Here is a 144,179-nt window from a genome sequence, read left to right as displayed (position 1 = left end):
CATTCATTTGTTCTTGTCATATCTTTCAGTAGCAACTCATAAGAGCAGCGCTGCTGACTAGAGATGCAATTGTTCATCTACGTAAGAGGAAACCTTCCCTTCTTGCTGCTGTTCTGAAGAGAATATCACAGTGGATTCTCTATGGCCATAAATGCAGGCCAGAGCCACATTCCCAGACAGGGAATCTTGATGGGACTCTATCCTTTTGTCTTAAAACAAATATGTGCAGAAGAACATGACTACAGTGAAGAGGGGAATATAGTTTGGGACAGAGATTATCTCTTCTCATACTAGCAAATAAAGCATTCAAAGCACCAAAACATGAAAAACTGTCCATAACTTTGTGGGGGAGGCTATACAATTGATTCAAGTCCCTCCAGCTAACAAAACTCAGAGGCTCACAGAGAAATTTTCTAATAAGCATCTGAAATTAAAGCTCCACTGCTGACAGCAAAATTACAATTTACAGTTTAAAGACGCATTCAATTACAGTTATCCAGAGACAAAGAAGACAAGAAAAATAAAATAAATCTGGAAAGAAAAGGAAGGACTTCAAATTTGCATCAAATCTTAATCCAATAATCTTCCTTTAATTACCCATAGCAGACTCTCTCCTAAAGTGATCAGTTTTGCCTCAGATCTCCAAATCTTTTGGCCCAAAGCCAAATGTATAAGAGCTTTATCACTTGAGACTCAGAGAGCATATGTGTCCACAGGCTCAGTGAGAACATTTATAGCTGGTATGCTTGGCTGCCATTGTGGATTTGGTTTAATCCACTGAGAGTCTTTTTACATCTCTGACTCTGTTTCATGCTTTGAACCAGTGGTAAGATTTTACTGGATTACTCCATCTCTCAGGACAGAAAGAGTATTGTTCTTTAGCCAACTTCTGAAAGTTTGCATTTTAGCCTGTCTGCATTTTTCTTCTATTTGTGTACTCTTTGTCTGATACTGGAAAATTTGCCAGTGCAATAAAGGTAAAGGAGCAACATGCATGCCTACTTTGGGCTTTCTTACTTAAGTTTCTTAAGTTTTTTATGTCCTAGCTCTCTAACATATTTGTAACAGTTAAAAATGTAGCAGAAGAAAAGCGCTCTTAGAGGTAGTCCCTTCTTATTCTTCTGTTGTGTGGTATTAAATCAACCTGATCATATGAGAGAGCTATGCAGACTTTCCCTTTAGGGGGAGAACTTGAAAGCAGTAGCACTTCTTGGTGCCAGGAATCCTTTCAAGACAAGCTCAAGCAGCAGTCTCTTGTAAAAGCATCACTCACAAAGGTGCCAGAAACCTACTTTTATTGGATCAAGTCACACACATCTGAATGACAATTCCAACAATTTTAGTCCTGTCCTGTCTCTCTGTGTTGACACCAGCAGTTAACATTATAGGCTGCTTTCTCCTCTGATGATGGTAAATCAAAGAATTAAAAAAACTGCTGTCATCAAAAATGCAACCAGTAAACAAAACACAAAGTTAAGAATGCTCCCAGCTGTAGGATGGACTGGAGCAGAGAGACATCATTTAATAACCACTGTATTAGCATGATCAAACCCAGTTCTAACATAGACCCATTCCTATGGCCTTAGAACCACCACTGGCAACAGGCAATTAATTGTGGTTGGGTAAAAAATTGGTTAGACTGGTTAGATTGGAAGAAAATCATTTGTGCTCTCTACTCTGCTACCAGTGTCTACTGCATTGCTTTTGTTCAAGAGTTTGCTTTGCAAAAAGGGGAGGGATAACACCTATTTAACACAGCTCAATGGGACAAGTCTGATTTGCACGTGTATATCTTTTTTTCTTAATATATGCTTTTCCTTTCATATAATCAATAAAGCCGTTAGTACAGACACAAATCAGAATCAGTATTTGTGAAATACGAAGATCCCAAGTTCAGAAGATGTTATACAGAAAAATTACAGACTGTATTTACACTATGTGGATATTGTTGACAACAATCAACCATTTAATCATTCACTTTTCAAAATATTTATAAACTAACTGCACAGTTCTTAATGTTTTCAATCTACAAATCACAGAACAAGCACTAACAAAGCTACTTTGTTTCAAAAGAATCGCATCAGGTTAGCTCAGAGCAAAAATTGTCCTTTCCTAACTAGGCTCCCTCTAGAAAAGGAGATCTTCATCCTTACTTCAGCAAATATGTTGATCAAAAAAGGAGTCACTGATTGCAAACTGGCTCTTACTGCTAAATTTCCTCTCACTAACAAAGGACTTCCTAGCAGTGATCTGTGATGAAGCAGCATACACTCTATTTAAGTAAAAGCAACCCCAAGTCTTTTGATTGAACTGGCTTTTGCCTGCTGTTTTTTCTCTCCTTTGACCATCATTGTGCATCCAATATTTTCCACATCCAAAACTGAAGCACATCAACTACTGCACCCCCTGCCTATGTTGTTTCATAAAGTTTTCCAGGTATCTCCCTTCTTTTCACTTCCCTTTTCCAGTGCATCTGTGCACTACCAAATGCATTTGGCATTCAACTCCAGATATTATTGCATTTTCAAGGTTATTATTATATTTTGGGTAAGGCATATGTTCATACCCAGTGTACTGAACGTCATACCAGTACTTAAGAAGCAGCATGAGTTGGTCAGACCATGGATGAGATGCAGGAAACAGTCTGAAGAGATTAATCATCACAGAAGATATTTGAGGTGCAATTCTAGTACAAATCAGTGGTAACAACTTTCTTATTCACCAGATGCACACCAAAATAAGATCAACAGAGATGAAATCAGAATTGGATTGTGGTAATAAGCAAGCAAGTTATAGCAGAGTCTCTTAAACCTAGTGTTATTTGTCTACCAGGGTAGAGCAGATGTACTTTCTCAGTATCCTGACTTGAGGGATGTTTCTAAGAAAGGACAGGGTTATATTGTGAACACAGTAAAAAGAACTATAGTGTAAAGCACTGTAGCATGCAGAGGGTAGTACTAGAACATACTGTTATGGTTGGCTGTACCTGTAAAATTCATGAAATTATTGGCTTCTTTCAGCTGCAGTACAGTACTCTTACAGTAATTTGTCACTCTGTTTTCAGCGGGGATAATGGACCATGCCTTTTTCTAGGAGCACATTATTTGGCCACTGGCAGCTCTTTATATTTGCCATGAGATCCCCAGTAGCTACATGTTCACCCTCACTGTTCCTCTGTGGGACACTGCAAGCAATAATAGATCTGTGGGGTTAACGTTTCTTTACCAGAAGCTAATGGCATCTGTGATGATTGGTGTTAATTGGCCTGGCTACATCCAATGTGTCTGTACTGTTCCTTTCAGCATGCTATTCCTCCACTTCTGCCTGCACAAAACAGCATGACAGCACCACAGCCAAAATCATCTAGAAAAATACCACAGTCATTGCTCCTCCCTATCTCACCTGACACTGCTTAATATTGCCATTTTTATATGGCCAGTATCTAGAAGCCCAGTAATAACCTTTTCTATGGCTGGAGATAAATGCCATGTAAAAATGAATGAAAAGGAAGATCGGGGAAAAAGCCCCTTCTGACCTGAGGGCTGATATTTTTCAGCTTTAAAGTCCTCTTCTACCTACACCATAACATCAGTGATGAAACTACTCTTTTCCATCTTATTTGGAAACCCTAACATGTTACTGGCATTATTTTCTGTGAAAAGGGGTTAAAGTAATTAGAATTAGGAAGGAAATTGTTTTCCTGTCTAGTGACATGTTGTGAGATTTTCAAATTTTTCTCTGTTCTGCAGTGCAGCAAATCCAAAACATTTCTCACTACTTGGGAGAAAAGGTAGGGTGATTTTTGCTCCAAAATTATTCAGAAGCTTGGCATGCTTCTAACATACAGTAACACAGACAGCAGGGACCTAACCTCTTCCTCTCATACACAGCCCCTGTTAAAGATGTATTTTCCACATGACAAAGTCTTTCACTCTCTTTTCCATCTGGGTTTTCACCACATGTGTGGTCATCCTGATGTTAAAAATGAGACAACTCTCCTCCCCCCAACCACCAAAAGGCGTTTTTCATAAAGTGTTTTAGATTTGTTAACCATCATTTTTATAACAATCCTTCTGCGAAGCATGATGCAATGCAGTGCTCCAGAGCCAGAAAGCACAGGGTTGCTCTGGAAAAGGTATCTGATTTCAAGGTCAAGTTCTTCTCTCCCAAGGTAAGTATCATTTACACACTCTCCAGAACCAGCGGAGCTAAGCACATGTTTCACAAGGACAGGGGCAAGGTTTTTTTTAAAGCAATAATGAGGCATGTGCCAAAATGGAAATAACACCTTTCTTTTAGCTGCTTGATGTCTAACACAAAAAAACCTCAAATCAAAATGAAGCAAAACAAGGGTCATCATGTTTAAGCTTAGAAGGCTGAAGAACTTTCCCCATTTATGTTTTCCAAACACTGAAGTATGCCACTGCTTTTAGATACACAGTGTCTTTCAACCTGCCCAGAGTTACTCAGATGTTTGAAGAGGAATATGCCAAGAGATAAAAGTGCCAAAGCACTTTCCTGAAGTAGGATTTTACCAGTTCAGGAAAGGGAGGAGGTTCATACCCATCAAGTAGTGAAGTTGGCAGGCTTGGTGCCATATATGGCCACAGAAGAGACACAGGCTCCCGTAGAGCTCCCAAATTCCTCTTCTGTACTGGAAGCATCTCTCTTTCCATGACTTACCCTGGGAGTTGTGGGAAAGTGGTGCCTAGTCTTGACACCTGGATTCCTCATCTAGGTTGTGTTGCACATAATCATCTTTGTCTTGTTTTACAAATACCATTTATCTGTTACTCCTTTTAATTCCAGTAAAACAGAATACACTCATGTTTTGTACCTAGTTAGGTAACTCTGCTCACATTTCTGAGAATAGTACTTGTTAACTGTTGCAGCAAAACATTAAAGAACAGAAAAAATGAATGAAAATTTTGTCTGTCTGCAAACATTAGGATATCCAGCTTTATGTACAGAAGTTTGCATGTTCTAAAAATCATCTTTTAAGCTTAACAAAAGACAAAGTCTTCACCTGCTGAACTTGACAAATACCTTCCCATTGCCAGCAACACGCTTTTGCTATAAAAATGGCTGCTCAACACAGCCTAATCATCAGATGCACTCTCCCATCCCTTACATTGACAAGAACACATGGAAAAGAGCTCCCCTTAAGGTAGTAAAATGCCAAGAAAAGCAGAAGTAACTATTTAAGATACCATGTTCACAGATATTTCTTGTATTTAGATCTTCTCATTTATCTATATTCAAGTTAAAATTTTCAAAACTTTCACTTCAAGCCCTAGATACTGGCAAAGAGGTCATTGTCTGGAGGTAAACCCATGCATTTATCTATGTCTGAGCTCCAATATTAGAGTTCAGCAAAATCCTGAGGGAATAAAGTGGTAAAATTTCTGTAAAACTTTCTGGACCAGCTTTGGAGTCACAAAGCCTGAAGGAGAGTTGTAAAGGAGCAAAGGGATAGGCTGCTTTGTGTGAAGCGTGTAAGGGTGCCTTGATAAGATACAGCCATGATGCTGCCAAACACCATTCTTTGTAGGCTGTACACTGTGAATGAGCAGTATATTTCCTCCCTTTTTCTCATTATAAATTCTATACACAAGCAAAGTTGCTCTATTTAGGCATGTTAAACTGTGTTTGCAATAAAAAAGCTGAGGCAAAGGGCACCAAATCACATAATCATATTTGCCCTGCAAGGTCTGTAGTGAAGCGATACACCAAATAACCAGGAATGAGTCTTTCAGGTACCAGCTGCTGAGTAGCCATAGCAGGGAACTATGCCTAGGCATATTTTCCTGCAATTGGGCTGCACCAATAAACTGCACAAATGGCAGCAAGCTGCCAGTCAGCACTTCATTTTGTTCCACTTGCTCTCTGAATTTCTTGGTGTTCTGCTAACAGAACTATGCCATAAAATCTTGCATGTCTTATAAGTGGTCAGAGGAAAACCTTTATGCTTTGGCTTTATTTAAAATCCTTGAGTCATCCTGTGACTACATAAGAACATGGCCAAGTTGTCCTTTTAATTATTAAGTGAAAGGACAATAATGTATTTTTCAGGGTTTATAGCATTTCCACAGCAGTATTCTGCAACACTTCAGTTTGTCTACAGGCAACTTACCTTAGCATGGATATATACAAAATTTGCCTCATTCTTAAAGATGTTTCCTGTGACCTTCTCCTGCATGTGGCATGTCTCCTACCCTCCCCCACCTAAGAGCACTACTGGTGGCCCTGCTATAAGCTGTGCAGATGTTTCTACCCCATTATTGCAGCTTTATAGTTGCAAGAGCCTTCCTCGAACAGATGTTCTTTCTGTGTGCATATACCATACTTCCCACTGCAAACACTTTTACAACATAAACAGCAGATTGTCTTGCTTCTGTCGTTCAGATCAAGAGAGAGTAAATGCCTCATTCTAATGATGTGAGTTTTCTTCCCAGAGTGCTTCATGTCTTCCATTCTCACTGGCCCTGCTCACTTCAGGTGTTTCATTTATGTTTCTTGGGCTCTTCATCACTATCTTTACTCTAAAGGGTCTCCCTAAAAATATCCTCTTCCTGAATCTCTTTTACTGCTTTCATTCTCCTTTAATCCATTTTGCAGTGTACCCTTCCTTTTGTAGAAGCTACTCTGCCTTCTTCAGCTGTGCTCAATGAGGAGCTAATTTTAAAGGAGAGTACATTTTCTGGAGTAAGAATTAATACAAATCGGTGAATATAATTCCCACAAGTTGTAGAATAGGAGACAATAATTCAACAATGAAAGAAAGTTTGTATTGGCTAGGTATTGCAAAACCAAGATTTGAACACACCAATCCCTCTGATGTTTAATCGAAAGCCCGACTTGTAAGCAGAGTAATTTGTACAGAGTCCTGTAAAATTATGAAAACTAAATTATGAAAATTAAGATCTTTGGCCTCTTTCACAGTGATTACGATTGCTTTCAGAGGACATCTTTGTTCATGACTATTTCTGATTCCTGTGTTTTTAGCTTCTCCTGTTTTCGTAAGACATTTGTCAGTAATATAGCAGCAGTAATAATATAAATTTCATAACAATTACAAAAAGTAACATTTGTCATAGACTAGTAATACATCATGAAGAAGCAAAGGTGGGGAGATTCCTTCTGCCACAGCTAGTTTGCTTTGGATACTTGAACTGGATGGTTTAGAGATACCTGAAGCATCCTAATGACAACTTGTACAGCAGAGATGTGACAGGAGGCTGAGAGCATCTTCTTTGCATCTCTTCCAGCCTCAAAGTCACGGAAGATATCACTCTTGTGCTCTGCAACCTCCTGAAACACACACTCTGTCACAGTCCTGATACCTGTGATAAAAATCCTACCCTTTGTTTCCTTATCATAATTTGCCTTTTAAAAAATCTTCTAAAATCACCTTACATCTAGGTTTTCAATTGACCATATTGTTCCATTTTTGCTCACATTGTTTTCCTCTGCATTCTCTCTGCTATAGTTCTCTTCCACATAAACACCATTCCACTGAAAAATACTCTGTCACCTCCTTGTATTAGTTTCAGTTCTCACATTACAACTTCCCTCTTACTCCTTACACAGATGGACTAAAAGCTATTTGGGCTGCTCACTTCCAGCTTCATGGATACAATGTTAGATGGCTGGCACCTACTATGCAGGCAGACTTTGAGGGTTTTGCAGCTAAAAGCTGTACTTAGAAATGGTGGTCATACAGCTTAAAAAGTAGATTAGGTTCTACTGACAGTAAAATCAGACTATGGTCATTTTGAATACAAGAATTAAATTAGTAGAGGCTGGAGACACAGCTCAGGGTTTCATAAAAAGCTCAGTGATACCCTCTTTTGCCTTTCTTAAAGCACTGTAAAATTAATAATAAATTTCTATTTGTTTGAAAATCAGTGATTTCTCTATCTGGTAGTCTATGAAACTTCCTACATCTGCTTACAATTACTTTGGAGATGACAAACTTGACACAAATAAATTTTTCTCCTTTTCAGTCTTTTTACTTATTCACAAATGAAATCTAGCCATTCTTTAAAAGTAAAAATATACCAGTGAATTAATAATAAAGTCTAGCTGTAAAATTTTCTCTCTCAGAAATGTTTATAAACCAATTCTATTAAGTCTTATTAATACCTTACAAAAACAATCTGCATTGCACCCATCTACTTTGAGATTATGACCCTGAGCTAAGCATTAGCACTAGTTAAAAATTCTTTTGAAAAATAGCTGTTGGGAATAGTGTGTGTGAAATCTGAGGAAACACAGATTTCTACTGTCATCCTCTCTGCACCATGCCCATCCACCTCACTGGCATCCACCATGGGCCTGTTCAGTTGCCTTCCAAGATGCCCTGTGCTGCCTGCTGCACTGAGGAGCAACATGCCAGTGTAGCTCTGAAATTACTGCTCAGTTTGGTCATGGCTTGAGATGGTTCTACTTATCAATATTACCAGCATTAACTGTGGATTCCCCACTGGGTAAGGCAGTTCTACTGAGCTAGAAGTGAAAATTAGTATTGTGCAAACAAGAAATACTTGCTACATCCAGGTAAATGGAAAGATATTCCATAAGATCATCATCATGTTACTGTTGGAATTTAGCTATTATTTTTGAATACTCAGTTAGACCTTACTGCTTGTTATCATGTAAGAGAAAAGGCGTAATTGTATTTAACCTTTTTCTCCCCATGAAGAAAAATAAACAAGTAAATAATCAGATGCCATGAGCCAAATAGTTTACAGTACTTGTATTTAAAGAGTAGCTATATTTTCCTTGAAAATAAAGGAAGACTCAACTTACTCAAAGATAACCTGGAGTTGCTAAGAAGTCAGTGATGTCACCAACATTACCAATGTTTCTATCACTTCTTCAGGAAATTATGCTCTAATGGAAATATGAGAGGGAAAGTGCACTCACATATTTTCTCACAAATCTCACATTTTCTTAGTCAGTGTTTCTTCTCAGCCATCCTCATCCACAATCTCAGTTCTGTCAAATCAGAAGAGAATGAGCCTCATCTTTTCTGTATAGTGCTTCCTCTCCTGCCCCAGATTTTCCAGCTCCAATTTCAATATGAGATGGGTGTTCTCATATTTTTCAGGAGGACAGTAGATCAAGCTACACTTTCTGTCTGCTACACCCATAGAAAACTGGAGAAAATAATTTATTATGTGGAATGAAACTTTATTTACCCAATTAAGTAAAAAATGAAACAAAACCCCCCAAAAACTAAGAGTGGGACCTACTAAATATCAAGAGCTTCAGTTTGCTGAAATACTGTAATGGATTGATGAACTGGAAATATTTCTTCAGTATGGGCTGCACGTAGGGCACCAGCATTAAGAAATTAAAGTCCTGAATTGACACCATGAGCCATTTGAAATCACATATACTACCTGAAGACTATAAATATGTTGAAATATCAGTGCATAAAGTGCATTGTATTTACAGTGCCAGTGTGCTTAATTTGCTTACTAATTTAGGAGAATTTAGACTTCAGCAATAGAATTGGCATGGAACTACCCAGTTTAGGAAACTGTTTTATCTGAATAAAGTGGGGAGTTTGAGTCTTTTCTTTTCCTTTTTTTTTTTTCTTTTAAGTGAGGAGGAATGGGAGCAGCTGCCTAAAGCAGAAATTCTACAAAACTCATTAGCCATAGTAAAATTAAATTAGTGTTCTCCAGATAATCCCAAGTTATTATCCATGAATCTTTGTACAACAGTGCCCTGCATCTCTTTTCCTCTCACACATATCTGCCTTTGGATTGCTGTTTGGTGCCTTTTAGAAAGTCCATGGTTTAGCCATTGGATGAGTACGATCCCTGCAATAAAAAATTGGGGTGATTTTTATTCCACATCTCATCACAGCTGCATGAAATGCTTCTTCTGTAGCCCTCTGCTAAAACAGGAGACCAAATTCTCCAATATCTCCTATTCCATTTAGTTGTTTAGATCTGCATGAAAAGTCTCTAGTCCCTGCCTACAGTCAGGGAATTCAGAGCACAGCTAAAGAAAGCCCTAAGGCACCTTTTTGAGCAATGCAGTTATATTGGATGTTAATTATAGGGGTCCAAATGTCCCACAGAGCAGAAATCAAAACTACAGCTCAACAGAGCACTGGCACATCTTGTTCCTGCTCCCTTTTCCCAGCATCAGAAACTGGGTGAAATTCAAGGGTGTTTTTAGGAGGCCAGACCAATGAGATAATTCTCCTCATGCTCTCCAGTTCTCTGAGAGGTCTGGCATCTCCACTGCTCTCCATGCTGCAGAACTGAAGCTTCAAGGACTTTCCCCAGCAAATTACAGGAGTATCCTTGCATTCTCCTTGATACATGGGAGAACTGTGAGAAGGTTTTGGAGGATTTCAATAATTTCATGGTTTGACTTCATTCTTTCCTGCAACACGGGTTGACTACAACACCACATGAAGACAACATCTGAGCCCTAGCTTATAAGCCAACATTGAGGCAGCTTGCTCAGTTAGAAGCTCTGCTACACTTCCAAGCTAGACACTTTGTAGGTGATTGGGAGACAATTGGAAACAACACTTGAGTTAGAGCTTGCAATTAACTCTGCGGTACAGATGCACTCCCAAATTCTTTGACTCACTTTCACTTGCAAAGGCAGCCAATAGATATTTTCTCAATCAAAGTGGTTTATTTTAATCTGAAAAGGCTTTTTGTAAAAAAAGTCCTTTGGATTCCTTTTCTACTGCTTGAATAAAAAGTTAAAGGAAAAATTTGGTTTTCAAGAAGCTGAGTTAGGAAATCCAATCCTGTTCCAGACTAGCAACAGTTGAGTGCCTAAAGGCAGTCTCACAACACACCATCTGATTAACTTAGAGCAAATCTGGACAGCTTTCAGAGAATACACAACTCACTATTCTCAGCCATGGGAACAGAAAAGTAAAAGGAGAGGATGCTTTCAAGGAAGATAATAAGTGAAAAAATTAATTGAAGAATCATCTACCAAAAAAAATTTCCCTTTGTAAAATGATGATTAATCAAAGCAAGAAACAGTCTGTGAAGGGGAGAAATGTTAATTTTGACAAATCTCAGCAATTATCACATTAAAATATTATAAAAATTTATTTATTTATTTTTATTTTAGCTGGAATCAGGTCAGGAAAAACTTCCAAAAATCTTACTTTTCATTTCCAGATCAGGGCTGTATGACACTGAGAAAAATGCAGCAAGAATAACGACATAAATATGTAAGTTTCTCTGAAAGCCAATTTTTACATCTCTTTCACTGATCTTCTCTGTGTCATTGTGAGGAGTAAAATACCCTCCTGATATCAAACATCTACATTAAATGATGGATAGAGAACACCTGCATCCCCAAAATTGTATGAAATTAAGTAATCACCACACAAGGTTCTAGGCACCTTCTGCTCAACCATGTACCACTCACCACTGTTCCCAACCATATCACAGGTTAGACGAATGCCTCCAAGAAGCAGAGACATCAGCACAAATATCTGAGAGAAGTTTTTCCTGAAGGTATCCTTGTGGTAGCTCTTGCAGAGATGTTTTTTGAAGTCTTTCTGCAAAAATGAAGGAAGACATTGGCCCATCTCTGTTTCTTGTTGAGAACCATTACTTCCAAAGCAGTGCTAAACCATCCTGTGCTAGGTACCATCTGGAATTTACCATCATAATGCTAAAGCACATATTTTAGTCCAGACTGCACCAAACCAAGATGGCAGATTGTTTTTTTCATTACCCAGTGAAATAGCCTCTGTTTCTTTCCCACTTTCAGTCTGCAAAAGCTATGTCATAATATCAATAAAATTGGTACATCGCTAGAAAGGCACAGTTCCCAATCCTTGCTTCATGTGCAGCATGTTGCCCACAAGACTTTCTGATATTGCCTCTTGATACAGTAAATTAAAAACTTAAAACCAAGGCCAACAGAGAGTAAACCTGTCCACAAAATGCAAGTTGCTCAGTATTGCTCCTCCTGGGATCACTGTTCTAGAGTAATGTGCAAATATTCTCAACAAATCACAGCTTAAATATCAGTTTGTTTGCCAAGTGATTCTCCCAACTCCCTGCTTACAGCCATGAGAAAACATTTTATTTATTAATTATTATTTGTAATTTGGGAAAACAAATGGCTGTATTCCCAGTCAGTCAACTCTCCTATCCACATACGCACATTCCAGGAGCACAAGCTTTACCTCTGGCTTAGAGAGGTATTTGTTTCCCTGGGATCCTTCATTAAAACATTAGCAGCACATTACTGCTTAGCAGGTGCACAGACCCCATAGCCAAATGTTACTTGTTAACTGTGGTGCAACATTATATGGCCATAAATGTCTAGGTATTAATCACATGTTTTGATTTGTATCCAAAATTTGATTTATGCACCGGATTTCTAAGACTGTATGCTAAACTAACATGGAAGAGTGAAGGAAATCAATTCAGTCAGGCAGCAGAATCCCTCTCCACCATGAAGTGGATGTACCTGTGAGCAGGCAGGTCAGTTCTGGAAGAGCAACTGAAATCAACCACATCAGCAATGGGGGAGGGAAGGGAAACAGAAGCCATCTTTGACAAATTCAACTAACTTCTTTTCTCTGCTAAGGAAAAGAAAATAAGAACAGTTCACACCAGGGTTCAGAGGATAAGGAAAAATACAAGCAAACAACCTTCTCAAATCCAATTTCCTTTCAAATAAAAGAACAGAGCTGTTCCCACTAGAAGTGGCGGTCTCCCACTATTCAAAGCAGGATTTTACAACAATATAGTAGTCTGTTGGTACTTATATGCTAATTTATATATGATTCCGAGAGGGAACAAAGCCTTGACTGGCAGAAGGTCTGCAGACCAGTTTCACTAAGTCTCTCTGCAGTGCTATTTATTCCACTAAAAACACACTGTGCTGCCATGAGGGTCAACAGTAGAAATTCTGTTGTCACTGCTTATACCATCTGATAAAGTGGTGACCCCTTGACACTCCTGCGTTGCTTTGTTGTGTCAATGAAAACACAGTACAGATCATGCTTCAGGCACAGCACCTCACATGGGACATGGATGCATCAAGAAGAGCGCTAAGCAAAGCTGCAGTAAAGTTGAAGACAAAAGCCTATAGAAGGATGCTTCTTTCCAAGCAACTGTGGCTTGATGGTTTTCTCTAATTTTAGGAGAAAGTCCCATATGATTTGGCCTGTACCAAAGCTTAGGAATAGATGAGGATACTCAGATGGATTTTTGCAAAATCCTCCTTTCATTCTTCTTTTGAATTTCCTAATTCCTACTTTGGCCTAAGGACTGTATTGAAAAGGTCATTCATGAAAACAGGTGAAAGCAGTACTTGCATCCCACCTGCACATGCAACACAGTAAGTAACTGGCAACTGAACTCCAAATCAAGAGAGGAAAAAAGCATAAGATTCCACCCCAAGAGCAATATCTGAAACAATGTACTTCAAAACACCTGAAACAGGATAACTGTACCCAGTTTCTCACAGAGATCCAAGGACTGACTGAACTGCATCTCACTACGTAAAGACCCTTAACTTTCCAAAGGATTCACTGTCACACTATACTCCTCATCTTTCATTCAGAATCCTATTTCCTGGCACTGATTTTACCTTCACCCACATTTTCAGTGATTTGCTGTGCTTTCTGTTATAAGGGAGGAACCCTGTTGCTGGCCTGAGACACTACCCAGGATAAGGCATAACGTACACAAGACATGATATATCCTTCAGCCTTGACTTCCACCTTCCCCACGCTGACGTTCATTTTCTTCCATAATTTCCAAGTCCCGTTAAGCAAATCACAATAATCAATTACGTTCAATGAAAATTTTTATCTATGACCTCCCTTTTGTGTGTGTGTTGCTTCCTATTAGCTAATGCCACACAATTAATTTCTTCTTGATATTCTTTTTGTACTCAACAAGTAGTCATAGTTTTGGCCAACCCATCTTTTCAATGTAAACCTTGCTCTAACATGGGAATGAAATCACTAGAGATCTATTATTTCTCGGAACAGGATATTTCATTTGCATAAAATATTCTGCACTTGACACAGTGCCAGGAAGAAACACCTAATGTCCATTCTTCATTGCACTCTTGCTGTGGCCTTAGGAACAGAAAGAATCACCATGTTAGACTTGTGCCTATTACTCCCGAGTTCCCCACTTCTTAGTCCCATCTCTGATTTATACTCCCATGACTCTCTGAGAGCCCTGTCAAGTCAGTGACCAAGATAATGGACAAAAAGGAATTTCTTACATGATGTAATTTCACATTAAACAGGATGGTTCACAGGTTGTAATAGAAGGTCAATAGCAGATATTATAACCCCTAAATTGGCTGGAAAAAAATGGTTATTTGAATCAAAACCTAAATAAAGTTCTATACAAGTCAAGATAGCTGAAGGGAAGTGTCTCCATGCATGTCAGTGATACGCCTGGTCTAATAACCTCAAAGGAAGGCAGATCTCTACCTTGCTCATTTGCATAGCAGCAGGACTTACTGGCAGGGAATGGCATTAGCACTGTCTTCATATGTACAATGTCTCTTTTAACTTTTAAGTTGGATGGCTATATTCCAAAGTAAAAAAATTATCTAAATGTCATTAGTCCAATGAGAATGCAGAAAATGTACATTTTGGAGACAGATCAACTCGTTAAGCAAGAAAAGGAGACCAAGAAGAAATTAATTAATTGAATGGATTCATGAGTCCCTCATTTGTTATTAATAAAGCACTGAGGAATAAAATGTTGATGAGACACAGTCATTCACCTTGGATCAGTGTGCAAAAGGAAAATTCAGTGCACTGTAGATAGTTATCAAGGCCATATGCACAGCTTTTTGTACTGAGTTATGGATGCTATAATAAATGGTAGACTCAACATTGCATACGTATACTTTGCCTAGGGATGAATTTCACCCTAAAAAAAACCCGATGAGGCAAATTTTAGAGAAGAAGAGAGCTGATTTAATACAATGTATAGCATGTAGTCACTAATGGACTTTTAGTTATTCCCAAAGATAACTCACCCCATAAAGGGTTTTAAGTAATTCTTAACATTATTTTCATACACTTCAAAGACAATCAGTCTCTTAAAACTATTTCTATATTTCTCCATATTACAGAGCTATATGCATCTTAGAATATTACACAACTACCTATACACACTACTTTTCTGCTTTCATGGCCAAAAGTGTCCTGTGGTAATGACAATCACAGTATTGAACTTTCCTATTTCTGAAGTCTAATGTATTTTGCCTCAGCTCTTAGGTCTTCTTTTTTGGTTACTTATGTTTTATATATATATGTCTCGGTTTTGAAAGACAGGTGTCTGCTAAGGAAGGCAGAGGCCCCCCTTGAAGTGGCAGATATAACCCCTTTTCCCTCCAAGTTATTATATTTTGAAATCAAGGGCCTTTAGGCAAAGATGTGGGAAATAGGAATAACAGTTCTTTACTATATATATATATGTATATAACCGGTCAAACAAAACAACAACAACTATGGCAGTAACAGCAAACACAAACCCAGTGCCAGCCTTCTCGGCTGTCGGGCCCTTTCCCCTCGGGTGCAGTTCCGCTCGCAGCCGGCAGGGGCGCTGGCGGCTCCCGGTGAGCAGGGCAGGTGCGATGGTTCCCCCGCGGCTGCAGGGGGCGCTCCGGAGCGAGCTCGGGAAACCCGCGGCTCTGGTGCCCTGGGATCCCGGGAAGGGATGGAACAAAGGCTTCACAAACCCCTGGGCAGCCGATCCCGGGCTCTCAGGAACAGCAGGCTGGAACGGCAGGCTGGAACGGCAGGGACGGACGCAAATCCCGGGTGGCAGGCGAGATGTATCCAGATGGGAAAAACCACGGAGGCCCAGGCAGGCAGGGCGAGCAGGGCTACAGCGTAGCGAAAGCTCGAAGCAGCAGCGGAGCAGGACAGCCACAGCTCGGTCTCCAGCAGGGCAGGGAAAGCGGCTTTTGGGGTCCCGGCGTTGCTTCCAGCAGGAAGAAAGAACGGCCAAAAAGAAAGAAGCAGCAGCTCCTTTCTCTGCAGCTTTTCTCTCCGGATGCTCAGAGCGAACTGCCCCCACACCCAGGTGTAGACAAAAGAGTAGCCAGGCCCGCCCCACTCCCCTTTTTGTCTTTCTTAAGTACAGCTATTTGTCCCCTAGCAACATGCATATGGGAGAAAATTCCTTTAACAGGAAAACCTAAGACTAAACTAAAACCCCAACAATATATATATATATATATATATATATATATATATATATATATATCCTGTTATTTATAGCAGTCTGGCTGCTGGTTTTTGTCTCTTATCAAATACTACCAAAATGAATATGATTTTTAGCCATTGTATGGTGTAGTCAAGGCCTGCTCTTACACAATGGTGTCCATCTCCAAGATCTGCTGCAGCCCATTCTCTGAAGAAAGCAGAATTTATAATTTATTGATATGCTAGAACTTACTTAAGTTACTTGAAACAGCCAAGGAGTGAAATCCACCCTTGAATATGAGGCCAGGGACAAGGCCTAAGAAGTGCTTAAGCTCATTTTGAGGATATAAAAGTGATTGAAGTGGTTATACAGGACTGGTGCAAGTGCTTCACACAGGTGAGGAGCTGACCATGTGTGAGCACTTCAGGAAATCACACCAGGTTCTGATTTTCCCCCAAATTTCAGCAACTACACTAATAATTCTACCAGGCCCTCACAGCCATGCTACAACTCAGGACTGTTTCATTTTGTCTAAGTAATCACGGAGGGATAAAACCACTCTAGGTCATGGTAGAAGCTCAAGTCATTAGAAATACCTCCTCACATCTTTAGTGCTATGATTGTTCCAAAGGAAAAAAAAGCCTCAAGGCAATTTTAGAAAAAGGAAAGAAGGGATAGATTCATCTAATCCACTTCTACTACAGATTTAAAGAGTACTCTGCTTTTTGCCTTTACTTGAAACCAGATCTCCCACATATCCCTGAAAGTATGCCATGTACTGTACCTGGTTAGGACCAAGCCTGCTAGTCTAGAAAAGTACTGGTTTTGTTCACTAAGTAAGCCCAGACAGTATTGAGTTACAAATGATAGAAGAAGAAAGGGGGAAGAGGTTTTTTTACAGCACAGAAAAAACTCAAGCTTCATTGCATCTGTTTACTGCTTTATTTCTGAATTTCTAAATCATTGGCAAATTTAAAGAAGGGCCAGCTAGTATTGGAAGAGATCCTGAATAGTCAGCAGTAGTTTAGTGAGATCAGTCAGGCCACAAAGCCTTGCCAGAGTTGCTCCTCCCTCAGAAATGTTTGAGTCTATATTTAAACATCCTTGATCTGGCCACAAGAGATGTGATAGGGCTGACAGCAAGGGAAAAGGGGCAAAGAGGAAATTAGGGTTTCCAACAGAAGGGGGGGTGGGACAGCACTTCTAGAAAATCTGGGCTCTTTGGACATAATTGTCTGGCAATGTGTAGGTATTACTAAAACCCAGGACTATTTCCAGCACTACATCATCATATCCACTACTACTGTCTGCCAGTGTATTAGTAGTAAATCTGAAGAGCCAGGAAAATAACTGAAGCCTGTCTGCCTGCAATGAGGGTCTGGCCTCTGTGCTGCAGCAGTCAATGCCTTTCTCAGATTATTAAATAATCTGCTAAATATCTAAAATATTCCTGAGACAATAAATGTGCTTTGCTAAATTTCTAGGGGTGGAAGGAGGGAGAAGTCTGGGATTTGAAGACAAGAACAGCTACATGTATCAATGGAAAGTAGAGCACTCCTGGAAGTGAAAGGCCTCGTTGGCATCACTACACCAGCTTCACCAGCAGCCAGGCCCAACCTCGCAAAGGTGCACACTTTGTGCTTTCCTTTGTCCTCTGGCATAATAAAACTGCTGTAAGATTTGGGAGAAACTCTTAATACTTGATTCTCTCTAAGGTTGTCACACATCAAGTCAAGACCTTAAGGGTGTGAAAACCAGTGCATCTCAGCCAACCCTAAAAAGAATTGCCTGTAGGAAGGATGCTTAAGAAGAGGATGAAGTGACAGACATCAAATCTGGTGGATTTTGGGTAAAGGAAGGAAAGCAAAGCTCAGACTAAAGGCAATCCCATAGGCTTGTGAGTTCAAACAACAGATACACCAGTTTCTGAAGTGTAGTTGTGAAGCAAAAAATTTTTTAATTTTTAACAAGGAGCATTTTGCTATCCAATCAGACCTTTCTCGTGTAGTAGCAGCATCACTGGAAGAGAGATTGGAGCAAACCTAACCCAAAGTTAGCCTACTCTTGTCTCTGTTTAGCCTGTTCTTGTCGCAGTTTCAGAGACAGATAAGCGACAAGACACACTGGGTTCATGCACAACAGCCAACTTTTATGGAGTCCTCCTTTACTTATATAGATCTGAAGGTCCGCGCGGTCGACCCCTATAGGCTGAACCAGTTTTCACCCAGCCAACCAGCCAACAGCTGCTCGCGTCCCCATGGGCCTGGGCCTGCTCTCCAACAGTCCACACTGGTTGGATTACATAACCCACCAGTCAGGGTACGTATGTAATTTCAGTTATGTCTTCATTATTTATAAAACATATAAAACAGGGAGTTCTAAAATGTGATTAATTGTTATTGTGAGGCCTTCAGGCCAGCTGCTGACCACCACAATAATTCCCCCTTTTTGTTTTCAAATAGAAAAGCAGCAGCTGTCATCCTGTCTCCAGGGCCCTTGGCTCAACAGGCCCAACAGGCCCAACACGCCGAGGCCCTTTCAGCCAGAGATGTATCCCGTTGTATCATTGGCAATGTAACAATCATATCCAAATGCTGTAAAATGGAATTACCAGTGATACAAACTCTCAAAGTGGCATGCGGCAGGCTTATTAACTTAAAAGTTCCAACTTAACAACTTAGCTCTATGAACAGGAAACTTTAGAACCATGGGAAACTTAGAGCACGAACACCTTGATGGAAGAAGGCGTGCGAGGCTTTTGCCTGTGCAGGTGTGTCTGGTTGTGGTGCTGTCCAGGCAGGGCTACCAGCAGTGTAGCAATGGTGATGATATCGCGGTGCTCCGAAGGGGGACGATGGCTCTGGGTCTCTCTTCTGGTCTCTCTTGCATCCTTTGTTGGTATAATCCTGGAGACAGCTCCAGCTCCAGTAATAGTGGCTTCTGCTGCTGTGGCAGCAGCGACATTAGGACTTCCTGGCCCACCGCTATTTCCAGGCATGACGCTTAAGTAGAGATTGGGTGCCTCTGATAGCATGTCTGTCTCGGGTAAATGGGGCCTTACTGTGTCATCAGTTTTAATCACAACTTTCCATCGATCTCAGTGGGAAGTTTTGGTTTAAAATAAATGTAATTCCATTGCCTTTGCACAGTGCAGTTGAGAGTGTTACAGTACTGAACTGGACACCAGCTGTCATGGTAGGAACCACCTGAAACTCTATAACATACCAGTACTAGGTGCTGGTAACTGCAGGTGTCATTTCAAGTTCATTCAGGTATCATTCCAGTTCAAGTCGTTACCTTCCTGGAACCTAGATAATATGAGAGGCCTGTCTTTTGAAACCATCCATCCATAATGTACTGGTTTTTTCTGGGATAGAGATGATTTTTTTCATACTAGCTGGCATAGTGCTTCTTTTGGACTTACGATGAGAAAAAATTGCTAACACAGTAACACCAACATACGTTAGCTATGGCTGAGAAGTGCTTACACAGTGTCAAGGCCTTTTCTGCTTTTCATGTCACCTCATCAAACAATAGGCTGCTGGGAGTGCACAAGGAGTTGAGAGCCAGCTCCCCAGCTGACCAAAGGGACACCCCATGTCTTGTGCTCAGCTGTAAAAGCTGGGGGAGAAGTTTTCCAGGCCTGCAATTTCTTGGGAACTGCCTGGGCATCAGTCAGCTGGCAGAGAACAATTGTGGGTGGGTTTCCATCCCTTGTTTTTCTTGTTTTTTCAGTTTGCTTCTTCTTTTTTTTTTTCTCCTTTTTTTTTAACTTAAACTGTCAACTCAACTCACACATTTTCACACTTGTACTCTTCTGTTCCCAATCCCCCTCCCACCAGGGATGGTGGTGATGTGAATAAGCAGCTGTGTGGGGCTGAGTTGCCCACCAGGGTTAACCCACAACACGTGTCTAGGTCTGTCACTGGGCTCACTGGAGCATTCCCAAGGGAGCCCCTTAAGGCAAGGACAAGCCCCCTCATTCTAACAGGCTTACTCTAACTGTACAGCACTGTTCCCAGCACTCAGAGTAGAATGGTTTTTCACAAGCCCAGGACTTCTTCCTTTTCATCTGTTTGTACACTGATATCATCCTTCAACTGAAATAGCTTATCTTCCACATTGGTGTCTGTCCTTCTTCACTCAGGAAATAATTTAGTTTCTTGATCTCTCTGTGAATGCCAAGCAAACCAAGCTCTTCTAGCTTCCTCTCATTTCACATGCTTTTCATGCTCCCAACCATCCCAGTAGCCATCCTTTGAACTCTATATTCACATTCCTTAAACATGGGACACCACAACTGCAAGCAAGACTGTATGAAGTTATCTACCTGAATACTCTTATGAAAGTTAATAAAATTATATGTGCAGGGATTTTTACTGCAGTAAAAATCATAGCCATAAAAAGCAGTTCTTTCACATCTTTTCTTAGTGTGGCTGATATTTAATATGTGAATGATGGCAGACAGATGAAAAAAAAAGTAGGTGACTGAAACCTGGAACTACGAGGAAGGTTTTTAATAAGTATTTTTCTTGGTATAATTGTAGTGGATATTAACTAATAGTTATACTTCCTCACAGAAAAAAAAAAAATTCAAATAAGCCTAAAATAGAACTTTTCACCGAGAATATGTTAGTCACAGAACAGAGCAGGGTTCTTAGTAATTTTGTATGCCATCAGTGAAGAGACTTGCAGGAAAAGTATGAGATAAATGGTTTGTGGAGAACCACAGTTCCATGCCAGTTCCATGCAATTAAAGCCTAATAAAGCCCTTTTGAGAGGCCTCTATCAACACACCGGAAGATAAGTCCCATTTTCAGGGAAAAACACTAACACATCTCATACATGTGTGAACACTTTGTTCAGTCCCTTAACACACTACATTACCACTTACTAGTAAGTAACCATAAGAACTGAATAGGAAAATTTCCACCTCATACAAAAACTCTAAAGTTTTTCTTTAAAAATACAAAAAAACATAAAAAGCAAAAACCAAACCCCACACAAACCACCAAAAAAACCTAACCACAGCACAACAAAATAAAAAAAGACCTCTTACCACCTCCATGCTCCCCAGTTGCAGCATGCAGCCAAGAAGTGGCTGTGCTCACTCCAGCCTGTAGTCTCCCTTGCCATACAGCAGGCTCAATGCAATGCTGCCTACCTTCTCCAAGGAAGTCTCACAGCAAATTCTCAGCAACCACTTCCCGCCGGAGCTGAGCATTGAAGCCTGTCAATGAGGTTTCCTATTGAGGCTATCCTCAGAGTCAGAGAAGGTGATTATACCCTGATTTCATTCTGTGAGATCAGGGGCTTAATCAATGTTTCTCACTTCACTGGTGTAGCCTATGAACAGCAATCATGGGGCTCATGGGGGCGTTGGGCTTCTCTAAAATGAAGTTCTGGAGCCAGGAAACTTTTCCTAACAAAATCTTCTTGAATTGACTATACTTTCTGTCTCCAAAGTGTGTTTTCAGTGAAATGACATGTTTCAATGAAAGTATTTTTATTGAAAGGACTTGCTGGTACGCTTTGACGAGCATGTTGAACCATGGATTGTGCACCCATACAGAAGAAGCTAAAGGACCCAACATATTTTGTGCATACAAGCTGAAAGGAAGTTTCCAGCCACATCTTACCCTACTCTCAGGAACTCTCATTCCTTGCTGACATTCTCCAACGGATTTATACAAACATTGGCTTTAGCAGAAGCCAAGGAAATTTTTGGAGTTCTGTGTGAGATTTCACTACCTTAAGCTGACTGACCCTTTGCTCTAGACAAAGTCCTTTTCTTTTTACAGGGTTTTCTCCCTCTGCTACCCCTCTTCATGTAGGACAGCCCTGGATCTCCTCCAGCTGGGCAGTTTTCCTGTCCGGTTTGTGCAAGAGGAGAGACTATGGCCTTGCCTTCTCCTTTACACACCTGAAACTGCTTTCTTCACAAGAACAATTCTGCTTGGCTCCCTCATGAGCTATATAAGGTTGCAGTTGCTCTGAGAAGCCCTGGCCACCACAACTGTATTGATTTTCTGTTTATGGTATTTGTTGCAAATGTTATTCCTAAGTCCTCATTTCTTTCTGTAGCCCAGAAACTTGATGATAGCACAAGCCCTGCCATTCTTTCCAGTTAAATACATTTTCAGCCTGAATAGTTTCTCTGTAGAAAGAGAGACTCTCACAACCTTTTGAGGATGCACTTGATGCCTACTACTAATGCTTAGGGGTTAAGACTTTGTGGCAAACACCTGCCAACTCAGCTCCCAGTGCTACTTACATAAATATGCTTTTGTTCTTAGAATACTTTACACCAGGTTTCATAAAAGCACCCGTGTATGGCTATAAAAGATTTAAAAGATATAAATAATAACCTAGGAGTAATTTAAAGTTAGGATCAGCAAATTTCAAGGAAGGGATCAACCAACTTTGGTAATTTAACAACTGTTTAAAATACATTAGCAATATCTGGTTTAATCTTATGGTAATTTATAAGCTATGAGGTTTTGTAAGAAAAAAGTCACAGCAATATAGGAACATGGTAAATTAAGTACAAACCTACAAGTGAGTTTTTTGAAGAGAAAGTCTATCATTCCAAAGGATTGCTAAAGACACATGAGCATGAATATAAACAAAAAAATGAGCATACAAAAATATGTATATAAGCATTTCAAATAGCTGTTTAGGGTTGGTTTGGAAAGGAGCAGGTATATTTGATTTGTCCCTTCCATTTCTATTGAGTGCCACAGTATTAATGAAGAGCGGGTATGGAGAATTACCGCACAAGCATTTTTCATGCTTGAAAAAGAACACAGTAAGCCCACAGTACCCTCTCTCAAGGAAGACATGTAAGGAACTAGGTATGCATACCTAGTGTCTTGTTGCATATGTACCTCACTATGTTGTGTCTGGGGGTTCAGCACTTTTTTTCAGCTTTTCTTACATGCTTTATTGCCACTAAGGCAAGGAGCCGAAGTGAGAGCTGTTCACCCTCCTATCTGAACTTGGGCAGAACCAGTTGTTAAGTGAGGTCAAAACTGTTAAGCATAGAAAATACAGTATAAGGAATCTTTGAAAGCATAGCAGGGTGGGCATACACCAGGTGCTTCTCACTGAGGTTGTTTTTCAACACCCCTGTTGTTACTTTGAAGCCAAAGACCTCATCAGGAAAGCGAATCAAGACATGTCTGTCTGCACAAGGGGAGCCGAGCTGGCCTTCTGCTCTAGCAAGAACTGGACGCTGGGCTGGTACCTGAGAGGAAGCCTCAGGTAGTTGTAACAGTGCCATGCTTTCATGTGCTGCCAGGCAGCATAGGGCCAGGTGTGCCCCACAAGACCTGGGCAAGCCCCTGTGCCCGGGGTCTGCTACACAGCACAGAATTTCTTGGCACCCTGGTGCCAGTGGCAGCCAACATGGCACAGACCAGCGAGCATGGCTTCTGCTTTAAACGGTGGTTTCATACATGGACATGCATTTTCATGGTTGCCCTTCAAAAGTTTCCACTTAAAACCATAAAACAGACACTTTTCACTGGACCCAAACTAGGACTAAGGACAATTGTCATGCTTTGGAGGGGTTTAATTAGTGACTTTGTCTTGCTTCTTCCCCTTTCCCATAAGAATAAAACTTACTGAAATCACACAAAACTTATTGAATCTTACATAAAGGGTCATGGAAGAAATCATGCTCTTCAGTTTTAAATTCTGTCTTAAAAGCCCTTTCCATTTTTGCAGGGCTTTATTTTACAAATAATGCTGAAGCTAAATTTATTCTTTCAGTATAACTGGTGTTAATGATTTAAGTAATCAAACAGGATCCTTAGCATCAGGAACCATGGAATCTAGACCTACTTTGACCTACTTCTGTTGTGTGACATTGCCTAAACCACCAAAGGGTAAAATAGGGAAGGTTCTCAAAGAGTAAAAAAAATATATTTATTCAAAGTTCTTTGAAGCAGAGAGACTTTCTGCACCCCATTGTCCCAGTCTTGGCTACATTTGCCAAATCCTTCCACAACACAAGAGGTTAATTTGTATTCTGTGGATAATAAAAACAGCAAGCAAGGTAATACAAAACTGGCATTATACAAACGGACTTGGGGCTGCACAAGAAGAATATCAGTATTATTAAAGGAAGGACTTGCCTTGTACTATATGTTTCCCATTAAAAAAATTCCTCCATAGAATTCTGCTGAGCTCAAGTGCTCTGGCAATATAAAATATGTTTTCTTCACTTTCAAAAAAAGTCAGAGGCAACAGCAAGACTATGTTATTAACAAAGTCATATGTCAATAAGAAGACAGTAAAGAAAGTAATAATATAAGTGCAAAACTCATAGTGCACATTTCATTGCTTTTAAACACACAGATTTGCAAGGAAATATAATATTCCTGAAAAGAGGATAAGTTTATCTTTTGTGGGACTTAGACTGCTGAGAACATCTCAGGTTTGGACCCCAGAGTTCAGGAAGACATAGAAGAAGTTGCCTGACACAGCTCTGCCAGCCGACTTCCTGACCTAGAAAAACCCCTGCAGGTTTTGTTCTGACTCTCTCTGGAGAAGAGTCTGCCAATTGTACCAGACTGCAAGGTGGTTTAATGATGTGGACAAACGGGCCTTTTATTTCTCCTGTGCTTGTCTGGGAAAATTTGGAAACCATACATTGTAGTACCTTGCAATGTTCCCGCAAACTGAATAGGGAGCTTTCAAAGGTGTACAGTAAGTTGCCAGAGGTTCAGCAACAAGACAAAACCTTGCAGCCTGTTATTAATAGTTTGCCTGCACATAAAAAAAAAAAAGGTCCTTTATAAACACATTTGAAAATGCAGGAAAATTGTTTTTCTTGCTGATATTTAGAATATGATTATAGAAGTACAATTTTCACCAGATGTATTCATAGCCTAAAAAGACTAAAAAATGCAAGAAAGAACGTAAATTATTTCAAAGATATTAAAGTATCCCAGGCAGAATGCAGAGATGTTTTAAAAAGAGACTGATCTCCATTCTCCCTCTCCCACATCCACTGTTTTCTACATTTGCCCATGTATCACTTGTTCGCCCTTATCATCCCCAGAGAATACAAAATATCCTTTTCCAAATTTATTAGTATAAGTTAGACAAGAAACAGAGAAAGGCAGAACCCAAAGGAACTCCTGTAACTTTTATAAATATTCTTTTACAAAAGATAAAAGTTTATGAACTGAAAAGATGATACTGTCTATTTTTGAGCAGTTTTCTGGTCAATACCATTTTACATGTCATCTTCTCATAATGGATAGTCCTCCAACCACAGAATTGTTCCAAATATTGCTTTTACAGTTTGCAAATTACTTTGTGAAATTTTCTCTGTGTTGTAATGGGAGCTGTGCCTAATCCTCTTTGTAGTCGATAATCACATTTCCCATTAAAGTAATCTTCTCTCATACCCATAGGACAAGCTGGAGAGGAAGATTTCACAAGGGCATGTAGTGGTAGGACAAGGGGTAATGGCTTTAAACTGAAAGAGAGTAGGTTAAGATTAGATTTTAGGAAGAAAATCTTTACTATAAGGGTGGTAAAGCACTGGCACATGTTGCCCAGAGAGGCTGTGGATGCTCCAACTCTGAAAGTGTTCAAGGCCAGGCTGAATTGAGCTTTGAACAACCTGGTCTATTGCAGATGTCCCTGCCCATGGCAGGGGTTTGGAACTTGAGGAACTTTAAGGTCCCTTCCAACCCAAAACATTCTGTGATTCTATGATTCTAAGACAAACAAGCATGAGGTGGTTCAGGTCTATTTTCACAGCCTGTAGGATCCTTGCTGTTCAAAACAGTCAGAATTTTCTCACTGGAAGTCCTCTCATACACTCTTGCCATTCAACAGCCACTTACACAGGACACAGGAAAGGGAACTCAGCTCATTCAAACTTCAAGTATTCTATTCCTTTAAGCCATAGTTCTTAAAGTTTAATGTTAAGTTAGTGGATTTTTATGAACGGTAACTAGGAATGACATAGCTGTCCTTGTCCTTCTATTCTCTATTCTGTCTCTCCCTCCACATGGAATTGTACTAGGGAATATACTGTCCCAGAAGGAAGATGGATCCAGAGATTCAATAACCTTTTCCAAATCATATCCTGTCCGAGTTCATAGCTCCCTGTACACATGCGCATTCTGGGTCCCTGTTTTTGCTCCATTTTCCCTCCTCTCTATACCATAGTTCCTCATCACTGGAGCACCAAAACTTTTGTTTCATTGAGAATCTTTGATTGGCCTCTGTACGAAAACACCTGTTTTGCAAATAAAGGGTGCAAAACTGATTTTGCCATTGGTTCTGTTGCTTTCTTTGAGGCCATCACTACACAAGATAGGGATTCACATATGATAATGCTGACATTCAAATCTACAACTGAACTGTCTAAAGACAATCTCCAAACACTACTCCAGTGATTAATCAACTGTACATTCACATAGAAATATTTGATGTACTGCTCTATTCACCAGAGTCTTTTACTGTACAGTCAAAGGTTATTTGGAATTTATCCATTGCCACCAGGCTGGAGATCACTACTATTAAGTAAAATTCAACCTGGAGGACAGTGAAACTGTAAAAGGAATATGGAGTGTTTTGATTCATAAAAAATACTGAAAAGTAGGTTTGGGACCTAGGTTTAGGGAAGATTGTATCAGTCTTTTAAATTAGTCCCCCACAGTCACAAGCATCCAGTACATGTGTAGTCCAGAGGGGTCACAAGAATATTTTTTCCTACTGTCTCTATACACCACATATCCTAATGTCTTATAAAACATCTGAGAAGGCCAGAAGTTACAGCTATAAATTACCATGGAAATGTTGCCATTATGATGGATCCCTATAATAGCACAAAATTTTCCTTTCTACTCATCTTTCTTCAGATGGACAGTTGCTTTAAAACTTGAGCATACATCTTGAGATCATGGAAAGGAAAGAAATGAAAGACAGACAAATACTAGGATTATACTGCGAAGATAGACTCAAAAAAAGCCATAAAATTCACACTAAAACTGAGAATCTCTACTCTCTCTTTTACTGTGGAAGAATCCCAATATCTCTTCCTAGTATTTGTTATATATAACAGGGAAAAAAGTTCACTCTTAATGCCTTGCAGGAAAAAAAATGCACTCAACGAAAAATGTAAATTTCCAAAATAAAATAATTAACTCCTCTTTTTGATGTGTGAAAGGAAGTTATAAATTCATCTGGTCTTATAATTATAAACTACACATCTCAAAAGATTTCTGAATTTCCATGAAGCACAAGGACAGTATACTCACTGAAGAGCAGGAGTATTTCAGAGTCCCAGCCCCCCAGTGCCCAGAGATTACACTGCACTCCAGCTCTTACCATGCTCACACACCTGTGTTTCTTTTCCAAAGTAGCTGGAAACTGCCTACCTGGTACCAGAAGTGTGCTCCTGTGTTGAATGTATTGTCCTGCAGATTGCATACAGACAAGAAGTCTTACATGGAAATCAATAAAAATGTTGATTTTTGAAGACCCAGAGAGTGACTGAAGCTACTTGTGTATAGCTTTTCACCTCTTTCAGCTTGCACAACTTTTCAAGCTGCAGCTGCACAAGACAAAGCATTTGATGAGACAAGAGAATGTCACTGCCATAAAATTAGAGCCTTTAAGATCACTGGTTTTCATTCTTGCCCTAAAGGAGACTAGAAATTGGTAGGAAAACAATGTTTCCACTGAGACCATCCTGGAGCCATGCTTTGACCTGATGGATCTGCCTATTACTATCAATATTATTCCTTGTTACCGGAAGAATCAAAAAAATCACTACCTGGGCTCCTGATCCCTCTCCCAATTGTTCCAGGGCCCCAAAGTCTCTTTTGGTTAACCTCAGCCTTCTCTTTGTTATTTCTTCCCTTCCAGTTGGAACAACCAATTGCAGATAGTAATCAGACCTCATTGCAGTCTACAACTTTCTCGTGAGCGGAAGAGGAGAGGCAGACACTGATCTCTTCTCTGTGACAGGACCAGTGACAGGACCTGAGGCAATGGCCTGAAGTTGTGTCATGAGAGGTTTAGGTTGGATATTAGGAAAAGATTCTTCACCCACAGGGTGGTCAGGCACTGACCACAGGCTCCCCAGGGAAGTGGTCACAGCACAAAGCCTGACAGTTCAAGAAGCTTTTGGACAATGCTCAGACACATGGTGTGACTCTTGGGGATGGTCCTTTGCAGGGCCTGGAGCTGGACTTGATGATCCTTGTGGGTCCCTTACAACTCTTCTTAGTCTGTGATTCTGTGTTTCAGTGACTGCATAGATAACTGGTTTCCTAAATGGTGAATCTTACCCTGTCTTGAACAATCCTGCAGTGACCACCAGTCTTCTTTGGTTTCCACAACCTCGATACTGAAATCAAGTCCAAGGCAGATAATTTGGGAACTCCAAGAAATTAATCTTCGAGCCACCAGTTCAAACCATGATGGGCTGAAAAACACTATATGAAATGAGGTACTGGTCTTACTAATTTTCTTATTTGTGAAGTATTTTACATCAGAAAATCATTAGGGAAATCTGTATTAAGTTACCATACTTTTATTATACTCTCAGAATAAATGCTTAAGACCTAAGGAATCTTTACTGTCTGCAAAGAACCTCTAGAAAAGGGGGAGAAAAAAATCACAGAATCACAGAATATGCTGAGTTGGAGGGGACCCACAAGGATCATTGCGTCCAACTCCTTGACCTGCACAAGACCATTTCTGTACTGAACATATTTCAAGCTTAAGAGCTAGAAAGAGTTGCTAGTGAAACACACTGTGCCTCCTTCTGCAAAATGTATTTTTCCTGAAATGAAAGAAAAGTTTTGTTTTTATGGAATTTGAATTCATGTGGTCTAGTGATTTGCCATCAGGAAATATGTGCCTCTACCCTAACACTTAATGTGATAATTCTAAGATGAATAGACTATTATTTTAGCAATAACAATTTTGCAATGTTTTATTTGAGTTTAAAAAATTCACTATGCTCAGTTTTGAAATGCCAGAGTTGTTTGAATAGCTTGCCTCGAAGTTCTTTCAGTCTCTCTTCCATATAGATTGCTCATCCACACATTCCCAAGCCTTAAAAAATAATTCAGAAAATATATATAGGGCTGTAGAACGAAGACAGGTCAACTCTGTTTGGTTAGCAGCCATTTCACTTTCACCACAGGGAGAACTATAGTACTAAAAGCTAATAACACAGAGGTTATTTACATGGACAACTTGCTGGGACCAGGAAAATTGCACTTATATGAAATTTTATTTTTCCTAAGGTCTAACATTAAAGCTCGGTTCGTCTTTATTTTCTTTTTTTTTTTCCCCCATTTCCTCAAACCTTGGTGGAAAACAGGCACTTACTGTGAAAGTAATCCAACCAGATCTTCAAAATCTTAATAGGCAAAGTGGATTGACCTCAGTTCATCTTCATGGAGCTTGGGACAAATTGATCAATTTACTTCCTAAATAATTATCACTTGAATATTGATTTTACCTTCCTAAGATTAGTACATTAAAAAGCCTGTATTCAGGAATGCTAATGTAATGCAGTTCTGCATGCACACATGGACTCACAAAAAACACAATATATTCTTTATATAGACAAGCCTCAACTGATACTGGGTAATGAGGATTTACTTATTCTTTTGTTGAAGAATGAAAAAAACCCAACAGAAATAAAAGAGAGAAATGGATATAGTTAGAGCTCTGGAGGGAAAGACTTTATTTAGCATTTAGATTTTTGAGGTTAGGCATTAAGATTATATGGATGCAACAACTGCAATCCAAAGTTTATCTTTTTAAAATAAGCCCATGGAAGAAAGGCAAGAAATTATTTATGTTCGAAAGGAGGGATCTAAAATGGGAAAATTAAAACACCATATAATTATTTCATAAATGTTTTAAGTTGCTAGTAAGATTCCAATGGAATACATTGATTGAACAATAGCTTTTGAAGTTTATTTGCAATAAATGGCACTTTTTTTATTCTCCAAAGGAGTCATATATTGATGCAGGGTGTACACTTGGGTGTATATCTGTCCATTTCAGTGAAGGTTGGAGTAACTTAACTGACATGGTTACAATTTCCAGGTGGATGAAGACTCATCCGTCCAGACTCTTAGCCATACCCAGGTAGGCTCCATTCCCATAATCAACCTCCCTGACAGTCATTTTCTTTGTTGAGAAAAGCTTTCTCTGGTGCAGCAGATGCTGACAGATCTCCCTCAGCTTCTTAAAAGAAGAGGAGCAGAAGAATTTACTCTGGTTTGGCATCAGCTAGAGCATCTGACCCTCTGAATGTGCAGCAAATGAAGAAAGTTAAAAAATGTGTATCTCAACGAGAAAATTCTTTTTTTTCTCTTCTGTATCCCTCTCTCAATTTCTCCCACTTCTTTTTGTATCAAAAGTTTTACATTTTTGCTTGCAACATTTTGCATTCTGATTCCTCTCTATGAAGGTTGCTAATATTTCTCCATTTGTCATCTCTTGGCATTTGTCTCTCCTGGAAATTCTCCATGACAGCTTTAGTATAAGTTGCTTTTTCTGCACTGTTTCTCATAAGAAAGTTGAAGTCTTTCTGTGCTTCTTTTTATAAGTTTTTGACTTCTGATTCCAATACCCCAGGAGCCTGTTTTTCCCATCTCTGGAACAAATATAAGCTCTGAGGGGACCCTAAAAATCCATCCAACCTGAAGATTTCTGTTTAGAGCCTGTCTCTGCAAGATGGGGTCTTGTCTTTTATCCTGTCCTTTATGTTGACTTTTTTAGAGTTCCCAGAGATAGATCACAAAGACGATGGCTGGGCTTGTTATAAAACTCATTAATTAGCTTATAACCCTGATAAGGGTCACTTAGGTTACTTACCTTCTCTGGTTTATAAAGAAAAGCTTAAAAAATATTGTTAATAATCATAATTTTTTTGTTGTTGTTAATGAGAAATGGAACTGTCTACCCTCAGGCTCTGGATCAATTCAAGCTCATAGCAGTAGTGTCTAAGTTGCCAGCAGTTTAATGGCATGAATTAAGTCAGTTTTTGGGGTCAGTCTTGGCTTTGGGAGATAAATGCCCATATTTAAAAAGCCACCAAATACAACATTAATGGATGTTCAATCAGATTAAAGTTTGGACAGATGTGGAGGTTGAACCAGGCTGTAAAGTTATCCTGCCTGGTTAGAAAAATAAGGCCGTGGCGTGAAAAAGCTGTGGTGGTTATCAGCCTTTCTAAAGCTATTGGCTGCATTAGAGGACTTTAAAGCACTTCACACCTTGGTGCTCTTGTTATGACTGTCGCATTCTGTGCAAATGTACATATATGTTGTGTAAGTGGTTTTGGTCTTTTGTTTTCAATAGCATCTTCCTGGTCTGGATTCCCCTCTCCTTTTTATGTTTTCAGTACTGTTAGTATTTTATTATAATGCAATTAACTTTTTATTAGTTGAAAATTACCATAATGCATTAAAAGTAAAGAAATGTACACAGGTTAGTATTAAATAATTACACATACTCTGGACCTATCAGTTAAACAAAATGACTTGTACCTGGAAGAACTCATAGACAATATAGAGAAAAGTGATGAGGCAAAGTTTAAATTTTATTATTTATGTGCTTAATTAAAATATGGAAGAAGTATAATTGTAAGTTGGATTAGTACAATATATGTATTGCAACTGTAATGGCTTAAAAAAATATTTTCTTGTTGTCCATCGTGAAATTTCAAAGTTACTGTCCAAAATAGCTAAGTTTGGCACAAGATTCAGTTCAACTGGCACACTTCAGTCTAACACCTCAGGGAGTGTGATCCGGGGCTCTTAATGCCCCATCACAGAATTACTCTCATCACCAAGTGAACCATCTACAACGTGATTACAACCTTAATCATTCTTCAACACAGGTTTCTCTGAGGATGACGAGGGAACAGAAACACTGATTCAAGTAACAGACATATTTCCACCAGTTGGTGTTTGGCAATGGTGCTGAGAACACCTCACTTTTTCTGTCTTTGGTCACTGGCATGATTGTACTTGCTAACACAGCATTGCCATTGTATAGCAGTGATACTGCCAGACACAAAATGATGCAACAAGCAGCTGAACACATCAGGTGAGTTCATTTTAATCTTGCTTCCTTTTCACTATCCCAACATCCTATCAGACCTGTTCTCATATAGCCAAACATGCCACGTGTAGAAAATGTGTGAAATTTGGAGCAGACAGGTTGGTCTTAGTCCTAAGAAGTAACACACTGAGTGAAAAATGCTGAGAGCCATTTATTTAGGCAAACAGACTCCAAAGTGACATTTGTATTTTGCTATCATTACTCTAAACAGTTTTTCTGTTTTAGGGAAAGCTTTTCCTGGATGTTATTCTGAGAGGATCAGTCACAGTGCTTTTGACCTCTTACTGTACACTACTCCATTAACATCCTGTGGAGAAATTCTCTTTATATATGTAATTGATGCATTTTATGAGACACAAATCAAAATAGATAGTCAAAAAATAGATAGTATGGAGCTCAGGAAGAGCTGCCTGCTTGAGTACTTCGTTGGCATATTGCCTATAGTTGATAGTGTCAACTCAACATATGGCCCTTCAAATGCACTGATGAATCCTCTTATGGGAATAAAGTCAGACTTGTCTGTGAAATGTTTAAAGTTTCAAAGTCCAACAAATAAAGCAAGTTGTAACTCGAGCAAGGAGGAGACCTTACAGGCTTGTATGCAAACAGTAGCTTTCCACCACAAATATTTTTTAATAATTTCCACAGGCCAGTGTGAACAGCCTTGCACGTGACCTGAGCAATTGTTAAAATAGTTGCTACTTGAACACAGCCAAACTGCACTACAAGCTGATTTAGTTGGACGAGTACTGAACTTCAAAAAAGACAGTTGTTAAGCTTGTTCTGAAGCCATAGATGTATCCTCAAATTAGGGAGAACTTGAAACAGTACAGAAAAGAAAGGATGGCAGAATTATGCAATTATAATTCTCATCTAACCTCCTGAACAAGATCCAACAACCACAGAGTGTCTGAAATTATATATTCAGTGTTCATATGTGGCAGTGATAGAGTAAAAGAATTTGTACTAGTTTGGCTTTTCACATCGATGTGCAAAACAAACACAGTCTTCATGCCAAGAAGTACAAGGGTATATGGCAGAGGACTGGGAACAGAAAGGCAGTCCTATTGCCTGCTCATCCGAATGAGGTAAAGTGATGGGCACGTGACCCAAAGGGCATATAAATGACTGAAACAATGACCCTCTTAAATAACAACTCTTTTTAGTGTTGCTATTGTTAAAATGAAACAAACACTGCTGCCAAAGGATTTTCTTTCCAGTATTTTTTGCCACTCCTTCTAGTGGCCCTCTCAGGCAATGAATAAAACTTGAAGAAGGGCAGTCTGGTGCACAAATGCTCTCGTTATCTTAAAGGGGTCAATGGTCAAAGGTGAAAAAAATTCATAGAGTAGTTATGATTAAAGGTAGGTTTTTATCCGCATTTGATAAAGACTTGTAAAACAGCCAAAAGAGATCCTGCAATTTTCATGTTAAGTGGCTTTTGTATTGGAAAAATGCCCAAGGGCCATGTCTAGCACGGTCACTTACAAATGACTGATGGGAGATCAATACAGACAGAGTGGGGATGCAGCTTTGTCACTGGGAGATGTAGTTAGTGTGTGATTAGCCTTAAGTAGCATTGATGTGGATGTAGATGGGCAGTAAAGTGCTTAGTATCCAGTGAGCATGATAGCTGTTTGTACACAAAAGTTAATGAAAGAGGAAAACCACATTATCATTAAACACTCAAAGGGGCTTCCCACACCCATTCGGGGATTTTAGGAGCAGATCAGTCTGACAATGAGCTGTTTAGAGCTGCCAGTCCCACAGCATTAACTCTGAATTTGGTTTTCTTCTATGAGGAGCAATCCCTCAGGACTTGGTAAACCACCTAGTTAAGTTCTGTGTGCAACCTGATTATAGGGGAACAAGTAAGCCCCTTTGCCTTTCTGAGGGACAGAAAATCCTATAAAGTAAGTACAAATTGAAATTTAAGAGTGGAGAGAGGAAGCAAGAAGATACCTTGAGGAAGGTAAGATCGTCTGGCACTGATAATATATTGCACTAAATCTTCTCTGTTCCTTAGTGTGGGGATCATTATGCTTAATCATATCCAGAATTTCTCACTAGGCATTTCACTTTTGTCCCCCTTTTGTTCAGATGCATTACTGGTAAACAGGGATTTTAAAATGCATTGGATTGTATTTTTGATAAAGCATTTTTACCCAGGGATGTGGTAGAGTTCCTATGACTGGAGGTTTTCAAGATGCAATTGGAAAGGGTACTAGATGATCTCCTCAACTCTCTTTCCCATGAAAGTTTGGACCAGACAATCTTATGAGCTTCCCTCCAACCTGAGTTGTTCTATATTTCTGTGATGTTTCTAAGAAAGAAACTTCCTTAACTCACAAGCACACATACACATATTTGCACTCTATTTTCAAAACACAGATTTAGAGGAGGACCCATAGTTTTTAACTCATGCATGTTAGATTTGCCTCAATTTGTCTTTCTGGAGGGTTTCGGGTTTCTTTTTTCCTACAGGAACCTCTGTATTGTACCTCTGTTAAACAGCAAAATAACTTAAATAAGATACGAATCCCACTTGATATCAAATTTCAAACTCCCTCATTTGTTGCACAAAAGAGGAGACAATTACACTACTGAAGAAAGCGACTATGAAACAACAAAAAAGAATTTAGTAATTGCAAGTGTTCTGATTAACATTTACTCTTTTTTTTTTCTTTTTTGCTACACAGAAAAGAATTAATCACACTCTGAAAAAGCATCATCTATGCTATCTTCTCTGACCTCCTACCCCGCTACTCAAGAGTATTAAAAGGTTTGCCTCAATTTTACTCACACGGTGTAAACTGGAATTATTTTATGGCTAACCTGATATTTCCAGGGCCATGGTAAAGCCAGAAATCTGTGGCCTAGGGTCATCACACGCCTTTCTAATGGACCCTCAGTACACAGTTAATTACAGGGACAATTGGGTATCCTGCTGTCAAAAGCCACTGCAGCACAGCACCAGTCAGAAAAGTTCCTTGCTCAGCATCTCTGCTGCATTCAAACCTGGACACCCTTTCAGGATTCCCACTAGAAGTGGAGATGACCCAGAAGAGACCAGAAGGCTTAATGTTGGACAGTGCACATGTAAAATTTGGGGGCTTTATAGCAACATCCATCGAAAATCATTATACCCTTTATTAGCAAAAGATAGTGCACACATCATCAGCTAATTAAAATTGGGCCAAACTACTAATGGAGCCACAACCCAGGTCATTGATTCCCAAAGCATTTCTAAGCTAAAAGAGAAGCTCTGTAGTTCAAATAAGGCAAAATCCCTGCTATACTTAGTCCATCCTTTTTAACTGCCTGAACTCGCTGTTGACTAGAACTCTTCCGACAGCATTGAACTGAGTTAGTAGCTCAGGCTTTCCAGTCATGGTTATTTCTTGCCTGTTTGATTGCTCCTAAGTGAAATGTAAAAAACATTATTTATTAATATTTACAAGAAGGAGACATCGTTTGTTCTGTGAAGAATCTATGTAAGCATACTCAGAAGACTAAACAATCTATTTTTCAAATTACTTTGTTCAATTTATCAAAACTGAATAGTTTGCCCAGGCAAGATTTGGCCAGTTGTCAGAAGAAGCATGGTTGTCCAGTCATTTTCCAATAGAAGCAATAACATATTGGTGTCCTTTGGAGTGTTTTGTTAAATGTGCAGTCAGCTAACACTCAGGAGTAAATATACAGCCCACAGCTGAGGCCTTCAACTCCACATTTCCAGGTTCACAAGTCCCAGACCTGTCACACATTTCCTTTTTGACCCTGGACAAGATATTTAATCTCCCAGTCCTCCATCTGTATAACAGCTAATATATTACTTGCCTTTATTGCTATAGACTGCAGAACAAGAACAGTGTCCAATTACAAATATGTTCAGTGCTGGATATGGCGGAGATGTGTTGATAGTTGAGGCCTCAGAAAGCTGCTCTAACAAAAAGCAATCAGAAATTACAAATTATGATTTTGTCATGTAGTTTCCTGACTGTATTTCTGTAGTCTACTTACCCAGATTCTCCTTACATGTGAAATTTGCTAGCTCCTGCAAGGCCACAAGGGCAGGTGAAGCTCGACCCAAGGTCTGTTTTCTTCTCCAGAGATCTCCGGATGTATTGGAGAACCATGCTGAAAAGGCCGCCCAGAAATTCGTAGTCTTTGGAATAGTCCTGAATCTTTATACCTTTGGCACAATGAAGGGGAATTATTAATTTGGTCCTCAACTTGCATGAAAAGTATTCAGTATTTGTTTGCATGGTCATATATTTACTCCACCGACTTTGTCTCCTAGAAATACAATGCTTGCCAGTGAGTTGTTTCTCATGACCTGAGAAGCTAAGCGATGTCTAATATTGATCAGTGGTTCATACATTAATGGAAATAGCTAAATTGAAAAAGATCCTTTTTATACACTGTGGCAAATTGTATCTGTTTGACTGGAGAGGGCAACCTTTTATTGAACTGCATGGTGGTTTGCTTTTAGTTGAGTTTATTCCTTTCTACAAAGGATTTTCCCCTCTCTGAATTGTTCCACAAAAGAAGAGGTTTTTTGTGTTTCTGCTGAATGTATTGTGTCTGTCTTAACAGCAACTCTCAATTTACCTTCAATCATCCCTGTGACATAGGAAAAGCCAGATTGAGTTTCCTACTGAAGTGCAGTGCAATAGGGGACTAACTTATTACTACCCACAATGGGCAGGACTTTACTACACCTTTTCCTAGCCTTTTTTCAGGGATGAGGAAACAGCAGGTTTATCTACACCTCTTTTTATCAGGTGATACCCACTTCTGAAGTAGTGCTGCCTTCCACAGGCCTGGGAGATGTTGCCTTCTGCTGTGCCATAATTATCCCTCCTCTGGAAGAGTTGTACAAATTTGAAATTTTTGCACCAGAGTCTCAGCTGTTTCTTCCCAAGTCCACATCTATTATCTGTGTCTCACTATTTTACTTCAGCATGCTTATATCACCTATGTCCTCGCTCCACCTCCTTCCACTATACTCTCGTGGTTTAACCCCACCTGTCAGCTCAGCATCACACAATCACTCAGTCACTCCCTGCAGTGTGATGAGAGAAAGAACCAGGAGGGTAAAACTGAGAAAGCTCATGGGTTGAGATAAAGACAGTTTAATAGGTAAAGCAAAAGCTACAGGCACAAGCAAAGCAAACCAAGAAATTCATTCCCATGGGCAGGCAGATGTTCAGCCATCCCCAGGAAAGCTGAGCTCCATCACATGTCCCAGTGACTTGGGAAGGCAAATGCCATCACTTCAAACATCCCCACTTCCTTCTTCTTCCCCCAGCTTCATATACTGAACGTGATGTCATATGGTACGATGTATGCCTTGAGTCAGTTTTGGTCAGCTGTCCTCGCTGTGTCCCTTCCCAACACTTTATGCACCCCCAGCCCACTCACAGGTGGGGTGACATGAAGAGCAGAAAAGGTCTTAACACTCTATTAGCTCAGGTCAGCATCAATGAAAGCATCCCTGTGATTATCAATGCTGTTTCCAGCAGAAATCCAAAATATAACCCATAGTAGCTGTGAATAAAATTAACTCTATCCCAGCCAAAGCTAGCACATACACTAACCAGCATCAGTAAGCTGGTTGACAGGAAGACAAAAAGCAAGCTTCATGGGACAGGGCAAAGGATAGCCCTTTATTCAGGCTGGATGAGAAGGAGCCAGGTGAGCCTGACATTACACAACAGACATAGGAGATTTTTCAGTTTAACAGCTTTGCTTATGAAGAGACAGAACAAATGGAGTTTGTGCAAATCAAGCTTAAGGTGAGCTGATAGAGCAGTTTTGTTTCTCAGGAAATGAGTGCACTCCACTTGGCATCAGTCATTGCCTCCTGATCCCATCTTTGAAAGATCCCAACATTTTATATTTATTTACCAACACAAATTACATTGGCAGCCAGTCACTTCAAGCAATCTGCCTGGTCTGGTACAGCCAAGCATACAGGGTTTTAACAAAGAAAAATAAAAGATCTGTTCTTCCTATTCTGAGAGAGACAAATATAACCTACCCCAACCTCTTGGTCAGCCAGCTGGCACTGAATTACATCACACTTTAAAAAAACACCCAACTTCTTCTTTAATTAATACTTTCAATGTGACTAACTATTACAGAAGACAATTATTGGCAGTGCAGTGTCTTTACTTCAGCTAGATTGAATCTCTTTCTGTCTCTAACATATTTTTTGACACAGCACTGAAATGTGATGACCTCAAATGAAGATATATCTCAGCTGTGGTCAAGCTGTGTTCTCATTTTGTTTTGATTATAAATAAAAGAAGCAGCAGAGAAAAGGTCCTATGGTGGATCTGAGCAAGAATGAAGCATCACAAGCAAGTAGAAAGATGTTCTTTGTTCTATAGGGCCTCTTATTTCCATAAATTTTTCATTTGCTGTATTTGGTGAATTCCCATCAGCATTCACTTTCTCTGTTCCACACAGAATTACTGCCTAGTCATCCTGCAGAATAAATAAGAAACAATAATCACAATTCATAACAGAGGGGTATCTAAGAAAAGGATACCCCTTTTCAAGGATTTTCAAGGAGATGTGATTTGTAAAGAAGAAAAAGTGTCCCAGGGGCAGCATGGTGCAAGAGGTGAAGTTAAGGGAAGAACACAGTAATCAAGTTATTTAAAATGTTAGTTTTCAATTTCCCTATCAGTAAAAGTGTTACTGATAAGTGTTACTAAGTGAATGCTGTGAAGGTTAGTCAAGGAGTCAGCTTCTTGCCTTTGCACTTCCTCTGTGGCCCAGTGGACATCAGGTGAATTTTTCTCTGTACCAGAGAGGTTTGACTCAACATACATATAGTGGCTCAAATCCACAGAGCACTAAGCTTCATGCAGATCAAAGTGACAGCCACTTCTTAGCATGAGATGTGAGGTTTGTTGTATGTTGTCAAGCAAGACTCATCTCACAGTCACATCTCATTACTCCCATAGCCTCTTTCTCAAAGCACTTCATCTTCTCCTGCTAGAAGGTACTGGCTCTGTTCAAAAGGTTAAACTGTTGTTTCCAAAGGATCCAGAAGTACAAGTCTTGACAAGGAAGAGAGCTGCTACTCCCTGATAAATCATGCACTGCAGTCAGTCACAGGGCTTGCGAAGTACAAAATTAAATTGTGTTCACATTGGGCTGTGCTGACTCATAGAAATGCAATATGCATTGTTTTAATCAAGTCACATGTGTTAGGTCTTTTTGTAAAATAAAAATTAGAGTGGGTTACACAGACTACGAATAAATACTAAGGAAAAGAGAGAGATCTGTGGAAATCAATCTCTCCTTTATATACTCCCAAATTATACTCATAAGGAAGAGGCCTCCAGCAGCTCTGTCAGTCACGATAAAGCTATCATTCCCAGATTTATTACAGGTTCTCTCCTCGTGTTTTCAATGGAAAACATCCTACAGGTGTGTTTGCATTACTACCAGAGCTGTATGAAGATTAATTATGTGTCTAGGAGATGAAATTCATTGACATATTTTCAAAGATCTAACTTGTAATCAAAGTCATGCCTTAAAAAGAAAAAGGGGGGAACTAGCTGAAAAAGCCAGAATGAGAAAAAAATACCTCCAAGGATCAAAGAGTAATCACCATTTAACTCTTAGACTCAGTAATGTAGTCTGAGCTTTCTCCCTGGTGCATTAAGGAAGCTCTGCTTTGTGTTTGAGCTCTTTTGAAAAAACCCAAATTCTATTTTTTTCACTATGGCTCCCACTAAAAAGACATGTATGTGTACCAAAAGTGTCATTTCCTGTTTCCTAAAGTCCTTGAGGTCCTCACCTGGGACAGCTATTTTCATTCTATTCAGTCTAAACAGAGTGGCAAAATCAGGCTTTTAGGCAAAATAAGTTAATCACAGCTGTCAATCTACAGTGTTGATTAGATTATTTTCCTCTGCGAGGAAACAGTGCATGATGCTTAATTTCCTGGAATGGGAAACATTGTTATTTTGTATGTCCTGCTCTTTCTCTCTCTCTCTGTCTCTCACTGATCCCTCAAGAGCAGGTAGAAACTGGAGTTCGCTACACTGGGCAAAGGCTAGCAGACACAAGATCTCTCTTTTTCTGCACATCTGAGTTGTTTCCAGGAACACAGAGACTGTCCCTGAATTGTGGAGTAAACTTGCTTGGAAAGGGGAAATGTTTAAGTTCCATTCTGCCATGGGGTTAGACACATAAAATAGTAATCAGATTTGCTGTAAAATAGCTGTTATGTGTTTTAAAGCCACCGTCTTGACAAACATCATCTAAATAAGTTGCAGCAGTCCAAATGTATTGGGCCTGTCATGAGAACTGAAGGTAGACCAAGAAAGTATTTTGATTTACTGCTTTTCAAGGTCTTAGATGAACAAATAGAGAGTGGTGCTTTTTATTTATATTCTTGCAATTGATGCTAAAGTAGCACTTAGGCAACGAAGTATATAGGTTGCAATTGAAATCGAAAAAACTTAATCCCTAAACATTGTATATCTTTGTCCAAGTAAGGAAATGAAAAATCTAACCAATAAAATCCAAAGTGTCTGGACCTTATTCAGCAGAAAACCAAACTTTCTGAGAGCTGATTCAGTGGTATGGTGGGGTTGGCAATGCCCTGGTGAGAAAAAAAACAAGGCCCACTGCAAAAACAGACATGTACTTGTCTCACCACCTCCCTTCCCCTGCCTCATTAATCCTCCTGAATCTTCTTACCCACTAAGCCCTCTCAAAATTGCACAATTAAACACAGTCTGTCTCAATTCAATTCAAATAATCAGTAAATAATCAGTAAATAATAAGTTAGGAAAGACACAGAGTAAGTCAAAGAGACAAGAATGAAAGACTGCAAGACAAGTGGTTCGTTATGAAGGATATTTTAACACTGCCCAAAAGATATAAAATATGTGTGCAACAGGAAATCTTAACAAAGTCGTTCTAGCTGAGAGCTAGCAAGTTTTCAGCTCCAATATTAATTTATTTTTTTAATCTCAATCATCTTCAAAACAGCAAGATTTCAAGATTCATTTCCAAGGATAATTGACCCTTACATGAAAAGCCAATGGTAGGTTTTTCCAGAGTATCAGCAGAAGACATTTTAAAATAGGACTACGTAAGACAGAAAATATATGAGTGAAACTTACTGCTATTACCTCTACCTCCAGCCTTTACTAGTCTAGGAGTTATCTGTAGGCAATTGTAGTGGCAAAATTTTTATGTGGGAGACTGATGGGTCTCCTTTAATGAAGAAAGTTAGAAGTCTTTAGTAAAACTGACTAAAGGCAGCAGGTAAGCAGAAGGCGTATTCTGCCACCAGCCAGCCCAACAGTTTTCAAATAATGTTTCCAAAGCCACATCTATTAGGACAAAAATTGAACATGAAAGTTGCTGCTCAAAACTTATTGTCATGGAACTGCTGTCAGTATTGACAAAACTCAAAACCAAAACAGGCACACAACAGCTTTGCAAGGGAAGGTGACAGTCATCTGGCAGCTAATCCATGAAGTCAGCAGGTAAATCCAACAGGCTAAATCTCATCATCCATCTGCGGGCTAAAATGATACAGGAAAAAATGTGACCTCTTACTGAATTCAAGGGGTGCATTTTGATCCTTCATAACGGATTATAAAAAAATTCAAATAAATCAGCCCTCTCTGTCAGTAAATCACAAGTGCACATTTTAATATCGAAAGCTAACTTTGCAAGTGGGATACTTTCTCAACTCCAATCAGCAGGTGCAAGCTTTTCCATTAGTATTCTCTGCAATATTCCAAAAGTTACCAAAGGACTACACTGGCCACAGAACACAATGGATTCTTCTATCTCCAGTGTCTAGAGTTGCTTTCCAGCCAACTCTATAAAATTTGCTGTGCTCCTGTACAGACCTTTGGCAGGTACAGCCAACTTAAACAAAAAAGGATGATACATCCATGTCAAACATATTTATCAATTATCCTTATTTAAACAAAACCCCATAATTATATATGTAGTAACTAAAAAATTTAAAGTAAGAGAGAAAAATATTGTTTGATGTAGTGTTGCATGATTTTTGTCAGTATTGCATGCAGCTTCACTGTTTTGCCCATGTAGTGAAATGTTTTGTGGGTGTGGTTCTTTCACACAGCAGAACGGAAGAAAAATGTTTGTCATATTGAAAAATCTGATTTTAAAAACTAAACACTATCAGAGCTGCTCCAGGACAGATTGGGGATTCAGTATGGACAAACATATATGTTTATAAATCAAGACACTGGCTTAAAACCAGATTATTTTAAAAGCAATGTTTGTTCCTTTTCTTGCTGTGTGGGATTTAAACTTTTATGTGTCATGTCATCAAGCTTTTTCACCATTATGGGATTTAGAAGCATCACATTTTGTAATGAAAACCAAGCTTTTCAGGTAATTTGGTTAAAACAATTAGGCCTTTGAGAAAAAAATAATTTATCACAAAATGGGCAATAATGTCCAAGTATGGAAAAATCTGACACCACATTAAAATAGTTCTTTAATAATTTGTACCTCAAGCTGAAATTGGAAGTTTCTTTAATATAGTAAAGAGTACCTGGGTTAATAGTAATTTATTAATTTCTCTACTGGCAAGGTAAGACTACACTATATTTCTACACTTTTAAAATCTCTTTGATCAGGGCAATAAAGCATAATCTAAAAATATACAATAATGTATTACTGTCTACAGAAGATTGTAACTCAGAAAATTTGGGTCTTTTTCTAACTTTTTTTTTTAATTAAAAAATAAGCTCAGTAAAGAGAGAAGCTGGACATGAGGAATGAATTGTGAATTCTGATTAAGATCACAGGAGTTCTACCAGAGAGAGATTTGCAAGTATCCAAGAAGTCACAGCAAACTCAGTGCAACCTACTCGTTCACAAAACGAAATCATATTAACCAAAGAGATGAAAATTACTAAATTTCAAAATCATTTCAAATTTTGCAGGGGAGTCAGTTTTATTGTTGCGTGAAATGTGTCTATGACTTACTTTATCTGTAATCAAAATTGTCCCTTTCTCTGAAAGTTTAAAAATATGTGATGGAAAGTTCACCTCTGGACAGTTTGGAGCACTCTCAGTAAGTTCAGAGATGACACCAAGTTGGGCAGGAGTGTTGATCTGCTGGAGGGCAGGAAGGCTCAGCAGAGGGATCTGGACAGGCTGGATCAGTGGGCTGAGGCCAACTGTGTGAGGTTCAACAAGGTCAAGTGCTGGGTCCTGTCCTTGGGTCACAACAACCCCAGGCAGCCCTACAGGCTGGGGGCAGAGTGCCTGGAAAGCTGCCAGTGGAAAAGGACCTGGGGGTGCTGACTGGCAGTGGCTGAACATGAGCCAGAGTGGGCCCAGGTGGCCAAGGAGGCCAATGGGGAATAGTAGCAGGAATAGTGTGGCCAGCAGGAGTAGGGTAGGGATTGTCCCACTGTACTTGGCACTGTTGAGGCAGCACCTTGAATCCTGTGTTCAGTGTTGGGCCCCTCAGGACGAGAAGGACATTGAGGCACTGGAGTGTGTCCAGGGAAGGGCAAGGGAGCCGGTGAAGCATCTGGAGCACAAGTCTTATGGAGCTGTTTAGTCTGGAGGAAAGGATGCTCAAGAGAGACTTTATTGCTCTCTATGAGTACCTGAAAGGACATTGCAGCCAGGTGGGGGTCAGCCTTTTTTCCCAATTAATAAGTGGTAGGACAAGAAAAAATGGCCTCAAGCTTCACCGGGGGAGGTTTAGGTCATATATTAGGGACAATTTCTTTACTGAAAGGGTTGTCAGGCACTGGAACAGGCTGCCCAGGGAAGTGATGGAGTTACCATCCCTGGAGGTATTTACAAGATGTGTAGATGTGGCCCTCAGGGACATGGTTTAATAATGAATGTGGCAGTGCTGGGTTAATGGTTGGACTTAATAATCTTTAAGGTTTTTTCCAACCTGAACAATCCTATGATTCTATGAAAAATCTCATGTTTTAGTAATTATAAAGGACATTATATCACAAACATGTCTAATTGATAAACTAAGCAAAAAATGAGGTTAAATTCAATTTTGTTGGAAGAAGAGCAGTGGCAATAACAGAAAAAACTCTAACTCTTTGGAGGGTAATCCAAGAATTCCAGATGCACCTAACACACCATATCAAAAGACATAAAAATACGTCTGGTCAAGAGTCAAAACTCGACATTTTCTGATAACAGAATCTTACTCCCTGGCAAGGTAAAGACAGTTGTCTTTGCTTCCTAGTGATATTCAAATTAAAAACTGACTTGATCTCCCACACCTTCATCAGACAATGCTTCCTCTAAATTTTTCATTTCAGTGGAAGTTTTGCTGAATAAAAATTGCAGCATCAAACCAATAGATAGAAAACACTCATCCTGTCTATTTCTTGTAGCAAACAGTTGGCATCTTGTCTAATGTATAATTTGTAACCCTTGAGGAGAAAGTCTGTGACTCTGTTACATGTTTATAAACTGCCTCCCATAGTATAATTCAGACCCTATGATGCTACCACAATAGTGACATCATTTTTAAAATATATGTATATTTTCTGTTCCAATCCAGGGAAGTGCAAACTGCAAATAAAAATCCATATCAAATTCACATTCATTTGAATTCAAAGTGGACTTTACATTCCATTTAGCCCATTTTGCATAAACAAAACACAGAAATAAAAAAGGTAAGGGATATGTAAAGCAAATCTGAGATAATTTCTTTCCCCTAAAATTCCACTTCTTCACTTGGGAGTCGATATTGCTTGGAAGAAAAGAAACACAAACAATTGATCATCCTAATAGTTGAATTGCAATCTAGAGGTCAGGATAATATTTGGAGATATTCATTGAACAAGCATGGTCTCTTCTTAATCTCAGTTATTTCTTGACTGTATATATCAAGCACAAAGCATAAAAGCCCTAGTAGTATAGATGTTCTAGAACTATTTTGTATACGTAGGGGTCTGCCTTCCTTTGTTAAAGGATTTTAGTGTAATCACAAATTACACTATGATTTTTTGGTCTTTTATTTACACTGTTATTTTTTTGTTTTCCTTTCAAAAAGATTAGTATCAATTTCATAATATTTCTTCCCCTCTTGAGTCTGAGATAGTAGAAAAAATCTCCAGGGTCCATGATGTCATTTAATTAAACATATAGAAACTTTTTGCAAGGAGGCAATTGTGAAAACTTGTGCACAGCAGGACATACCATGGCCGGGCTATATTATTGAGTCATTGACAATTGTTTCTTTCAAGCACTTGGAAACTGTTGTTGCATATAGCAGTATGACTGGCTTTAACATCACAGAAAGATGAAATATCAAAATAAATTTTAAATTTCTCTCCCTGAAGATATTGTATTACTAAGGCTGCATTGGTAGCTGCTGAATCAAGCATGGTGGATGATAGTTGCAGGTAGCAAAGGGTTCCTATGCCTATACTGGTGAACTGTTAGAACAATTCTTGATCACAGTGTTGCCTCTCCCAAGTAGCCAGAATCTCCCTTAGCCTTTTCCAAGTATTGTTTTCTCTCCAAGGACCTTGTGCCCTAATTCATTGCAAGTTCACTAATAGGCAGTTCACTAACAGTCACTGAGGTTGTGAGACCCCGCCTCTGTGCCAAAGAGTATTCCTAAATGTGTCAAATTTTCCAGACTAGATCTAACTAATTATTTCTAGACCAGAAGGTAATTTTGTTTCAGTAATATTTCTAATGCCAACCTGAACCTAGCAGTTTTGGATGTGATGGGCATAAGCCCAGCCCATAATTTTTGCACACACCCATGGGCAAATCCATGTCCATGAGGACAAGGTGCAGTAGCCTCTTTGTAGAAAACTGAAAGAAAAAGTGCCATGACAGTTGTTCCTCTCTCATACTTTCTTGGTCTAGTTATTTCTGGCCATTGCAAGTATTTGGGACAGCTCAAATGTCCAATTACATAGGACCAAAGCAGATCAAAGACTGGAACATTTCACAGCATTTAGCATGTTTTGTACCTGGTTGCAGAATTACTGTAGTAACTGTGGATCAATTCCAACCTCAGAGAGACTTTCAGTTTCCAAGTCATGAATTCTGCATCAAGGTAATCTATCAAAAAAAAAAAAAAAAAAAAAAAAAGAAAGAAGTAATAACAATAATTAAAAATTGATTGACATGAAAATGATAGTACTTCTATGTATCTTCACACAACAGGGTTGGCACTAGTACAGCATGACTAAAACTTTGACATATATACCAACACTCTTCAAATCAGGGATGCAGGACAAACTCATGTTATCTGAGCATTTTAATATTTTCATTCAGATCTCATATGTTTTCATGTTAAGCACTGACAATCATTTAGCTGCAAATCTAGATTTGCCCATGGAGGTCTGAAGGAGGAGGGTTTCTGAACCTTGTGTTAGTCAAGACTTCAATGGGGTGACATCACTTTATATCAGGTGAGGATCTTGACTAAGAGTTTAAAAGGATGGTATAAAATAAGAAAGAGGAGAAAGCAAAATGATAGTCAAGGTTATGTGAACTCTTGCTACTATTCTTCTGTTAATGAATGTAGAGAATTCTTTTCTTAGTGATGAGGTAACTTATGACTAGCCTGGATCTTGCAGATGAAATCAGTATTACTCCTGGTAAGCAATAAAAAAACTTGCTGATAGTAGTAGTATTAAAGGAGAAGCAGCAGGAAAGCAAAAGAAATTGCGTAATTTGTGGGGATTCAAAACATACATCAGGGTTTAATATCTGAAACTGCAGAACAGATGCAGATGCAGCATTTAAAATTTAAACAAATACTTCAGAGGCTTCTAGATATGTTACAGTCTGTAGTTATTTTGCACACATTCCTACATACCTTCAAAGAGTAAAAAAAAGTTATTAAAAAAAATCAAAACTTCACATAAACAGAACTCAACTGCTTCATCACTCATCTCTGCAGCAGTGGTATATTTCCCTTGAGTGTTTCAAAGCCGTATGAACAAGCTAACTCCACAAGGCAGTGTATTTTATTGGTCAGCTTTGAGGAGTTCATATCTACACATTCTGCTTCACAGAGATGCTGGCAGTGGCCAGCCTCTAGCTCTGTCACAAGGAAGGAGAGAGACACTCATTTTATGCCCTCTTCTGATGCAAGGTACAAAATGGCCATGCTGTTCAATGTGATAACTATGATTAAATTTTTTTTTTTTTAAATTATTGTAACCGAGTCAGGGAATCAGAAATTGCTGTGATGGGAGTATTTAGAAGACTGATAAACCAACTTTAAAATAAAATTTTAGTAGACTGACATTCATTAATGACAGATCTGCCAATGGTTAGCTGTTACAAATTATCACCACATAGCTTTACACACACAAATCCACTAGTCCACTATATCCTGAATTAGAGGTGGGTATGTAATACTAAGGAGATGATGCACCAATGGATGCAGTGCTGGTGGTTGATAATTGAGGAGGTCAAGGTGATCAGGCTTGAGACACCTTTTATAGGTAAAGCTCCTCTGGAGGCCTGATACTTCATGCAGCTTGCCTCTCTCCTGAAAAGGGATCCCCTCTGCTCCCAATGCTGCTTATCTTTGTTTTGGCTTTGCCAGTTACCCTGATCCTTGTGCATTCAGTAGGATGCCCCGCCTGTTTGCTGTTGCTTGTGCTTATCTTGTTCTTTTGTTCTTTGTCTTGCAAATTCCATTACTTCAGTTGTTGATTATATGTTTTCCCACATTTCCCACCTGCCTGCAACTACACAAGGTTCTGTTTACTCTTGGGTGGACACATTGTTCATATACTTAAATGGAATACTTGCTGCACATTGTTTTGCTGTGCAAACGTGTTGAACACACACACACATATATATATATATCTGTGTTGTTGGCTACACTATTTTAGTATGCTTCTAGTTGGGTTCAAGGCAAGCAAATAGGAATTCTATTCTAACTAATCCTATACTATAATGTGCATCCTGACTCTTAAGTACGGCAATAATTCATAGATGTCATAGCCTCTGGTTTGGCTGTAATGCCTAGAGTTGGCACTTGAAGTGACCTCAGGTAAAACCATTCTCTCTGGCAAAAATAAGGAAGTAAAAAGCTGTCTATTAGACAGCCAGAAGAATAGAATAATGAGCACACTTCAGTAGTGTGCTTTAAAATAGAATTACTGTACTTGTAACACCACTTTCTTTAGTCCGTACAGTGTCACTGTAGTGGTGGTCTGCACATTTACTGAAATAAAATCTATTTCAGAGCAGCAAAACAGACATTATGTGAAGACGACATCACACAAGGATTCACTATTCATAAAATGAATCTATTCTCTCTTGTGCTGCAGAAGCTGTTAAATTAAAGAACACAGTAGTTAGTATCTTTGATGTAGAAAAGAAGGCAAGCGAGAAGAGAAGGATAAGTGTTATCATCAGGCTGTCGAAGGGAGAAGCAGAAATAACAGATACAGGAATAGACTAATTTTGACTTAAATAAACCACTTTTTTCAGCCTTAATGAAATGATTTTTTAGCCCTAATGTGCAGTGGAGCTAGCAGCAGAGGCTCTCTGCTTTGATACAGATGAACAAGTGAGAAATGACATGCAAGTATGTTTAGGAAACCTGACATGACAGCTGGTTACCTAGTCTCTCTACTCCACAGATGTACTATTGCACTGGGGAAGAAAAGGCATCAGTCATACTCTTCAGCCAGAAGGCAGAGGAGGATCATTTCAGGAGAAGTTTTCACAGCTTCTCTGAAAAAAAAATGGAAGCCGTGCCAAGAAAAACTGTATTCTGGGAAAAGCCTTTTCTGCGAACAAAGTTCACAGCCAGGGTTTGCTGTGGTGCCTGGGCAGGAGCCGTGCCGGGGAGCCAGGGCTACCCCAGCCCATGGGCTGAGTGAGCCAGGTCACCCAGAATGCCCTTCAGCGAGGGCAGGCAATCAGCGGTGCTCAGTAATCTCATTATCATTCCTCTCTCCTCCGGTTAAACAAACTCTCCGCAATCAGCGGCACAGACCGAAGCCGTATCAGTAGCAGGAAGCCAGGTGGGGTGAGGGGGTGTGCACAGCACAGCAGGGCAGCTGGAGCCTCCCACCTGCCTCACGCACGGCCGTGGCAGCGAGTCTCCAACACCTCTGTGCCCCAAACCCTTGCTGCTGCAGGGCTTGCAGTGCCCACCACCCCATGAAGGTCCAGGGTTCCTATTACCCACAAGCAGGAAAAGGAGCAAAGGAGAATTTGTCCCCGGTACCGGCACCGGTCAAAGGATGAATGAGCACGGCATGTGTCATTGGGCTGCCTTAAAAGGCTGCCACTGACAGTGGTAGGAATTACTGACCTACCTCCAGTATAAACTTGGAGGGAGGGATGTGTAATGCATGCCTTCTGACTGCTCTTTTGGTGATCTCAGTCCTGACCCAATGGGTCTAGTCTGAAATTAGTGGGCTTCTAATTGCTTTTTAATTTAAAGCAATTACAAAAGGGGACACTACCAAACGTCATTTGTACTTGTGGGATCACACATGGCACTTAACTGGGAAAATATCATGTTAGGCAATTTTTTTCATTAGAAATCTTATTCTAACCACAGCAAATGCTGTAATACCTGAAATTCAGAATTTATATGGCAAGTTGTACAGGCATTTTTATCAACAGACATTTATATTGTTCAGAATATTGAAAGGAAAACCAGACTCAACTACTTAGACTGGCCTGAAACTTATGATTCATACTCTCAGCTTTGAGACATTGTTTTTTATTGTTTTAGCCACTTAAGAAAAGACCACTGTTAAAGGTTAACTGAGCCAAAGAGGCATCTAGAAAGAAAATAAATTCCTGGTAGTCCTTTATCTTCCTTCAGAATCTACAGCAGTGTGGAACATGACCTTGAGAAGCCACACTAACTGACACAATGATGACCACGAGCTTGCTGTCATTGCAGACAGAGATAAGTTGTGTCCTGCAACAACTTCTGAGTCAGTTCTCACTAGAGTAAGGTATTTCTGTGATTGAGAAAACACTTTGCTCCTGCCTAGGCACAGTGTAGTCATGGTCATCATTGCATTCGTTAACATGAGTTCTCAAGGACATGTTTTAACTTGTCATGCTGTTACAGTGATGTCAAGCCCACTGAGATGGGCATCAAGAGGGTATTTGTGAAGTACGAGGCCAGCTCCATCAAAAAGGACAGATTCTTCTGCAGCAGTTCATAACAGAGAAGTGACATCTCTGGATTGCCACTTCAAGCCCACAGTGCTATCTAAAGTGACATCTTCATGTTGCAGCGTGAAGCCTGTCGCGTTATGTGGAGTGACATCTCCACAGAACTTACTGAAGCCCATGCTAATTGCAGCTCAATCTTGAGAAAAGAGTTTTGCAAAAACATTACTGGAAACCCTCTGAGGAGAGCACCAGCTAGCAGTGCTGAGCTCCAAGTACCAGAAAGCAGTTACTCCTATTAAACAAAAAATAATGTGGCATCTTCCCCCCGAATTAAAAGAACAGATTACCTTTGATCATAAGAATTCATTGTACTATTTATCTGAAAGAAGAAAAGTCACTTCATTTTTCCTCTTGCAAATATGTCAGGGAGAAAGTAAATCTCTTCCCTACACTTACAACTGCTCAGCTTTATCCAAGCAAAAGCAAACACGTGGCTTTCTTCCCTGAAGAAAATGTGGAGTCTTACCTGATTTCTACCAGTTTGAGGCTGTGCCTCTATGACTGTGCCTTTAAGCAAGTGAACTTAAGCTCTTGCTGGTCCCGGAATCAAGGCTCACAGATTCATGTCTATCCTTTACAGCTGAGTAGTTCTTTTTCTTTGAAGGTCTCACCAGGGCTGCCTCTCTAATTCTGGCTTTGATGTCATTATCCCAACATGCCTACCTCCTTCCCAACAAAAGAGCCCAGCAGCCTGCAAACAGCCAGAATCCAAAAAAGTGCTGGAACAGAGGTTAAGGCTTACGAGAGACATGAACCAGTGTGTGTGTGTATGTGCGTGTTTGGGGGTGGAGTAGGTGATAATGTAACAGTATGCTTCCTTCACCCTGGCTTCCAGCCTTCGGAAGAGAAAGGGTGAAGAGGAGATACTCCTTCTCAGAACTTGAATGCTGTTACTTTATATATTCATAGATCATTACGAGATGCTCAGGAATCTGGTTTTGAGCACTGGCCAGTATTCTCAGATGGCCACATTTTAAATGCTTGACTCAAATTTTACTTTAGTTAATGACCCTTATACTGAAGTCACCATTTTTTGCTGGTTTAAGGCGCTTCAGAAGTAAAGAATGAATTACCTATGTAGACATTGACCAAATCAGATCTCAGCCCCTAATAATTTGTTTTCAGACACATTTTCAACCTTGAAGTGATTTGATTTTTATCACACATTGGTCCAACTAAGCCCTTTACTCACAGGTTTTGTTTTTCAGGTGTGTACTTTTAATAATTCCAAGTACAGGGAAAGGAAAGGTTTTCTCCTCTCCGAAATTCTCTTTTTGAGGATATTTTACAGACCCTTACATGCTTTCTTTGCTATACTAGTGGAAACTTTCTCTCCAACTGGGGATATTAAAAGTCGTTATATTTACCATGAACCCACGGTTTGTTTTTCATATATGGGTCTGGTTTAAATTGGCAGTGACAGAAAAGTTACCTAATATGAAGTACAGGGGAATTCAAACTTGCTGCACCAGTTACTCTCAGCATTGACCTGATGCAATTTAAGGTGCAAGGTGAATACCCATCAGTAGGAAAATGTCATTACTCACCACAAATAAACAGAATTACCTGTTCTTAAACAGTAAGGTCATCTGTTTCACATTCTATCCACCTTGGGCTGATTGAAGCAAATTAGGTCCTGTGCTAATCAGCTCAAGACCTGTGCTGAAAATGTAGAAATCCGCTATCTGATTTTCTTCCAGTAATTATCAGAGAGTTTGTATGCCCAGTGAAGAATGCAGAAGTATTTAACCTTGGTAGGGCCTGATCCCACAAGGTTTTGGGACTTAGGCTGAGTGGTCTCAACAGGTTAAACAGGACCCCTCACACAAGTGAACACTGCATAATGGGCATGGTGGGAAGGTGGTTTTACAGCCTGCCAACAGCATCTTTTTAGCTCCTTCTACCAGTACCTTACTTACTTCTTAACAGTGCTTACTGTAACTTATCTACCCTAATTTTGCAGAATCTAAAAATTAGTAGGTTTAGCTGCATCTTTCCACTCCCATCAGGAATGAAGTGACAAGACCAACACTGGACAATTATCACTTCATATTAGAATGAGACTTCATTTAGACATGAAAGGTCAGGGGACAGTTAAGTCACTCCTTTTTTAATTTAAATTTCATTAGTTTTGCACATTACATTTGTCATGACTATACTAAAATAAGTCCTAATTCAGGTCATCAATGAAGAATGTAGGAATGAGAGTCTAAGTAGATTGTTTCTATTCTTTGCTTTACTGTTTCTTCCCATATGAGCTTGGGCAAATCATATAAACTTCTTCTTTTCCAGCTGCTAAATGAAAAAAAAGGTAAAATGTCCTCTGTGAGTTTTACTTTACTCATAGAATTAAAATGCATTCAGAGTCTCACATATACTCAATAAATATATATATACCCCAAATAAATGTATTTATTAACAGTATTTTTTCATTTGTTATATCATCATTTCAATATATTTCTATGTTGCACTACCTCAGGACTTTAATGATTAATCCTCCAAGAGATGTACATCTCTGCTTCATAGGTGACTGCCTTAAAATCAATTCACATTCTAAAAAATCATATTCCTACAATCTGCTTTTTATCCAAAGTTTGTGGATATTGTAATAAGGTCCATTCGGGCCTGAAAGGCAAAGTGACAGAGCAGAGATTGAACAAGTTTGGAGGTCAGAAGTAAAAATTCTTCATGGACACAGACATTTTAGTTTGTGTCTAGCACCATATTGGTAACATTATCCTTATTTAAAATTTCAAATTAGCAATGTCATTCTATTACCTCTGCTTCATCTGAGGTGTGGGGAGTTCCCCCCATTACATTTTATTTGCACAGTTCTGAATACAACATCTGTTGGCTGATTTGTGCAACGGTGTCTGGTCGATAGCCTGGAAATAATAAGAGACTTTTTAGTTTAAGGTAAAGATGCTGTAGGTTTGTGCAACTGAGGATTTCCTTCATTACAGGTGAATTCAGGGCCACGCTGAGGGTCAGCGCCAGGAGACCAGACACTACGTAAATTCCCAAAATGGGAATGAAAAAGAATTAGTGGCTCTATGACTTGTTACTGGATGAATTTCCCTGTAAACGGGAACTGCTTCATTAGCACATACCCTCTCCTTATCGCAGGACTAAAACCAAATAAATCAAACCCTGGCTAGACTTAACCAATATTTTTTGTCATCATAATGTCTCCTTTTCAAAAGAGTTACATGATTCAAGTTCATTTTAATAGCAAGCAATGAAGAAATTACAGTTGTTTCCATTCACACATAGCTCTAATGGGAAAAGCTTGACAGTAACTGCCGTTTCAAGAAATTCTTAACTTTTTCAGGAAAGGCACTAGTGTTCCTACATAGGTAATTACATCATGATTCTGAGGTTTTCCAGAAAAAAAATGAGACAATACCTTTTGTCCCCTAAATTGGAGAGGACTAACTGGGGAAAAAAATATCTCTTCAGGTTAAAACGTAAGTGATTGTGATGGAAAGACTCAATTGCATCATTCATTTCCATAGAAACAAAACTTGTAAAAGAAAAATTATGTTAGCAGAAGTTATTTGAAACAGCTTCCTTGTGAGTTGATACAAAACTCCAGTGAAAAGATGAGATAGATAAACAGAAATATTTGCTCCTTCTGTTGAGGGCCAATCTGCTATTTGTACTCCTTCTAGATCTTTTCCTTTTAATATTTTGAACTTCTTTGGAACAAAGAGATACTCCTTTGACTCTTAGATAGCATAAAAGCAATTTTCTATTTTTAATTCATTCTTCCTTGGCCTCTCTACTTCCCCCCTGCTCTTCTGCTTTCCTATTTTGTTTGTTTTCAGCTACCTTAATCATTTTCCCTATCCAAAAATTATTCTTAACAGACTCAACAAAAAAAATATGTAACATTGGAATGAAAACAAGAGGGTAAATCCCAGAATAAAAATCACAAACACCAAAACTCTGATGGCTGAGGAAATGTCACTGACAATCTGTATCAGCAAGGATTCCTTCACTTTTGCTTTTCCTCTGAAATATTACCATATTCTTCTCTAACAAAATCTCAGTTTAAATGTTTAGGGAGACTGAGAGGAAAATGCTTATCTATTGAAATCAGAGGTTTCTTGAATCTTCTGCTGTGCCAAAGCCTCTCTTTACCCACGATAAATAGAAATATGTTCTGTAAGTAAATTCTGTAGGTTTTGCTGTGACTACTTTCAAAGTAAATTGCTAGGCAATAGTAAAAAGGCTACTAGGTTAAAACTAGTTGGGAAGTGCTGCACTGAAATAACTCCTAGAAATGTTAAGAACTTTCCTTTACAGCCAATGACTTTTTTTGCAAGAAATGTGGAAAACATTAGCTAAAATTGTGTTGGTCTGTACAATTTTATTCTGTTAAAGACAGGTTTTATGATACATTTAGCCTTTTAAATGACACTAATAGTCTCTGGAGACACACGGTCTTTCCTGCAGTTCAACAATTAAGTCTATTTCAATGTTATTTGGATAAGTTGAAACAATTCAGTTACTGTATGTCTGCTCAGTGGCATGTACGGTAAGGCTAATGGAAACCACCTAGAGTTAACTTAATAATAAGGCTTTAGCCAGCCTTAGACATCCACCTAACTTTTGGAGGGAAAGCTGAAAAGTGAGAGGGTGGAAGGGTCATTTTATTGGCAGAGAAACTAGTGTATTTTTCATCTCTCATTCCACACATATGCACCCCTCCTCCCATCCACCACCACACACACACTTCAAAAAAAGTGCCCTAAAATTCACACAGGTCATAAGTCTGAGTTGATAATGAGCATGATTAATCACAATTGTGTTTCTGTTTCTCCTCTCTCTCCTTTTGAAATGTGTTACTTGCTAAATTGTACTAGCAAGGTTTCTAGATGTGTATGTAAATATACACACATCATGCACTCCTTGCACATATATATATTTACACACACACACTCATATATATATATATATATATATATATATAGCATGTTCTGAATTGCTCACACTTTTGTGTAGTAAGTGTATGTTTATATAAATTGTCTTATGTTGCTATGGCTAGACTGCTTCCGCTACCAAACTAGCTCTTTTAGACCTATCTTAAATATCTCTACAGTGAGTTACCAAGTAGAAATTTATATAATCAGATTTTTACCACATTATAAAAAAAAAAAAAAAAAAAAAAAAGTGAGGGGAAGTAATTAAGAGGGCTCCAGATATAAAATCCTGGCTTTATTTCAAATCTCAAGCCTTGAACTAATCAGACATAAGAAGGATAAAATGTACAGAGGGAGCTAAATTAATCACTGGTTGGTTAAACTGGCTAATAGGTCTCTATCAACCTGTACTGGGACTGGGAAGAAGTGGAAAGGTGCTGATAGAAGGCAACTTCCTACAAACCTCAATCTTCCCAAAATTTTGGGTCTTCAGAATCAAACTGAAAATCTTCTGTTAGGGTTGATTTAATGTCCGGTATGTCTTTGGGCTCAGTTAAATCTGTGTTAAAACTGTGAGGCTGCTGAAGCACATAATGAACATTGGTGTGACACAGGATAAACCACAGGCCTGACCTGTACATGAACTATGTGAGGAGGCTTTTTCTGATCATGACATACCACTGGAGATACAGATGAGAGAATAATAGCAATCCCATGGATGAAAATTACACACAACATGGGCCATTCAGGACTAGAAAACCTAAGAAAAGTTTAAAAAAAAAAAAACAACGTAGGAAACAAATGTGTTTTTCAAAATTTTTTGTGCTGCCAAAAGCTTGACTTTACATGCATATGCAAAACCAAGATGCTGGTGAAGACTATTCCAGTATTACTGAAATTACTCAGTCAAAATACTCAACAGCTATGGGTGCAAGGTGAGGCAATCTACCCTCCAAAACTGAAGTTTGCCTAGGAAACCATCTTATTCATCAGGAACAACGGTGGAGAATTTTTGGGGTAGCAATTTTGTCAAAGGACAGCTCCAGCAGATTCTTCAATATTAATTGTCAAGGATGGACTTAAAAGTCATTTTCTTCCAAACAAGAATCCATGCAGGTGTTTGAGTGGCTGTACTTACTGATGTCCCCACATTAATGTCAGATCCATGGCGACATCCAGATCCACCAACAGAAACAATTGCAAATGCACCAGGCTCCAGAAGTGATGTGTCTCATACATCCAGAAAGCCAGTAGAGCCTGCCCAAAGCAGCCAAGTAGTAGCACACAGATAAAAGGGATGATTGTCATAGGTTAGCAAGCATAGTCTCGGAAGGGATGTCCTCGCTAAGGGGTGCTTACGGCTTCCTCTGGGTAGAACCTATCAACTGGCCAGTTTGAATATGGACAATTCTCTAAGCCACTTAAAGTTGTGACCGCCTCTGTGATCCACACTTAAGAACAGACAAACTCCCCCCAGCTCTCTCTCGTTTCCGGTGCTGGCACAGGTGGCTGCGGGCCCCGTGTGGGGGCCAGTGGGCCCCGCCAGTCCCTGCTTGGGCCAGGCAGGGCTGGGCCATGGCCATCCTGGAGTCGATGGATCTGTTCCATCTGTGGAACCCCCCCCACTGCCTTGCTGTGGGCAGCCGGATCGGCTCGGCTCTCCCCCCTCTCCACTGCGATAAGAAACATTCCAGCCGCAAGGCCGAGGTGAGATTAACCCTTTTATTGCTGTGAAGAGCTGAAAACCTGAGGGAAGAGAAAGAGGAGATGCTTAAAGCTGAAAGTCTGTTGTGAAGCTATGATATATCAGAGTATCCCGTTGTAATTTCATGAAGATATGGGGGGTGGAGTGTTCAACTCGTAAGCAAAAGCACCTGCGCTGAGATAGGCAGATGCTGACGCAGCTGTAATTTCATGAGAAGTTTGGACAGGGAGAGATGGACCAGATGAGGACTTTTGCTCCAAATGGGAAAGGAGAAAACCTCAGTTCCTAGAGATGCTCCCAGAGATAGTCCTAGAGATGAAGATGAGGAGGACCCTTTGCTCCCAGGGAAGGCGGAGGGCCTCTGTTCTTAGACATGAAATGCTCCCAGAGATGGGTGAAGAGAACTCTTGTTTCTGAACAGCTCAGCCTTAAAGGAAACAGCACAAACTTCAAGAGTGGACCCTCGAAAGCAGTTGTGGGAAAAGCTGCAAGTCGGGGGAAGGGACTCACACGCAGGCAGAGAGACTCCTCTTCCTAAATGGACTGAACAATATTTGGAAGTGGGAGGCTGTCTCGTTGTGATAATGTTTTCATAGCACGAGCAAGAAGAGACTTCTCTTTCTAAATGGACTGAACAAGGTTATTATGGAAGTGGTAAACAGACTAAACATCTTAAGGGTTGTCTTTTTACATTGTCAGTGGGAGAAGGGAGGAAGGTGGGGGGAGGAGGAGAGTTCTGAAGGTCGTATAATTTTTTTTCTTCTTTTAGGTCTGTTAATAAACTTCTTTATATTCATTCAAGTTTGGTGCCTGTTTTGCGTTTCTCCTAATTCTTATCTCACAGAAGATAAACAGTAATGAGTATTTTGGGCCAAATCACTACAATGATCTAACTCCAAATCCAGTAGGACCAGAAGGTCTACAGTGCCCTTCTCAAGGGGTTTCCTTTTCTGTAGTGATGACCCTCCGGTGAATTGTTGCAGCAGGAAGGCTTCCTCAGAAATCTTCTGACAAAGTATTTACAGGCAAAGCCATTAACTGTACTCACTGCTGAATTTTGGTGGTATTCAACACTGAATTTGACCTGGGAATTATTAGAATACAGCATTGCAAACAATTAGCTCCTTTGTCCGAAAGGTGTCTTTTTGCTAAAGCATGGTAGGTTTTGAAGGCTGGGCTCATCCTTCTGCATTTATTTAAGAATTTTCAAGGGACAACAGGAATACAAAATAAGGTCTGTGGAAGAGCTTTTCTTTGATCTATTACAAACAGACTACTATTCTGCAAGCTGCAAAAGTACATTTTAATTACCACAGTGAAAGCAGATGTAAAATCAATAAGGTGTTTTATTTCTCTCATTGATGTGTATAAATACTTACTTTACAGCAAGGTTAAGCTGAGTTTTCTGTCATTAAATGTAAGGATTGATGCAGACCATTCAAACCAGGTTAGAGCACCAGAGAACAGAGTACCCCCCTATGTCACACCATAATCTGAAAATATTCATCCAGTGCTTTAAAAACTATTTTCTGGGATATTCAGAAATTTCTCACTTCACCCATTTGGGATTGAAGGCTATAATGGACAAAACTTTATTCCAAATAACTGGGTCAGTGATTCCAGTGTTTATACAACTGTGCTTGCTTGTCTTAATTTATGAAGTAGTTCAATTACTATAGAATTTCTTGGGGATGTCTCATTTAATCGAATCATTAATTCTATGCTCAGAGGATGTATAGAAATTGATGGTCAGTTCCTGTTCTTCATTTTAAGCAGAGATGGATCCAATTCAGAGCCTCCCACTGAAACTGTCTTAAACTTTGAGGAAAATTCAGGCTGTATTCACAGGTACCAAAGGCCTAGCTTTTTTTTTTCTTTTTCTCTTTTTTTTTTCTTTTGTTTATTTATTAGGTGAAAGAATCAAAGTCTCCTACTACCCTTGACTGACTTCAAGCACATTGTCTCTCACCTCATGGTTCTCATTTATCTAGGAGAAATCAGAGGACCACTTTAATCCCTAAAGTCTCTCTGTCAAAAATACCAATGATCATTGCTACAAACCATCTTTTACTTCACTTTGAATGGAACTAAGCTTTGAAAAACTCCATGGAGGAAAGGCTGGCCCAGCCAGAGCAGGACCAAAATGGTCTATGCCTCTACTACAAATGCATCTGAGACACTAGACAGAACAACAAACTCAAAATATCAGAAGGCTTAAAATATTTAAGCATGGACTACCAAAGCACTGAAATTGAATGCAAAGTTTTGCATTTTAAATCTTCATAGATTTTATACCTCAGTTTTCTTTTTTAGAAGTCATTTCCCTTCCTGACAGTGGTGCTGGGAATATGCCTTCAATTCAAGAAGCACACAAGTATGTTGCTACTAGGTACTATAGAAGCACTACTGATTCAAAGCCAATTCCACATTATTCATATAATTTTAGGTCTTCATTTAGAAGTTGGTTTAAATGAATATACCACTATTTACAAGGCTTTTCAACCACACCATTATGCACATAGTGCCCAGGTGACAGTCCAATCTGCTCTACCAAAATCTGTAATTTTTCATCTGCTTTTTAAGAAGTACTTCCTGTATTTTTAAATTTCATTTTAGCTTAGTTTATGACTTGTTTTCACACATTCCTCATGTATTCCATTGTGAGGCTTCTTGGAGAAATCTACAGGAAAGAGGTACTTGCAGTGTCTGTTCAATGATGTGCAGAGGGACCCAAACTACAAAACATCTGGTTATACTGTACAGACAGGGGAACCATGGAGGCAAGTTTGCCAGTAGCAGAATTTTAGTCTTGAATAAATTAGAAGGAAGAGATCATTCACAGGCTCTTTTCTAGCAACATTATATGAATATCAGATTAACATGGGACAAGAGCCCAGTGAGAATAGAGCCCTTATGATACAAAATGCAGGAATATCAGAGGAAATATGTCACCGAAATAAGAAACAGCAAGCATAAGGATGTTATGAATCTGGGTTTTTCCCCTTTTTTACTGCAGTCACATAAGACAAAATGCCTTATCAAGGCATGTGCTTTAAGGGGCCAATTTTGCATCTAATGAAGTAAATGGAAAAAAACATTGAGTTGAATGATGCAACTTAATGTCCTTAATGAAAAAAGTAATCTCATGTTAAGACCCACTTTTGAACCCATTTAGCTTGATGGAAATCTTTCTTTTGATTTCAAAAGCATCAGATTTAAATACCAACTATTCAAGAAGGAAGACATCTAAAAGCTCTCTTTACATGGAGTGCACCTCATCTATTCAAAGTTTGAATTAAGTCATGGAGAGACCAGTTCATGATCCTACAGATATGGTCAACTACCCATGTGTTTAAAATGACCCTGGGCTCATACACTTCAGGACAATAATACCTGAATATCTTTATGTTTAACTCTTTCTGCCAATAAAATTCTCTCTGACATTTATGGACCCTGCCATTTTGACTTACTGTGTGCTTATGCTAAAATTCCAAGGAAAAGGCATAATTTTTTTTCTCTCCCCATATAGTCTACCTTAATAAGGAACAATTCATTTTACTTAGACTTTTTTAATATCACTGTAGCCCTGAGACCAGGCAGAGAAAATATCAACTGGAATGTTTAAGGCAGGAGATGCTGGTGGTGGGGGGAGGACACAGAGGGAAGAATATTATGAAAGGAAACTGCTGTGGCTGGTCCATTTTTAAGAAAGAGCAATGGCCTGGAACATGACTCTCCTCAGTCTGAATTCGGAAAGCCCAGATTTGGGGAATAAAGGGATCAGTACTTCAGCTGCTGGGGTAAAGTTTACCTCAGAACAAAAAAAAATTTAAAACCCCGGAAGTTCTGGTGGATCCAAGAGTTAGGCAAAGCTTGTTTTGCTCCTGAGCTAAACAAACCTTTAAATTATAAAAGGCAAAATCTCACAGTCAGGCATGAATTTTTTCCAAAGCAATAGGAATAACACAGCACAGGAGAGAAAGCAAATAAACTCAACTTTTTTTTCTGTATTGGTCTGGCACGGCCTGGTTTTAGGTAGCAGGGGGCCACAGAGATGGCTCCTGTGAAGAAGCTGCTGGAAGCTTCCCACCATGTCCAGCAGAGCCAATGGCTGATGGCTCTGAAGATGGACATGCTGCTGGCCAAAACTGGCCAATGAGAGAGGTTGGTAATGCCTCTGTGATGACATATTTAAGAAGAAAATCAAAACAAAGTAACAAGATTTTGGGATTCTGGTCAGAGAAGAGGAGGAGGTGAGAACATGTGAGGGAAAACAACATGGTGACACCGAGGTCAGTGAAGGAGGGGGAGGAGGTGCTCCAGGGGCCGGAGCCGAGGTTCCTCTGCAGGCCATGGTACAGACCATGGTGAAGCAGCTGTGCCCCTGCAGCCCATGGGGATCCACGGGGGATGCAGAGATCCACCCACAGCCCGTGGGGGACGTGCCCGTGCTGGAGCGGGTGGATGCCTGGAGGGGGCTGTGATCCAGTGGAAGACCTGGTGGAGAAAGAGGGCCTTGCTTCCAGGCTGGAGCAGCCTGTCCTTGGAGGTCTGCACCCTGTGGAGAGAGAGACCCACGGTGCAGCAGTTTTGGGAGGGCTGTGTGCCCGTGGGAGGGGCTCACGCTGCAGCAGGGGCGGTGGGGCTGCTGCTTGTGGGAGTGGACCCACGCCGGGGAAGTTCTGTCTCCCCGGGGGGAGGGACCCCATGGGAGGGACCCCATGGGAGGGACCCCACGGTCTCACAGGGGAAGACTCCTCTCCCAGAACAGCAGAAGGAAATCTCGGTGATGAACTGACCAAACCCCCATGCCCTGTCCCCTGCACTGTTGGTGGAAAGGAAGGAGGGGCTGGGGGGTGGAAGGTGTTCTAAGGGCTTATTTTACTTCTCATTATCCTCCTCTGATTCTGTTAGCAAAAAATTCACTTCACAACTTAAGTTGAGCCTGTTTCACCCTTGAAGTGTTTCTCCCAGTCCTTACCTCACTCATGAAGCCTTCGTTAATTTTTTTTCCCTTTTCCCTCCTCTGCCCAGCTGTGGCAGGGGAGGGTGAGTGAGAAGCTCTCGTGGGGGCCTGGCATTGGGCCAGTGTCAAACCATGACATTTTCATATTGATAAGACCTTCTACTCAGTGTGCAATAGGAAGGTCATCTCTGCAGGGCCACCAAGGCTGGACCTCCACAATGATACGGTACTGGTGCACATTCATCCCAACATCGGTAGGGAACATGATGGCATTGGCATTTATTAGGGCAAACCCCTTAGAGGGGTTTCAGTACTTCCCCCTCCCTGGTACTAACCATAACGTAATTCTCTTTTAATCATCTAACTACTAAGAAGACTCAGATTATTTAATAACACGCCCAAAGCTTAGAAGAAATGAGGTTTCTTTCATCGCTAGAAAGGAGAGCAACAGAAATTCTGTTGAAGAAGACAGCAGAAAGAGGAAGAGAAGCACTACTTCCATACAGCCCAAGCTGCTGACACTGAAATCAGAACAAGGAGCCTGAATTTTAATTGCAAGACTTGGTTTCCTAGATTAATAAGGAGCAGAGACCTCCTAGTGGCAATCAGGTCCTTCAGCAGGAAAAGCACAGCATCAATGGGTATGACTTAACCTGGCCTGCTCCACTTAAAGCCTTGAGCTACCTGAAACACATGTACAGTCATCTGTGCTTTTCATTTTAAATAGGAAATTTGGGGGCAGGGACTATCTTCTTCCATGTATTTGTACAGCTAGACAGCACTAAAGAGACCTATTTAACATTAGGGCAGAGTATTCATCCTTTGATGCATATTTAATGTCAGTTATACATCACTGTTAGATCAGTGTATAAACACACATATGCTCTTGGACAAAAGCATCCATGCATCAAAACTCTGCATCCATACTTTAATGTATTTAATTGAGTAAGCCATTATCACTAATTATGGTTTATATTTTCATAATACTGTTTTATGGTTATTACCTATTCCTTTCTATCTATCCATCTATAAGCCTTACATGCTATGTAAGAGCTATCTGACGAGCTCTTTGTTTCACACAAAGACAGAAATCATCACCCAGGCTGATCTCAAAGCTTTGACACCACCCATTCTGTGATATCTAGGCTGCACACTGACTTATTCAATTTCACATACAAATTTCACAGTTTGTGAAATGTTCACACGTGCATGAGCACACTCCCCAGGGAGCTTTCCCAGTGCTATGGTGCCCTCCAAAACAGCAAACGCTACAGGGAGAGGAAAGGTGGTGCAAAGATGGAACCAACATTTCAAGCATTTTATTAATTCCTTCTAAGAACATGAAAACAATGCACCAATATAGGCAGAACAGCTCAAAAGAGAGAAGTCATACAAACTGGATACTTACAGAGAAAAATATCAAAAAAAGGACGTTTTGAAATGAAAGCTAAATTTTGAAGAACATTGATTTGAGAACTTTTTGTATCCTCTGAAATCTTTTCGTTCTAAGGACTGTCACTGGGTCTTTTTAAATGGAGCAAAAAGACTTCGCCTCCAGTGGTGTCATCATGCTACTGACTGGCACAGCCTTCCTTCTTCTGAGGGGTTACTCCAAAGGCGCAGCTCATTTGGCAGTGTGAGGATACAACAGCTCATGGTTTCCCATCACAGAGCAGTAACAGGACACACCACAGGCAGTGGTAAGAGAGCTACCAGTGTGCAAGCATGTGATAGGAGAAGTAAGTACCATGTCAGCCCAGCAATTAAGAGTTTCTTTGAGAGAGTACTTTATTTAATTGTAAATATTTGTATTAATTTAAAAGTCTGATTCTTCTGAGCACTGCTGGTGATGCAGAGGCTACAGCCATGGCTTGGAGCAGCACAGGTTCCTTGGGCGTGTAAGAAGCGAAGCTGCCTCCACGAAGATCTGTGAGGTCTCCTGGATTTTTGACATATGATACACAACTTTACCTGGGGTGGTCACTCCACAAAATACATTGTTTTTCCCAGTCCATACCGCTGCCTTTCATTTTTCACTGCTTGCATCTGACATCAGGCACAGAAGAAACAGGGTAGTGTGTCTCAGTTGTCAGTACAGTGCTGCAGAAACATCACAGCAAAAAAAACCCAGAAAGTAGGACTATAAAGTTGGTTTTGGTTTACTAGGATTTGAAGCCCCGACTTTTTATAAAATTTCTCAGCAGGAATCACTGGAAGTTTTTTAAGCACTCCAACCAATCCATGCAGACTACAGCAACAATGGGAAAAATAATTTAGAAATATTAGAACAGGTCAAATAAAACTCAGTTCTCAGAAATAATAATGGCAATTTTTGAGCCACAAATAAAGTAATGCATGTTAACATATGTAAGAAAGTAGGCAGCAAAAGATCCACATGTAATTCAAGTCATCCTATTCTAACGTTGTAATGAGCACAGAGGTAAATTCAACTTGTTACACTGCAGCTCAGTCTGACCCATGCTCAGCCTGACCCACTCATCTTATCGCTGATTAAATAAATATTATATGAAAAAATTCAAGGGAATAAAAAAGAAAATTAAGGGGAAAAAAAAAGAAAAGGGTAGACAAAGAGACTAAGAAAGAAAAGAAGAACTATTGAAAGCCTGTGCAGACAAGTATGAATCAACTATTCTAAAAAGCAGATGCAAAATGAAGCTGCTTAAACATATAAGGCACTTCTACATTGTATTCAAATAATGCTGAAATTATAGAGCTGTCATTTGCAGACCTGTCGAGGGTGCCTTTCTTACCACATTATGATTTAGCATTTCTCTTAGCAGGTTGTAGCAATTTTGACATTAGAGTCATTGGACAGAAAAACCACAAAATGTACGCAGAGCATCACCTCTCTTTTTTGTAGTCTTAAAAAGAGCTCTGAGATTTTTGCTAGTAAAAAAAATTTTAGAAAACCCTGAAATTATTTTTAAAAGTGCAGAAATGCTAATCTCAAGAGAGAGAGTACACACATCCGTAGAACAAATGTAACTGTGAAGATTTAAATCATTTGATGGCATGTAACCTAATCTGACATGGCAGGAGGTTATTTTACAAACTGTGAAGGGCTCTGCCCACTGGTGTCATTAAAGCTTCCTTGAGAGGCAACTCAAAGATATGGATTTTTCTGGAGGCAAACACCCAGGTGGTAAAAATGGAGGTTGAGGGAGCAAAGTAACTGAACTGGCTCTGGACATGAACAAATATATGGATATATACATACCACCAAAAGATATGAACTGCAAATGCTGATGAACTGTGCAATATATTTAAGGGGTATTTTTAATCACTTTCTCAGATTGTTATAATTTGATGAGATAATCCTGACCATTTAGCTCTAATAAACTCACAGATCATGAACAATGGCTGCATTAAATCTATTGTCACTAGCAGTAACATGAGGAGCAAAGGCTCAATGGCTCTTCTCACAGCATTTGATTTTATTCACTCAGTCTCTGATTCCACATCAGCTGCCATCTGGACAAAATTCAGAAACCATGACACTTGCTTGAAGAATAAGATGCTGATCAGATGGAATGGGCTGGGACTTTATCTTGAGAACAGAAATGTGAATTGTTGGTAACACAATCGCTTAAAAGGTTTGTAAATTATGTGCCTTCAGCTCAACATATGGCTCATGTGAAATATGCACTTGTGAACTTTTCTCAAAACTTGAGCTTGGATGATATAGTGTGGTTGTTTCATAAACACAAGGTATAAATAAGTAAAATTTTACATGTAGACAAACAAGAGTGAGTCAAAGGAAACCTGCAGCCTTCTGGTTATCCTGTCCTGGTGTGGAAACCAGCCCCTGCTGCCATTCTGCCCAGGCAAGGAGTAGACGTGTATGTCCTCCTTCGGCTGGGTGGAGTATGGCCCTTCAACATCTCTACCCCAGCAGAACTGTAATTTCTGCAAGGAGAGGTAAGACCAGCACAAAGAATAATCTACCTGGGAGAGGTGATTCTGTCTCTGGAGGCTCTGGAGTCACCAGAGAAACCCACACGAGCAACCCCAACTTCTGCAGACAAGTGACCAGAGAAACTCCTGATATCTACTCACTAATGAGTTTGTAGAAGCATAAATATCAGTTTGCACACACAAGTGTGGTAAATGCAAGTGTTTCAAGGCCTGTTTTGTTGATTTCCTGGGATATATATCTGTGTGGGTTTTTCGCATGTCGTGAGGGGATTTCTGGGTACTGATAGTCAAGAAGGGAATCTGAAGAAACATGGCTTCTTATTACCCTTAGTGGCATCAGCCAGTGCTGCTGAGACATTAACGAATTTCTTTCCATTTCTTTCTCAATTTTGCAGAAAAAAAACCCCCTAACTGTTCAGAACTTTTTCAGGAGGATGATACAGATTTTAAAAAATTAGTCCCCCACTCTAATGCCAAGTTATGGTGCTTTATAGCAGCCAGCTTTGCAGCGCTAAATGGTCTTCTGTAGCCTCATCTTTCTGCCTGCCTACAAGAAATAGTGACAAATTATGGTGGGGGGGGGGAGACTGAAGAAAGAAATATTCCATTTTTAATTGCCTTTTCATTTTCTTTTTATAGCCATGCTTAAACTGTGAGTTATCAGAAGCTGTTCGAAGTCTTTCTTTTACCATTTTAAAATATATTCCTCCTAAAGCCAGATGAAAAATACGGTTAATGGGGTTTTGTGACTCCCACAAAGTCCTCTACAAATTAAGGGACTTTGAAAAAATGTCAGCTGCCCAGTTCCCAAGAAAGAAAAATTAAACAATAAAGGCTTATCGACTTGTTCCTGAGAAGATAAAGCACTTATGAATGAGACCCTCTCATACTCTCTGGTTTGTGATCAGAGCAATTTCCAAGATTCACAGAAAATATTCTGATTAGCCAAGAAAATGCTCTGATGAAATGAGGTTTAAGATTTTATAACTGAATCTCATCCTCTCTTCAACCTGTTTTCATACAATGTGCTATCTCGTTCAGTCATGCTGCTATCACTACCAATTATAACCAGTGCCATAAAAACATCACATTCATGCAGATCAGCTGATTGTGCCAAGTTCAAGAAAGGACAGCAGGATAGAGATGACAGCAGCTTCTGCTGGCTCTGCCCCAAAGTCCCTTCAGGCCTGTTGTTTTTCTCTTTTGCAGACCCCCAGGATTTCACTGTCTCGGAAAAATTAATGCCAGGCCTCTCTCTAAGAGGACCTGACTCCCAGTCTACTGACATCATTGAGGGTATTTCTATTGACTTCCACTTGTCATCTACAGAGCTCTTCATCTTTCATGTCTTCCTCTTTCACACTATTTTTGATCTCCCTACCACGTGTCAGCCTGAGCAAAAGCCTTAAACTGCAAACTCCAGTCCCTCATCACATATTCAATACATACACACCACATACAGATAAAAGTAGGATTACGGCTGCCACCTTTGCTCTTCATTTGGCTTCTAGATGGTCTAAAAGACCTTAGAGCAGAGAGGGGGGGGGAAAACAACCTGTGGAAGGCTTCCAATTTTAAATGTTCTCCCTTGTGGAGTCCTGTCCTATGCCAACTAGTGAAAGGGCAATAACACAAAAGGAAAAGGAGTGCTCATAATATGTTTTTATTGTCCAAGCACAGCAAACCAGGCATCCTTCTAGTATTTTGCTAGACTACTATTGAAAGCCCACATGGATTTCGAAATTAATTTCTGTGGAAAGTGAAAACTGCTTCACCTGGAAAACTATAACCGTAGCTAGCTAGCTATATTAGTGAGAATTGAAAATTGGTCTAAAATGTTCTACTTTAGCTAATGCCATTAGCAAGAGAAAGCTAAAGAAGCCACGTCTTCTTACAATGCAAAAAGGAAAATGAGATTTTAAAAACATCTTTCTTACTCTCTTTTTCTCTGTTACTTCATTTTCCTGACATCAGAAATGTGAGGGCAGTTTCATCAGCAACAAGACAGTGGTCACCTGCAAAAAGGAAGATCATTCACATAAGCAGCAGCAAAACCTGGCCTATAATGTTGACTGCAGATTTTTTTTTTTAAATGCCACATAATAATTAAAGATAAATAAGTCATTTCTATCTTATTCTAATCTTTAAAAATAAAAAAATCTATCAAGACAGTTGAGCACAATGATGAACTATGCTTTGGGCTCCCAACCTGCCCAGAGTTGCATATTTTTAGCATTCAGCTGATTTGACTAACTAAGCAGGGACAGCATTAATTGCTGCAGGAGGCTGATGTGGAAGAAGAGTCACATTCTTCCCTTAACAAGGCATAGTCTGCCATGACTCTGCAGAGTGACACAGTGAACTCAGAATAGCAACTGAACCAAGTGAGTCTTCCTAATGCCAGACAGGAATAATAGAAAATGATGGAGTGTCTCTGAATTAAAAACAAGAAGCAGAAACTATGCAAAGTCTGTAAAAGTAGCTCATGCCAAAGGAATATTTGCTTTGATTTAATTGATGATAAAAGAAAACCACGGAGAAAGGTGAGTTTGGATGACATTCAAGTGTGTGTCCTGTGTTAGGAGGAGGGTAGAGATACCATCTGCTTACATTATCCTTCATTGCTAGAACCACAATGGTACATTGTACATATGTACAACTATGAAAAGAGCCTTTGCTACATAAGAAGAGGCCATGGCCAACAAAGTCAAAGATTTGCTGTTTAATCAACTGCTGGCCTCTGCTAAGGCATCTCCTCTGGAACGGCTGGTGGAAGGCAGAACTAACAGCTGTGAGGTGCAGCAGGAAGGAGCTACCTGGTCCTTTTGGAGTGAATTTTCCCTGTACTCATTCTCTTCCACATAAGAGAGAAATACTGAAGCGCTGCAGTTATGTTTCACTTGCTCCAACTAAAGTGACTCTGGACTCTTTGCTCTGTTAGTTATATGTTGAAATTGACGCATCCAAATTCCAAAAATGAAGGCATGTGTTTGACAAAGGTGATAGAAATAAATGAGGAAGCAGAGAAGACATTTTCTAACCTCCAGGAACAGAAAATCCTTTGTCTCTTCAAACAAAACCAGATTCAAAAAAGAGTCAGGCTTTCTGTATCTCGTAAGCCACCTGATGACCACATCTCTTTCTCACCAGTAAGAGATGCAGGAGGTATACAATCACTTTTCTGGTCAAATGCTGAAGAGGCATTGTATATAAAATGCACAGACAAGCAGAATAGGTTTACATAATGTTAATACAGACAAATGACATGTACAACATTTCTAGCTGCAATTTAATTAGATTAATTAGATCAATATAATTAGCAGTGGTATATTATGCTATCAAGACTTAGCCTTGCAAAGAACGCCTCTAAAAATGGTTTACAGTCTTAAAGCATTGTAACAGCGTATGCAGTATCCATGCTATCACGCATCAGTATCACCACTAACACACTATTAATACTGGGAGTTTATAGGACACTCAGGAGACACATAAAACACTACCCTTGCAAGAGGAAAATTCTGATAATGGAGCCTGTAAAATTATTTCAACAGTTGAAAAGAGCTCATGGAACTTAATTCCAAACAACAGCGTGGTCGTGATTATATAGCAAGTTAATTTAACCCATCGAGGCAGGAAAAGACATAATGAACAAAACAGATTGAGGTAGTATGACTTACCAATGAACACTTTGCTGAGAGTTCTCCCAAAGTTTTGTACACATAATAAATCACAAGTGGCTGCTTAACTATTGCATCATCTACTTGGACGTAGACTAGATGTCACACTTGGTGAAATCTTATACAATTCTTACTGTTATCAATAGTGATTTTGCACTAAACAGGTCTGTGGGATTGGGCTTGGACATCTAAACCTCCATAGTGGTAAAAAAATGTTAATTTACATCTGCTAGCACTCTCAGTACACTTGGGCTCAAAACTTACCAGAAAAACTATGTATGTGTAGTGTCTCAAACCAACTACTGTGACTTTCTATATGCAAAAATCACAGCCCTTGCAAGGAGGAAAGAACAAAAACCCAGCACTTCCAGCTTGTTGAAAATAGCAATAGCCAATAAAATTCAGCTACACAAAGTGATAAATTCATAAATTTATGTTTATTGTTTCTCCAACTAAGAAGAGAAGTTCATCATAACAAGGCAATCTGCATTTTTAATCTGAAGTTTGTGCAAAAGTCTGCTAAGAAATAAAATCTGGCACACAGGCTACTCAGCTAGAAAATGTTTTTTTTATCTCTGCATTTGGACACATGTAAGAATACACCTGTTCATGGAAGAGATAAAGTAAGTGCCTTGAAGCTGCATTGCAGAAGATACACAGACAAGGTAAAAATACCCAAATGCATATTTCCATTTTTTTTGCCTTTACCAGTGATAAATGGCTCAAACTGTATTTCCATTTGACCATGGAGTACTGAGGAAATAAAATCAACCCATTTCATGAAGACCACCTCACAGTTCAGCTGCTACCACATTCACCTCCCTAAAAGACTGAAGAATCTAAGGCAAAATGGCCATATTTCAGTGCATGCATCTTGACTGCCCACAAGAATTAGGTCCCAGCCATCCTCAAGTATATTAAAAGCACAAAGACAGAAAGTTTAGATGTGGTTCAGATTTTCTTTAGAACAGATACGATTAACATGTTTATATCTCCCTACAACTGTCAAAGGAACTCATCCCCTTCTCCACAGTTTTTCAGGGTTATACTGCTCATTATTATTGATACATTAAGGTTTACACTAGTGCTACTCCAGGTCATCTGTCCTTGGTCATACATTTTATGGATTTTACTTTTTATTACTTTCAAGAAAAAGTTATATGCACAGCGAATAGTTCCCCTGCCTGTTTGTTGGGAATATACATTAATGCTTTACTGAAAAAAACCATCATCATTTTGGCCTTATCTGTCCTCAGTATTGTGTTGCATATGCACTACCTAACTCTGACTTTGGTTAGTTCTGCATCCTTATTACCTAAAATCTACAATCTGGTCTTCACTAGATTTACACTACCAGATAAATAGAATAAAACACAAAGGACTGAAATAGAGTGCCTTGTGTCTGGAAATAATCACCTATATTATGGAATTTGTGAAAGCTGAAAACAAACACTATAGCTTTCCAGGTTTTTTTAATGTGCTGATTATCTTAGTTTCTCTGATAGAAAACTTTGCTGGCTAACTTTCTGTGTGATATATTCAGAAGAAGGTAGTACTATTTTCATGTGTGTGTGCAATTAGTAAAAAAGGGGTAGGTAGTCCAGCTGATATTAAATTAAAACTTGGGAGCAGAAGCCATTTGTGTCAATTTTCCATTTTGTCACTCTCCTTTCAAATAGCTAATTTAGGGTACTCTGTCACACACTAGTGTTTTAAGGTATGTATATTTTATGACAGCTAAATGACAAATTTGTCTGAAACAAAGCTATTCTTTGATGAGTTAATTATAACCTGTGTAATATATCAAAGAAAATCAATATATATTTGGAATGAGTCACTATTGAGCCTTATTCCAAACAGAGCAAACCTATTCTAAAAATTAAAGCTCCATTTTTAACTCAGGTTTTGCTAAAATAATCTAATTTCAGAGTTAAGTAGTAGAAAAGAAATAATTTGGCAATATATCTGTGCAACAATCCCTTTCTAATATAACATTATGTAGTGTGCTTGTATGATATACAGCTGAAAATTTCACATTTAATGTTGTTTGACAGCAAAACAATGGGCCAGACTGATCTAATTGCTGAACACCTTGACATATGTGGTATTTGGACTTTGGAAAGCATCACCAAATTTTGGGTATCTGTTCCAATCTTTCAAGCTCTTTTAGACAGAGATCTAAGAATTCACTCTGAGAGTTTCTCAAGGAGTAAATTAAAAAAAAAAAAACACATTACAATTTTTCAGTCATCTTCACAACTAGGGTTTTTGTTCTCAGGTAACTACCAGTAATTTCAGCATATAGGTTTTTTCATTACAATTTCTTTCTATGTGTAACACTTCCTACAGCAATAATACCTCAGTTCTGTAGCTACAGCCATCCAAAGCATAATGAACCAAAATTTTAATATGAAAAACCTCAAAATGTTTTGAAGTTGACTCACCTTTTTCTAACAGTGATTACCACACTTAAGAAACTGCCTTCAAATATATCATTTGTACAAACTATAAGTACAGTAGTAACAGAGAAAGATCCTGAAACAGAGAAACAAAAACCCAAGATTTATCATATTAATTGGTTTTATAGTTCCAAAGGAGGTTGAAGAAAATGAAGAGCATATGTAGAGCCGTTCCCACTCCTCTCAGGGAAGAGAGGTCATTAGTTATATGTTGATGGTAGCTTCACATATAATTATCTCTAGGTATCTAGCATTATCCTGTATCACCTGGTCAGACTTTGGTCAGGTAGATTCTGCAACTGCACATTCGTTTTAAGGAAGCAGTTTTTATCACTGCAGCTGCAAAGAAGGCAGTGGTAATGGAAAACCAATCCACTGTTTGCAAGATTATGGGCAGATTATGACCAGGATTACAGGAGCAAATCAATATGCCATCTGCATACAATGAACAAAAATTTATGGAGTTTCCAATTTTCATTCCTTGAAGCAATTCCTTGTTGCTGAAAAATCAGGCTAAATGTTCCATTACAATTGCAAAAAGAAAAGAGGATAATGGACAGCCTTGTCTAGCTCCCTGGTGTCATTTTAAAAAGGGCGAGTTTAAATTGCTAGTATGTACAGACCTGGTCAGGATATTACAGAATATTTTTAATCCAATTTTTATGAAGGTCTTTTTACAGTGAGGAGTGTGAGGGTTTGGAGGGTTTTTTTGTTTCATTTTCATGTATTATTTTTAAGAACAGCTACCAAGTATTTTCATTTTAATGAGTCCAAAGACTTATCCAGTCAGTCGAGTGGACAAATCTATATTATCCAAGCTCTTGTTTGGTATGCAAACACAAAACACCCGAATCAGCTCCAGTGAAGAACAATGGAAATAAACCAGACTGACCTATGTGGAAATCATTTGCAATGAGCTGAAGAAGTATCTCAAATATTTGAGTACCTGTATGTGCCCTTTGCATGCAGGTGTGTATTTCAGGAATCATAAACAAATTTTGTCCAGCATTTAAGACCAATATTCAGTGATGCAGCTAGGTAGGCAAACCAGTTCACTGGGATTGTCTAGTTGTGTAATAACAGCCTTTTTGATTCAAATGTTCAGTTAAACACTTCCAGTAACAGGTGTGTATCTACGATTTCTCACTGTGTGTTTACTGGCAGTTCATCTAAGCATGCATCTTTCCCCACTGTTAGACTTTAACAGCATTTATTATTTCTTATTAAGTCTAAGGTTACACTTTGATCTGTTGAAAGTTTCAGTGAAGTGCTTTTGTTTACAAACTTTATCTCCTGTTTAAAGCAACTTGGAAGATTAGAGTGTCTGACATTGCTCTTTGAAAGTGCTATTTATGATTTCTAGATCATATGTCAAAGTTTGAGCCTTTAGGTTTAATAATTGACACAGTTTGGGATACTTTATCTTATGCTTTACACAAAACATGTGCCAGCAGTTTCTCATTTGTATTCTTGCTGGTTTACTTTATACAAAAGCTTTTCTGCAGCCATGGCGTGATGCCGTTTGTTCACTTTTTGTCAGCTAATTCAGTTGAGGTTTTTTTACTACACATATTAGTATTCATTGATTTTTGTCATTTTAAAACTATTATTCAAAATTACTATTGTTGTATCTCTCCTTTTTGAGGTCTGCATCATTGTTAATTGTGGTTTTTAATGATTCACATCTTGGATTTTATAGCATATTATTACCATCACAGAATCAAGTTTCAAATTAATATTTTGGTCTGAAGAAAAGCACTCCTTTTTTCAATAAATGCTTGATGCTGTTCATGCCATTTTTTGCTTGTGACAATTGTAAATTTATTTTTTTTCTGCTACTTCTAGAGTGGAAAAATTACCCCAAATATTACTTTAGTCTTAAATTCTGTGAGACAGGGATGAAACAGATTTACTCAGTCTTTGGGAATGAAAATTTTCTGTGGAAAAGAATCCAAGTCCATCTCCAAGATACATACTCTTAAGGTCAATCATCCACAGAATCCTCAGCACAGTGGGCACAGGACTATCTTTCAAATGCTGCAAATGCCAGATTGGTTTGGAAGAATGAAGTCCCATATGAAAAGCCAAAAATGTGTGTGCAACACTTTTGTGATATTTTTACCTGGGCCTCCTTTTTCTACAAGATAGATCACAACATATTAATTGATTTTGCATGTGCTGTTCATACATGGCACAAGACAAAATGAACAGAACTGCTGTAAGATGAAGACAGTTTACAAGCAGATCACAGAAATTAGTCATCCACTGAAGGCAAATGAGCATACCCTTCTTGCTAACCCCAAAAGAAGACCTTCCTCAACATTGCCACCTATGTACTCATGACTGATGGCACTCCCAGCCGAAACTTGGGTCTGTGCATCACACTGAAAGTCCATGGGGAAGAGCCCTCAACAGAAGTTGAAGTCTTGGAAGTATTGCCTTTCCCTGCCAACCTCACATGGTCCTACTGACAAAAAGCTGGATCCTGATTCTTTTCAACCATGTAATTATTTCTCACAGGCACTGGGACATCTGGGCAATAATGCTGACTTGCCTCTGCAAAAGCAGACAGATAGCTGTGCATGTGTGCTCCCGATGACAGATCCCACAATGTTGCAAAATATAGAGGTTTGCAAACTCCATAGCCCACAAGGGAGGGTCTTTGTCATTTGTTTAAGAGTAGCAGGCAGAGCCATCTCAGAGCTGCACATCCAGCCCAGCCAGGTCCTGTGAGTGAATCAGCTGTACCCAGGAGACTGGTGGTGTCAAAGGCTGTTGATCGATCAAGCAACAGTAACATACACACCTTCCCATATGGAGTTCACCCATCAGGACCACTGAGCTGTGCTCCAGACTGATGCCTGATTGTAAAGAGCACTGGATTTTGGCAGCTGGCATTCTAGACTCTCTTTTCCCAGTATTTTTGCTTAGACATAAGAGTTAAGAAATCTTAGGTACTCACATTTCATAAACTTGTTAAGGTGAAGATACATGGCAGACAGAGGTCTAAGAAGCTTTAAGCACCCTAACTTTCAATCATTTCTCAGCTTAGCTTTAATATAAAAATCTATTATTTCTAACTCTAAATCTTCTGTTAGAATTTTAACTTTAAAATTAAAGGCTCCTTTCTCCTAAGAGATTTCATTTCTTTATGGATTTTTGGATTCAAATACAATCTTCTGGTTGGACTTCTCCTTTTTTTTATGATCCTTACTTAAATACAAGGTTCTTGGTCCTGTACAAGAAACAAAGAGGGAGAAAAAAGAACAAACTGTACTTGTTTGATGGTCTCACATAGAAAATATTTTCCAGTAATACAGAAAAGAAAGGAAAACAAGACAGCAGCTATATTATGCATAATAGTTACTGCTAATTGAGAGAAATGGTGATGAATTTTTTGCTACAGTGGTGACACATACACCACAGTACCATAGGAGTGATCCAAAACCCTTGTACTAAATTTCAACATATCTCATGTATTAACTGCCCACAAAACTTATATTACAACTACGCACCGAGAATGGGCAAGTAAATTTACAAACTTGAGATAGCTCAGTCTGCCTGTAAAATATGAGAGAAATTGGTAGGATCATGAACACCCTTAAGCTGGTCATCATATATTGATGTCCTAAATTCACATTTTAAATCAACAGAAGTTCCCCAAAAATCTCTAATTAAATGCAAAGAAATGCTGGAGGACTGTAATTTATTTAATCCGTGCCAAGACACCACATACAGCTGATACAGCTGCAGATGCAGTGCTAAGAAAAGTACTGATATGTTGGTTACAAGTATTAGCAGGCAACCACAAGAGCACTAGGAGGAAGGTAGATATTCAATTTGCATAAGACAGAGTCTATACCCTACTTTTATTCACGTTAATATAACAAATTAAACCAGAGAGATCTTGCTAACAAATAGCTCCTGTTTGGGCAGGATATTAACTGAAGGGAAAATTATATGAAGGCTTAGGGTTAGGTTTTGATTGAAGATTTTAGGCTACTGAATCTATTTAGTAATTAGATGAGGACTAAAGGGAACATTTTATCTCAGAATGAATACGAGTTATTTGTTGGGTCAAAGAGCCAAAGTCCCAGGTGCCATGCTTTCATCTACTTACGGCAAATGGAGGAAACTTGGCTTCTCAGCAGTGGTCAGTAATCAAATGTGAAAATTCAGTCAACTTAGTATTCTCTCAATTACAAAGCTTTTTAGTGTATTGTTTTAAAATAATTGAAAATAAGCATCAGTGGGAATAAAATTCTCATTTAAAAAATGTTTCTGCAGCAGGAATGTCTAAAGAAAATACAGCAAATAGGTCCATTCTTAACAGTTTCACTCTGCCTATTGTAAGTGCTAATGCAAATTACACCAGGGTTCAGAGCTACATCATTTTCTCTACTGTATTCTTCTGTTTTCAGTCCAAGGGCAATTTCACATAGGAAGGGCGAAAAGAACCACCAGGAGGGGCCAGGATTGCACATTAATTTTCACATTACTTTTTTTCTCAGATATATCCTTAGAAACTGTTTTAAAATTTTCTATGTAAGGAGATGATTTCTCAAGGTATAATTCTTCTAGATCAATTATAAATGTATAATTACAAAAATGTGGACATGGAAACTTTGCAGTCAGTTCTTCTTTGGTCAGTATTATTATGTTCACTATTGCAATACAACAAAAAAATAAAAAGAATGGCAGGAAGTGACACCACAAACACTCTAAAAATGACACAGAAGCAAAAGACAATTCAGCTTTACATCTTCAGAACATGTGCATGATGGCAAAATCTACAGAAAAGGAGATGCTCTGTTCAACTGAGGGATAGCTGTGCTTTCTTAAATAACCGTAGTCTCCATTAAATTTTTTTCCAGGGTTCATGTGCTTTGATAATTTTTTTTTTCCTTTGCATTTCACTCTAAGAGAATACAGAATCTATGCAAAATTTAATTATGAATTTGAGTTCAGAATTCAAGATGTATTGATTTGCATTTTTTTATAGTAGAGCCAAATTCTGAAGGATCAAAAAGAACTGGATTTGGGGACTGTTCATAAACAAACAATGTAATTCATTTATCTTCTGTCTCTAGTTTCTTGGGATCAGTCTTTCTAGTGAAATATTGAAGAATATGATCCTTTACATTCCTTCATCTTCTGTTGATAAAAGAGGAGATATGAAGTGACATGATTTGCATATTTGCTACTAAAGCATCCATTCTACTCTTGAGGTGTGCAAGCACCAATGCCATGGTAAAGCACAGCTTTGCCTAGGAACATTTGGACAAAGAAGACATCCAAGATCCTTCACAGACAAGCCTCATGGGGTATAGATTAGGGATACTAAGAAGAGATTGTTCGTAATATTTCCATCTGAAATCTGGGAAGCATCAAATGGTGCTATGCAAACTCAGCCAAAATTCCTGAGACAATCATGAAAGTAAGATCAGTTCTGCCATCTGATTTTTGTCTCAAGAACCCATAATTTGAACTGAAAGTTTCCAGAACCTAGCTATGCTGAAAAATTTGGAACAAGTGGACTGCAGTTGGGCATTTAAAATGCATGCACTCAAGAAGGGGATAAGTTTCTTAAACTCTTAGGAAGGAAAAAAAAATTCCAGCCATGATATTTCTGTATGAAGGCACCCTTAGGCCAAAAAAGAAACAAGAAAATCAAAGACAAAATTACTTCTCTCTGCATAGGAAAGAACTTTTCAGAAGGGCATGCAGAGCTTTCAGATTTTATTTTAAACATTTTAGAAATCTGTTTATTAAGAAAGTAAGATATATGTCCATGATGCACATATGCACCAAAACAGAATTATAAAATTATTTTCTACTCTTCTCTGTTTTGGATACTGAGGGATGTGACCATTAAAAACCTTCAACAAACATACAGCTAAATCAATCAATTAAAACTGTGATTAGAGAAAAACAAGCTGTTAGTGAAGTAGACAGAACAGCTAATATCAGGCAGCTGAGACAGAGAGTAGCATAAAAGATTGATCAATTTAATGACTGGCTAAAACTCAGTTCTAAAATTAGATGCAGGACAAATAGGGGTAAAAATCCTTCCTGACTACACAGTGGTTCCTTTATGATCAATTCCTTCATCTGCATTGCATAGTGTTGCACAAACTGGTTGAGATTAAAATCTCGAGGCTTGTTTTTTGGATTTGTCTCAACTGGCAGCTTATTCAAGGTTGTTAGTCAGATCTGATTTATAATTCTCAAAATGTCATGAAGAGGGCTCACATTAAAAAAAACCCCATGTATATCATGCAAACATCGTTCTGGAGATGACTCAGTCAGCTGTAGGTTGTGCCACTGCTCTGTTCCAACGTGTAGTGCTGTTTGAGTCATTGATTCTAACCAGACTTCTTCAAACCTGATTGTTCCTGGAAATCCTACAGATTCTTTTTTTCCTTTCTTCCCCTACTCAGAAGACCAAGAAGACACAAATTAATAGATTTCCCGTACTTTACTGTGACCCTGCCATAGCTTCAACACACCCCAGAAATGGAAAGGAGTAATTAATGTGGGGGGAAAAAGTCAGTGTGGAGATGCCATCTACGCTGAAGGCTTTTCCGTAATCCTGTGGGTTTGCTTCCGTACATTAAACTCGGTTCTCAGACTAAATAGGGAAGGTAGGCATGTTATGTTGGATCACTTCACTTGGAACCTCAGGACATTAAGAAACTGAGCTGTAAACTCTAGAGATTGACCTGGATAGCTGAAATATTCTACAAAGTAGAACATTATTTAAAGACCTTTTCTTGAGTTAACTACAAAAGGCTTAAATCCTGAATACAACTCATTAAAAAGTGTTTCTCCAATTAGCATTTTCCAGGAAAATTTGTTACCCTTTAGTAGTAATTCAAACAATAAAAATTTTCTTCCAAAATTCAAAACATGCTGTTATGGAAATACTCTTACGTTGCCAAAAGAAAAAGGAAAAATATATATATATTTATATGTATAATTCAGACATTGTCTGCTCTCATTCTCTTCTGTTGGTCCATTTTGCAGGCAGCTTTCACCCCCAGAAAGTCATTTCAGCCCTTCCTCTAGGACAATGCAAAGGCAATGTGCTGGAAAGCATCACACAGTGTATGTCTTTGGCTTCAGCGCCCGGGTGATAAACACTGTGTATCTGGAAAGCCTGTCCCTGAAAGAGAACAGAGACAAGAAACAATATCCCCAGAACTCTCACAAAGTCTGATCTGCAAATCAAAATACTTTGTTCTTTGCCAAAACTGTTTATAAATTCCCATAGGCTTTAAAGAAAATGCTTGGTTTTTTTAATCTCCCTTGATGAAATCTGAAATCTAAAAAATAATAATCTTTCAATAAACTAACAATGCCTGATTAAAATAATTTAACTATATAGTCACCAATGTGCTTTATATTTCTACTTTAAATAACCACAGTTTTGGCTACAATAAAAATGGTTCTTACAAGCATAGGTATTTGTAGAAAAATTACTAGAGGTTCAACTAAGACTGATAAAAAAATGTTCATATGCTTCTTAAGAAAAAAATACGGAAATCACAAATGATGTTTCAGAATTGCCTTAGATGAAAACGTCGAGACATAGTTTTATATTGTTTCATATTTCAGATGAAATTAAACTCCATAAAATATAAAATCCATCTTTTACCTGTCTATTATATAGTGTCATGAAAGGAAGGAAATAAATGTTTTATCACTGTCAACTTGAATATGCAGCTTAGGCCCTTCTTGCTCCATTTTAAGAATAGTCAAGAAGGAAAAACAATATCAAAAGTTGATTAACATGTTCCATGCTGAAAAGGTTAAAAGGCATGTTTTGGTATCTTCTGCATGAACACACCCTGGAGTTTTGCTACATAATTCTATTTTTTTTTCATGCTTAAGCTTGTAAGTATACCAACTCCTGCTCATTTCAAAATGCCAATACAATCTTCTTGTAAGTATTTTCTAAATAGATGCAAAATGTAAAGGCTTTTAGTTCTAATTATAAGTACTTCTCTTTTTTTTTCAATGTCACAATTCTACTTAGGTTGCTTAAAAAATAACCTTGTGCCTCTCCAATTTGGGTGTATCTAACACACAGTCCACAAATTATATTGGCTTTTTTAACTAAGACATTAAATCACTTTAATGAGATATGTTGCATCTACCCAAGGTCTTGCATGTCACCTGAGATCACCAGATTCAAAACTATTTTTCTCCACTTTGCCCGTGACTCCATACTGTTGTTATCAAAGACTACCAGAATTATTTTCTATCATGGAAACACAGACACAGTAGAGAACACAACACAAGAATGTGGAAGAAGGCTGTCACACCCTGAAGTGGGCTGCGTTGCTCTTAGGAGAGTCACTTGAGACTTTTATTCTGTTTTATTCAGCTTAACAATAAAAAGAATACACTTATATTACTACATCTTTACCACAACAAATTCTGTACACCCCCCTAAATATATTATGTTCATTTATGCTACTATTATAGTCAATATTATTAGTACTAACACTAATGATTTTTTTTTTTTTTTTTTTTTAAAGTGTACCTATTTTCCTGGACATGAATATGGAGACTAAGCACTCAAAAAAATGAAGAGTACTGCCAGTACAACTGGCTGGAAATAGTTATGATGGAATAATTTTTCAAAGGAAAATTCAGAAATGTCGTAAGTAAGATGCTTTGAAAACTTACGTGGGGTTTTGCCAAAATTTTGTTTCAGAGAAAAATGAAGACAAAAGTTCCATGAATGAAGAAAAATGTACTGTTTGGATCTCTTCCAAATGAATCAGTTCAGGTTTTTTTTTTAATGCATTACAAATTTGTGTTTTTCAATGTAAAAGCAGCAAGAGGCAAAATGGTAGTAAAAGGATGGGATTTTGCAAAGTGACATACCTTTATTGATCAGCAATATTTTGATATGAGCAGAAGATGGGAACTGAAGTTGTTCACTGCACAGAAATTTAAATCTTGCATCTCTTACATTTTCTTTCCTTCACCTGCATTGCTTCAGGTAGGCAGCAGAACATTAAAATTCAGGTTAAATATGTGCCACAGGAAGTCTATTTCATAAGGTGTTTTTCCTTTGTCTGCTAGCTTCAGCACCAAAACCTTCTACAAAACAAGTTGAAGCAGTCCTTATAATGTTCAATAAACGGCCAAACAGGTACATGTGTAGTTTACCCTACAAAACTCTAAGTAGGTGTTATTTCCCAGGGATCCAATTGCAGACCATGACACATTCTGGAAAAGGTCCTGCATAGGTAAAATATCTCCACAAGGTACATAAAGCCTTTCATCCAGTAGCATTGCCAATGGCACAGAGATTTTCTCAAATGATTTTTGGTATAGTTGCAAATTGGAAAAACATTTATATACTCCAGCAAAGGAACATTCTGGGTACAAATTCAAAAGCTTCATTTCCTCCTGTGTATAAAAAGAAACTTGCAAGTCTACATGCAAATCACTAGGAAAAAAATAACATTAGGAATAACTCCTGCACAGATTTTTGGCTGGCATCAGTAGTTTTGTCTAAGGATATTTTCTGTCTAATGCTGGCTGCTTGCTGCTTCATAACACTTGACAAATTCTTGGTTCCTAAAATCAACTGTAAATATTTTGAGAATTGCTTCATTTAGCAGGGAGTTTTCGGGACCTCACCGTAGTATTCAGTGTAGTTCTGTCTTCCCTCTTTAGTTTATCTCGTTTTTATACATTTTCAACTCTGAAAACTTTCTTTGTCTCCCCCCTCTCTTGAACCACAGGTGAGATTTACAATCTGTAAACTGGAAATTCCCCAGTCATGAGAATTTCTCATGGATGGTGCTCTATTTTGGGAAGGCTAGGGCATACAGAAGCAGCACTTCTAAATCTAGTGTTTAGGGGGGGAAAAAAAGAAGACAGTAGAGCAACTAGGGATTTTTTGCAAGTGCACAACAGTTGTGAATTCCTATCAAAGTAGTATAAAGGGATTACCAAAATAGCTATTATATAATCTCTCTCCAGAACTACGATAACAGATGTTTTGAATAACAACCATTCAAGAGACAAGAAATTATATACATTATAAAAAAAAAGGGAGAAGGATAGTGAAAAAAGGAATTTAGGTAGGTAACCTAGCAAAAATCAGATACTGGGAATCCAGCTGAAGAAGAAAGCTAAATTGACAGACCTCTTCCAAAAACTAGCTTTCAGAAAGCAAGATATCAGCACCTTTTTTGGAATATTTTGCTGGATAAATTCTATTCGAAATGAGACAAGGTACTGTAAATATAAGGTAATCTGCTCAGTGGTTGTGTCAGCACTCAGGGCTTCTGGTTCATTCCCCAAAGTACAGTGTACCAGGTATTATACCAAGGCTGTACAGTACAGGTTTCCATCACTCAGAAATGCTACATTTTAAACCAGAGCTTGTAAATGAAATATTTTACTCTGTAAAACCCACCTTAGGACTAGTGTAACATAACCTTGATTCACTGCTGGCTGCAGTATTACTGAAGGTAGAAAACTTGCATTAATGAAAAAAATTATGCCTGGTTTTACTAAGAACGTAGACAGACACTTTAATAATACTTCCATGTTTCTAGCAAGATTAGCAAAGCAACCCCCAATTCAGAATGAAAAAAATAAAATCAAAGAGTTGAAGGTGCTTTTAATATTTGCTTATGAGTAGCTCTGAGTTTTCTTAGATTGTGTGCTTGAAGTCCACTTTCTGAGAATTCTACAGTAATTGCCTGTATAATATTTGTTTTGCATGCAACTAGAGATTAAGGCAAACAAGCTATTTTCTCTACTATCTTTAGTTGGTAGCCATGGTAATACCCAAAACATATTATTTTTGTAGGCTTCCCGAATTTTTGAGTTCAAAAACTGTATCAGAGGACAGCAATTCCTAAGCAGCACAAGCAGAGCAGCACAATTCAGCCACATAGGCAATATATTTGCCAGGAAATACCATGTGAATCCTTGGAGATGCTCCTAGGATCTCTTACTCATTCCTGGGACAGCCCTGGCTAGTGTTTCCTTCCTATGAAAACAAAGACAGAGATTAAGGAGAAAGAGAAACCTCTTAGAGTTTCCCTTTGAATGTGATATAATCTATCCTCTCACAAAGCAAGAAACTGGCCTTGAAGAACAATTGCTTTATTTACATCAAGGGAACAAAGAGTTTCTTGAAATTTGGGATTTCCAGGGCACTGAAAGACAAAAACACTGATTAGGAAAAGGAACTGAATGCCATGCAATTCAAGCTACTTTAATATAGCAGGATTTTGGAAGCTTGCTTGGAGGTAATGATGGCACTTTCTTATTCTTTTGCTACACTTAATTTACCAACCATGCAGTCAATATATGGTTATCTGCTCCCAAGTCACTATTGTGCATGAAACACCATGTTGGACTGGACAATATAAAAAAAATAACAAAAATCGCAAAAAGAAAGTGTTTCCCAGGCAGCAAAATTGTGTCTGTTATTTCACCTGTGTCTCTTATATTCACTTTTCCCAAATTTTGTGAATAGGTTTGGTAGAGCCAAGCCTGCCTTTTTTGGCAAATAAACTATTATCTCTCCAAATTTTATTTTCTTCCAATCATAACAAAAGAGTGCCAGCACTGAACAACCTCCAAAAGTTCTCTGAGTTTGAGTGCAATGCTTACAGAGAAAGAAAACCTCCCTGAACACTGCTGTTTTCTTTGCAGATGAAAGAAGGGTTCACACCATTTGAACTTTGATCACCCACAGACCTGTACCATTTTGTCCCATATGTTTCATTGAAATAGACTATAATATATTCCACCTTATAGCTAGCTATCTAAATGGAAGTTAACATCTTGTACATCTCTCTGTAAAAGTATTTTCTTCATTCATTGCTGCATTTTGGAAAAGCTGCTACTTTGCATTTAATTTTTTATTGATTCCAAGGTTTATTAGGAGTCTGTCCAGGAAAGGAAAAAAATCAGTAGGAAAAAATCACTAGGAAAAAATTGCAAGTACCCCTGCAGATGACCTCCCATGTAGACTTGTTCAAGATTTGACTGCTCAAGGACATCTGCTTTACCAGTCAGTGAAAACACTCTGTTACCTACAAATAAGTTAAAATAGCAAAGGAGCTTTGAGAATCAAAAACACAGCACCACAAGCATTGGCTAATGATGGAATGCGAAGCACGGTCCTTGGAAACAGATGGTTTAATACATCACAATAAATCTCTTACCAGCCTTTGAAACATAGTACTTCAGATAAAAGTAAGTTTAAGTTACAATCTGTGGACAAAATGTTGTCCTCAGAGGCAGAAAGGAAATGCTTTTGACTTTACTGAGAGTTGCAGCTCAGAAAGAACGTAATAAATGTTTCTAAAGAAACTGATCAAAAGTTCCTTCTCAACTTATTTCGTAATTATGACATTCAACCTAAAAGACTACATAGTAACTTAACACTAAAAACCCCTTCAGCTAAATAATTTGCCATTCAGCGTTTATCCTCCTCACCGAGGGCACCTGAAAGAGCAGCTCATGATACACCTGCGTCACAGACACTAGCAACGGCAGGACAATGATCACAGCAAAGTAAGGTAGTCATTTGAGCTAAAAAGTGTTCACGTTACATACAGCTGATACGTCAGAATACCTGACTGGATTTGCATAAATGAAAGAGCTACAGACCATGACTGTCACAAAGATGTCACCTCAATTGGACCGTGCTTCCTTCCCCGTTAGGTATTTATGGGGGTCAGCCCTGGGAAGGAGGAAGAACTAAGAGAAGAAAGAAGGGTTAGGTATTTTGGATGACATAGTACAGCTGCAGTCTCAGTCTTTGAGAATGTAAAGATTGTATTTTTAGAATTAAGAACTTAAAGGATGTTGGGTACAAGCTGGTAATTTCTTGATCTAAGGAACATTAACATTCATTTCTAATTCATATAAGTTGGCATGCATCTTCAATTGCATCTGCAATGTTTATTCCATCATTTGCTTCATTTCACATGAGTTCTTTCATTTAAACAATATTCTTGTATGGTAGGGGTGATGGGTCCTCAGCTCTCTCCAGTGGCATCAGCAGCTTCTTATGTCTCCCTTGGTGAAGTTAACAGCAGGCAGAGTTTGTACCGCATAATTTATCTTACTCATGAATGCAGTTCATGAACAAACTGCAGTTTTTACAAGTTCATTTTCTCTTTGAAGCTGTCCAATAAATGTTTTGGGCAAACCAATTTCAGTTTGCAAATTGCTCATAAACTGCTCACTGTGAGTAGTACTTGCAGTACTTGCTACTTGTAATTCAGCAGTCAGCCTTTCAGATTGGTCAAGCTGATCATAAGGCTTGCTTTCCTTCTTTGAGCGTTGAACTAATTCTACCAAACCCCAAGCAGATGAGAAAATGGGAGGTTGACTAGGTAATAAACCAGGACCCGTGCCCAAGGGGACTGGCAAAGATATGAAGGTCAGTAAGGATAGACTACTAATTGTTAAAAACCAGTGTCGGCTTAGATGTTAGCAGTACAAGAAAGTGCACAGCAGTTCCCAGTGAAGGGATGCAAGTAAGTTTATTCTTCTCTTTATTTAGGAGGATGGTCCACAACAAGAAGAAATTCAGGTTTGATATGAACAAAATTGCCAAGTTTCCCATGGTGAATAAAAGTATTTAATTTCATCAACATCATAAAAAGTTGCATTTTTCACTACTTGACATATAGCAAGTCTATGCCTTTCCTAGATTATTTATTTCAACCATCAGTTCACAGCAACTATGTAGGAAAGTAGGAAGGTTTGTGAAAGAACATAAACACTGAGTTTTCAAAAGTTTTCAAGAAAAAAAATGAGGTAATCTAAAAATATTCTTTGATCTGTGTGCAGATACTGTCCCCTACTTCAGGCTCCATACCAAGCATGCAATATCCCCTCCCACTCCTCAAATAGTTGCCTTAGAATTGAGAGAGAAAATAAAAATGTTATTTCTCCATACTACACGTAAGTTTAATCACAGTGCATTTTTCATTCCATTTATCTCAAGGCAAAACAGAAATTTTAGAGAGGATTGAACAGTTACCAATAGATCATAGAGGTAGGTAGAAAGGCAAGAAAAGGACATAAAGGTATTATTGGCAAAGCAGAATAAGCCAAAAGTGGATTCAGTAGAAGAAGTGTAGGTCAGATCTAAGGTCTTCATGTCCCTGGAGGCTTGCAAAGAAAGTCTGAAGCTACAGCAAAGTCACACAAAGTATTTTCCAAGGTGTGATTGTGCACATGACCATTGGTGCTGAAGAGGCTTCAAAGAAATTATTATCATAATAACTAATTTCAGTAGTGGGTATTGCAGTTAAATTCTAAAACACTCTGACATGTCTAGTTCCACACAGAAAACGGTACTAAACAAGGTCCAGAAGTACTTTTCTTCCAGCCCTGTAATCAATATTGGAAGAAGAAATAAACTTGAGGCAAGTGACAGGAAGTCCAAAGATCAGGCATTTGCTTCATTTCAGATGAGTGGGGGTTTATGAGATTGTGTGTGCTCACATCTTGCCAAGGCTTCAACAGCTGGCCATGTTGTTGGCTGCTTCAAACACAGCAGTGGCCCAGAGCTTCCCAAGGTAGGGAGTGCCCTTATTCACAATGCAAACCTCTAACCCAGACTCTGCCCCAGACTCAGACCTTTTAACGTGTGGTACCCTGCCAATCAGGGTCACTTAGTTACCTGCAAATGTTAGAGAGAGGAAATAATGTGCTGAGGAGTAAAAATAACCCATGAAAATATTTTTATCTGATGGGGTGAGATTTGGAGGTATACATCATAGCTTTTCAATCACCAATGACAGAGAAAAATTCTGCTCCAGCAGAAAACTATCACAAAAAACTTGTTAGTCTGAAAAGTCAAAGCTCAGAAGTGAAGTAAATATGAAGTAGAGATAGCACTGGTCAGTGTTCCACCATCAGTTAGTGGCAATAGCATTGAGAAGCCAAATACTCATCACATTCTATTATACAGGTGAACTGTAATTTTAAAGACTGGAAAAATGGCGTCCTTCAATTATACTTTGCTTTTGAATAGGTAGCAAAATACTGTCATCATGTGTAAACACATACCATAACTCTTTTGGTTCTTATTTTTCACGGAAGATTTCAATCTCTAGCATCTAGATAATTAAATCAGGTCATATGTAAAGTACTGTTACATGAAAACCAGCAACACCTAGATCACATCAACACAAGTAAAGATAGCATCATGCTAACAATAACAAAACCATTTGTCCAATATTGCTGGCTACACACATTTTCAGCTCCTGTGGATGGTAGTTATTGTTCAGAGACTTCTAGAATAATAACGCATTGTGCGTGTAACTCTGTTAGGAGACATAAAATAGGGACGAGACAGATGATCTTTCCAACTTTCACTCACTGGATTCTTCTCAGCACTTGGTTTCCCTAGTCCATCCATTTCATCTGGTCACTTGGGATGTCAGCAAGCAGTGATGATACAAGTACACAGTCAGGTGCAGCTATTTACCAAGCACCATGCTACACCTATTGCTTGAATAAATCTGAACAGCATCTTAAAGCAAAGGAGACACTGCTGCAGTAACATTGACAGAAGACCTAGCTATTAAGCTGTCTACAGAGTCTAGTATCAGTGAAATGTTTGACAGCCGCAGGGACAAATATGTATTAGCAACATTGCTTAATCCATGTTTCAAGGGCAGAATTGAAACCATGCCTTCACCCTATGCAGGAACAGATTGCTGGAAGGATACTGTCATAAATAACAGTGCTGGAGGCCATACCATTATGCACCTCCTCTTCTCCCTCATCCTTCCACTTAGCTCCCCTAGGCCAAGTATATCTCATAAAGCAGAAGATGCACAAGCTCCTGGAACATCACAGAGTGCAAAAGAAGTAATCACAGCATACCTGTGGTTCCTGGGTCTTCCTTTATCAGCTCAGAGTGGGGCAGTTCCTCCCAGGAAAAACTCAATTTGTCCGTATCATGGGAAGAATCTGTCCATTATGAAAGGTCTATAGGTGTCATGGGAGACCTTTTCATATGCTGGGAAGTGAGAAGTTGACTTTCGAAAAGATATGCTCTAGTTCAGACAGGAATTAATTCAGTGCAGCCTATGGCCTGTGTTAAACAGGAGGTCAGATTTGATGACTGTAGTGGTCCCTTCTGGCTTTATAATCTATAAAGACTAACTACTTTAGGGGGTGGGGGAGGGAAAAAGACAAAGACAGAAACCAATACTGGTACTTTTAAACCACCAAATTCCCCACTATCCAATATGTGCTCAGATTTATTTTTCAGGAATGCATCTGGCACTGAGACATACTGAAGAATATATGTTTAATAAACCACATATAGAGCACCTCTTTCTTAAGGGAGTAATTTGAAAAGCTTATCAAGTTATACTTGCAACATGCAGGTGACTTTAAATTAGCCTAATGGAGGAGACTGCAGAGGAATCTATCAGTCAAAATTCTTACAGAAGGTGAGGAAATATTTTACCAAGTGTGGTGCTTACACTCCTATTCCCTTTTTCCTCACTTCCCAAATATTATATAAAAGATTTTCTCTACTCTCTGCTTGAATAATTTGGCAGAAGATAAGAATTGTGCAAATCTCTGTTCTGTGAGAGCTTTTCTTGAAGATTTGATTCACCTGGGTTCATAAATCTCTGGGTTTTGCTTCGAGGTTTAAGGTCGTGAGCTGCAAAACTGCAAACTGATCTTACATTAATAGTGTGCAAAATTACAAAGCCATAAATGGATTTACATTTGCAACTTAGGAACAATGGGCTGACTTTATTGTTTGTAACAAAAATCTATAGCCAGATACATTTCACCATATATCCCCAGCACACGTGCCCACAGATACACATGCAGACGATTTACTTGCTGGAAATTTGTGAGTGAATCCAAAGAGTGAAAGCTCATAGAAAGTAAACAATTTGTAGACTATTCTTTCTCAAAGTATCCCTTATTATAGGCTTCTGGATTATTTCACTTTTATTTTCTCCTGTAGTACTGAATGCTAAATCAAATAAAAACCATACCATGTAAAACAAGCAATCAGTCAAACTACTGAGACTATAAGGCTTGTGTTTACACTAGAATATTTAACAGAAAGTACAAATCCCAGATTTGAATGCACACCTTCAGGTAAATTCAGCAGGTATGGCAAAATGGAATAACCTCTATTTTCACTGGACTAATTTCATAACACAGGAAGTTCCTTTCCAGAATAAACCAGGAAAGAACAGTTGTACCAATACCAAAGTATATTTACATATTTTCACTAAAAGCAAACTGTAATACAAAAATGGTAAAATTATCTTCATTTGAAAAGGAATACTTTTGTAAGGATAGTTACAGTGGCCAAAAGGTTCTGTTTTGCTTTGATAAAAACAATTTTTCAGGGGATAGAGAGAATAAGGTACTTGCTTCCCATTTTCCATTCAAATTTCACCTATGAAACAAAAATGGAGGGGTCTATCTCACTTTTGACAAATTTTTGGCATGTGAGAAATTACCCGACCCAATTTCCATCATTATTCCACATTGCAGAGATGAATATGCGTTCCTCCTGCTGTTATCATTAATGCTACTGTTTTTTTCTGTGTGACAAAGAGGGAAGCTTGGCTTAAGCTTCATTGTCTTAAGTGTTGATCTTTCTCCTGCTGTTGGATCCCCATAAGTGTTATCAATATGCCTCAAATGGGTAACATTCACGTTAGATGCAACTCTAAGAAACTACTAAATGGCAACAGTTAGTTATGCAAAGTTGAGGAAAGATGCATAAACAGAGACAAACTATTTTCAAAGATATTTAGAAGCATAAGAATGCAGACAATTTTGAAAATCCCACCATTAAAGACATCTCTTTCTGTGAAGTACATGTAAGTTAGGCACAAATAGCAAGATACATGATAATGCTATATATTTTTCGGGTTCCTGAGCCATGCAAAAAGTTCAGCTGAACTGCCCAGGGGCTCCTTCACCTCGTAGCATCCCATAAAGAAAGCTCTGACTATACAGATAGGTAGATGCTCCTCTTCTGAGCCGAGGTGCCAAAACAGCTAATCTTTCCCTTTAGACATTGCAGCTTGGAGGTGTGTAGTCTGTTACATTAAATCCATTACTTCCATGACTCCCCGTGTCACACACTTCACAAGGATCACATTATATCTGTCATGTGGGATTGCAACGACTTACGCTTCCTGGTGCTACGTGTAGGGGAAAACGACAGTGTAGGTGGAGATGGGGCTGCCTGATCAGAAAGCAGCAAATCCTCTTGACCAGCTCTCTGCAGAGGGTAAGAGGAAGAGTAAACTCTTCTTGCCTGCAAGTACAGCCCCATTTCCCACCTCCCAGCTGTGTGCATGCTCCCAGCACTTTAATCTCAAAGACACATGCACACAAACTCAAAACTACTAGGTCTCATAGAGCAGGTCAGGGCTATGTCTTCTCTGTCACTCTCAAGGCAATTTATGAAAAAAGAAACTTTTTTGAGACTTCTGCTGCAGCCAGATAGCTTTATGAACATGTACCAGGTAGTTTTACAAATGCCCATCAGGAAAAACTTAGGTACTTCAGGGCAAAGAGCGTGTGTGTCAGAAACACGTGTGACTGGGAAACTTTACTACCTCCAAGTTCTGGCAACAAAGCTGCTGCAGTTCTGGGGAGGTCAGTGAGGTTTCATCAGATAGCCATGGGTATGGAAAGGTTTCTAAGGGCCAAGGCCTAGAGCCTTGGCTTCACTAGCAACACTGAGAATCCTAATGCAAAGGTAATGATCTTTCCTGTTGTCATTGTATACACTACATTATTTATTCCCACTTGGAACAGACCTAGTAAACACAGTATTTAAAAAATACTTTGTCTTCCTATATGAGAGCTCTCAATGTTTTTGGACCTGTGAAGCAACAGAGAGAAATATCTGCCAAAAAATCTCGTCAAAGCAGGAAGCATTAGGAAAAAGTCTCAGGAAAGCCTAATCCCTCAGTATTTTCAATTCAAAAAAGTTTGGCTGAGTCTCCAAGCCCCTGGATGCTTATGTGAATTGGAATCATTGATCTTTTTAAAAATTCAGTTCCCCCTCAGAAGCATTTGAAACTCTCTCTTCTTGCAGTTCGTTTGATCTTAGGTAAAGTCAAACAAGCTTTATTTCCCCACTGCCACTGAAGGCGTGCCTACAGCAGAGATAGGCTCAGGCTGGCATGGGGTGATGGCAGAGCTCTTGGCAAGGACTTCAGATCAGGGTGTGGGATCCCACCAGGACTTTCAGGTATGTGCTCAGCTACTGAAGCCTGTACCAGTGTGCCTTCATGCCTCTTGCTAAAACTCAGCAAATTCCACAGTTTCCTGTCCAAGTAACTCAGTAAATGTGGATCACTAGCAGCAAACCTCTTTTTTTATGAGAGGCAAGGGGAACTAGGTCTTGGCAATCCATGCTCTGTTATCACCAGCCAACTTTGCTTTCCAAGGGTGGCAAAGTTCTGGCAAAAATAAATATATAAATAACTAACTGCAGCAATCAGCACAAGGGAAACAAACAGAGCAGAAAGCTTTGCCCAGCAGCAGGCTGAGAGGGGCTGATAATGAATGACTGATGATGATTACATGTAATTTTTTACTTCCTGCAAAATGATAGATGCAGGCCAAGTCAGGCCCACAGCATCAGAGTGTCATAGAGCTGAGCTGGAAAGCCAGCTCGACAGCAGACCTCTGCTTCCATGACATGTGGAGCATCCAGGAGGTGAGCTGCCCTGGGCACCCACAGGGCACCTTGCACACAGCAGCTCCTGGCCACCACCGTGGGCAGCATGGCCCCTTGGCTGGAGCAGTCAAGGGAAAAGAATGGCAGGGGGATGCATTCAGAAGGGAAAGGAGAGGAGGAGAAACCCACATAACAAAAGTGCTCATGATTAATGAATTGGAGATGAGAGGAGAGTTTACATATGCACTTGGAGATGAGGAAAGGATGTTCACAAGCTTCCTCCATGACAAATGCAGGCCAGAAACAGGGAGGAAAGAGCTATTAATCAGTGGTACAAAGAGATTTTTTTTCTCTCCCAGGAGAAGCCAGTCCAGGTAAACTGCTTGAAACTGCTGCTTCCAGCTTGCCCTTTACAGAGGTCTGTAAAGCCAGCCCCACCACTCTCTGCAATGAGCCGGTGCCCTTTAAGTCCAGCACCTCCTTTATCTCCTCACACAAAGTGGAAAAGAGTCCTAAAGACAGCATATGAGTAAAATCCTTCATCTTCATGTTTAAGCCACTGTTGTTATTCACAGCACACCTTACAAGCATGGCCACCTGCCAGTCAAACAAATACCACTCTGCCGAGTCCCCTAAACAGCCATCTGATCCTTTTCTAACTGTTGTTTAGAGTTGTTTAGGGGTGCCCATGGAGTGATGATTAACAGCCCCAGGCGCTGTGCAAGCACTTGGAATATGCATTTCTTTCTAGTAGGGACATTTTTTCTTTCATATTTTTATTGGTTGTGTTTTATTAGTCACATTGCTCTTCAGCCTCCCTGCAGCATTGGCAGCAATGCCATTAGCTCGAGATGAAGGTGCGTGTCCTCCCTTCATGGCTGAGGTGAGGTACCACAATAAAGGCAATATCAATAAACAGTACATTGCAGGAAATTAATAAGCAGTGTGTACAGTTGTCAGCCAATAGTGACTACAGAATAGGTAACACGTTTAATATCAAGTCATTTCTTGTTTCGGTTGCTAAGAAAGTATTTAGGAGTCTCTATAGAATGTAGTAAAACTGACTGGAGAAGGTACACAAATATTAAGGGAAGTTCACGAACATTAATTACTTAGTAAGAGCTCGTAATTATCTGACAACTGGAGCACCTTGCTTGATCTGACATATGTAGTGTTACTCCCTTGCACCAGCTGCAAGAAACATTGTGGAAATGTTGTTGTGTGATAAAATATCCTGGTCTCTTACCCCAGTATCTGAGAAATTCCCACAGCAGGGCAAAGCCTCTCAGCATCCCAGCAGTTAGCTAAGCCTTTCCATACCATTTTACAAATGGGCAAGGACAGGTAGGGACTCTTGGAAAGTCTTCAACTATATGCTGAGGTAAAAAAGAAAAACATCATCATGCACCAAGGTTCTCATACAGAAATAAGGATATATGTTTTTTAATTCTTGGCTTTGTCTGGAGCCTCATTTTTCCCTACTTAAAATAAGGATGACACTACATCTCATCATGTCCACATAGGTCCCACATGATGACGATTAACATGTCATCCACCTAAAAGGTGCTTCCATGTCACCGTTATCACAGTTTAATACTAAGCCATGAACATCACTGCCTACAGGAGTGCAGACTCAGGTGCAAATTCTTCAGGGGTGAGGACATGCTTTCCCTGCACACAGGTGCAGAACAGAGCACAGAAGGAGGCTGATTTTGCCTGATATTTTTAGGTGCTGCTGCAATCCAGCCAACAAAGAGCATGAGCACACACAGAGAATTCTCCACGTACAATGGCTGGGGCACACACATGGAGAGGACTTTATACACCACCTGCAGATTTGCAAGGACAAATAAGAGATTCTCCTACAGCTAACTCCTTTTTCTTTTTTTTTTTTTCAATTTCCGGAAATTTCTGGAATGCTTTATGGCTTGCTCCTTTTATTAACTTATTTAAAGGCATGAAGGAAGAAATTATGTGAAGGAAAGAACAGAAGATTAACATATTTCCAAACATGCTATAAAAAAAAATTTAAATCACCTGATCCCTACCAGAACTTCACTGACTAAATTGTTAAAGGAGAGGGGGGGGAACCCTGTACAACATCCCATCCAGATGGTAGTTCCAGTGCTCTGTGGTCAGTCTGTTTATTAATGAACATCTGTTTTCCTTATAAAACAGGGTGGACTTTCTACTATAAATTCTCCTTTCATATATTTCTTGGAAAATGACATTAGGAGTTATTCGCTGTCACAGAGATAAGCCAAATTTATTTTTAATTTTGGAAACTGCATATTAATTATAATATTTCTGTCACTCACTAGATTATTGATGAATGTATCACTAAAACATACAGCTAGTTGAATACTGAAAAAACAAAAATATTACTTTCTCTTTGAAGATATTTGGCTCCAGTCCCTTTAGTTGTCCTTTCCTTTTAGCTTTCTGCATAACTGGATGAATGCTGCTGGTAAAGATGATAATGGACATCAGACTTCAAAGCACTATACACATAGTGTTAGAGGTCCCTAAAATAATCACCATATTTCAGCCAGTCACTGTCTGGTCATGGGTAGTTTTTGAATAGAAAAATGGCTTTATTGTAATTCAAGGTAAGTTTCTCCTTAGTTGTAACCATGTCTTATAATTTACTGAATGTTATATATTGAATTACATAAACTATTGAGATTTGGTAACCTAAAGGGCAATTAAAAATTGAAGACAGACTAGAATTATGATTACAGAACCATATGTAGGGCAATATTTTTATTACAAATGAGAAGGTGGTGGAATATTTCAGTCCTGTCTCACAATTTTGAAATGTGACATCAAAAGAAGTTGAAAGGGAATGTTTGGATGCAACCACTTGAAAAATAAGGTTTAGATTTAAATCCAAAAATATTTAATTGTCTATTAATGATATTCACCTTCTAAGGATGTGAAAATTCATCTAGAACATTCTTTTTTTCTCAATACGATGTCTCTTTTAAAACTGTGGTGATGAACAATAGTAATATTACAATATCTTTCTTTTTGTGCTCTGACATTACCTTAGGAAAGAAGCAAGCATGGAGCTGGTATATCTGCTTATGAAAAATGTTTCAAAGACAAATTTTTTTTTTTTAATTGTTGTTGTGGGGTTTTTTTAAACAGGAAAATTTCGTGGCTTTGAAGTTATAAGGAATACATGTGTATGCATGGGGGGGGGGTGTACAAGCATGTCTTTGTTTCTATGTTCAGCCTGGTATTCAAAGTAGATGACTTATCTGCAGTTTGATGGCTATTACTATGACACATAACAGATCAAAACACTGTGAATAAATGTCATATTACTTGTGTCTTGAAAGCCACAATACTGAGGGCAGTGAAACTGTGCTACGTAGAAACCATGGCTCCTTGCTAGTTTCAAACTATGTAGCACAGTTACCATCAAACTTGGCTTTTCAGCTCTACCAGTGGTAAGCATTTCAGCTAAAAAATATGAAAAATTAGCAAAAATACCCCAAGCAATCAAATGCATCAGACAAAACCCAGACAAGAACACGTGATTAAGTCATTACATTTTCTGTGTTGTCCATCCTGCAATCTGCTCTTTCAGAAAAATTTTGGACATTACCACAGGGCAAAGGAGGACAGTACTGAACTCTAGAGAGGAGCTCTTGGGAAGACATTTGGCTTTTATGAATTGAGGAGCTCCTTTTTTCTGACTGCTTCCTGTCCCAGGTAATCAGGATTGCCACAGCAGGACCTAACTAACCTCGTGCAGGCAGAGAGGGACTGGCTCATGTGTGGCTGTAGCTGGAGGGTCCAGCCAGCTCAGATGCTGAGCAAGCCCCAGACACCCCACAGCAGCAACCAGGCAGCTTCCAGCTTCCCCTTGTGTTTGCCATCCCGTCCTGCCCACTCCTCTCACTTGGGAGGAGCGCACCATCCAACAACAAGCTGCTCAGCAATGGACAAGAGCTCTGCCTCTGGTGTGGAGTTGTTGCTAGAACAGTTTTGGCATCCAACCCGAAGCTTTAAATAAGCACCTAGATACCTGAATGCCCCAGTCCATACCCACATGGACTTCAGGGAGCAGTTAAGCCTGGGATTGTTTTTATCTACAGACCATGAGCAAAAAAAAGAAGTTTTAAATATCTAGCCTTACATGCCACTGAAACTGCAAGTGGAAAAGCACTTAGAAACGTCTTCCTTAAGGAAGGCTTGCAGCCAAATCATGGAGCAGAAACTGCTCTCGAGTCTGTTCCAAGTCCATTACAGATGACACAAGTCATATCATTTTTCTGTGCCTCACTGCCACCTTTGGACTACTCTGTTCAGGCAGCAAACAGTTTCCAGAAGGAATCATCTCTGGCTGTATCTGTGTTGCTCTGAGTTCAATGGAGCTCAGCTGAAGCAGTATTGTAACTATCTGTTTCTCTGCTGCAGCAGCAAATCTCTAATTATAAGCTTAATTGAATGGCCTCAAAAACAGGGCAGAGCAGCATCTCCTATGCATATACATTTAATAAAAATGGGACTGTGAGACAGAGCTTTTACAGCTTGCATCTTTTGAAGAAAAATTAAACACAATAGGATATTTCAGGATTTTCAGGGTCAGCTCATGACACCCCTGCACTGCTGTGTGTGGGAGACATGTATTTTAAGCCCCAAGGTTCTTTCAAAAATCCTAGCCTCAATAGTTAACACTGTTTTATCACCAATCAAGGGATCCTTTCTAACCCTAGGGGAAGTCAGTGTGATCTGCTGGATAACAGAGTGGCCTGGAACTGTACGGATTTGCTTCTAATCCCAGCTATGCTATTAGTTAACTGAGATGACCTTGAGTACATCATCTCACCCCGCAAAGCTTTAATTCCCCATATGAAAATGGAGAGTCTGACAGTTGCTTCATTTTTAAAGAACTTGAAGATCTACTAGTAAAGATGTCTTAGGTAACAGGCTAATATTATCATTAATAGCTCACAGTCCTTATGCAATATTCTCTGTGCCAAAGATTGAAGTAATTCAATTTGCAGAACTGCCATTAATTGCTCTCTTGCTGTTAAAAAAGTAGAATAAGACTTGAAAAACTCTTGCAATAGAAGTAGTGGGACTAAAATCAAGATTGGCTTTCATGTGAGACTGGTGGAATTTATTTTTGCTGCAATTGCTTACAACAGAAAGAAGGTAGGTCCACTGACCTGAGGAACTTCTTCCCCATACTCTTTCAGGAGTGTCCTAAATGATCTTAAAAAATGCTCTTTTCAGGTCCTCAATCACCAAGTCTCTAATTAAGCTGAAAAATATTCTGACCCTTTGCTCAATTTCAAAATACTCAAAAATTACTCAAAATAGTATAACGCATTTTAATTAAATATAGTCTTTAAGGTGTGCAGGTTTTTTCTTTCCTCACTGGTACCTTCAAGGTACCAGGAAGCTGCAAAAGAAAGTAGCCTGTTTGCAGGGGATTTTAAATGAAAAAAGATTTTAAAAATGGAAACTCTTATGTGCGCAAAGAAAATGTTTGGTAGGTAAGTTGCAAGCTCTTCTCCTTATTCCGTAATTAGAAGTGAAATGTTCTTTAATGTTCAGTAATAACATTCAAGCTATGCTATTTTGCAACTAATAATCATATACAACAGCATGGGGCATGATAGCTAGCAAGGTTTTTCCAGCTAAATGTATTGGCCACATCTATCTGCCTTATTTTCCAGTGCCTTGGCTTTTCAATCCAGCCTTTATGCTGGAAATTTGTGACTGACTGGAGCAGGAGTTACTTACCTTTTTAAGGAAAGAGTTATAAAGAAAGACTGCTGAGTAGTTCAAATCATTCCCATACAGAGCAGTGTATAATAGATTTCTTTTTCTTGTTTGTTCGTGTCAAATAGAAAAGCTGGAGATGTGACTGCTTGATTCCTTTAGTCCTGAAATGCCCGAAGTTCTTTCCAAACTCTCACAATGTTATGCAAACAGGCGGAAACTGACAGAGAAAAAAAAAAAAGCAGAGGTCATCAAGACCTAGCAATGTGCATCAATTTTGCTTGCAAATGAAGGACTAAATTTATCATTGCAAAGGCTGCATTAGTTACCATAGACTTGCACCATTTCCAAGATTTCTCCGGGGGTGAGAATACTGCTTTCCAGAGCCAGCTTCTCCATTAGGCTTTTAACCGCAATGCTTCCTTGTTTTCCCGATGAGGAGTTAGATTTAGAAGCACAGGGAGGAGAAGCAAACACACAGAAGAAACACCAACCCACTAGCTAAATTAAACTAAAACCTAGGCGAAGCCTCAGTGGGAAGCCTGCTGCACAAATTGGATCTCCAAATGCAGAAAAAATTAATTATGTGATGCACAGAAATGAAGTAAGCAACACCTTGAAGTTAACCTGGACAGAGTTATTGATTCAGCAAAAAAATAATCACTTTGCTTCACCCTCTCTGTTGTTCTAATGCTAGCTTGGACTGTTGCCTGACCATTTCCAGCTAGCATTTAGTTCATTTGCAGCTGTTCTAAATGTGCACTCTTCCCCAACAGGTCTCACAAAAAACTGATCCCATCTGAGTTGATGTGTTGATTTGGGAGAAAATACCACGCGTGTAAAAAAGAATTTGTTGTAAACATAGCAGAACAGACCTTGCCACCAGCCTGGACCTCGGAAGTGGACAGATCTTAAAATCTCTCGGAAAGCAGATAGAACTGCTCAAGGAATTTTGCCTACCACTGCTCCAACAGCACCAGTAAATCGCTAGAAAATGATGAGCCCTCTCCTACCCCAAGAAGTCACATTTTGCCCTGTCCTACACAGCTTTCTGCCGTCTCCATTTTTACATGCAGTATAAAGGGGAATCCTGTCTAAGAAAGATGATTTGGGCTGTGCATGTGAGTGATGCAGGGAGCACATAGCCGACCCAACACAGTTTATCTTTATACAGCTCTTATGCACTCTGTTATGCAGCCTGAGAGGCCTCCTGAACAGCAGTGCCTGTCTCACTGCTCAGAAACCCTTGGGGAGCCACAGCTTTGCTGACCAAAAGCATTGTGTTTCCAATCCACTGTGCTGATCACAGCCAGCATTAACTCCTGGGGCAGCTCTGCACTAAGGAGCGGTGCTGCCAGGGCCCACTGCGACACTGCGCCTGTGGTCACTCTGCCTCTCTGCTCAGCCACAGTCATGCCTCCTGCCTTCCTTTCACGGCCACCTTCCATTTAGTGGCACTGGTGTAAGTATTGACTTTGAGCTCTGAATCCCTAAATAATTTGGATCCACCTCTTCCTAGAGACCCATCCAGTGGTATTGTCTTGACCGACAGAGCCCTGAATTACCTGGGAGCAAGCTCAGCCACAAGACACTTCATGTGAGGGGTTCTTGGTTCCAGATTTTTTATTTCCCTCCTTGATTTAGCAGAGCCAAGATGTATTGACCTTCAAGCCATGCCACAAAACCTTGCTGTTTTTCTTGGCTTCTCTCAAGGAGGCTATGGAGGCAGACCAAGGCACTATGGAACTTTTTGTTGGAGTACTTTTTCAAATGTTGAGCTATTAAAGTCTCTGTACTTTATAATGATTGCTGTTGTGTCTGAAGTTTCAGTCAAGTGCCTTTATACAAACCAAAAATAATCAATCAATGTACTGTCCTTTATGGACAATGATAAAATTCCATTATTTATTTGTGACTCATCTTTTTTCCTTCAGCTTCCACTGTTTTACAGGAACACGAAGGAAATTAAGACACATTTAAAAGAAAAAAATTACCCTTTGCTTCTTACTTGGCAGATTAGTCAGGGCCAAAACACTGCACATAGGAGGTTCTAATCAAGTTTCTCTTTTCCTATCCTCTACTTTGCAACAACGAAGACAAAGTAAAATTTTCCACTGTCTTAATTAAGAAGAAAACAACTTTGTCGCAGAACGAAAATAAGTCCCTCCCCACCAGCACTGCAGAGTCCTTTCAGCTGACGCACAAACAGGCCTGAAAGAGCATGATCTCACTTTGCAGAAAATCCTAACAGCTGACATCTTGTGGATTGAAGTGTGTCAACACTAAGGCATTATTCTTTACAGTAGGAAAACATTAGAGTCATGAGGCTGGAATGAGGGTACAGAACTCTAAGTATGGTGATGCATTATTTCACTTTAAGAAGAAGTGAAAATGTAGATTGATTCCCTGAAAACTTTTCCTAGGAGTAAAGTCTGTTAGACTGTGAAATTTTTTAGAACAGAGAGAGTCTGTAGTAGAACGGGGGAAAAGTAGTCAAAAAATCTATGAAGCCCATTGAAGATTTCTATTGTATTTATGAATTCCTGGCAAAACCCCACATGAGCTAGATTCACAAAAGGGTTAGACTTGGCACTGTAAACTTCGTCTTTGCTATTTTCGCCATTAACCTTGGCATCTATTGGAAATGCCAACTGTGGGTCAGGTGCCAGCAGACAACTACAGGTGGAATTCAAAGAAAATGGCATGGTCCACAAAAAAAAGCTTAAGACAGCTCAGGTGAATTGTGCTCATAAGCAAAAGAAGTGGCATAAGACCTGCTCCTCAGACAAATTTAGGGGCTTGACTCTATAAACTGAAACTTAGCATTTCTCTCCCCTGGAGTTTTGGGGCCATGTAACATTCCCTGGATTTCAAAGAAGCAAGTAAGAAACCTAGCCTCAAATACTTTCTTCACCAAAGCAGAGTTTGATTCTCCCACATCCTAGTTTGCCACTCTAAATAGCTTATATTAATTAAGCTAAGAGAATATTCACCTCCATATTATAATTTCTGAGCAGTATGATCTATTAAAAGAATCCCTAGCATATGAAATCCTAGTTACAGATACAGCATGTAAGTCCTACTAAGTCTTAAGTACAGGCTAAGCTCAAAGTGCTTTCACATTATCAAAACAGCTGATTTTGCATACAATATAAAAATAATAGCCAAGAATCTATATAATTAGTCTGAAGGCCTCTCTAGCATCAAGGAAGAGCTCTGAGGTTTACAATTAACATATGAGAATCTACAAAGACAGATAGTCACACAGATTCTCCCCCTCCCCAAGTTAGCATGGTAGCAAAATGAAAGTATAAAATCCTGAAACAGAATTACTTTCTGGTTTGTACTTTAAACTTCCAACATTTGACCTTGGATTATCACTACTAGGAAATTTTCCATTGCTAAAAAGCTCTCTACACCCATGGGTCACCCATGACACTGTCCCTCTGAACACCAAACTATCTGACTATGTCAAACATCATGACCCTGAGCATAGTTTGAACTTCAATTTCTCCAGTTCAGCACTTTCATTTCCAAAGGGGAAGGAAACTACCATTTTCAATAAACAGCAAAGAAACCAGTTTTCCTATGCCTGAATCACTGACCAACACAGGAAACAATGGATTCTCAGAATTTTATTTGAGACCTGGAGTAAAAGAACAACACAGGGCATTAGATATTAAGTGGACTAAGAGAGTAAGAAGCATAGGACCAATGAAAACCTTGATGGTCTTAATATATGATACTACATCATTATGATTTCAGCTAGCCAGTTCAGTTAAATACAGTTAAGTGCTTAAGTGACCAAAAACCAGAAAAGTTAGTCAAAGTTGTCATTGACTTTGATGTCTATTTTTAACACACTCAGTCCCTTGATGCCATTAAGTTGTTGCAGGTTAATTAATGACTGAGTAAATGCAAAGAGCTCTACATTTCTTTTCATTTAAGGAAAGCAGACTATGTTTCAAGGAAAACAGAAAGCTCACCAATCTCAGTTATCCAAAATGATTCAGAGCAAAATATAGACATGAAGTCCATCATGAATCCAGTAGGGCAAGGGCATTGAGTATGACTTTGTTCAGAAAAGGGGGCATAACATTCCCAGGGAATAAAGTTAATCAGTTCTCTAGGCCTTTTTTTTTTTTCTCCATGAGTTACCTGTTAAGTCCCAGTCACTTCAAGTTTGCTTAATGTAGCCTTTGGATTCTTCATAAACATATGGCACAAATATTAATGAGTCACTGTTGCCCCAATGTAATTGGTCATCTAACCAAATGGCTCTGTTTGCATTCCTTGATTGGATTACCTCATTTTCTTTACAGAAGTGTCTAAAAATTGATTGTAGCTTGGTTTTTCCAGAAGGTTTTTTCATTACCAACCCTATCTTCACCCAAACTACCTATCCTGACTCGCCATCCTTAAAATTATTTCTTAACCCTTATGTTCCTATGCAACAAGATCATTCTTTTTCTCCAGTTTTAATTATCTGCCTATGACAATGAGCACTGCTATGGTAGCTTTAGCTAAAATGACTCTCATGGATGTTATTTGCACACTTGTGATTAGCACTTTTTCCTTCCTTGACTTCAGTTGCTCAGCTACATATTCACAAATAAGAGCCTACAAGAGGGTGTATATTCCAGTAAAACAAGTATATGTATTTTCTTTTCTTTTCTTTTTTTTTTTTTTTTTGTATATTCATCTTGCTGGAGGCAAAAGAAGCCCCTAACATCTATAAAGATCTGAACCACACATGACAACAACCATTCCTTCTAGAGTTACATGCTAATACTTTTAGATAAACAGAACTTATTTATAATAACACCATCTGTGGGATTCTGATAATGTTGGGGGAGGAGATTAATCTATCTTGCATTTTAAATAGAGATGGCCACTGGCATAAAAATCCAGATCTAGCTTTTAGCCACCCAGTTATCAGGGAATTTCACATTCAGGGTACTGCATCCCTCACCAGAATGTCCCCATAATACGAATGGACAAGTGCTAGGAGGTAAGATAATGGTAGCCCAGGTCAGTTCATCCTTCTCCCCAAAAGCATACACCACGCCCAGACAGAGCACAATGCCGAATTCCCCCAGTAATAAAAAGATCTAAGAGTTAGGACTGGATCTTATTTCTAGGTTTTTAAGTAACATATCATAGGACATAGGGGTCTCACCATTTTTTGTAATCAGTTGAGATTACTACTGTACTTAATTGTCTCAGGAAAACAGTATGGATCTTCACTTCTAGACTTTCAGACCCAGCAAATCCTGACTAAAAGACTACATGATACATACATCATATATTCTACTCCAAATCTGTTGCCATCCCTTTCTGTTTCCTCACTTTGTTCAGTGTCACTCATACAGCACAAATAAAGGAGGTGCGCCTAGGACAGGAAACCACATGAGCCACTGTACTCTGTTATGACTTGCTCAGTATTTCACTTGATAAATCGATAACCTTTATTATCCAAAGTACTGGCTCTTATAAACTCAATAGCTACCACAACCACAGTCAGTGAAACAAAAGTGAATGGTATGGATGAGTAGTAAAGGAAGTCCTCTGTCTTCCAACAAGTTAAGGTGACCTGGGAATTAAGTGTCCCACATAACACTGCAGAGACACCGGTTCTATGACACCCTACAGTCTTCACAGCCACAGCCTATGGGGAAAGAAAAAGGATGCTGTGACTTTAGAACCTAAGTCCTGCATTCTTTGGAATACATACTTCTTTACCCACCTGAACAGTGACAGTAGATGGTGTATTTAATTAAAGAAAAGAAATCTGAAATGCCACAAAAATGCATGAAGCAGGTAAAACCAACACTAAATTCCATCTACAACAATTTTTAACTCAGAATCACAGAACATTCTGAGTTGGAAGGGACCCACAAGGATCATCAAGTCCAACTTTTACCTCTACACAGGACCATCCCCAAAAGTCACATCATGTTCCTGAGAGCATTGTCCAAATGCTTCTTGAACTCTGTCAGACTTGGTGCTGTGACCACTGCTCTGGGGAGTCTGTTCCAGTGCCCAACCACCTTCTGGGTGAAAAACCTTTTCCTGATATCCAACCTAAACCTACCCTGACACAACTCCAAGCCATTCCCTTGGGTCCTGTCACTGGTCACAGGAGAAAAGAGATCAGTGCCTGCCCTTCCACTTCCCCTAATGAGGAAGTTTTTCAATATCTTCCAGAATATTCTTCCCCATAACTTTACCAGGCACATTTATGAGGAGAGGAGAGGAGAGGAGAGGAGAGGAAGGAGAGGAGAGGAGAGGAGAGGAGAGGAGAGGAGAGGAGAGGAGAGGAGAGGAGAGGAGAGGAGAGGAGAGGAGAGGAGAGGAGAGGAGAGGAGAGGAGAGGAGAGGAGAGGAGAGGAGAGGAGAGGAGAGGAGAGGAGAGGAGAGGAGAGGAGAGGAGAGGAGAGGAGAGGAGAGGAGAGGAGAGGAGAGGAGAGGAGAGGAGAGGAGAGGAGAGGAGAGGAGAGGAGAGGAGAGGAGAGGAGAGGAGATTCTCAAAAATCAAAATTAGTCTTCTTAAAATAAGTCAAAACAAAAGTCAGTTTATCATATACCAGCCTTTCCTTCCTATGACCTTTTAACTTACTGACTACATCCCTACCACAGCCCTTTTGATTAGAGAACTTCGATTCAGTCTATAAAGGCAGGGGGAAATGGCACATTTCAGTAATGAGTGACTGCATATGCACAAAGACATCACATGAACAGAGGTACCTACAACCACAATCCTTGAATTTTGTTAACATTTGAGTATTTAAGTAAAGTTGAAAAACAATATTCTTTTCATGTTTTTTTCACTTTGTGCCTAGGGTTTGCAGGTGTGGAAAAAAAAATGATCTATAAATAAGCCGCATAAAATTCTTTACATTCATCCCTGAGTTGGACAAGAGGGTTGCATAGGAAAAATGGCTGCTGTTCCTGCCAGACAGCACACTGTACACTAGTACATACAATGCATGCCTTGAAAACATAGCCAAGCTAATTTGTGTACTGGGAGCAACAGAAGAGTGTTAGTGCCACCAGCACCATCAAGGTGAATTTGCTCCCAGGTGTCTGAACCTTGCTCAGGTACCTCCCTGCAGCTCTCCATGGAGATGCACTGCACAGACACACACACCCCTTCTGTGACATGCTGCGAGGTGCCTGAGAAGCAAAGCTGGTAAGTAGATGCAATGCTGGGAGAGATTGAAAGACAGTTGAGAAAGGCTCTGATATCTCTGAAGCAATCTCACGTACGTGTGAGTGCTATGTGTGAACCTGATACATGTCAGGCAGCATCATGTAAGTAGAAGTGGGTATGTGTGCCTAAGGATTTTTCAATAAATAGCCAAATATATCCACGTCTCCTGGCCATCCCACTCCAGATTTCAGAAACAATAGCAGTTCAGGAGGGCAGGACCTCCAATGCTGCTGCACAATAGGAGGAATGGATCTGAGAGAGCTGCAACAATCATGAGGGAAATGAGGATCGGAAGCAAGGGAAGGCACTGTATTTGTGCTTGGTTTCTAAGAGCTGTGTATGTTTGTGGCATTATGTCCCTTGAAAGCGTGGATTGGAAAGGAGTGACAGCCATTGGCTGATCCGTGCAAGAGAGGGGAGCAGGGTGCTGCAAAAGGTGGACCCACTGGAGCTCTGCACTCCCTTAGCCCAGGCAGAAATCCATGAGAGGCTACAGGGAAGTGAGAAATCACCCCGACAACACATTTCACCTGGCAGTCCGACATTGTTTATCAGCATAATAAAAAGTGCCAATACTTACCACCTGTCTAAAATACGCAGTAATAATAAACAGAGTTACAGGGCATATTATGGTCAATGATGAGATATTAATTTATAGCCCTGGAAGGAGGGAAGAAAGGCAGAAGCTACAGTGCCTTACGGGGGCAAAGCTTGCTGGGGATGAGGCCAAGGCCTTTTCTTCTCTGATGAGGATGAATGGAAGATTGCATTGAGATTTTTTTTTGGTGGCTTTTTTTGGTAGTCTTAAAATAATATCCCTGCTCAGATGATCAAGCTACAGAAATAAACAGCCAGGATATTACCTTTCCATTCCTGTTGCTGCTGGTAATATCTGCATGAGAGCATGTGTTGATTTTGTACAGAATTAAAGACAAATTAATCCAGGTGTGTGTATAGAGGGGGGTCAGGTCTCCCTGGGGCCAGGACAGTGGGGGATCCCCATGGGGGTCTGTCAGAGTGGGTCCTGGCAGTCAGGACTGGCAGTCACCCTACCCCACATATAGGAACTGGGAAGCCAGGGACACCTGGGCAGTCCCATCCCTGTGCGCCAGGCACCTCCCTCGAGACTAGGAAAAGGTGGGTCCAGGCCATGGGCCCATGGGTGATCCTGGCTCAGGGTCCATGGCCAGGCAGAATCAGGCTATGGGGAAGTTGAGACCCTGGTGCAGCACACTGGGACAGGGACTGACAGCCCTGGGGGTTGAGATGGGATCCTGGGCCATGGCAGGTGAGGGGGGCCCCTGGGCCCCTGGGGTTGGGCAGGGAGCGGCAGGGCTGTGGACGCTTTCGGGACGCTGGCGACCAAAACATGCAGTGCTCTCTCACCAGCCTCTGCCCCAATGACTTAGCTTTTCTCTACTACCTGCTATTCCAGCTCTGAACTAGAGCTTTTCTAGGGCGTTTTTTCTTCTCACTTTGGGCTGTTTCTCCCATGGAGAGTGAGAAGCCATCCATGAGCTGCCATTGCCACCAGCACCATATGCCCAGCAAAGGAAGGAAGGTCTCAGGATGTGCGGGGTTCTCCCAGTGCTGCCTAAAGCCTGAATAAAACCTCATTATTTCTGGTGCAAATTTGGATGTGTGGACTCTCTGCCAAGCAAAAATGTATAAATTCTCTGTGCACAGAAGCATTTTTACCTAAAAAGTCCAGAGTCACCTTCTACCCATGAATGAGAGCTTTGTGAGTATCCCAGAATGACAGAAACTGCAGGTGGTTGTTATAAGTGATGCATTTAAATAGATTTATTCTATTTCTTAATTTGGAAAATCAACAACTATCTTCCAGGGCAGGGTTTCACTTTTTTATCCCTGGAGTTTATACAGAAACTTGCTGTGGTCAATCAGGCCACCCATGTAGAACATAATCTCACAAACATCACTCATTATCTGCTTAATACAAAGAACTTATGTTGTGCTTTGCCTTTCGGTTAACATCACCTATAAAAACACTATCATTTGAAAAGACCAGACTATGTTTTTCTGTATTATGGTACTGCTTAAGAACATAGATAGCTGGGAAATTTTGGGGAAAAAAAAAAGCTTGGTCACAAAATTTCAATTAGCTCAAGTTTAAATTAAGGTCATGGCCATCAAAGGGGTTCACTGTTTTCAAGAAAATTATATGACTTGAGCACATCTTAGGAAATAACTGTAAGTTTAACTTAAAAGAGGTGAATATCTTCCTACCATATCAACAGCTTCCTGCAGGTAGACCTTGACCTATAACTTCAGACCTGCAGTGAAACGGGGAGGTAGCCCTATACGTAGAAACATGGTTATGTACAGCAGCAACTAACTGAGTGCTCCCTTGCTTGTGTGTGGGGCCATCTAGGATCAGACTGGGGTTTCATTTCACTGGGATTTCACCTGATTGTCTTGCAGCACAGCTGTGAGGGGACTGCAGATGCAGGAGCACACCTTCCTCTGACGTGCCCTCCTGTTGGAAGCTGAAGATGGACTCCAAGTGCTCATATACAGGAAGGAAAAAGAAAAAGGGAAGGCCAAGTGAAAAGCAGACCTCCTTGGGCCACATGCAGGGTGAGCAGAGATGAGAGTTATAGCATTTAAAGAAGTGGGGGGCGCCTTAAAGCCTGGCTCAAGCTCTTTGCCACATAGTCCCAGGGTTAAGTGGATTATTCATCAGGTTTCCAGCCATGTTTTGGCTAACTCCAACTCATTCATGCATAGATTTTAGCAGAACAAACAACTAGCAGTCATCTTAAATACAACTTATATTCAAATACCTGTGGCCTGATAAAAATCCTCCTGCGGTGAACAGTAATTAGGACATTATAATACAACTGCAAGTCCCAGAAGAGAGAAACATTGGGATGGTGCTATTTAAATGTAAATACAAATTTTGCTAATGGTCTTGCAGAAAGATTGGAAGCTTCATTCAGCTTTTGGGTCAGAAGTGTTTTACTACGAAGAACACAAAGGAGCAAAGATGCATGAAAACAATTTTCCTGTCTGATTATTTGGGGCAGGGATCAGACCCATTCACTGCTTCCCTGTACATTTGTTCCATCTTTCTGTAGTATAATATGTGGTGTCACTCTTGGAAATGAAATAAAGTCTCACATGCTGGTGAATTTGAGAGCAAACGAGTTCTAGAAATCCCACTTGGAAATTTTCTTGGCATGCCATGTGAAGTCAAATGCAAGATTTCCACATCACTCCCCCATGCCCTTTAGTTCTCTCAAAATGATTTAGAACCAGCCTCACTGCCTACCAAACATCTATGCTCTCTCTCTGTCTCCCTCTCACACATGCACACCCCCTCACACTGCCACACTGGTGTGTGCATACATCTCTCCAGCTGTGTCCTGGAGGTTTCTGGGAGCCTGAAGGGAATGCTCATGAAACATGACTTTCACAGATTCTCCGTCCATCTGGAACGCTAGGGCAGCATATGGCGGGCAGCACAGTAACTGTTTGTGGACATGTCAGACTTTTTTGCCTTGTTTATTACCTGATTAAGGTAAGACAAGACATGCTGATATAAGCCTCTTTCTCCCACATTAACCCTCTCCAATTTTATTTTTCAATTTAAAAAGAAAGTATGTTTCGGCCAGCCCTGCAGGGATAGTATCCCCTGAAAGCTACAAGAATGTTCACATAAACACATTGCTGATACAATTATACCAGCTTTGCATAGACAGAGATAAAAAAAGAAAGGTGTGCAAGGGAAGAATGTTTTTTAATATAAATGGTAGGGTTATCCCTGGGGCTGGTGAAAAAAGTACAGTTAAAAAAAAAAGATTAGGAAATAATAACTAAAGCTGCATGCTTTATTACTTCAGGTATAAATATCTTATGAATAATATAATCATTGTCTCTGGTTATTGGGTATGAAAAAGATAAGTGTAATCAGTGTACTGTGATACAGGAACATTAACACTTTCACATTGACTGGATACAGACTTAGAAATGAGTTAAGAATCACTGGGTCATCTAAGTGGAGGATTATTCTACACACAGGCCCCTAGGTCAATTTAAATTATTTAATTCATCTTGGTGACCGCAGGGGCCTAACCATCCCTGTGCCTGCATTTTTATCTTGCAGTCCTCTTAGCATCAGCTTAATTCTGGGGGACCAGAAAGGCTAGACTAACAAGACAGTGTGAGTCTATGCAGGCACTGGCTCTTGTAGGGTTAATGATAGAACCACAAAGAGAAATGACTCAAAGTATACCAAGGACGTTTTATTACCCAGCAGCCTTAATCAGTATATATATATTTTTTTACACATTATTTTACCAAGGGTCCTTTCAGTGCTCATTGGCTTGTTACAAGCATTAAAAGAAGGGACGATGCTTTGCAATTAATTCCGTGTCTTACCCTGAGTCTCGCTATTTTCTTTGAGAAGAGTTGGGAGGAATCAGACAGATGCAGCTGAAAGCTGTCCAAAAAATACTGGACAAGAAGGTGAGTAAGTTCACTGGCATGCCACATTTTCACTCATTTGTTTCACAGACAATTAAGATCAGTAGTCACTTACCCTCAGACCATATTTAGTGCCAGGGCACGCAGGGTTTTTGTAACCCAACCTCACCACTTGTGAACACCAGGCTGGTTTCACCAGGCTGGGTCAGTATGTGGAACACTCACACTGATGTGTTTTGGAGCTGTGAAAATCTAGCACTTTGGCTCTTTCTCATCAGGTGAAAGATATTTTAAGATAACTAGTAGTTAGTAGAATTTCTCTGAAAGTTTCAGCTCTAGTGGCTTTGTAGAAGAGAGAAAGAAAAGAGTGCAGTAGGGTCAAAAGAAAGACACCAAAGCACTGATGGTACAAATCGGGAAAGAGTTAGTGGCTACAGTCTGTACTGAATTATTAACAAATGCTTCAATTTGATTTTAAATGTCGGCTACACAATCAACTGCAAGATCATGTTGATCCCAGAGAAAAAAAAAAGATGAAAAGCCTGCTCTCAAGTAAGATGCAACTCTGTTGAAGAAAACAAATCAATGATTCTATGGGCCGATACAATATGCAGCCAAGCTGTGAAATTTCCAAAGGCCTTGTGCTTATTTTCTGTGAAGCTAGAAAATGTGTGTTATCCATTTAGTCATACTTTACAATGGATCAATAGGTTTAAGCTTTGCACTGGTTTCACTTGTGATGTGAAGCTGATATTCTCATAGATATTAAAGTATTTTCCTTTGCATGGTGCTCTTTGAGCAAGAAGATGGTAGGAAGCTACCAGGTCTCTGCTGTCCCCTCAGCTGTGAAAAGCTTTCTGAAGTAATCACAGTTTAGTGAACAAAACCTAATTTTTAGAAAAGGAGAAATTACCTGCAGTGAATATCTTCCTGGTATGAAATTTAAGGATAAAACAAGTAATGAAGTATTGACAGCTACCTGAGCTCCTTATGTGAAGGTTGTACTGCAAGTTTGGACTGCAGCAGCAACTAAGCAAGCACCATCCAAGGCAGTGTTACACATGCTGTTGAACATTGCCTATCAGGTAGGATTCAAAACTTGATACACATTGCTTTGTAGCTCCAAAAAGGAAACTATGCCCAAGAAAGGAAAATATGCAAGGAAAGTTGGCTCTCTTAATATTGCGCTTTTTCTTAATCCAATTTACGTTATTCAGTTCACTTTAAATTCTAAGTATAATAACATCCCAAACCTGATGGATAATTTACCAGAAACAATGAACTTTTTTTTCTGTTTGTTGCCTGCAGATCTGTACTAGCTCGAGGTTGTGTGTTGAGTGACTCAGCCTTGGTTTGCTTGAAGCAGATTCACAGGTTTCCTCTTGGGAACTTTGTTTTAAGCCAAAACTGATTCATATAAAGAGTTAAATCTGGTAGTTTGTTTGGTTTGGGGTTTTTTTCTCCAAAAGTAGAACAGAAATCTTGGGCAATTCTGCAGTACCAAAGAAATTCAGATCTGGATAAAGCCTGCACAATTTTAAATCACAGTAAGGTTTCAGAACTCGTTACAAATATCTGCTGCAGAAAAAAGCAACAAAATCACTTGGTTCTAGAATAAGAACAGAAAGGGTTGTTTTGTTTTTCTGGGGGTTTGGGGGCATTTTTTATAATTAACTGCTGAGAAATCAGCCTTGACACTATTCCCAGAGCTAGTGTTCCCCCCTCTCGCAGATTAGCCTGAGTTGCTCTTGGTGGTTGCATACAGCTTGCTCTTTTTAGCAAGCCAACCTTTTCCACCAGTGTCAGAAGAGGACCATTCTAGTCTCCCTGCAAAAACCTGTTTATATGTAGATTTATGCAGTCTATAGGTAATGTTTCAAGGGAAACTCAAGGTGGAAATTGTTGACTCTATATACACTGTTCAATGTGCACCTGAAATGATGGTTGATCAATGCTATTCAATGCAAGTTGATAAGAGCTATTTGTTTAGTACTTATTCTTTCCTTTTAGTCGTAGAGTCACAGCAGTAATGATATTTTAAAATAAAACCAGTTTCATTTCAAAAGATTACTTTTCCAGAATTTATTCAAATTTAAAATAAAACCAGTTTCATTTCAAAAGATTACTTTTCCAGAATTTATTCAAATTTACATGCTATAAGAACAAACTGCTACATTTTAGTCAATCCACTAGAAGAAAACATTTCCTGAAATTAAATCACACTGCTAGACACCATGAAAAAGAAACAAACAAAAAACTAGAGAAATCTGGAGAAGACAGTAGTTTAAGTAGAGAACTGTGGAAGTCTTGAAACAAAATGCTATAGGCCAGCTGCAGAGCATGTTGGCTGGAAAACTTTAGAGCACCTATTGAAATTATTTTGAAAGCATTGGTAGGTCAAATATTCATCTACTGCTTCTCTATGATGCTCAAAAGAATCAAATTTTTTTTATTTGCTATCTTCTTTGAATTGGCCAACAGGCCTAGATGCCCAAAAGTGTAAAACTGCCTCTTCCAAAACATTACAGAGGAAGCGTTGGTTATTACCCAAATGCCACAAAGCTCCTTGTTGCAATCAGTATTTTCCTTTTATTGAAAAAATTCTTTGTTTTCCATTGCTGAATAAGTAGAATGCCTCTCCAGTGAAGCTTCAACTTTAGTCCTCTTATCCCTCAAATTAATGGAGGAAAGTGAAGTTTATTAATACACTGGAGCTTGTAACATTAGAAACACTTGCCTGTGTTTGCAGCTCCCCAAATGCACAGCCTCATTTGCTGTCCAATCAAACTCAGTAGTTGTAACAGTTACCTATGCAGGTCTTACTCTAGAGTTTAAAATTCCCCACCTACAATATATATAGTTAGTCTTAATAAATAAATGACTTGGGCCATGCATTATATATCATTCAAATCCATGAGGACACAAATTATGTATAATACATTGGCTGTGTAATTTATTTATTAAGCAAAACGTGAATTTTCCATGGTTGTGTTTTGAGGCACAGTTTGTCACATACAGCTAAATGATGTATTCTTATTAGTCCCACTCAATTACCAAGTCATCCCTCTGTGCACTGTATATTTGTTAATGATAGTGCCACAACGCTGCATCTACAATACCTGTGATTTTAGTGATTCATAACCACTCACTAAAACTGTGAAAATGATAAATTGACTGCTGTTGATTAAATGCCGCCAACAGTGTGTTTCGTATGTGTTTGTTGCAGTTAGGAGTTAAAGAAACAGCATTGCTCCAATCATTTAAATATCTAATTAAGCAGAACCCTGTCTAGATAGAAAGAGCTTGTTGGAATGAAAGATCATTAAAAGAAAAAAGAAAAAATAGTATTGCGCTGATTTTTTTCATGTATGTACATAAAGACTTTTCATCTCAATCCCACTGGTCATAAATATGTCATGAACAAAACAAGACCGAAAGATAAAAATTAAAAAGGCTGAAGAACTTGGAGTGGAGTCCGCTAGACTCACTGCACAGCTGCACATGGTTGATTTGATGGCTTTAGCTGATACCCAAGATTAGCTTGAAACAACAGTGGACTCCAGTAACATTAAGGCAGCCCTTAATGACAGCCCTTAAGACTGGGGCAAACAGAGAGTGGAGAGGAGAGGATGGCAAGAAACTATATTCCAGTAAAGCAAATAGCACCTCTCCACCTCCCACTGTAGAGAAAAATGTTTGCACATTTGTAGCAAAGGAATGGCAGAAGGGGGGGAAAATATCTCTTTCAAACTTAGATTAATTATTTTTATTGCTTTGCTTAATGCTTTTTTTTCCTGCCTTTAGATTAGTCCTGTATAGAGTCCTCAAGCTGGAAGAAGAGTGGAACAAGACCAAGAAAAGTGGATGTTTCTGTGCCAACAATTTGACTTCTAGCTGAGGATGTTGGAGTAGACAGAGTAATAAAAATAAAGACTTGCCAACTTGTGTCATCTTATTAAGATGAATTGGAAGGGGCTTTTTTCCCCTCCCTCATTTTGAATTTGGAGGCAAGTAGATAGAGACCACAGTAGATTAGAGATTCGTCTTTATTCCTAACCATTCTCCACACAAGCAATGCTTCCATATTTCTGTACCTAAATAGTGAATTTCAAGTTCAAATCACTTTGCACACTCTGTGGCCAGAAAACTGCCTTCTAATAGGAAAAGCAGGGGTGGGGGAAATATCTGGTGCAAAGTCTTCATCTTCCTTTGTCCATCGTATATTTTCTCTTAAAAAGAAGAACCATGCCATGTCCAAAAATGCTTCACATTTTAAATCTGCAAAGAACACATATATCTATTTTATTACAATTCAGGAGTGAAGGTCTAAGCCAATCCTGCCTAAACTTTGTGTCCTCAAGGATAGTAAATATTTTAGACATGATGCTTACGCCACAAAATCAAGTCTTGCAGCAGTGTCTTACTGTTACGGCAAGTACTGGTTTTTTCATTTTGTTTTCAATAGGTATTTTCTTTCTACAGAAAATGTGTCCATCTACATGGCTTCCTGCTCCTATACCACTGGACTCCCAGTCAGAGTTTTGTAGAAGTCAGTATATTAGGAGCAAAGCAAAGGCATTTGTCTTTCCTAGCAACTGATTTCCACAAGGTGAACAAATATTGTGATAAAGAAATCAGCTCCAGGCAATGCAGAGCTGACAGGGAGAAAACAGTTGTTGAGGTGGTTAACACTATGGTTAAAGTGACATGCCAAATTAACAAAGAAAATAGGAGTAAAAACTGTAAAATGCATCGAGTAGAGTACCTCTGAAATTTAGACTAACTCCCTATGTTCAGATCAACAAACCATCCAATCCTCTTGTTAATCAAAGGGACTGTTAAAAATACTTTGCCCTTAAAACATTTTTTTTTAGCTGTAGAATTGAAAGTCTGTATTCCTCTCTAGCCTGTACACTTATATGCCACAAAGACTAGAATAGTAAATACTGTTCTCTTACAGAAATCTCAAGCTTTCCCCTCCAGTCCACTAAAGAGTGATATTGGATAAATCACTTACCTGAACCAGAGAAGTCAGAAATGAGACTTATCTATGCAGACTCCACCCTTACACTTCCATGGGGTAGCAGTGGTTTTATCCCAACATAGAAGAGTGGAATTTGTTGTTCCATGCTAAATTTCACATAGCAGCAAAGAACTTAAACAGTATAAACTAGCTACAAAGTGCAGCAAAGCAGCAAGGCCCTCATTCCTTGGGATCCGTGCAACTCACCTGCCTAAAACAAGTAGTCCTAAAGCTGACAGTGGTTTAGAAGAGCCAAAGGACCAGTCTGGTTTTTAAGTTTATGGTTTGACTACATACGGGAATGCAGGCAGAGAGCACTGACCTTAGCACAGATTAATTTACTCTCTCAAGGAAAAAGAAGCCTCTGACAGAATCCCTTGGTTTTTTAAGAAGAGGCTCTGTTTGTGAGTAAACATCAAAAAAAAAAAAACCACTAGAATAAAAAATAGCTAAAAGACTTGAAAATTGTTGAAGGAAAGAAGGAAAACCCTTTTAGTCCATGCTAAGTGTAGTCAGAGGCTTTTCTCAGCACATTTCCACTACAACCTCCACCTGACATTCTGATCAGTTTGCAAAATCTTTATTAATAATTTCTTGGGCAGCACTGAATTCCTCCAGTACTCCAGAGGAGAAGTCATCCCTGAGGACAGGCATGGAAAGTACCAATGAGGAGCTGGCTACTCATTGCAGACTTTCAGAAGCCTTTGGAAAAGACCATGTCATATCAAAAGGGCAACCAACAAAACCAAGAACTCAAGGACTTAACTCACAACTGCCAAAGAACCCCACTGCTAACTTATTCAGTGACCTGCTACAAACAGAGAGGAACTGGACAGAAAGCACAGCAGTAGAAAGAAAAAAAAAAAAAGCAAATAAATATCCAAGAAAACCCCAGACATTTCCGGGCTAGGACAAGCTAGGGAGAATGTGCTTGTGGGGACAGGTGGGTGGCAGTTCAAGTACACTGGTAGGTACATGCACATCAGCCAATTGCCCACGGAGAGGCAGGGAGAAGAGAAAGCTCAAGGGTGCTGGAAAAGCTCCTGCTAGGTGCTAGGGTTAATTTATTCTTCCAAGTGTGTTTTGCACAAGGAAGTATCCAAAGCACATCCCCCAACTTTACTGCAGCAGTAACTATCAAGGAGATATAGGAAGAAAAGGCAAAATTTTCCCCAGGCCAGAGACTGGAAAGATAGGGAATTAATGTCTTTTCACTGCTTTTCCCCCATGTTTATCCTAACCAGACCCTAAATGCAAACCCTGAGTCTTGCCACAATAAAAATAATAAATCTATTATGCAACAATGGAAAGGAGAGCTGGAAGCATGGTTGCAAGTCTAAACTGGCAAGAAAGCAGTGCATAATATAAGTCTCCTGATTTTTCATGACAGATTCACCATCCCAGCAATTAAATACTTTAAAAAGGCCAAATCTCATGTTATTTTGCATCTGAAAGCCTGCAGGAAAAGAATAAATAAAAAGCATTGCATAGAAGTGCCACACATTAATACTTCAAACACAAAATTCTACACTATAACAGGATCCTATTGAAACTTACCTTTCAGACAAAGTGCCTAAACAGATCCTAACTATAAGTAATTGGGGGAGAAGGGAGTAAAACAACAATTTTGACTAAATAAAAACCCAAAGTATTAGGTGTCATAGAAAATGCACATGTCATTCTTCCATAAATAAAGTTGCTAAGCAGATTTACTATGAAACAATTTTCGCTGTGTTATGTAAATGGCAAAATTCTTAAGCCTGCTTGGTTGTAAAGAACAAACCTGTGAAAAGAACCCATTTTTACCATCAGTCACACCATACATTTAGCAGGTGTCTATTTTACCCACAAGCCTTGCAAATATGCAAATAAATACATAAATTGCCAAATGTTTTAGCTATTGTAATAAAGTTTTTCTGCTCATTATTTTCTAAACGAAATTAACAATTGCTTTATTAGACCTGGATGAATGTCCCTTTCCAATTTCTTTGTAATCAAACAGAAACTTGGCAGTGAACCAAAGCATTTACTCTTCAGAGAATGCAATGTTTCAGCTACTACGTAGCTACTTCTTCTGTAAAACACTCTTGTCAAGGACTCTATCATATCATGAAGTGTACTCATTATAGAGAATAAACTTCTCAGCTGGCCTTTTGCTTATCCACTGCACAAGCAACACTGAAAGGCATGTCAGAGAAGCACAGATATTGCTGGTTAGAACCCTGCTTTTGTTTGTGGGTATGAAAGCAGTAAGAAGTGTTAAATGAACAGGGTGCCTACAAGTTTACTCCTTGCATGGCATGTCTGTGAGTCACATTATAGCTTTCAATATCTATGATTAGCCATTACTGCTAAATATGTGCTTCCCTACATTTTCCAATATTAGCTCTTCTTCCTTCATCAAAAGGGAAAATCTGAAAATTTTCCATCCCCCCAAGTTTCAAATAGTTATAACACAAAGATCAATCCACCTTTCCGTTCATTCCTGCTTCAGACCCAGTATTTATTTTCTGTGCACATCCACAGGAACAGAAACATCAAGTGTTCAAATGCCTCTGAAAAGGGTGACTGCAGTCATAACTCCACTGGTTTGAAGCCAATGCAAGCATAAGAAATTATTCTTCCATACTTGTTTCATCTATATGGTGGTGCCCAAAAAAAAGGATGGATTGAAGGTAGGCAGAAGATGCATGGCTGACACAATGAGAAATAAAAGGCCAACAGTTCAACTGGTCATGCTGCCATCACACATCTTTGATATTATTATTTTAATTCAAACCCAGCACATATTCTTCTACCTACCCAGACCATGCAAATGAAGAAACAAGGCAGCACAGAGACACAGACATAAGATGTTCCTCTGATTCCCCATCAACATCTGACTGGGACACACCCACAGAGGCACCGGGTTTGCACCTGCAAATCAATGTACCTGCTAAGCAAAGAGAAATAGCATCCAAACAGTAAAAGCAATCTACTCTGGTTTTGCTTTGAAGTTTCAAGACTAAAAAAGCCAGAAGAGATTTCTTTCCACTGAGTGTGTTTGTCTTCCATTCTCATGGCTGTCCTCTATCATTCTCTAATGCTGCTCAGCCTCTGTGATCTGACCTCTGAATGAAGTTTCCCCTCACAAAACTGTGGCAAATGATTACACAAGGTACTGTTATAAATTCAGTCTTTCAATCAAGACATTGCACGGCTGCTAGAGCTAGATCGTTTATTTAAGAGCGTTAGGTTTTTTAAGTTAAGCAGTTCCTGAAACTTTTATGGATGTTACATTTCTAATCCTTTTCATTATTTTTCACTGATCACTAGGAGTGATTGGCTGGCAGACTGTCTCAATCAGACTGAGCAAGGATTTGCACAGTACTGTATTTCCAAAAAAAGTGCAGTGAATATTTAAGGCTCTATCCTCACTGGATGCCCTAATTAGTCTGTCTGATTGGATCTTGTCTTCCATTTTCAAGCTGTTCACTAGCAGCAAAGGTGTCACTCAGTTTCAGACTGCCTTCAAGTAAAAGAAAAACTTCAACATGTATGAGAAAGAACAGTACCAACAGAAAGTGGGACATAAAAATTAATAAAGATGTCAATTATTAATAAATAAATATCAGATTCCTGTTTTGTTTCTGACTTATGTTTGCCCCTATTTACTGTCTACATGGAAGTAAAATTACTGTCTCAATTTTTCCAACAATAATTCATTTGTGTTTTTGGAGATGTTGTGTCAACTCAGCCCAACACAGCTGATCACCCACTTCGCCCTGGTGGGATGGGAGAGAGCATTGGAAGTGTAAAAGTGAGAAAACTAGGTAAAGCAAATGCCATGCATGCAAGCAAACCAACACAAGGAATTCATTCACCCACTTCCCATGGGCAGGCAGGTGTTCAGCCATGTCCAGAAAAGCAGGACTCCATCACCCATAATGGTGACTTGGGAAGACAAATGCCAGCACTCCGAACATCCCTCCCTTCCTCCTTCTTCCCCTCGATCTATGCTGAGCACCACGCCATTGGTGTGGAATGTCCCTTTGGTCAGTTGGGGTCAGCTGTCCCAGCTGTGTCCCCTCTCAACTCCTTGTGTACTCCCGGTTTCCTCTTTGGTGGGGTGGGGTGAGGAGCAGAAAAGGCCGTGACTCTTTGTAAGTTCTGCTCAATAATAATGAACACATCCCTTAGTCATCAACACCATTTTCAGCTCAAATCCAAACCACAGCCCCATCCCAGCTACTGTGACAAAAATTTACTCTACCCCAAACCAGCGCAGGAGCCAAAAGGCTCCATTATCAAATTCTAAACTACAACACAAACTAAAACTTACTGTCATTATTGCAGAAGAGGTATGAACAAATGTTATAAAGGAAGAGAGCTGTGAAGTGGAAACCATTTGAGAAGAATCAATACATCTTAGAAACTGATTTACCCCTCAAAATTTTGTCGAGCTGCTTGGGTGCTGGATGGGTGGTATCACTTTCATCTTTACAATTAAAATGTATTTAAGGGTATTTTCAGTTAACATGGCATGCCTACTTAAACAATGTGTTCACTTATTGTATTGCAAAGTATTTGTTGTAGTTTCTCTATATTTATATAAAATGTTGTTTGCATTCAGTGCTTGAACCTACATAAATTTCTAATGGAAACAAAGAAGAACCTTCTATTGATGTTAATGCCTTTAAGGAATTCCTGGTAACAGAGATACTAACTTTCCTATTTACTGATACCTTCAGGTTTCATTAGAATTTTTTTCAGAAAAAAAGCTTGAAATCATTACATAGGTATTTAGCTTTCCAATTTTCTCAGTCTAAAGTACAGGTAATACCTCATTAAAAACAAAAACATAAACCTAAACAAACAAAATCCCATACATTTCTGGTGCAGCTGCTTCCAACACATGCAAAGTTATAAAAGGAGTCTGTCATTTATAAAAAGGAGTAGGCTTCACTTCTAATGCAAGAAGTAAACTTCGATTTCAGGGGAAATTTACCCTGAGACAACTGTATTAGTCAATACATAAAATAATGACAGTTCCTAGGGAGTAAGGGAATTAGAGATTAGTGATGTATCACAGGCTGCCAGAATTAGAAACACAGGGGCTAGGAGAAATTTTATTCTAAGCAATAAGTTCAACTAACCTGGAAATTCTCTTTCTCTCCCTCAAAGACAAAAAAAAAAATGTTGACTGGAGCCATATGGAGCAGACTTAGCCAAATAAGGACACAAAAGAACTAGAGAAACCTCAGGACTATTCACTGCAAGCCTCCATTAAATTAAAAAAGCGTAAAGAATAACTAGTACTTTGTTTCCTTTTCACAGTAGTTTTAGAGAGATTATGCTTTTTTCCTGGTTTCCAAGCCCTTACAATTCACTTTTTGATCATTCCTTCTCAGTGCAAGAGCTAAAATGCTTTTCTTCAAAATCTAAAAGCTGAGAGGGTCACCCATAATCTGATTCCAGAAGTTGTAGATTTAAGGGTCACAGAAAGGTCGCTACTTTTCAGAAGACTACAAAACCCCAAATACTGAGGACTCCATAAGTCCCATGACGTGGTCATTCCACACCCAAACAGATGCAGGAGTTAAACAGTACAGCAGCTGTTATACATTCACATAACTTTCTGGAATCCCAAACGAACAAAAGGTACTGGGACACAAAAACTCCATCATTCTCCAATATAGGTTGAACCTGAGTAATAACAAGGCTCTCTGAGAATCTCAAATCACAGTTACATTTCAGTACTTTTGCTCTTATTTTTCCACACTTCTAAGTATGTAAGTTCTTACCATGCTGCCAGAATAGACCTATGACTTAACGTACTATAAAGTTATGCTTTGAATCTATTTTTGGCACTCTTCCATGCACTTCTTATTCTGTTTCTTTAATAAGAAGCACATTAATTACTAGGATGCATTCCAAGCAAACACACTATTTTGAGTACTGCTGCCTTCTTGATAGCAGATTTCAGTCCACATTTCAGTTGCAACCTACAGAAATCCACCACAAATGTGAAATTTCAGAAAATCCAAAGTCTACCAAATCCAATTTCAGGTACATGGGACATGAAAACAAAGTATTTCCACTATGCAAGCTATTATAGATTTCTGTCCTTGTAGGTGAAATCAGGATCTGGACCACTGAATTTATTTTCCCCATTTGTCTCTTGTGAAAACCAGTTCTGTGTAGGTGTCCACAGCAGAGACTAATCTGTTCAGATTCAGTTGTTTGAGCTACTTTGCATCAGTTTAGGTAAATAGGAGCATGCCTTCCATTTTTATTTTGTCAGACATTTTCTTTCTTCTTAGAGAAAGCTTTAAAAAAAAAAAGTGCTTTCTTCGTGAATCTTCGGCCTTACGTAGTGGCCTGTCCTCCCAGTGTCCTTCCCCAGGCCCCGAGTCATGCATCACTCATCTTGTCACATTGAACTCCAGATGCTCCTACCCTAGAGAATGCTCTGACTCTGGCAATTTTTCTTCATTCTCACTAACAATTTGGTAATGAAATATTGATTTTTAGTTAGATTCATATTGATGCTATTAGGTTTGCATTGATAAATCATGCTGGCCTCCTGTCTGAGAGGCTAGAAAGTGCTACACTGAACCCTGGAGATTACAATCAACTCATTGATGTGTTAATTTGATGGATTTTTTCGTTCTCTTAGAAGAAGTAGGAGGGGTAGGGGAAGATTTTTCAGTACTGCTGTTGTAAAGTTTTCACAGCGAAATCAGGGACAGTAATTGTGGGTTTTTCTATGTGCATTTGCTTTAAAAGTATCTTTCTCCCTATTTGTCCAGAACATAAAAAGAAAGGGGGGGGGGAGAAGGACTCTGGGGTTGAGAGGATATGACACACCTTGTAAACAGAGCTCCAGACTCCCACATGGAGTGGAAAAAATAGGAACAGTTAAATCCCAATTAAACCCTTCAGAGGTCATGCTCAAAAAACATTTCCTTCTGCTAAACAGGTCTTCATGTAGAGCTAAATCCCAGGTGAAGTGAAAATATTGTGGACATGGGAACCCCCTCTGCTGGCCCTGTTCTACCATGAGCTGCAGCGGTGGGATAGTTTCCCCCTCCCCTCTCCAGTGAAGTGCCACTTAGCAAACGTCCACATGCATCTGCAGCCTATTTAAAACAGCCCCTAGCTTTGATTTATGGTACTGTGCAAATGTAATGCCTGTCATTAAGGGACAATACGTGCCAAACCAAAGGATTACATTGTGATTTCCTTCAAAGGCGCAGGGTTTCAAGGGGGTGCAGCAGCCACTAGAGCACAGGAGGAAAGGCTTTTAGAGAACACTTAAGTCCAATTTAGCTGTATCATTCCTCTGTAAAACAAAACCATTTCTCTTTCAGTGATTCTTTACTTATTTTCCCCAAAAGGTTATCATCCCCTCTTATCTGTGTCCCCCACCATGACCCACATCACCATGGGACAGTAGAAAAGCCTGTTCAACAAGGGACAAATCCTGTAAGCTTCATTAATGAAAACATCTCCCCCAAAAAAATAACTTCTCAAGTCCTTAAGCCAGATGCATTTTATTTTATTTTTTTAAAGCATTCTCACCCTGTCTTTTCCTGTCCTTTTAAGAACACCAGTGATCAGCATGCCAGGTCAATGACATCTTAACCGAGTTTGAACCTTGTACATCCTATGGTTGACCAAGAGAGTTACCAAAAGAGCCTCAGTGAAAGACATTGCAGCTATCTTTGTTTAATAATTATTGTATGGAGCTGGGAGGAGCAGAGAGTGTGTGAAAGAATCTCCATTATCTACTCTTCCTGCCCTTCCAAGAGGCTTCTCTGCTCCATTCAAGGTTGAACTACAGAAAATAATAATGCCACTTCATGTAGGACAGTTTATTATTACCGTAGCTGCTCTGTTTTGGTGCCAGTTGAAAGAAAGAAGGGAAAAATTGACAAAAATAAAAAATAAAGCTTTTTATGCCATATGGAAATGGGAACCTTTTTGCTGGAACTTGCTTAAATAAACCACTTATGTACTAAGACATTTTCTAATTAGCTCCATTTCAAGGCTCTCTCCCCACCTCCCTCTCCTTCTTCGCCATCCCAGATGAAAGCATACAAAGAGTCCTGTCCTAAAGAAATATGTCCTAGTACATAAGGAGGCAATCATCTGTACCTTCAAAAGATGATGTCAATGATGAAACTGTTAGTTAAATTCTGTTGTACTATTGACATCTTAATGCCACAAACCCAGCTGGTATGAGATCAGTAACATAAACAGTCGAGTTCAAATTAATCTCTTTGAACCTCACTGCTGAGCTGAAACCTCTGTTTGACAGTCTAAACTGCCAACTTCATCTTCTTCTCCCAGTTATACAGTAGGCTAAACATGAAAAAAGCGCCCTGTTAATGCGAAAAGGTTTTGCATGTAGCAAGGAAATTTAAGCTCTGGCAACCATTTCAAGTACAGCTCTTACTCTTTGCACACATGTAGTATTTTGCATTACCACATATGCTGTTAAACAATTTACTCATTTATTTAGATTTTTACAGCACTTATCCCATGCTCCAAGTGCTTTTAGAATTATTGAAACATTCAGTGCAACACTTAACATTTAAATTTACAATTCAGTTAAGAATACTTAGGTTATGGTAGAACAACCAAATTTAAAACTAATTTACTCTACCGGAGCACCCTCACAGAAAACCCACAGGGAGTTAAAGCTATCATCCCAGCTCCATCCCACATGTCTGCCTGAAAAAAAAACTGAGGAAGAAAGGAATGGCAAGCCTCTGTGCTGCTGTAGCTCAAACCAATACAGACTCTGAAAGGGGAAAGGAACTATATTCCAGAATCAGAAACCCATTAAGAAAGTGCCCTGCCAGCTACTCTGTTCCTTTAAAAGCCAATTCCAGCTATTCCATCAATGACTTACCACATCCCAAACTACTTCATTGTGAGTTATAAATCTGTGTCTGCTGAAGTTCACGTCAGCTCTCTCCTGTGAGCACAAGGCCGCTCAGGGTTTATGCCCACAGTCCAGCTACCATGGCTAAGCAAGTTACCAGAGACCAGTTGAACCCAGATAACTCTCTCTGAGTGCCCTTATAGCCCATCATAAATATGAGGTAATTCAATTTAGCCTGCAATGAAAATAGATTAAGCTAAGTCAAATCACCTTACATTTGTCAAAGGCAAGGAGGACACAGGCGACTGTTTCTGCAGCTTAGCTGATGCATGGTAACCCGTTAAACTGCAGTAACTCAATTGCAGGCCTGAGCCCTAACCTGCAGTCACTCAGAGGGGCTGAACTGCTTGACATGAAGCATGTCACTTTTCAGTAGGTTTTTTTCACTAACCTTAGCAATTCCAAGTGCCCATAGCATGAGCACAAGTCCTGCCCCGTGGTTTCACTGAAGTCTGAATTAACCAGGCATGGAAATGCCTGCACCAGATTGCATATTTGAATTAAACTTGAAGTTTTTAAGTCTTCTCCCCTTATGACTGAAATGCTCCCACTGCTAATTTAAGAAACTTCCATGGTCTGCAGGATTCAAAGAACTAAATGCAAAACTTTTGAGAGAGTACGGAATTTATTTGAAGTTGAGCTGCAATTGCACTATTACAAGGACAAGAATTACAGAAATAGTGGGAAGAAAGGGGTGAATAAGATTAAGGGCTAAGATCTAGAAATTGCATTTTTCTGACTGATTATGTACTATTTGTTGATATTTTCATTGACTGGATGACTAGGAAGAGCATAAGTATCTTGAGATCTGTATGTTCTACATGATAAAGAGCAGCAGGTATATAAATACACACACACACCTACATGCTTACAAGGAGTAAATGATTTTCTGATTATTATTTGTTTTTGTTATACTTCCATATCAGATTTCCTCAAAATTTCTTAAATACTCTTGATCCAATTTATGGAGTTTTTTTATGTCAGCCCTAATGCTCTAATAGGGGATATCTTCCATACAGTTTGGAGATAAAATAGATAAAATCCGTCATAAAACAGCCCATAGAAATCTTGGGACATTTCACACTTGATCTTCATAATTTCCATACTTTGGACCCTCTGCACAGATGTCTTCCTCTTTGATCATCTGTTATTTTCACCTTGCAAAGCTTCAGCTAAGCTTGCTTTCCATTTTTGCTTTTAGGTGAGGTCATTACATCCCACACACAAGACCCTGGCCACCAGAAGAGCTCCAGACTTCTTGTACAGATGTCAGCCATGTCCATGGTGGCTTTTCAGTACATGCAGAAGTTCACTTTGCTCAGGAATGGAAATCTCACAAACTGTGGCAAATCTTGGCAGTACTGTAGGACATGGTGATAGGACAAGCAAGAAGGGCTTTAAACTGAAAAAAGTGTAGGTTTAGATTAGATACTAGGAATGAATTCTTTACTGTGAGGGTGGTGAGGCACTGGAACAGGTTTCCCAGAGAAGTTGTGGATGGCCCATCCCTGCCAGTTTTCAAGGCTAAGTTGGATGGGGCTCTGAGGAACCCGCTCCAGTGGCAGGTATCCCTATATATGGCAGGGGTGTTGGAACAGGATGGTCTTTAAGGTTCTTGTAGCCCAAACCATTCTATGATTCTGTGTGTGCTTAGTTAACAAAGTCTGAGGGACCCTTTCGGGAGATAAAGGAAATTAAACCATCTGTACCAGTAAGCTTTTAGCGAGTTTAGCCTGAACAGAGGATAAGATCCAAGGCCCCCTTCCAGAGACTGCAGCAGGGAGCAATGTTTTTCCACCAGCTCAGCTCCCACCTCCTTCCACGAGGCCATCCTGTCTCCAAGGGGAGAGCAGGGACCAAAGGTGCCCAATGGAGCCACTAGGATCAGCTCTTTCCAGAAGATGTCTTGCTGCAGAGGCTCATGTGGCTGGCCTTCCCCTGACCCTTCCCCTCCTCGACCATGCTCCACAATTAGATTTCATTAAAAGACAAAACCTCTCTTCCTCCTTCTCACCATAGGGGTCCTGAAGGGGGGGAAGGGATAGAAACATCATCTACATGGAAAATAATTTCCTGCTTGCCAGCATATCTGAAATTGATGCAGCCAACAGCATTCCTTGTGAATGTTAAATTAATTTGGAAAGTCTTCATGTATTGTTCCTTACCATGAAAAGCACTCATCACTTCTCACTGGCTCTCTGCCCTGCCTAGGAACAGGGAGGGAAGTTTAACAGGCCACAGCAAAAAATGTTCATGAGGCTGCAGCATGTGGCTTGGTATGAGAGCTGGGAAATTCCTATCCCCCAAAATATTGGGCAGCAATGACAGCTTGTCTCAAATGCAGAGAATTCAGAATTTATTAATGCTGCTTCACCAGCTGTGAAAGGGAGACGGAATTGTCCTTAAAGGAAAATAAAGGAAAATAATTACGTTCTTTTGGCTTCACACTTACTTAAAGCCTGATTAGAGGTTCGGTACCTAAAAGCCCTCTGGACTGAAAACTGTATAGGTATGGAAAACAATATTATCAAAATGTCAAGAGAATCTAGAAATATTTAAAATACCTAATAAATCTTCTGATTAGTTTGAACTGTGCATGGGAAATTGTACCGGGTTTGCTTAAATGCTGTAAGGAAGCAAGAAGGATTCAAATTAAATTCTGGAGAGCAGGTTTGTTCCTTTGTTCTTTTAAAAACCACTATATAGTCAAAATTTGATTCTATATTATATTTAATTTTCCATTGCTGCTTTACCTCACTCTAGATGCCTCCAAGTGTAGCCAGTTTCTCTTTCAGTGCCTCTCAACTATTAGCTCTATTTATATTTTTTGTTATTGAACTTGCCGCTTTCCACCTGCCTTATATTTCAGAGGATGAGGTTCCATATTAAACCATTCTGTCTTTTACCTGTCTAGTAATTTTGACTTTTTTTTTCTTTCCTCTCAGAATGGATTTTCTTGTTATTAAATCCACGTTCTGCATCAGCCTGCTAAGTTGAAGATTGACCTTTAATTTCATTTTGCTTTTAGGCTTCCATTTCCTTCCCTAAAAACTATTTATGGTATTTCATTTCTAATTAGAAGTAAGTCTTAGTAGCAAAAAATCTCTAACCTTTCTAACCTCCTGAGCATTTGAATCCAGAGGTTTGGGCAGCCACAGCCAGGCTGACCAGCTGTGGAACCTGGATCTGGACACAGGCTGTGATTTCGGTTGCCTGAAGGTCACTACTTTAGGAACCAGCATTTCCATGAAAGTCATTATTTAGAGAGGGCTCAGCTATTTTATTTCAAAGAGCTTATAGTATACTAACAGGAGGAGCACAAGTCTGGTTTTCCCAGCAATTACTCAATTCCCATGCAAGAGAGAAAGGTCTCCTAGTTCACCCACTTAGGAACTAGAGTATTGCCTCATAAAACAGACCAGAACTCCCCTGTTATTGCTCAACTCATTCGCTGAAGTTTAATTATGAGATATCATGAAAAAAAGCTTTTTAAAAGCCCATTTTTTAACACTGCCCTCAATAGGACCCATAAGAGACCAGATTAGAGACAAAACAAAATGGCTGAAACAGAGTTATCTCCTTTATTCCACAGAATGTGGAATTCTCCTTCTAGGTGAGGGACTGTGTTAGAAAGCTAGAGGCCTGGCAGAGCTGCACTAACCTTCACCTCCAGACAATGCATGCTCCCTAATCAATTCTAAAGCACTAGAACAGTTAGAGTAGGAGGTGGCTTCTCCTTTCTGACCTCAAAATTGCCTCCACATCTGCTGAAATGCTACAGCACATATTAAAAGGTACATGTTTAATATGTTCAACATCCTAAATAATCATTCTCACTCTTCCCTCCCCCACTTTTTACCCCCATATGCATGTGCCTGCTCCAGAGGCACTAGTGGACTTGATGACTTTTCCAACCTGTGTTTCAGATGTGGGTAGCTGTTTTTCTGAACAGGGGGTTTTCAATTCCTGCTTTGCAAACAGAGCTTGTGCCCATTGCAGACCAAGGAACAAAGCCAGAGCGATTGCTCTTCAGTCATTCCATTTGAGACTTTTTAAGACTAATTTTGCCTCACAGCTCTACCTGAATATCAACTCCTCTTTTGCCAGAGACAGTGAAAAGTAACTCATACTCCAAATGGTTCCCTGGCAGGCTGGGTAGACAAAAGTAAAGTCTGGAGTAAAGTAGTATCTCCATTTGATAGTGAGAAGAAAGACACAGAACGATTAAATGGCTTGCCTAGGGGAGGACCAAGAAATAAACCACTTCCTCAAAGGTCCCGCTTTTAAGGTGAAGCTTTATTATCTGTATTTGCCAACAAAAGCATGGCAGAACTGGCATTTAAGTGGGGAGGTAGGGGGAGGGGAAGGCCTAACCTGAATAATCCAGTCCTAAAGACAAATTAGTAATGGTAGATAAAAAGGAAGCATGCTCCCCTGCTTTTCTTTCCCAGCTCCACAATAAGAATGTCCAAACTGGCTTTACTCATTCCAGGTGACCAGGAAAGCCAGAAAACGGGGATTTTAATAGCACACACTATCAGGTATATAGATCAATCACAGGGACATAGAGAGACATATTGATGGCTCTGTAGATTAATAAACTGAAGGTTACTTGCCATTAGAGATGAGGGAAAGGCTACTTAGGCGGCTTTCCTAAGCAAAGACACTTTAGCAGCCATATTGATTTCCTGCAAACACCTCAGCGGCAGCAACAATTTTGCTTCACCAGGGAGGGCCTGACCTTCAGCCCGAGGTTTGCCTTCCCAGAGAATCCTGTATAACCCCAAATGATGATACATGAGAACAGAAAGAAACAAGAAAGCTCTTAACAGGCCCCAAGTGCCCAGAGGGTTTCAGAAAAGGGCTTCTCACACATACGTTACCAGCTTCTGCTTAAAACCAACAATTCAATGTACTGCATTGGCCTCAACATGCAAACGCCCAGGTAAAACTCAGAGAAGCTAACCATTCTCAGGGCTCTGGAATGTCACTCAAATCTCTGGAAAAATCAGTACAGCAAGCACTGAATGTCTCTATCCTTCCTTTCATTGTTAAATTACAAGAAAAATATGGGAAGGGTTTGCACAAAATCATTAGTTAAAGGGGAAAAGCATTTTCCATTTTCTGTGTCAATAGAGAACTAATCCTGGTGGTTGTTGTTGTTGTTGTTGTTGTTGTTTTTGTTGTTGTTATTAATGCGCCATCTTTTTTCAGCTTGCCCTTTGTTGTTTGACTGTCCCAGAAATTTTATTCCTTACCAACTTCTGGAATAAACTTTAGCTAATGAGCTTTTTTTGGGGTGTATCACATGTTAGATGAAAGACTAGAGAGATGAATGTATCAGGTATGTCTGATCAAGTTAAAGACTACAGCAAGGGGGTACCTGTGACTATCACATGCAAAATCCACATCCAATCACTCCTTCCCATTGGTATCCCTGGTCATGGACAAACCATGCTCACAGATAAACAGAGAAGATATTTGACATCATAGCTAGCAGCTGAATGAAAAAAGTGCAAACTAACCAGAAATTCTGAAAATTCTGTCTAGCAGGTCTATTCCACAAAGGTGAGGTGGATATTTTTTAAGGATTATATTTTAAGAATTTTCAAAGAGAAAAATCGACCACTGTCATTTATATTTTCCATCCATGTTGGCCTTGTATTGGATCATCTGTCCCAGGTAGATTTTTTAAGCAGAGTTTGCTGCAGAGGTAAGGTAGAGATTGAGAGGTTTCTTTGTACCAAGTCACAGCCCTTTAAATGAGATTTCAGCATGGCCTCCTGGACATGTAATGCCTATGTGTTTCCTTTGTGTGGGAATCAGGTAGAGGTCCATAAGCCATATCAACTGGATTGCAATTTTCTAGTAATTACCAATAGGCAGCCTGTTCCTTTGTGCATACCTGCTGGGAAAAATAGTATTTATCACTATAACCTCTATTCCACATTTTAAAATCTTGCTACTTATTCAGATTAGATCTTACTGTCATTGTTTCTAGAAGCTATCAGGCCTTGTTGGGAAGTAGTTATCTTGATTTTCCAGTCTCTTCTCTGTGCTACAGATAGGGCTTTGTGGAGTTGCAAATGAGAATTAAAAAAAAAAAAAATTCATCAGTCCATCAGAATATTATGAAACCAGCTAATAGGTGACACAAATAAGATGTATTGCTTTAGCAAATGAATAGAAAACAAACAAAGGAAATGCTTATCTTCCTGTTTTAATATGTTAGTTCACTTTTTTCTAATATTTAAAATCTGACCACCTGCAAAAGATTATGAAGAGCCTCTGTGGATTTTCAGGAATGCTTGCAGTACTTGGAACAAATTAGATACTCTCACTAGCACACACTACTCCCTGTCATTTAGCATGCTAACAGCGAGAGACAGGGCCATCAGCAAAGCAATTGTTATTATTTGGTAAAGGCTGGTGGTGACTTATGAGTTTCAGAATGCAGCTTCCTCATTTGTTTAATGTCGAGAGATTACAGTCTCCATTTACTATGGTTTTATAACATGCAGGTGGGAAAAATCTCTTTTCCGAAAGCCTGTCAGTAACTGGTGCCAATGCTGAAATATTCCTGCTTGATTCTTGCAAATGAATCTGTGTCGTGTTTGGGTAGAGCACAAGATCCAGATCCCGTAACCAGTGCCTGCTGCCAGCTGCTGCCATAGGCTCAGAGGCGTTGCCCATGGACAGGGCGCACTGGCCACAGACAGTGGGACAGGAGCCAGGCTGAGATCAGCCTCTGGGGGCTGCTGGGGTGCAGCCGGAGCTGGGTGGAGGTGCCTGGGTGAGCAGCAGGACTGCTGCACTCTCACAGCCCTCCAGCATGACTCCTGGCTCTGGTATCTTCCTGTCTTGGCTTCCTCACCACTGAGCAGGATAAATAGAGTATTTCCGGATATTAGAGGGGTCTTGCACTGAGGAACTCCCATGTCCTGGAGAAGAGATCCGTCTGTACACTTTTAAAAGGCTGGGGAGGATTTTATGGACATCGAAACGGTGGGTCTGAATTGCAAGGTACTCAAGGCATCTTTCCCCTGGATAACCCCATACTGATGACAGCATGGATGGCTTCACATGAGTGTCTCTGTTCCACTCACTCATGTGGTGCCAGCCTCATCCTCCAGGCTGCCAAAACCACGGCTTTGTTTTGGGGGTTCAGGCTGAGCTGTGTCTTCATGCTTCAGCTCTACATTGCTTCAGAACAAACCCAGGGTGTTGAGCAGGTTGGCAATGCTCCTTGCCTACCTCCACTCCTTTTACTATCTCAAGAAGCAGAGCTGGCAGCACAGTAGTGTCTGTGCTGCAGCATGGAAGTGGGAAACAGGATGGGCCACTAACAGGATTTCTATTAATGGACAGTAAACATGGAAAGTCAGTAGGGCAGGACAAATTTCAGGCACAAAAAAGCCCACAGTTCTTCACTGAGGGAGCTCCTTTCCTTCTCCTGGGAAGAGAGAAATAGGACACTCCCACCAACAGTAAAAACTCAGCACAGGCATGGTTCATTCCCATGCTGAATGGGTCCCCACAAACATTTGCAGAGTGTAGGTAGACACAGCTAAAGACACTTAACACAGGTGCTGGCAAGTCATGTGACAAGGACAAGCAGGGGACTTGCAGTCTAACCCTGCCCTGCAGATTGATGTGTGAAAATGGACTTAGTGCTGAACAGGCCCTAGCCAAGGGATCACTGGTTGTGTTTGAATTGTTACCATGAACCAACAACAGGATATAGAAAGGGTGAGTTTGGGGTTAAATTCAAAAATTTTCAAAATAATGGTTCAAGTTGAATTCTCACTCAGGAAAAAGAAAACTGAGGTGGGTGAGTTGATAGCAGGGTTGTATGCTTGGTGCCCCCATCCTTTTCCTCATTCCTATTTGCTGTTAATAATAATGGTACCAATGTGAAATATAGGCTCTTAGCACTGCTTTGAGATAGTGACTGCTGTGAGTTCCTGATTTACCAGGAATGTAAGTATGTAGGCATAAGCATGTCTTGTTTAGGGAACTTTCTTCTTTTGAGATGTGTTTGTGTCGTCCAGCTTTGCATCATTACATCTGCCACAGCATGAAATAAGAGTGACAGAGGGGCCAGCCTGAAAGACTCTGGGTCAGCTTAGCAAAAAAGTCTCCCTGCTAGAGTAGGGGTCCCAAGTCAAAGCAGTCCCCTAAGCCCTGAACTCCAGTGAAACTGTGATCCAGGTGTTGCAGCTGTAGATGATCCCAATTTAAAACATCAGTTGAGGTTAATCTTAATCACATTAGCATTAAGATCCTAAATATAGGCTTTCATTTGTCCCTCCTCATCAGAGTCCAAAGGTGCAGTGTATTTAGTGTGGTTTTCCTCAGCTCTATAGACAAGGGAAATGCTATTTCATCCCTTTCTTCCAAGCAGGGAGTTGGTGCATGCTTCCATAGAGAATTTATCCAGTGTAACACAGGTAGTTTGTAATAGGACAAGGAGCTCTCCTGATTTTTATATTTATTTACTAGACCGTTTCTCCCCCTGTAGGTATGAGAAGGGTCAAAAGCCATATTCAGATTTTGCACCCTTGGCTCAGTCCCAAACAAGCCTGCAGAACACAGTAGGTTCACCCAACAATAACTTCCATTTTTGCCTTTACTTTTAATAATCAATCGTCTTTCCCACTGCTGTTTGTAAAGGCTGCAGTGCTGATCTAACCGGCAGGTGAAAGATGAAAGCAAAGTTAAGAGGGTGGTGAGGAATTTAGTGCTCTACCTCCCAGACCTTGTCAGCAGGTGTCAGTCTGGGCTTTTGGACACAGGTGATGACCTTCATTTAGTCATGAATTACATGTTTGGGGAAAGTGGAATCTATCATAGTTCGCCCTGAGATAGGAAGGACAACAAAACCATTTTATTTGCAATCCAGATCAGGAGATCTCCCTATTAATTTTAAGATCTGCTGAGGTGGGGATAGTTTACTTGTCCCTTAGAAAAATAGTGGAGTTTGTTTGAAAAAACACAAAGGAAGAAAGAAAGCATGGCTTAACATACTTCCTTTATAAGTTAGGTTGAAACAGACAGGTTATCTGTCCCTTCCACCATAAACAGAATTCTGCACTGTGTGTTTAATTATATCTCACATTTACTTCAGACTTTGTGCCCAATGGTATCCTAAGTTAAAGCAGAAAAACTACTTCACCCATCACTGAAATTCAGTCACCTCTGGGATGAAGAATGGCAGTCAAGGGGACAGCTAGAACACAGTGACCTTGGCCAAAAACTCATGTACAGAAATCTGCTACCACCGAAAGTGCCATGGGACATAGCTTTGAAAGATTTTCCCACAGTAAATTAAATGAAAGTGTATTTATCTGCTTCAGCAAAATGAAATGTTGAGTTGACTCAGCCAAGCCTCAATCTCTCATTTTAGAGGCTCTGAACATTTTAAGCATAATGCAGAAAAGACCGTGCTCTTGCACTTACAGCTTATAGCAATAATATTAAAAAGTTGCAACAAAACAGTGACTAAGTAGGACTTTGAATTTCTCAAGAACTTAAGCTCTCCAAAACCACAAGGTAATTGCAAATTCAGAGCTTAGATTCTCCCTATTAATTTTGTTCATCCACACCCTATCAACAGCTAAAAAAAAAAAAAGATTACTTTCATCATCACTGGGACAGAGATTCACATTTATCTGGGACAAGATACCAATACACATAGCAAACATGCTAATTCAATGCTATTGCAGTGCAGTGTTATTCACCACACCAAATGATCCATTTGCAAAGTTACTTAAGCACTTATATGCATGTAAGATTCTTCTCAACAAAAGGTTCTCTTGTTTCAATAAGTTTGTGATGGAGAAGAAACATGACACTGTTCTTTCGAGCATATTTAGCAGAAGTACAGATAATGGGCAGTGTGACATTACTGGGTTTTGTTACAAACACCAGATTTTTTTCCTTCCATTTTTTAGGCCTTGGAAAGACAAAGTTTCATTGGAAAAGCAGATTTAATAAGTGATTAGAGGGTAATCACTATTCCCTCATAATATGCAAAGGGCAATTTTGGGTTGTGAGGTAGTCCGTGGGTCATATGAATTTAATTGTCATATATCCAGAGACTTATGTCACATAAAGTGTATCCCTAGTGAAACAGCAGAGTTGTAAATCTGTGAGATATATACATATATATATATGCACACTATTTTTTAACAGAGCTATGGGAATAGTCCATTACCTATAAAATAAAGAAACAACATTAAATATGCCAAATCAATTTCCTTATGAAATCAGCAACAAATACTTAGCTAGTTACTACAAGAGACTCCAATGTCCAGGTCAGGTTCCACACACAGTCTCCATTTACACCATTCTAGCTTGTGCTTGCAATGCCTATATAGAAAGTGTCAGGTTAAACAAATCATCCTGGAAGACGTGAGGATAAAATTGTCTGTTAAGCTTTTTCCTGTATTTCTTTGAATAAAACTCTTTTCCATAAGAGAAGTTAAACAAACTGAGAGGGACCACAAGACTGCCTGTACACAAAATCCACATTGACCATTTTGTTTGGGAACTTCTGGATCTGAAGCTGAAATTTTTACCCACATGAAGTCAACAGCGATTCTGCTCTAGGTCTAAATGGAACCCAAGATTATTCTGAATCCTCTGCAGCCTGCATCTTGCCGCTTCTGCTCTACACCCAGTATTGACTTTCCACTCCCACTACTGAAATCAAACAAGTTCCCTATTTACCAGCAACCCACAGCTCAGCTATCTCCCTGAAAACTTCTTTTTTTTCTCTGCTGCCTTCTGTAACTCTTAGATGATCTCTTTCCTTTCTGAATTATGGATTAAGTAGAAGGAGTAAAACTAGATAACATAAAGAAGCATTTTACAGATACAACGGCACACCAGTTTGTCACTTCAGATACCATGGCACACCAGTTTGTCAACACATATCCCAAGATAGGAATCTTAAAGGTCTTTTAGTGGGCATCATTGAAAAGATATTTGCCATTTCATGGTGATTACATTACTGTGATATCACCTCTTCCACCTACAGAAAGGTATTGGTTACCACAGGTATCTGAAGCAATGTTTGAGAAATGTTTGCTGTAATGAAAAAGAGTAAAAAAAGTGATTGAAGAGAAGGGTGCAGTAAAGAAAAAAGGCCATAGTGGAATCTGAAATCTAGTATTCCACTGCAGGCTTAATGCAAATTTTTTTGCATTATTGTTATCATTTTGGCATATGGCCTTGTGCTGAGACCAGAGCTGCAGCCAGGATTTTCAGTCTTAACACTGAGTTTCCTGGCTTTTCTGAGTCTAATGTCAACTTTTAATGTTGGCTCAAACAGAGCCCTGCGTAGCTGAATAGATTTAACACTGTGCTATAGCTAAATGGAGAATCTCCACAGCAGTAACTTCAAGAGGCTCAGAAGCTCACCTCCCCTCACAGAACTCCAAGGCACCCTTTCAAATGTGCCTCCTAATAATGTGCTTATTCCTGGACTTTGGGGGCAGCCACTTTCATAGAAGTCCTATGCTGAGTATTATTCTTATAATAGCAAAATTACTGCCCTGGTTGTTGTTTTACACAAACTGAAAGTTATTTGGGACCCACTGTTTTGCACAAGAGGACAGCAACCTCTGCTTCACATTTTTCATCCATTTGGTTGTTAATGAGCAGACCCAATGTTTCCAAGCTGAAGCTACTTCAAAAGTAACACCAGATTACCAAAACTGCATGTCTGGACATGGGGTGATCTCACAGCACCGAATGAAGAACCAGTTCTATACATTGCACAGGATGTGGGGAGTACTTTACAGACATGCAGCTTTAGGTAAAGGGGATATTTCTATTTGGAATCTTCCATGCTCAAAACCCCTTAATTATTGTAGAGGTTGACCTACATCAAGGTTTTCTTTCTTGTTTTAAGGTACATTCTGCAGGCAGAGATAACTGTTCAAAAAAGGCTCCACAGTACAGAAGTGGATTGAACTATGGGGCTACATATATTAAGTACTAAAAATTAACAGCTGGCTACGTTTTTCTTTTGACAAACCTCTTGTTTCTTTTTCTACTGGATTTTTGTTCTAGCCTCTAGTTACGTATTTTGTGAGTGTAAAGTAATCTTGCATGCTGTAAGGCCAAGTGTGTTTAAAACACAAATCATGATTCAGTGTGGAGATTTGAAGATGTTTTTGAAGCTGATAATTATTGGCTTTGGCTGCTCACTGCTTATACCTGAAAGCATAAGCCTCACTTAAAAAGGGAAGGTTGGCCCTTTTTAGGGAAACAAAACAACTAATTCAGAAGTGGCCTAATGCTTTAACTGAGCTGAAGGTACTCTACATGGCATGGACACATGAACAGAGCACATGTGATCAAATGGGAGCACTTCTAGGACTGTTCACCTGGTTAGCTGCATTCCGTAGGAGAGTCCTGCTCTGCTGTGGAGTCCCAGGATAGAAAGGCTTGGTTGCTTTTGTAAGTAATGAAAAAGGAGGAGGGAGGGGACTCTCCAGGAAGATGGAAGGAATAGCACGTATTCTTGCAAAATGTTACAGATGTTGCATTTAAATAGAAAAGTCTCAAATTGCAGAGCTGGTCCATGTAATAGAAGGATCAGTAATTTTAAAAGAGTGCCAGAAATGAGCCAATTTCACAAGCTATTTGAAGGATATTATCATGTAACTTTTAGCCAAAGCAATGTTCCAAAAAGTCTGAAAATTGAATCCTAATTAGTTGCAAGTATCCCTCTGGCTCAAGTTGACTATTATATTGTGCTCCATGCTCCCGAAGCAGATGAGAGCCATCACACCTTGCCAACATATGACAAGGAGAAAGGTAAACTCACCATGCCACTGCTTTCAGAAGAGTTTAAATCAAGAAAAGAGAGAAAATTACACAAATCTTGAAGGAGAATTGCCATTCTTTCCACATAATAACAGTCATCTGGGATAATACGCCTGTATTTCACTTGTCAAAGCATGCTGTTTACTATTTGGTCTTTTAATAGTGAATTTAGTGAACATTAAGAGACATTAAGGCAAAGCAGGAATTTTGATGTTATATCAGCTCATTCCCCTGCCCCTCAATACACAGGTCTCTACATTTCTTTGCGTTTTCTGAAGAGATCTTGTACATACTTTCATTTAGGTTTAGCTGACACTGCAGAAATGAACCTGACTATTTTAAATCTTTATTAAAAATATAAATGTATCAAATACTAAAACTGCCTATTTATAAAGCAAGGACTTTTGTTCTTGCACATGATGAATAAGTTTGGGGGTTGCTCTGGGGATAAGAACATTCTTTGAGTTTTTGGTTAGTGTTCCCCCTGCACCCACCGCCTCCTTGTGAATTTTCTCTTGTTGTTCTACAAGAAGTGAAATGCTAATCTCAGCTCCACCTCTATTGGGTCACCTCCAGGTCAGCATATTAGAGAAATCAGCAAAAGAATGAAGACAGTCTACTCCAACTGCAGGGCAGGATGACCCAGTTATTAATCAATCTGATGGCAGCATTTGAACAATGACAGTCATCTGTCAGAAAGCAGGAGGTGGCTCCTCATTAACACACTACTCACCTGCCCTGAGCTACAACTCTTTTATAATAATATCTATCATTCACCTCCAAGGTGTTGCTTCTTTCTCTGGCTACATGAAATATCAGGCACGATTTTCTGCCCCCTTGCCGGTACTTCATTTTCTTGGAGATACTCAACCAACATTGCCTTACAAAAAAAGAAAAAAAAAAAGGGAAAGAAAAAAGAAAAGAAACAAAAAAATCCTGAACTAGCACAGAGAGACCAAATGACTTTAACTAATTTTCTAAGACCTTCAAATGTTCAGATAAAAATAAAAGTAAATTGAGTTATTTAACACAGTAACATACCACAGTTATAAATTGGCCTCTTTCTTCCAAGTAACAGGTCAGCCCTTATTTTTGCCAATCTGATTTCACCACGACTGTCCCAGCAGGTTACCTCACACCATCTTTATATTGTGATATACCTTTTAAAATTACTCTGGTTTGCTCTGACAGTTTCCAATCCACATGCAGATATTAAGCCAGAATAATATATTAAGCAAATTATTCTTTCATAAAATGCTGCTTATCAACACACATTTTTGTTATTAGATGCACACATGCATGGAGGTCAGATACAGGGCTGATGACTAAGAACAGGCAGACCTGGTTATGCCATTATCTATGCCCAGGAAGGGGCTCACACCAATTTTCCTCATGCTCCCCAAAAATCAGACCACAAGATGTATCATTAAAGAGACGTTAATATACAGTTGTACAGTTGCATTCAATATTATAGACTGGACCAAAAAGCTGCAAGGCACCTACGGATGTATTTCTTGCTCCCCTGCCTTTGATTCCAGTGCTTCAGTTACTGCACACTCTTTAAAATCTCCTCAAACGAAAAAATGGGAACCTATGTGGCCTTTCATTAAAGAAAATCCCCATGGCATTTGATAAAAACACAGTGGGTGCTATTATTTTACCGAAAGGTCCTATCCTGCTTTCAGCTCCCCATATCTGCTGCTGCTTTTCAGCAGCTCCCCCTGGCCCCTCAACCCATGATCTTCTCCCCCTTATTCCCATACCCACCCTGTTGTTGATTTTGTGCAGTTTATATGACAAGTTTACACAGGGCAGGAGTCCAAAGGGTATTATCTGCGGTGGATGCTGTAGCACCCCTTTCAAACCTAGAACTGGTGTGAAGCAGCTCCTGAAGTGACACCAAGCCCCACAGCGGTCAAGGGTGGGGTTTCAAGTTTCTGAGGCTTATTAAACTATTACTGATCATATAAAGTACAGCAGTGCCTAAGCACCAGCCAAAATGAGAAGCCTCGGTGCTGGGAATAAGCTGGCTGGGGCGGACTCTGCCTCCTGAAAATTTTGAAAAGAAAACGGACACGAGAAACAAAATGATGGAGGGAACTTCCAAGCACAGCAAGCAACGCATTTGCTGCCAACATTACATGAGAGCCACAGTGTCCTTTTGCAGGATGTGCTCATAAAAGAGAGATCTATCCCCAGCTATTTGGGGTCTCCTATACCAAACCCAGGTGTGGACAAGACACCTTCCTCACATGAGCCAGCCCTTGGTGAACAGACCAAGAAGTAAAAGGCAGCAGCTGCTTAGCAGCCATTAGTAACAGGTAGTACTTCCTGCACGTGTTTCTGGAGGAGCTCTGCAATATGGCAGCTGGAGAGGAGGGGGTAATCACTGACTTCGAGTGCCCCAAAAACACTGAGCCAAACCCCATTACAACGATGTCTGTCTGCTCAAATGGACTGGAAATTTAGCAGAGATACAGAAGGCTTTCCACTCCAGCAGAAAGAACAAACATCTCTCAGGCAGTCTGAGCCACTTCCAGTTCCAGCTGGGCATTACTAGCACATGCTAAAATGGGGGGAAAGACACCACCATAAATGCTTTCAATACCCAAAATAAGAGATTCATTTCAAATTTGGGAGTCCAGATCATTTTTGTTTCTCACTTTCTTGTTAGCAGGCATGCACTGTAATTTTACTAAAAGGTGCAGTTTCATATTGTAATTTTAGCAATAAATCAAGGAAGCATTTTCTGCATTATACTATTTATTAGCATTAGACACAGCAAAAAACCACAGAAAAACCCAACCCAAAACTTACAAAAAAATATGCAATGAAACAGAGAAAAAACCAACAACCAACCAACCAACAAAACCCCCAAACACAACCACGTGTTAGGAACACTAGAATCACAGCTTTTCTGTCTAAACTCTGTTTGTTTAGGCAATTACAGTGCCTGCTACTTACCCATAATGTTCTCCTTTTAGTTAGAGTGCTCTGCAGATGATTTGATGCTGATAATGTCTGGTTTTCTGGGGGCAGAGATGAGAAAGGAAACGTTACTCCCGAACTCTGACCTCCGTGGATGGCTTTCTGGGGAATGCACTCCGCTAATTGTCTTCTTTTGGAGCTGCAGTGGATGTAATTGCATATATAAGGCCTGTGTTTTGCTTGCGTTACTCTTTTACGGTACAGGACTGTGTCCACAATGGTGCATTAAAGTAATAATAATGAAAATAGTATCCATCAAGTAATTTCAATGCTGTTACCACCCTGGGATGGAACCATCCTGCAAATCCTGCGTGGTCACACCCAGGCTCCGTCCACCCCCATGCCATTAGCCCTCTGTTCTGGATGGCAGGGCAGGCAGTACCCACCTTGCAATTCTCAAGCTTGCAGCTTTCTTTCCATCTAAAAGAGTATTTGGCAGTGTAGTTAGCCCTCCCTCCTCGGCTGTAAGCACATGTGCATTTTGGTGTGTGCACATCTTCAGCACAGTTGGAGAAGGAGCTGTCAGGGAGAAGCTCATAAGCCCTCAGCTTCACCCTCCTATGAGGGAGAAAATATTATCATGTTACAGGTGAACAAACAGACACATTTAAGCAATACACCAAGCACTAGCATGTGAATTAATTTAAAATTAATGAAGGTGGCCACACTGTTATTGAATCTTCCTCTCACTCTGCAGATGTGCCTGCAAACCCTCCGAGGCTGGCTGTTTGTGCAGAAGGGCCCCGGAGCACACACTGGGGCGGAATTCTCCCCTCAGAGCTTTTTCCTTCAAATAATGCCTTTTCCCCAGAGGAAAAAAACAAAACCAAAAACAAACAAACAAAAAAAATCCCCACCCCATATACCATCAACAACAACAAAAAACCCAGCTTCATTTTATTCTTCCTTTTACTCTCATTTCCTCCTTCTCTTGAACAGGGTTACTGTTAACACTACTTCCAGGCTAAAGTGACGTGTCTCATATTTCGTTGGGATTTTTTTCCCTCAGTGGAAAACCCTAGAAATAAAATATTCATAGGAGACCATCCACGTATTTTTCCAATATTGTATTCTTCACTAAAGTTTTGTCTGTACTTGAGCAAGAAATTTGTATTAAAACTCCTGTTTTCCCTTATTAATTTTGTCGAAGTTCATATGTTAATTTCAGTACAAGTGTGCATATAGTTTTGTACCGAGCATCCCTTTTATATTGCATATGTAAAGGTCTAGTCTCCCTCTACATACAAATAGTATACCAGTACATCTCCCTCTCATGTTCTTTGTGTTTACAGGCATATATATACACATGTATGCGTGTTTATATACATACCTTTATGTGTGTGTGTGTTCCCCTGTGTGTATATATGTGTATATATATATGGATAATACATACATAATTGCCCTGGCTTTACAAACGGATGCCAGCAAGCGAATACCTGTCTATTGCTCTGTCAAATGTGACTCGCTGGGAAAGCTATTGGGTTTATAGAAGAGACAAACATTTCAGGCACGCCATTCTGGGGTAATGAAGCATGGCAACAAAATATACCTGTGCAACATTTGATAAAGATGAGCTGACACACCAGTCCAAATAGGTTCTTTTGTGTGTCTGCACGTGTCTACCATCATTGCTTTCATCTTAAAACAGGAAGGTAGCAATAGCAGCAGCAGCTGGCAGGAACCACAAGAGGAAGAGCAGCTCACACAATTAAACGTCGTTTACCTCTGGCCTTTATTTCACTCCTCTCTCCCCCTAATTTATTATGTGTTTTCTCCATCTCTATGCAAAAAACACGGGCTCAATTTTTCTTTCTTTCTCCTGCTATCTAGCTCTTTTTACAGAGGGACTAAACAAGACAATAGGCAAAATCCCATGGTATTTAGCTTTGGATCTTAACTTGAAATGCTTCTTAGTGGGGTTTTTATGGCCTTTATTGTTCTTTGATTAATGTAAAGTAAAATTAAACCCTACAGTTACACATGAGAACATCAACTAGAGAGAAGGCAAAACTGCACTGTGTACCTCGCTTTACAGAAAACATCTTTTGTTGTGTCTAATCTTCAGAGCAATGGAAGGGAAAAGCCTCACCTGCTGTGGGGACTGGGAAGGGAAGGGAAGGGAAGGGAAGGGAAGGGAAGGGAAGGGAAGGGAAGGGAAGGGAAGGGAAGGGAAGGGAAGGGAAGGGAAAGGAAGGGAAGGGAAAGGAAGGGAAGGGAAGGGAGTCACAGACTTCAGCTGTGGTGCCAAGCACTGCAAGTGACCCAAGTTACAGCACTCTCCTCATTAGGGGCTGAGCAATAGCCCTAATTTAGGCACAGCTTCCATTAAAGTCAACAGGAATTGTCCTGGTATATGGAGCCAAATAGAGAGGTGTCTCAGGCTCTGCCTGGCTGCCAAAGATCTTGCTTTCAAGAGGGGTGGTATCTAGACATAATCAAACATTATGATGATTTTTATGTGGTTCTACACCAGTTTTTACCAACGAGAGATGCCTGCATAAATCTTTCTTCCAGGGTAAATTTAAAACTAGATTTTCATTGCCTAGGGATATATATGTGTATGCTTGCAAATATTTGTATTCAACTCAAATGAAAACTTAATTACTTATAGTATTCTGGTTAACATCTTCCACTGAACAGGCTGAGGTCTTTCTTCTATAGATACTGTATATGGCACACTATTCTTCTATGTATATTGTATGTGGTTTCATTCCTTTTTCTCTTCTTTTTGTTTAAATAAATATGCCCTGCTCTCATCTCTTCTCCTTGCACAAAATCTCCTTGGTATGTGTGATTTTCACTTTGCCAGCTTCTAAATTCATTTCTACTCCATGTTTCCAGTGGTTCTTTTCTTCTTCTTTTTCCACAGATGTTTCTAGGTAGAATGCATAACAGTCCAGCTGAAGTAAAATATTCAGCATTATGGTTTTTGAATGGGGTTGGAATAGGGGAGCGAGACAGAACGAGTTTGGCCCCTCATAATATCTATACTGAAGCAACACAGAACTGAAATGGATCTTTTTTTTTCCCCAGCTAGTAAAACTCCTGCTAAATCTTAAAGAGGGTTCACAGGTTTGGCATTGCATATTCCTCAAAGCAGCAATATTTTCATTATTTACTACTAGTCAATGTGTCTGGTTATAAATGCCTCTTAACATGCTTATTCTTTTCAATTTTCATCAGTAGTCAGAGCATGGGAACTTCAATTTCAACCTCTGGTTGTCCCCCACCTTGCACCCATTTCATGAAATCTATTGTATCTGTAGCCAAGTTCACAAGTTAAATGACACATATGTTGCCTTTCTGTTCATTTTATCTGACTCTAAGACAATTCAATTGATGCTCAGCATAAAAAAAATTCCCCAAAATTACAGAGCATCTCTGCCAAAGGTAAGAATAGGTCAAGAGCCAAAGGAATTTAAGCAAACTGTCTTTTATACACAGGAAGCAGTTAACATATGGAATAAAAGAACAGGGATAGCAATTGATGAAACATTTGGGAGAAACTTAGATAAACAATCATAAAAAAGATTTAGACAAGTGCTTGGAGTAGCCAAAAAAATAAATAAAACTGGTATAGAGTGTGCAAGTCACTTCATCGTCCTTCCAGTCTGAAATAGCTGAAATAAAATAGCAATGAGCAGATAAACTGCAAAATATCATTATGATTTAGTAGCCATTTCTTTCCATCAGAGCTACTGTTTTAATTTTCATTCTTCCAAATTACAAAGTAACAATAAAATATCCTTTTCGATTTATGGCAACGAGATCCTTTTAATTGAATTTCAGAAATGAGTTGATTTGACTGATGGGTAGGTAATGGGAATATACTATTTACAGTTGGAAATGCATTTCCAGTGGAAGGATTTGAAAAAGCACAACAAAATAGATATTTATAAGCAGGATTTTGGATGGCTTACATACACACAAAAATATATATGTTGACCTTGAGGCACAACAAACAATATTTCTATTTAATCCTAAAAGCCTCTACCTATGAAAAAAAAGTTCATGAGCACTTTGACTATTTATTTTAGTAACAGGCAAAATGTACAAGCACTGTGACCTCATTATAACTCGTACTTTTTCTCTCTGTATAGAGACATGGGATTGACGGTGTTTTTTCCTGAATGTTAAGCCAAATCTGGAAATACTGGCGACTTACAGGCCGTCTCACTCTGCCCAAGAGCTAATGTGGAGTAGCCTACATCAGCCATCACTTTTTGCATTGCAATGGCAAAGTTCCAGCTGACTTTAATGGAGCCAGAATTTCACCCCAGGTGCATTATTACAATTGACTAGGGTCTGATAGATTGATTCCTGAGATGCTCTGGATTCCAGATGTGGATCTCATAAAATTGTAGAGCGTGGTGTGTGCAAAGCTTTTTTTTTTTTTTTTTTTTTTTTTTGCCTTTTTCCCCCCATTAAATAAATAATAATAAAACACAGTCCTTGTAAGCAGTGCAGTGGAGAATATATGTTTTTTTCTCCTCTGTCTTCCAAGAAATACCTCCATCTTCTTTCTCTACTACTTATGATCTCACATTTATATAGTAAGGAGAAAGAAACAAAACTGTGACCAAAAAAACCAGCCAGTGAGCTGCATCTGGTTTAATGTATACGTGGAGCTGAGTCTGTGTGCCTGCTGAAATTTTATCAGCAACACCTACAATAGAAAGCCTAATCAGAAGCCAACTGTGTTAACAGAGACTGAAAAATAAACTAAAAAGCCAGGCATTGTAAGAGGAATAGAGCAAAAGAAGCCTTTTTGCAGGAGGACTTGGTGTGATAAATAAAGGGAGAGGAAAGGAAGAGAGTACTCCCACTCTAAAATAAAACCCCTCAGAGACCTGGAAACCACATAATGCCATCAGCAGGGCAGGTGTTTCCTGTTCTTGGGCTGCCTTGCCTTGGGAAAGGGAGGATGGCTGCCCTTCTGTAACTAGGTATTTGTGCTGGCTCTTCCAATTCACCTTTCTGTTCTCTTTTGCCCTTATAAATATTTGAGTTAAGTCCATCTACATCCATCTCTGTGTCTACCAGAAATCTAGGGATTTCCAGGGAGAGGAAAAAAAATCTCTATTCCCAGGAGCC

General features: G+C 39.5%; 2 long non-coding RNA genes across 2 annotated transcripts; both read right to left on the bottom strand.

The window, feature by feature from the left end:
- Nucleotides 1-36,179: 36,179 nt before the first annotated feature.
- On the bottom strand, nucleotides 36,180-46,412 carry LOC125318491. Its single transcript, XR_007200378.1, has 3 exons — nucleotides 46,331-46,412; nucleotides 36,366-36,522; nucleotides 36,180-36,272 (listed from the first exon to the last, which is right to left on the bottom strand). It is a non-coding gene; the product is annotated as an uncharacterized LOC125318491 (long non-coding RNA).
- Nucleotides 46,413-63,643: 17,231 nt separating this feature from the next.
- LOC125318648 lies at nucleotides 63,644-139,638 on the bottom strand. Its single transcript, XR_007200463.1, has 4 exons — nucleotides 139,472-139,638; nucleotides 139,062-139,126; nucleotides 68,004-68,081; nucleotides 63,644-64,230 (listed from the first exon to the last, which is right to left on the bottom strand). It is a non-coding gene; the product is annotated as an uncharacterized LOC125318648 (long non-coding RNA).
- Nucleotides 139,639-144,179: the final 4,541 nt, after the last annotated feature.

Source organism: Corvus hawaiiensis, chromosome 30 (assembly GCF_020740725.1).
Source record: "Corvus hawaiiensis isolate bCorHaw1 chromosome 30, bCorHaw1.pri.cur, whole genome shotgun sequence".
NCBI classification, from domain to species: Eukaryota; Metazoa; Chordata; class Aves; order Passeriformes; family Corvidae; genus Corvus; species Corvus hawaiiensis.
The sequence above is the reverse complement of the archived record's forward strand: the minus strand, read 5'-3'. Positions and strand labels throughout refer to the sequence as shown.